The following is a 142,096-nucleotide window of genomic DNA, read 5'->3' as shown; positions in this document are numbered from 1 at the left end:
CATTTTATTCTTTGCATTTAAAAATATTCTTCTAAGGAAGTGGAGAAGGAAATGGCAACCCACTCCAGTATTCTTGCCTGGAGAATCCCATAGACAGAGGGCTATAGTCCATGGGGTCACAAAGAGTCGGACACAACTGAGTGACTGTCACTTTACTTCTAAGGAAGAATCACTAGAAGTAAATCAGAAAGAGAAAAATAACATATATTAACACATATATGTGGAATCTAGAGAAATGGTATAGAAGATCTTATTTGCAAAACAGAAATAGAGACACATAGAGAACAAATATACGGACATCAAGGAGGGAATTGGGTGGGATGAATTGGGAGACTGGAATAGGCACATATACACTATTGATATTGTATATAAAATAGATCACTAATGAGAACCTACTGTATACCTCAGGAAACCCCACTCAGTGGTCTATGGTGACCTAAATGGGATGGAAATCCAAAAGAGAGGGGTCATGTGTATATGTATAACTGGTTCACTTTGCTGTACAGTAGGAACGAATACAACATTGTAAAGCAACTATACTCCAGTAAAAATTAATTTACAAAAATAAAAAAGGAATCGCCAGGTTGACAAGGAGATCCTGGTACATATTTCTCATATACAAAGTCCAGAGCTCAATCAAAAATGACCAGGCATATCAAAGACATAGGACCAAGCATAAAATAAACTGTATTTCTACACACTAGCAGCAGTTAGGAAGCAAAATTAAAACAAAACAAAACCCTCACCATTTACAACAGCCATGAAAACCATAGAAATGAATCTGATAAGATATGTGCAAGATGATTACTCAGAAAACGAAACTTTCATTGAAATTCACTCAAATGACTTACAAATAGAAAAATATTTCATATTCATGTGTAAAAAATATTTCATATCATAAATGCATAATTCTCTACCTAAACTGATCTACGTTTTCCAAACAATTCCAAACACAATCTCCATAGGATTTTATGTAACCCGAAAAGATATTCTAAAATGTACGTGTAACATCAGAATGTTAAAATCATTCCCCAAAAGACCGTGAGAGAGGGGTCCATGGGAAAATGGATTATTAGGAAATGTTCCTGAGAAACTAATGGTGAAATGGCCAAGTAAAGGAATTCAAGGAAGACATGACAGCATTTGCTACATCGCTCCTACAAAAAATAAATCATGTGAGGAAAGTTCGCTAATGGATATCGAGACTTATCTAAAGCTATTGGTAATTAAGGCAGTATGGTCTTGTCAGAGAGATTTTTTAAAAAATTTGACCAGTGGAAAAAATTTCAAGGTGCCGGCAGGGCCATGCTTTCTCTACGGGCTCGAGAGAGGAAGTCTTCCTTGCCTCCTGGTGGCTGCTAGCCGTCCTTAGCGGTCCTCAGCGTGTAGATGCATCTCCAATCTCCACTTGTCTCTGCCATCCTTAGCGGTCCTCAGCATGTAGATGCATCTTCAGTCTCCACTTGTGTCTCCACGTGGCACCCTTCCCAGCACACCAGTCAATGGATTCAAGGCTTGCTCTCATCTAAAATGACCCCATCATAACTTAACTGCATAAGTTTCAAAGACTCTGTTTCCAAATAAGGTTACAGTCTGAGATTCTGAGTGGACATGTAAATTTTTTTGTTTTTATTTATTTATTTGGAGTGGACATGAATTTGGGGGGGAGGAGAGGACACTATTCAAGTCATAAATGGCTAATCACCACAGAAAGATGTCCAGCCCTTTCAGACTCTGGTAAATGCAAATTAGGTCTACCACAGTACACTGGTTTTCATTCTTCTCAACTGGGAGCATTGAGATGTGCAGAGAGGATCCGCCAGATCCTCCAGACCAGTGAATGGATCAGGTGGACTCAAGTGTGGGGAAGCGAGAGCTGGTTCATGCCACCTAACCCATCACACTGCAGAAAACACTCCGCTATGATGCCTCCGCAAGCTCGCTTCCAGGCATGTGCCCGAGGGGAATTCTCGCCCAAGAGCACCAAAAGACATATATAGTAAAACTTCTAAATAGCAGCATTTCTGGTTAAAAAAAAAAGACACCTGAAAACAATTCACTTACAAGAGAATAAATAAACTGTGGTCTTTCAGCCGTCAAAGCAAATGGACTACACCACACACAAGAGCATAGGGGAATTTCTCAACACAATGTTGAGTGCAGGGAAAAAAGCAATTTGCAGAAAACAACATAGAATATGATAGCATTTTTATACAAAAACTACATAGAACATGATACCATTTTTTACGAAACACACAAAGGTAAATGACATGTTAGGTAACATGCATGAAGAAATGTTAACTGAAAGACAGTGATCAGTGGGAGTGGAATGGATTCAACGTGGATGTCTTGGCTGCCCTGAAGGAATTTCCAAAAGCAGAATCTGAGCCTGGCACACAGAAGGCGAAAGAGGACAAATCACTTATTCATGGTCAGTTTTTGCTGTGAAAGTTTCCTTCCTTCATTCATTCAACAGCTATTGAGACAAGAGCTGTCAGAGAGGGGTCTTCTCTGGAGGCTAAAAGGGTGGGTGGGTCAGCCCTGGCTCAATCTGGGAAAGGAAGGGGCTTCAAAAGGGGGGAGGGAGACAGGGTACATAAAGAGCTTAAATTTTATTTTGAAACATTAAGCTCCTTGATGAAAGAAGATTTCGATTCCTGTAACCATGACACAATTCATGTTTTATTCATAATCTTGTGTACTGTTCATTCTTATCTTTCTCAAACTAATTCCAGCCTTCTTCGCTCATTGCTCGAGTGTTTGGTCATGTCCTTTAGCCTCATGTGACATTGACTGATTTCTCTCTGATTCCCCTGAAGACGCTTTAGCCCTTTGTGCTTCCAGCTCCATCTGTCTTACATTTTCATTCTGTACCCTGCAACTTGCCACATTCTGCACAGGAACATCTACAAGGCATGGGGCCACCAGATCCATTTCCCAAAGAACCACCACAAAGTGTCAATAAAAATGGCCCATGAAGCAGGAATTTGAGACACTCCCTAGAGGCTGCCCTAATCCTTCACTCCCCCGGTTCTTGCTGTCTGCTGGGTGGGGAGTCGCAGCTTAGCATCCTACAGAACCTTCCTTGAAAACCTGAGATGAGAACCTTGGAGAGGCCCCAGCTTTGTTTCTTCTTAGAGCTTAATAGTGCTATTAGCTGCTGCATTGGGGGAGGAAGACAGGGGACAAAACTGAGAAGCCAGAACAGCAAGATTTCGTTTTCCTACCAGCGAAACTCTGCCATGCTTATCTCTGCAAAAGATGTCGAGCTGGAAGGAAGTCTTAATCTCTCCCCAGTGATTCCTCATGTCATCTACACGATATAGATCTCTCCACTTCCTTTTCAGAGCTCACACTGAAAGCCATCTTTGGTCACCATGAAAAAGATTCTAATACAGAAGTAAGATGAGGAGAAGGTCTGGAGTTAGACTGTCACAGCTTGGGTTCTCGTAGTCACAGCTACCATCAACTGGCGTGAGGACGTAGGTCGGAAAAATAGGGATAATAATAGTATGTCCTTATAAGACTGCATTGGGCTTCCCTGGTGGTTCAGACAGTAAGAATTTGCCTACAATGCAGGAGACCTGGGTTTGATCTTTGGGTTGGGAAGATCCCCTGGAGAAGGAAATGGCCACCCACTCCAGTATTCTTGGCCTGGAGAATTCCATGGGCAGAGGAGCCTGGTATAGTCCAGAGGGTCTCAAAGAGTCGGACACCACTGAGCGACTAACACTTTCATAAGTCTGCATTAATTGAGATAGATATCTCACTAAATCTAAGAGAAGTGCCTGTCAAATAGCAGATATCCATTCAAGCTTGTAGTATTAATTTCTACTTCTCACGAAGTAGGTGTCATTCTTTACGCAAAGTCTCATAAGAGTGGCCAATTGGTCTTACTTCTGAACTCACGCAAAGTCCAGAAAAGAGCATTGCTCTAAATCTCACTCCTAGGAATATACCCAGACAAAAGTGTAATTCAGAAAGATAGACGCACCCCTATGTTCATAGCAGCACTATGCACAATAACCAAGACACGGAACCAGTCTAAATGTCCATCAACAGATACGGAAGGTGTGGTGTATATACACGATGGAATACTACTCAGCCATAAGAGAATGAACTAATGCCATGTGCAGCAACATGAATAGACCTAGAGATTATCCTACTAAATGAAGTGAGTCGAAAAGAGAAAGATAAATACCATGTGACATCACCTACATGTGGAACCTAAAAATAACACAACTTATCCTGAACTTATCCTGAAACAGACGCAGACACAGACGTGTGACGCCCAGGGGTGGGGGCAGGGGGAGGCCGGATTGGGAGTTTGGGATTAGCAGACGCAAACTATTCAATACAGAATGAGCAAACAGCAAAGTCCCATTAAATAGCGCAGGGAATATTCAATATCCTGTAATGAACCACAGTGGGAAAGACTAGGAAAAAGAACATGTATGTATAACTGAATCACTTTGCTATACAGCAGAAATGAACACATTGTTGTAAATCAACTCTGCTTCAATGAAATGAATCTTTTTTACCAAAGAACATTGCTCTAAGAGATGTGAAAAATTTGCCGCACAAAATCAACTCTTCCCCCTTCTGTTTAAAACATGAGTCCCACACATACCCAAACGTAAAGTTGCCTAAGTTTCTAGAAACAGTGAGAAAGTTTGCCCTATAGCTTCTTATGAAAAATCATAGAATTGAAGGAAAACTCATGCTGCTGGTCATTATATAACTGTTTATTATCCTCCACTCACCACATGTAGATCGTGTGAAAACTGTACCATAAGATGTATCACTTAGATGCTCAAATTGAAGCTCAACAGGATGTAAACTGAATGAAAAATATCTTAATTTTTCAGAGGCTAATTACTGAAATGATGGATATTTGCGACCCCGTGCCTTTATGTTTAGAATTTCCTATTTCGTTGCTTCCCTCTAAATCCAGAACAGGATTTCAGGGCAAGAAAGTGGGAGAGGGGCTTCCCTGATGGCTCAGTGGTAAAGAATCTGCCTGCCGATGTAGGAGACATGGGTTCGATCCCTGGACCGGGAAGATCCCACGTGCCGAGGAGCACTAAGCCCGTGCCTCACATCTATTGAGTCTGTGTTCTAGAGCCTGGGAGTCACAACTTCTGAGCCCATGCGCCCTAGGGCCCGTGCTCTGTAACAAGTGAAGCCGCCGCAGTGAGAAGCCCGAGCAGCAACAAAGACCCAGCATAGTCAAAAAGAAAAAAAGAGTGAGAAAAGGCAACCTCCGGACATTCTGGACTCGGAGCTGATGCGGTAACTGGAGGTGCCTTGTGCTGGAGAAGGAGGTAGGTCGGGGGTGGTCCGTAGAAATGGGGGCGGGGCCTGTGTGGACCGCAGGGCCGCAAAGACGGTGGGCCAACCAGGACTCGGACCAGGCATTTGCCGTTTCCGAGGGTCCGAGGACGCGGAGCGTCTGTGGACTGCAGAGGTCCAGGCCTCTGGAGGGAGGAGCCCCTTCCACCTGCCCCGCGGCAGCGGGGTCCTGACTCTGCCCAGCACAGTAACCCCGTGGCAGGCAGCGGCGACAGGCGGCCCAGCCCAGGCTCCAGGCGATGGGGACGCAGCCAGTGTCAACAGCAGTAGCCGGACCAGCTCTGCGTGACGCCGCCACTCAGCCCACTGGGCAGCAGCCCAGGCACTTTCTGTTGGTGAGGTCACACACCGATGCCTGCTGCCCTGTGTCCAGGGTGACCCGTACAGCACAGCAGGACACCACAGCAGGGCTTCGTGAGAACGACTCCCCCGAGGGAGAGAGGACAAGAAGCAGGGACGGCCTAAGTCCACAGAGCCTCAGAGCTGTGCTTCCCAATGATCCATCACCACGACATTATCTTCTTACTTTTATTAACGACCCATCGCAGATTGTTTCTTTTGCAAAATGTGACAAAAGAAAACGACTGGAAAAATGAAGTGGGAGACAAAGTCGTGCAAAGTACTAGTCCAGTGTCTTCATTATCAGACTCCACCCAGACGTGAAACTCTTCTCCCTAATGACTATCACCTTTCTCAAAGCTTCCTCTCGGTGTGATCTCCTTGTGGACCAGGAACCAGTCCAAGAGTCACTCGGCTGGAAGAAGGCCTTCCTCTGAGAACAGGAGTCCTCCCCTGGTCTTGTCCCAGGCTGCAGACCAAGCAGGGAGCTGGCATGTCTTTGGGGACACCTCCTGAGATAACCTTAACCTGCAGTTAGTTCTCCAGCATCTAACAAACACCACTCAACTCTTAAGACCCCAGTGTCCAGCCTTGTCCTCCCTGATACTGCCATCACCAAACTCGGACCAGCTTTAATGAGCACCCCGGTCACTCAGAGAGGGGACCAGTCACTCCATCTCCTGGGCCACTCGCCCAGCATTACAGTTTTGTTTTGTTCTCCTTTGTGCTGCCTTCGGGCTTCCCTGGTGGCTCAGAGGGTAGAGCATCTGCCTGCAATGTGGGAGACCCAGGTTCAATCCCTGGGTTGGGAAGATCCGCTGGAGAAGGAAATGGCAACCCACTCTAGTACTCTTGCTTGGAAAATTCCATGGACGGAGGGGCCTGGTAAGCTACAGTCCATGGGATTGCAGAGAGTCACACACTAGCACGGGGAGGAGACACACGAGGACCCAGGGTCTCTGACATCTGTATCTTCAGTGATGCTTGGCCATCTCTAGCATCATCTTCCCTCATCTCAGTTCATCAGATTTTAAGACAAGGAAAATGAAAGTGAGGAGTAAATTTTGTGCTGGTGCTGCTGCTGCTAAGCTGCTTCAGTCGTGTCTGACTCTGTGCGACCCCATAGACGGCAGCCCGCCAGGCTCCCCCATCCCTGGCATTCTCCAGGCAAGAACACTGGAGTGGATTGCCATTGCCTTCTCTGATACATTCTGTGAGAAAAACGTCAAAGTGAGCAGCAGCAGTCTAAGAGTGATGATTAACACCGGCAGGTGGGCGTGGAGAGGGCTCTGTACCTGCCTCCCTGAGGTCGGGCCCAGAGAACACAGAGGACAGGGAGGACGGAGCAGGGCCACCCAGCTGATGGACACGCTCCATGCAAGTGAGACTAACATTGATCTCCTTACTTAATGTGTCTAACAGAAGGCCCTTCAAATCTGACACTCAATCACAAACACCCTTGTTCTTGGTCTGCAGAGATAAAAGGCAAGATGGGGGTGGGGGTGGTAAGCCCTCCAAAAATGCAATCTGAGCTGCCCTCACTGGGGTAGTGAGTCTTTGACTTAGTCAGACGCAGGAGGAAAAGGACCCCTTGGTTTCTCTCAGCCACATCTATCTCCTCTCTCCTTGGAAGAAGGAAGGTAGGAAGGCTTGGGAGCCCACTTGGATTTCCTGTGAATATTTGTGCATACTCAAGCTGTAAGGATGCCAAAGGATTTTTAATGGTGGTTCATTGTGCCGTTATTTTACTTGTGTTCTAAGGAATATTGTTAGCTTTCTGTGTTTGACTAAGAGTGAGTCATTCTAAAGGGGATGCTTTGATGAAAAGCCTACATCGGTACGTCAGTGTGATCATGACATTTGCATTAGTAATATCCTGAAATATTTATCCCACAACTAGGGACAAGGCTTATGTTCTTACATGAGGATGGTGATGGTACAAAGCTTGCAAGTACTAATCAATCCAATATTAAGAATGTTCTGTTTTTTAAATTTGTTAGCAATTAGGGTTTATTCATGCTGTACCCAAGAGCCATATGTGAGAGTTTTATCCTTCTAAAACCCTAACAAGAATTCTTATTCACCAATATTTCATTCCTAGTTCCTGAAAAACTCCAATAAGTGCCTCTGGATTCAGAGAATACAGTTTGGTATGGCTGAATAAAACAGTCTCTGAGAATAGAATTGAAATCATATTTACAACCAAGAGTATTTCGATGATAGATTATTTCTTCTTCATTTTCTGCTAATAGTATCACCTTATGATTTTTGAAAAATGACATTTCTCAGCTTTACACCAGTCTCATCCCTCAGGTTTGAGTCCGGATGTCTCCTGGTCCTTTTCCAAAGTCCAGTCTCCAGGAAACAGCGAGGTCAGGATCTCAAGTAGATGGGCTGTCAACCCGAAGGCAATTCCAGAAGAGGGATTCCCTAAATTCTCTAGGTCAGGAGTAGCATGGGACAGCTGCCACCAAAGCTGGCCACCACTTCTTGTTTTTCTACAAATTAAGAGTTATTTTTCACATTTTTTAATGGTTTAAGAAAAAAGAAAGAATTTTTATGACACACATAAATTATACAAGATTTAATTTTTAGTATCTGTAAATAAAGTACAATTGGCACACAGCCATGCTCATTCATTTACTATGGTTTCCAGCTGCTTTCAAATAAAAAAATGGCAGAGCTGAGTTCTTGAAACATAGATTGCAAGGCCCCCCAAACCCCAAAGGCTTCCTCTGTGACCTCTGCATGGTTTTGCTGAGGTCGAGTGGGTCTGCTTCAGAGGAGACCACATTCATCTGAAAATACTGACTCTGAGCTATGTTGTTGATTAACCTCCTGTCTCTGTGCTGGCCCTGGGGACAGCACCAGGGCCACGCACCCTGGGTGACAGAGGAAGTCTGTCTCCTTTCCTTGTCATTAATACTATGAGCTTGGTGCTCAGCATGGGCTACACACCATCAAGAGAGCTGAGAAGCACACCTACTGCCTCAAAAGTGTGAGCACTGATTGTTTTATTTTCCTAAAATAGATGTCACATGAAATTCACCATGTTAATTTTTGAGTATACAGTTCAGTGGCATTAAGGACTTTCACAGTGATGTGCAGCCATCACCACGTCTCCAGAGCTTTTTCATCTTCCCAGACTCAAACTCAGTCCCCACTAGACAATAGCTCCCTGCTCCTCCTCCTGCAGCCCCTAGCACCCACCCCTCCACTTTCTGTCTCTAGGAATTTGCTTTCTTTGGGCACCTCACTTGTGAGGAATCATGTAGTGTTTGTCCTTCTGTGATTGGTCCATTGCTTAGAATGATGTCTTCAAGGAACAACTGACTTTTGGTGGCTGTTTAGGCTTCCCTAGGGGCTCAGATGGTAAAGAATCTGCCTGTAATGCAGGAGACCCAGGTTCGATCCCTGGGTTGGGACGATCCCCTGGAGAAGAGAATGGCAACCCACTCCAGTATTCTTGCCTGGAGAATCCCGTGGACAGAGGAGCCTGACCGGCTGTAGTCCACGGGGTCACAGAAAGTCAGACATGACTGAGCGACCGACACTTTCACTGCGCTTTCCCAGTTTACACGGAGTTTCACGCACATTATCTCTCTGACTTGGCACAGCTACTTTGTGGGGCAGGTTATCTTACTCCATTAGAACAGAATCTGTCAGGCAACTCTGGGGCTACCCTGAGGTCACCTGCAAACAGTGTTCTCACCTCGAGCCACACTGCACCTGGACACAGGAAAGGCCCAGAAGAGCTGGAGGTTGTCACTCTGAGAGTGGCTCATGCCTATGAGGGGTGGGAGGTGGCACCACTTTCATCCCCAAGGAGGACAGTTCTGAGGTGAGTTACTTGCATCCCTTAGAGGGTCCCCACTGTCCTGGGCCCCTGTACTCCCCGAGTCACCCTATTTTGACTTCCTCGCTTCAGTCTGAATTCCTCACTCCCTCTTGTATTCCCTGGGACAACCTTCCACAGAGACTACAGACACAAAATCCTTGCCTCAGGCTCTGCTTTGGACAATATAGATAACTGTCTACATATCTATACTACAGAATATAGATAACAGAGTCAGAGGGTAACATGCTGACCCATGCGCACCTAGTACACCTTAGCCCTCCTCTTCTCATTCCAAGTACAGTGTCCGCTCGCTTCTCCCCTCCTTGTAAGACGAGGTCTCTGCCCCAAGCATTTAGTCTGGTCTTGGCTGAGAGAGATTAGAAAGGGAGTGTTAGCCTAGAACTCTCTTTCTTACAGGGAGTGCCCTGGGGAACAAATGGCCTCAACTGAGACTGCTCACAGAGAATCTAACCTCAATCAGACTGCTTTGTAAAAATGTACTCAGGGAAATGGTCCTATTTTCAGCAGGATATACTGGATCTGTCAAGACTGATAACTATAAACAAGTGTGGAATGAATAGGTTTATGGGGGCTGGGGTCCTCCTCGGTGGGGGAATCTGAGAGTTCTTGCCTAACAGCTTTTCTTTTTTCAGGGATCGATCCAGCAGGGTAGTGAGGAGAGAAAAAGGGTGAGGGGAAAGTGCCAGGCAGAGTGCGGAGACAGAGGGAGTTCGGAAGAGCTGCCCAGTGGACGGAGGAGGAGTTAAAGGGAACCTGGTGAGAGGCCAGTCTGCTAGGACTCCAACCCCTGGGCAGAAGCCCTGATCAGGCAGTTAGGTAGAATAGCAAAAAGGAGTCCAGAATGGTGGTGGCTAAAAGACAAGGAAGGAAAAAGCCCACAAAAATAGAACAAAGGAAGGTCCTAGTATTGGAGTTAGGACCTCAGGTAAAACAAGCAGGACTCCTGGCTATCCCAATTTACATAGGGCAGGCCCAGTGGGAGGAGAAAACACATATAAAAAGAGGGGCCAAAATTGGGCTGGGGGCCTCTCTTCTCTTCGAGTCTTTTGGGTCAGCATGCCCACATGCCTCAAAGATTTATTTTCCTTTACTTTCTAAATAAAACTGAGCTGTAACACAGAGCTGTAATACTGGTCCGTCCGTCACTTCATATTTTTGTTGCAATGAGACAGAACCGAGGAAATTACAAACTCCCCCGACATCTATGGTGCTGTGACTCGGCTATTCTGGACTCCTTTTTCCCTATTCTATTTACCTAATAAGATCAAAGGGAGGGTTCTCTGCTCCACTCAGCAGTCTGGGTGGGACAGAGAATGAGGGGGTGAGAGACTCAAGAGACACATAAGATGAGAGTGGCTGGACCCGGGCCACCAGAGGTCTCGCAGACTGGGCGAGAGATGATACAGAGGGGACTCAAGAAGGGGTGGGCCCACAATCAGAGGTAAGGGTCTCTGTGGTGTAGAAACCCAGGGGTAGTGAGGGAGAAAGCAGGTGATTGTGATCAGACAGTCGCGCCATGGGGCTTTGGTTTCCAGGAGACTGGCTTGAGTTGCAGTGAGACTCAGGGTACAGCCCAGAAAGGAGAGGAGCTGCAGGTCCCTTGAATTGACACAGGGAAGCAGGCCAGTGGAGGACTTGTGGAGAAATTCTAAGACATTAGAATGCCACCCTGGCCAGGCTGGACGACAATGTGAGTGGGAAGAGAAAGAGGCCTGGGAGCCGTATTCCAAGGAACTTGAAGAATGTGGTGCCAGGATGCCAAAAATAATAGCGACAGAGAGACAGGAGGGGGTGGTGGGCAGGAGCGGATGGGTCTCCAAGGACCACTTCCCCAGCTGGTCTGCAGACTGAGAGTGGCTGGCCTTGCTCCCCAGCACCCCTCCCACCCCCACCCCATGTGGCGTGTCCTTGCCTTCACTCCTGCCTGCCCTCTGCCTGGAATCCTCTCGCTCCTTAGTTTTTTGAAATCCCACCTCCCTTCCAGCAACCAAAGGGTACCTCCATGGAACATTCCCCTTTTACTACAAAAGATTGGATTCCCCTTTCTCCTGACTGCCACCCAACTTTGTTTATAACACCCTCCTGACACTGACTGTGTGCAGCTTGGAGCTGTAGTTGCCTGTGTGTACCTTCCTCTCCTATTCTAGAAGACCGGGCTTCTACTTGCTCATCTTGGCCTTGTTCTGATCCTGGAGTTTGGCAGAGAAAGCCATGTGTGAATATTTGCAGCAGAAATGCTTCAAATCCTTCCTCTTCATCAAGACCAAGCATTCTATTCTAGCAGCCTCATCCCTGTGCCCTAGGAATTCTCAGAATGGCACCTAGTAAGCCATGATGACTTAAGCAGATTGTCTAAATATCCAGTGGATATAAATGATGATCTAGTCTCCTCTTCATATTTGCATATTATTTTAACTCTTCTTGTTTTAGTTTTAACTTTATAAATCATTTTTGGGAGCAGGTTTTAGATGAAGAGAGAGACATTTGTCCTGGAAACCCTGTCAGATTCTGACTCTCACTTCTTTGCAAGGCATTACTCTTTAAAACATTAGAAGAATTTTTATATTCATTATTACGTTAAATTTCCCTGCTTTAGGAAGGCAGTAAGTGGGGGGCTTCCCATTTAGTTCATCATATTCTCCTTGGGTGAAAATTCCTTGTTTCCAAGAGTATCTGAGTTCCTCTTTGAGACCAAGATCCATTTGAGACGAGATGAAGTTGCTCCATTTTTCACTGACCCAGAGGCATTAGGGGAGATGACATAAACAAAGCAGAGTGACTCTGATCTCCCGTTTTCTGTTCTTCCCCAGTGAAGATGCTCTGTTTTCAATCAAAAACAAGATCATCCTAAATGTCACCACTCAACATCCATCTGGACTCCTGAAAGCAAGCTGCCTTGTTTCTGATCAGATGTCATCACCCACTGAAAAGCCTCCCACCTCCAAACTGGGCTGGGTGGGAAAGCCTCATACATCTCTCCCAGCGAGGCTGCCCCCTTGGTTACAGGTGACCATTTCCTGTTAAAGAAAGGGGATGGAGCAGAAACAGGTGGCAATTGAGACCCAGGTTATCACAGCTTCTCTGACCCTTCGGAGCCCAACAGTTACAGAAATACTTGTTCAGTCGTGTCCGACTCTTTGTGACTGTAGCCCGCCAGGCTCCTCTGTCCAAGGGATTTCCCAGGCAAGAGTGCTGGAGTGGGTTGCCATTTCCTTCTCCAGGGGATCTTCCCGACCCAGGAACTGAACCCATGTCTCCCACAGTGGCAGGTGGATTCTTTACCACTGAACCACCTGGGAAGTCCATAAATAGTAATGGGCCCATTTATGGATGTGAACATTTTACTCCCCACAGAGCCACATGGAGCATTGCCATTTTTCGTGGGACGCCCAGAAAGGAGAGCAGGAAAGCAAGCATGGTCTCCAGGCTAGGACGTGCCGCCCGAAGGTGCAGACACAGGTCCCAACAGGTAAGCCACAGCTCCCTGAAGTGCGGGGAAATCCTGCTGAGGTCTGTCTGGGGAGAAACGTCCTGTTTCCCTCTGAGATGTGGCCATGCTGTCCTCAGCCCTGCTGCTGAGCCTCCTTCCAGAGCAAGGCAAGGAGATGAGCAGGACGCAGTGGCAGTGAGGCAGGCACCAGTTCGAGCAAGAGGTCCAGGTGCCAGTTGGTGCCGCAGTGGGCCCCTCTCCCTCTTGGAAATAAAAGGAACCCGGTGAGGGAAGATGGGGTTTTTCTTTTAAGATACTAGTCTGCCATCTTTTCAGTCTGCTAGCTTTCCCATTAAAGCCGTTATTCCTGGTTCCAACAAATTGTCTGCCGATTTATTGGCCTGTTGTGCCAATGGGAACTTTGTGACTATAAATACATAACCCTCTTCATGAAGGGAGGGGGTTCCAAAAACACAATCACCCGCATGATTTCATTCATGAACATTTATATCAAGCAAAGGATTTCAAAACAGACTTTCATTTCATGAAGCATTCCCGCAGAGGGAAGGGAAGCCGCAAGGAACTCCTGTGCTGGTGGCCAAATGCTTCCCCTCCCAACCCAAAATGATGCCCCAGCACACAGCGGTTGGGGGTCCTAACATCTCAGATGGTGATGTCCCACAAAGAGTTCTCGTGCAGCAAACGGACAGAAGACCTTTGTAAATTACAGTCATCATTTAAAAACATGTAACAATTATTTGTACATGATAGAGCTGTGTGTGTGGGAGTGTGTGTGTGCTTTACAAAACAGAAATGTGTATTTCTTCTTCCACTTCAAAGAGTCACAGAGACTGATGTTTCTTAACACTGACGTGTGCCAGACCCTTCGCATACCTCATCTTCCAGTGTCATCTTCACCACAAGTCCAGGAGGTATGGACTACTACTGCTTCCATTTTATACTGAGGAAATGAGGTCCCTGGGGGTTAAAACAGGTCAAACCAGCGGCAAAGGACAGAGTCAGTCTGATTCCGAAACTCATGTTCTTCCTACAATATGGCTTTACTTTTTCAAGGTTCATCAAATACTTGTGCCTTTACACACCTGTAAACCTTCCTGCTGGTGTAATTTTTATAGTTCATGGAGAAATGCTTCCAGGAGAGCTGAAGAGGAATAGAAGGAATTTTTTGGAAGTTACAGAAAGGATGAAATTTCGACACGTAATCAGGCATTTCCAGAAGGTACAGCACAAGAGTACAATCTCAGCATTAATTTGCATCTCATGCATGTGGGGTAGGGTGTCCTTCCATATCGTATTTTAGGGGGTATTCATTTTCATTCCCAAGTACAAACTGCGGCTCACCTTCGTCCCACTGTTTTGGTCTATACAATATCCTTCCGCTGGTCAGACAACAGTCTCGGTTGCTGTGGTGGCCGTGTGGTCTTCTGGTTGCCTGGGCTGCATTTCATCTTTGAAAGCCCTGGTCAGAACCACTTTCAAGGACTCTTTGAACCGCTTCTTCCTGCTGCTGCCCACAAAGAAGTAAATAAAAGGGTTGGCGCTGCTATTGATGGTAGAGAAGAGAAGAGAAACGTGGTGCAAGTTCTTGAATGTCGACCAGTACTCGTAATAGAGCAGGTAGAGGAGCCTCATGGGCATGGCGAAGATGAAGAATATGATGATGGTGACGGTGATGACCAGGTACAGCTTCGAGGAGTGGGACGCCCACGAGTTCTTCCGGATCTTCACCACCAAGATGGTGCTGGACACCACCATGAGGGGAGTAAAGACCAGGAAGCTCAGAATGGCTATGAAGATGATCACGGCCCTGCAGTCTCCTCGGGAGTGGGTCTGTCCCTCACTGTCAATGCACATGACGTATTCCATGGTGGTCACCAAGCAGGAGAGTGCCCACAGGAGGGCACAGACGAACGCCGACTGGTGCTTGGGGCGGTGGCACCGGTACCAGATGGGGTACAGGACAGACAGGCACCTCTCCACGCTGATGGCCGTCAGCAGGTACAGGCCTGTGTTGTAGCCAAAGAGAAACGTCACCGATAACGTGACAATTGTGTAGTAATAGCCAGAAGACAGCTCGTAATCTAAAGCATAATCAACAGACAGAATAAAGATGCAAAAGAGCAACGAGATGTCCGCGATGGACAAGTGGGTGATGTAGACGGTGAAGGGGTTTCTTCTCATCCGGAAGCAGAGGAACCAGAGGAGGATTCCGTTCTCAACAAAGCCCAGCGGGGAGATGCTCATGATCACCCAGTGCACGATGGGAATTTCCCGGTGCGGGTCCTTGACGGAGGTGTTCCCGCTGGTTGAGGCGTTGGAGGGCTCTTCAGCAACAAATGATGTCCCGTTTGCCTCATCCATGAGGGGGCCTCAGTCTGGGTTCTTCGGGTAGTTTTCTGTAAATAAGTTTAGAAAGAAAATCAAGGTTGATGAATTGCAGTAAAAGATTTCAGCTATGGCTTGTAACCTTCATGTCATACAGGAGAACATGTCTACTGGACTATACAATTCTCTTTCCAACGAAGGTGAAAATGAGGCACTTCACCAAGAGAGAACTGATCTAATGGCCTTTTGGAAGCCCCCCCGGCAGCCTTTGGCTCTGTACTGTTGCTTGTGGTTCAGCACCAAAGGGGGTCCATCAGAGCAAGAGGATCAGGTTTCTGGTGTCCATTTCTGGTCTGGCCCAAGCTTTCTGAACGGCGTTTTGAAAATCATCTCATCTTCTGTTCCTTCATCTCCTGGCCTGAGAGACCAGGTTAACCGCGTTAGAATTCGATGACAAAGTACATGTTGGGGCCACACTATTGCTGTCACCTTTTACTGAACAAAGTGCCATAAGTGATGGGTGAGTGAGAAGGGAGACATAGAAAAAAATAGGTTCAATAGTGCACCAATATTTTCACAAGTGTGACCAATTAGAAGTATGTGTTTTCTATAGTCTCAATATCTGTGATGAAGTTGTGTACCTAACTCAGACCAAGTGTGCAGTGCAAACCATCCCTGGGGAACAGATGGCACATTTCAACAAGATGTATTCACATCCCCGAGCTCCATGGGCCAGACCACGCTGGAAAACACTACCGATCGATAGTAAACAAAGCCCTGACCCAAGCCCAGTAAAATGCTAAATATCTGAGACTGCAAAACACCATTATCAGCAATTTCCCCTCACACTTTAGGAACTGCTAAATAAATGTATGCACGCCCCCCTCCCCTTTCCTATTATGTAACAAATGTACATAAGCCGCTTCCACTGCTGGGGAACAGAAAAGGCAGGTGCCCACAGAGGTCACCTTCTTTGCTTCTATTCATGGCGTCCTTGGCTTCTTATTTTTGATGGTGGTGGTAAAATATTGTTCTCTGCTTTTGGTCCTTGCAGACCAGGGCCCTATATGTGCAAAATAATCGACCTTTAGAAAGTTACTTACTAGGGGCTCCCCAGTGGCTCAGTGGTAAAGACTCTGCCTTGCAATGCAAGGAACACCAGTTCAACCTCAGATCCAGGAAGATCTCACGTGCCATGGGGCAGCTGAGCCTGTGTGCCCCAACTACTTCAATCTCAGATCCGGGAAGATCTCACGTGCCATGGGGCAGCTGAGCCTGTGTGCCCCAACTACTGACCTGTGCCCTAGAGCCTGCAATTCCTGAGCCCACCTGCCCCTAAACCCAGGCTCTGCAACAAGAGAAGCCACTGCAATAAGAAGTCAGCACGCAGCAACCAAGGGAGCAGCCCCTGATCGCCACAACTAGAGGGAAGCCCAAACAGCAATAAGGACTCAGCACAGCCAAAAATAAAGAAAAAGAAAGTTAGTTCGCAGACTGCCGCCTTTCCTCATGACCTCACCAGAGGCAGAACAGAACCTAGACGTGCTATTTTGTGAGCAGGTGCGGGAGTGGTGGTCACATTCTAGGTGATGAGACCCTGGAGCCCACACAGCTAGCTCTCCTCTCCTTACCAACACTCCCCTCAGTTGCTCTGCTGAGATGCTGGAAATTATTTTTCCTGGAGCACATTCTCTTTTCGTTTCATAATCAGACCATAGAGGGAGAGACTCCAAAGCTCTCAGGAGCCCAACGCAAGGCCCAGAATTCACAATCCCACGGCACTGCTGTACAGACCAGGCTTTGTTAAAAGTTTGTAGGTGTGAGATAGCCGTGTTCCCCAAGTTCGTCCATCAAAGATTTATTCAATGCCAACTTCAGGTCAGGCACTGTTCCAGGAATGGGGCTACAGCAGTGAATGAAACAGACAAAGTGCCAACCTCTGGGAGTTTATATTTCAGTGGGAGGCAGTCAATACCCAATAACAGCAGCAACAAACCAATGGATGTTCGATTGGAATAAGCGCCACAGAGAAAAGAAAAGCCTGGACCACGGCGGGACCAGAGTGTAATTGTGGAGGCAGTGAGACGTGGTTAGGGTCTAGATGCACTCTGAGTTGCTACCAGGTGAGACAGGAGTTATTGTAGGAAAAGAGAATGGCTTTTAGCCATTTGTTGTCTGGACAAGGCGCAGGGGGAGCGGGTTGGGAGGGGTCATATGGAGCTTGGGAATCTTATGCAGCTGCCACATGTAGCTGTCTTGGAGCATGTTGGGAGCTGGGGTTGGGGCAGAAGCAGCGAGAACAGGTGAAGTATAAAATCATGAGGCTAGATGAGATTGCTTATGAAACCTGGGTCCTTAAAAAGGAGAAGAGGTCCAAGGACTGAGCCTTGGGGCATTTCAAAGCTTAGGGGTTGGGGGATGAGGAGAAGGAAGCAAAAGAATCTGGGAGGCTAGGAGCATAATTTATTCATGAGAGCAGGAGGGAAGGCCGAGTGTGCAGTTTAAAGTACAGACAGCTAGGTAAAGTGAAGAGGGGGTGTTAGAAGTTACAAGAAGTTCTCTTTTGGATGTACAGTATCTCTGTTTTCAGCAAAGTCAAGAGCAAGGTCATCTGCTAAGAATGAGGAGGTGTTATGAGTTTAAGGAGAGCGGGCAAGATGTAATTAAGTGAAAGCAGGAAAGAGAGCAACATTTCTAGGCAAACAGAGCCTGCCTGGACTGGGGCTCAGGAATCTTGAGTGAGATGATTAGCACTTGTTTTTCTCCAGCTATGGCTCAGCTGTCCAGGTGTGAATGTGCAGAAAGAGGAGAGTTGGATTTAACCAGGACTGGGGTTCTACCGGGCTGGTGCAAAGGAAACTGGAGACCAAAGGAACTGAAGCGCAGAGACTATGGAATCCAACAAGATTAGGAGAGAGTTGAGGCCAGGAGAGAGGTGAGAGTTGGTGAACAGGAAATAGGAGCCTTTGTAGATCCCATCGGTGTCAGAGAACTAACTGCTGAGGCCCGAGTCCTGAAGGCAGAGAACTGGAAAATCGGAGGCAGAAGTCGAAGAGCGGGATGCCCAAAGCCGAGCCTGCGGTGGCGTGGTTTGGGTATTGATTATTGGTATTGATAAGTGTGGTTATTGGTATTGATACATGTAGCCCATGACCATGGGAGTGAATAGCTAGAGGAGAGGGGAAGACAATATCTTCTGACATGAGATCAAGACCCGAGTGTTAGAAGAATTGTCTACATAGACATTGAAATCACTGGGAAACAGGGCTGGAATACAGGACATCGTTAGAGAAAAGCTGGCTGTGAGCCAGGTGTTCAATCTTCAAGGAATTTGAGAGAGCGGCCCGGGGGTCTGTAGATGCTCACAGTAAGGGGGTGGTAAGTGAGATGGTTGGATGGTGTGCACTTCAGAGCTGGGTGCTTTGGTGGTGGTGGTGGTGGTAATAGTGTTTCGGGGGGAGAGAAGAAGCAAACAGAATAACCTGAGACACAAAAATGGTAGAGGGAGGAAGGGTCTCGATCAGCTTTGTCCAACAGAAATGCAATGTGAGCCATATGCGTAATTTAAGGTTTTCTGAGAGCCATAAAATATAAGGAGAAACAAGCGAAATGAATTTCAATATTTTATTTAACCCAGTGTACTCAAAATCTCATTTGAACATGTAACTGATTTATAATGATTAATGGGCTACTTCAGTTTCTTTTTTCACATTAAGTCTCCAGAACCCAGTGTGTATCTTACTCTCATGGAGCATCTTGCCTCAGACCAGCCACGTCTCACACGTAGGTGGCCACGCGGGCCCGTGGCCACCGTATTGGCTGCTGCAGGTCTAGTGGGGCTGTCAAAGCCGAGAGAACTTAAACCAAAATCGAAGACTAGAACGTAAAATCAGGACCTAATCAAAATTTCTAAGAAAAGGGACAAGAACAATCTTTCTGACTCAGGTTCAGACGCCAGAATCTCGTGTGGACCACAGCACCATTCAGCCTTTAGTTTGTCATTGTGTGCATGAGAGCGCTCGTGTACTCGTGAAAATCAGTTAGGAAAGATGTTTCAACCCACGAGACCAAACTGCATTTTTCTATTACAGTCAAACCCAAGTCACCAAGTCCCTCTCTGAAGATAGGTGATCTTTTCATTTCCCAACCAACACGTAGGTTTCAGTTACCATTCTAAGAGTCAAAGAGGCAGAAATAAACAAGATACAACCTCATGCACAGTTTGGCAGGGGAGGCAGGCAGAACTGAAACTAATTCAGTATGGGAAATGGAATAAAGGAGACTGATCGCATCAGAGCAAGCACACACCAGGAAGCCACGTCTCAGGATTTCAAGGAAGGCTTCACAGGGCTGGGCCTTGAAAGGTCAATAGGAGTTTGTTAGCTGAGGAAGAGAAAGAAAGGCATTTTAAGAAAAGAGAACAGATGGACAGGGGTGTGGCGGCAGGAGGCACAGGAAGTTGGTGGTGGAGTCTGAGGAACCCGGTGGGCCCTGGGTGGATGTATGGCTTTACAAAGAAACAACTGGACTGAAGCATGAAGGCCTGGCTATGATGCTTCTTTAAATATCAGACTTATTTTATAGGCTATACTTATCCAACAGTAGTACTTAAAAATTACATAGGGTTCCTTATTAAAAATGCAAATTCCAGGGCCCCATTATTTCAAGAAGCCTGGGCTGGGGCCTTGGAATCTGAATTTTCATAACCCAGGGGATTCTGATGCAGATGGGTCCTAGGCCATGGTTTGAAAAACACAACCCTTTGCAAAGCTCTGGAGCCATTAAAGTTTCAGTGCAGGCCTGGGAGGTGGCCTGAACCATGTTTTAGAAAGGTTACCCTGCACAGTCTACAGCCTGAATGGAAGGGAGTTACAGACGGAGCAAGAAAGCCAGTAAGGTGTTGTTGAAATAGCCCCAGTGAGAAATGAGAACTAGAATAGTGGCTAGAGGAACGAATGGATTCCAGAGACATTTCAGAGCAGGCCAGTCAGATTCCTGTGTCCACCAAGGGGGAGAGAGACAGGGCAGTGAGTGGACTGAGCCTCCCATCTGAAGAGGCTGTGTAGACAAATGCTTGGTGGCTGAGATCGGGAGCAGGAGGGACAGTGGCCGGGGGAACCAGCAACTGGGTTCACGGTGTGTTGAGAATGAAGCATCAGTGGACACACAGAAGGGTGGGTTCCAGATCTGCTCACCTGTATGTTCTCCCTCCTGAGGGCCTACATCCTTTAATAAGTAGAACTGCATTTAAAAAATACTAATAATAGACACACATAGGAGACCTTTAGAACATTGTTACTGTGCATTTGCCAAATGCAGTGTGTGTAACTGATTCACTTTGGTATACACCTGAAACTAACACCACATTGCAAATCAACTATACTCCAATAAAATTGTTTTAAAAATGAAAATGAAAAAGTAAATTTCAGATGCAGAAGTCACCTGAGACCACGTGTTCCTCTTCTAGTCTCAGGCCTCTGGCCTAGCCTCCTGGGATCACTCCCCTCATTTCCTGTTCTCCTTGCTCCCTGCACCAATCTGCCCCCCCAGACCCTCATGCTGCCATCCCTTCCTGTTCTAATATTCCCTCCACTACTCCGGTGTTACCCATTAATTACCTCCATAGCCATGACATTCCTCCCCATAGAGTTAAAATTGCATCTCTGTTGTTAAACCACAAACTCCTCCAAGGCAAAACTGTATTATTCACGTCTGACTCTCCAGGACTTGGCATAGCCATTCAATAAATATTTATTGAATTATTCCAAGAAATAAAGCCCATCACAATGGCCCTGAGAATGTACCCTGGTTACCTGAGAAAGAAAACCGCTGTCTTGAGCCTAGGCAGCCACAGTTAATAAAAGGTTCTCTAATGATTAATATAACTCATGAATCCCGTACCTGGGCAGACTTTGGTCATGATGTGGTTGGAAAGAAAATAAAAAATCCCATTAAAACTAATTCTCACTAAAAACTAACAATAACCCTCCAAATTGATCTGCTGCAGCACGGTTTTACTTAAATGAACACATTACTAAAAATGACATTCCCAGACTTACCAGACCAAACTGAATTTCAGTCCCTCAAGTGAAATAGCAGAGGGTAGCAAGAAGTGCCTTGAACACAGCTGGTCCTATCTGCTCACCAGCTCCCCAAATCTTTCTTCCTCTGGGCACCTTGGTCATTTTGGATACCATTCATCTCTGAGGCTGGATGACTAGGGTGTTTGAGGTCGGGAAGAACAAGGAGAATAGAAGGGTGGGTGCGACTCACTGACAAGACCGTCTAGCTCAGATAGCAGGGAAGATGGGAGGAAGCAATAGCACTGCAGTATTAACCACCGTGGGTAACTTGTCTCCAGGTCAACCCAGTCCTGGTCCTGTGGGCTCCTCTGTTCAACACACACAGCATCTTCTTTATGTACGTCTGTTTCTAGGTGGCAAACATACCTGCCGTGGTGGCTCAAAAAAACATAAAGAATCCGCCTGCAATGCAGGACACCCGGATTCCATCCCTGGGTCGGGAAGATCCCCTGGAAAAGGGAATGGCAACCCACTCCAGTATTCTCGCCTGGAGAATTCCATGGACGGAGGAGCCTGGCAGGCTTCAGTCCATGGGGTCGCAGAGTCAGACACGACTGAGCAAGTAATACAACACAACAATGTTTAGCCGGCAGGGACTGTCCTGGATTGTGTCCATGGGGTTGCAAAAAGTTGGACATGACTGAGTGACTGAACTGAACTGAACTGACAGTCCTGGATGGAGGCAGAACGTCTTGACGGCCCTCTGTGCCTGCAACGTGGTCAGTAACACAGCAACACAGTGGTGGGTGGAAACCCCACCATGTGCTTGAGAACAGATATGAGTGGAGCATGATTCTGGGAAGCGCTATCCCAGCCTCTCTTCCCTCTTATTCCCTACAAGTCCCCAGGAGACAGCTGTCAGGTGGAGTGCGAGAATGCCGTCACATAGGACTTCAGGGTTCAAAGCGACTTCCCTTCGGGTCAGCTCTGGGTCCTTCAATCGGCTTGGGAGGCTGAGAAGTGTGAATGAAAATACTGACATCGCCTGCCATTATCAGTAAACAAAGGATGTTGTAACCGTCAAGTGCCAACATTAGAGCCACCCCGTTGATGGTAAGACCCGAGGGAACTCAGGATGGAGGCCTGATGCCCACCATCAGGCAGTCAGATGCCGCAGCCACCCCAAAGGTGCACCTGAGGAGACTCGGGTGAAAAATCACGGGATCCGGGCCCAGATAGCTGAGATACACATCAAAGGAGTCATTTCAGTGAGCCCAGCCTTACATCTTCTCATACACAGATATGCACTAAATCCCGTAATTTGAGATGCCTGGTTTTCTCTAATTAATAGTAATCTTTTGGTGTACCATCTACCTGGCTTTGCTGCAAAAGCTCCTATATATCCTGGTTCCACTCTTATCCTCTGAAGCAGTCCCTCAGAGTGATCTGAGACGCTGTGTCTCAAGCTTTAGTCCTCTGTTTTTCCACCAAATAAAGCATAACTATTATTTTCCAGTAGTTATGTATGGATGTGTAGATTTTTCCAGTAGGAAAAATCCAGGTTTTTCCAATAGTCATGTATGGATGTGAGACTTGGGTCAAAAAGAAGGCTGAGCACTGAAGAATCGATGCTTTAGAAATGCAGTGTTGGAGAAGACTCTTGAGAATCCCTTGGACTGCAAGGAGATCCAACCAATCCATCCTAAAGGAAATCAGTCCTGAATATTCATTGGAAGGACTGATGCTGAAGCTGAAACTCCAATACTTTGGCCACCTGATGGGAAGAACTGACTCATTTGAAAAGACCCTGATGCTGGGAAAGATTGAAGGTGGGAGGAGAAGGGGACGACAGAGGGTGAGATGGTTGGATGGCATCACCGACTCGATGGACATGAGTCTGAGCAAGCTCCAGGAGTTGATGATGGACAGGGAGGCCTGGCGTGCTGTGGTCCATGGGGTTGCAGAGTCAGACACGACTTAACAACTGAACACCACCATCCATTTTTAGGTTGTATGGTTTTGAGGGGGGGTTGTTTCTTTTTTTTTCAGTCAACATAAGGAAGGAAGGAGACATTGCCCTCATTTCACAGGGAAAAACTCGGCAGGGGTAGGGTTCAGAGTCACTGCATCACACAGCTCCAGGGGGCTCCACCACTCATCCGCTCCGAGTCCCCTGCTCCCTGGGCCCTGCAGAGCATCGAGGCCTGAAAGTTCACGTGGATCCTGAACCCTGGTGGCCAGGGCGGGAATCCAGGTCCCCCAAGTTCCAGTCTCCTACTTAAAAAAAAAACAGTCTGGAAACCACTGTTCTAACCAGCCACCCGCATTTTGCCGACCACTAAAGAGAAGCTGGAGACACATAAAATCCCAACTCAGTTCTGCAGGCCCAGCAGCTGGGAGCTCCTGATTCTTTCTCTGAGCTCATCCCACTCTGCCCTGGGGCGGAATCCTATTTTTAAGACCTTACCTTTTATAGCCTCTCTGTTATAAATTTTCTAATCTAGCCTGCCTCTAATCCTTCCTACTTAAGGAACAGAAGGCATCACATTCTCTTATGTTATAGGATTTTTTTTTCTCATTTAATTCCTGATTATGACTCTGCTAATGCTGGATGGAGACCACTGGATGGTCTCCATATTCCAAGTCCACGTGAAGCCAAGGAGCCGCCAGTGCGGCTTACATAGCCCCAGAGGACCCGAGGGCTCCCCCGATGGGCTCATTTTTGTAGCCAGTTTAATCTTAACACAAAATGAGGGGGATTTAACTTTTTTTCATTGCTTTTTTCTCTAATTATAAAACAATATTTTTGTTCACTGAAGAAAATTTGGAAAATTCAGTAAGGAAAAAAAAAATCACACATTAAACCATTACTCAAAATTAACCTGATCGAACATTTGGGGATGTTTCTTTCTAGTCTTTTTTTCCCCCATCTCACATACACTGTCTTTTAAAATTGAGACTGCGTTTTATAGTCTGTGTGGTTGCCTGCTTTCTTTTTTTTCACTCAGTGTCATATTGGAAACATTTTCTCTGTCAGCATATATTACAGAAGAACATGACTTTGACTGTCACTGTGTGGATGCGCCATGATTTATTTTTAATAATCCTTTAACTGTGGACATCCCAGTTGCTTCTGACTTTCCACCATTATTTTTCAAAAAACAAGTGACTATAATGAACTTTCTTGGATACAAATTTTGTGCACGTCTTTCATCATCTCCTTAGGACATATTTCTAAAAGTGGAATTGCTGAATTAAACAGTATAAATATTTTTCAAGATTTTAAAACATTTTAACAAGTTGTCTTCCCAAAACTGTACCAATTATACTGATATCAACAGTATAACTTTTTTTTTTCACAGCATATATACATTTTTTGTCCCCACAGCATTTCCACTTTTTAAAATTCCCAACTTTGGTAGCTGATTAAAAAGGCATTTTGCTTTAATTTGCATTTATTTGATCTCTCATGAGTTTGAATATTTTTCATGTTAACAGTCACTTGAATTTCTTCTTTGACAGATTCTTTTTTCATGTTCTTTTACAGAGCTGCAATAATTCTTTGTAAATATAATATTTTGCCATATATGTTAGAAATTCTTTCCTCTGAAACTGGGGTAGAAGATGTAAGATACAGCTTGAAGTTTTCTTAAAAGCATTTCCTTACTGTTACAAAGACCCTGATGCTGGGAAAGATAGAAGGCAGGAGAAGGAGGGGATGACAGAGGACGAGATGGTTGGATGGCATCACTGACTCAATGGACATGAATTTGAGAAAACTCCTGGAGATAGTGAAGGACAGAGAAGCCTGATGTGCTGCAGTCCAGGGGGCTGCAAAGAATTGAAGACGACTGAGCAACTGGACAGTAACAACTGTTACAAGTCTGCCTGTACTCTGCTGATAATTGAGGTTTGGAAGTTGAAAGGATTCTACATATACTGTAAACCACTCTTTGTCTTATAGGTGAGGAATCCAGCTCATGACTAGCAAGATCACATACTGAGTTGGCAGCCACGCCAGCAATGGACCCTACATTGCCTAGGTTCAAGTGGGCACTATTTCTCCTGCCCACCCCAGGCTTCTGTCAATAGTTGATGTGTGTGTGAAATTCACTCACCCACGTTAAGCGGCAAATAGAACTTTGGGGACATTTAGCAATGGCCTTAATGTCACCAGAGTGATTACCTCAATCAAAGTGATTAGTAGTAAAGATTTTTATTTAAAGTTCCAAGGAATGGACTTTTTGTTTCTCAGAGAATGTTATTACTCATCAGTGGGTAGATTTTTATTTATTAAAGCACCATCTATCCAATGCCAAACACAGAACAACAATAAAAATGGTTTCAGTTTCTGCTCATCCACTACTTTCTTCTGCAAAATGGAGTGACCACAGTCATCACCACTATCAACAGCTCTATTAGAAAACAATTAAAGCAAAGTGATCCATTCAACAGCTTTTAGACAAGTCCCCCGAAACAGATTAGGAATGATAGAGTTCTCACACCCACCTCACCCAGACACGATACAGCGTGTGTTATGAGATGCCGTTGCATCTCCACGCTGTGGCCTCGAGGGGACACTGCTGCCTGGACGTGCTTTCTTCCCTCTGGCTCTCCCCCTGTCTCTCTGTAGTTTCTTCTCTGTCTCGCTTCCTGGATCTGTCCTCACCCTCTCTTTGGGTCACCAGGCTCCATCCCTGGCCCTCCTCTCTTCTTACTCTGTAAACATGCACTGGTGGTTTCATTCGATTCCCTCATTTCAACTATTATCATATCCCGATGGAGTCCAAGTTGACAGTTCTAACTCAGACATCTCTCCAGACTATCAGACGCTATTAATAATAGCCCTGGAGATTTTAACTGGGCCTCACATAGCAGCACACAAACCTCAGCTGATCCACAACAGAAATCAGAGCTTCCCTGCTGTTCCATCAGTTCAGTTCAGTCGCTCAGTCACGTCCGACTCTTTGCGACCCCATGGACTGCAGCACGCCAGGCTTGTCCTGTCCGTCACCAGCTCCTGGAGCTTGCTCAAACTCATGTCCATCGGGTCAGTGATGCCACCCAACCATCTCATCTTCTGTCGTCCCCTTCTCCTCCTGCCCTCAGTCTTTCCCAGTGTCAGCGTCTTCTCCAATGAGTCAGTTCTTTGTATCAGGTGGCCAGAGTATTGGTCCACTGAAGAAGGGAATGGCAAACCATATCAGTGTTCTTGCCTTGAGAACCCCATGAACAGTATGAAAAGGCTGTTCCATACCTCCTCTGATGTTTTTAGCCTTCCAAGCCAAGACAAAACAAAACAAACCAAAAAAAAAAACGGATGTTTTACCAGGCACTACTCACCTTGTATGTTCCCTGCACAGTCCCTGGAAGTAGGCTTTTCTCAAGGAGCCCTGGTTCCTCCTAGCAGAGAAGGGGCTATAGAAGCCAAGATCTGGATACTGTGAATACCCAGTGCTACTGAGGTGTCACTGCTCCCAGGCACAGAGCTAAGGAATATATGTATATGAATACATATATACATACATATAGAGACTGACATCCATATTTTTGTAAGTTTCTACATATGCATTGAATACCAATGAATTCACATCAGTATCTCCAATTTGGATCCAGCATCACTGAGTTCAGTTTCGTTTTCTTCCCCTTCTCGTTTGTAATTCCTGTCTCTGATGGTAAGAAACCTGGCTCCCATCGCCCTCAAGCATTTACCTATTCAATCAACCCCGCTACTGGCAATCACTCTCCTGTGTCTAACACTGCCACTGTCTCCTGCCCTGGGACACACGTCTCCCAACAGAAGACCTGAACCTGGCCCCAGGTTTCCTCCCTTGCTGTGCAGATGGCTTTCTTGCCCTGCCGTATCACCACCACCCTCTTCACCTAGCTGGGCTGCTCCCCGATGGCTGTTCCTCCCCTGCTCAGATTCCCCCACTTCATACAAGCCACAATGAGTCATTTTTCATATTGTTTGGCTCATCAGGCAAGTTTGGCCTTGGAGTACAAAAGGAAGCAGGGAAAAGGCTAACAGAGTTTTGCCAAGAGATCACCCTGGTCATAGCAAACACTCTCTTCCAACAACACAGGAGACAACTCAACATGTGGACATCACCAGATGGTCAATACCGAAATCAGATTGATTATATTCCTTGCAGCTGAAGATGGAGAAGCTCTTACAGTCAGCAAAAACAAGGCCAGAAAATGACTGTGGCTCAGTTCATGAACTCCTTATTGCAAAATTCAGACTTGAAGAGAGTGGGGAAAACCACTAGACAATCCACATATGACCTAAATCAAATCCCTTACGATTATACAGTGGAAATGAAAAATAGATTCAAGGGGTTAGATTTGATAGATAGAGTGCCTGACAAACTTATGAATGGAGGTTCCTAACACTGTACAGGAAGCGGTGATCAAAATCATCCTCAAGAAGAAGAAATGGAAAAAGGCAAAATCGTTCTCTGAGGAGGCCTTACAAATAGCTGAGAAAAGAAGAGAAGCAAAAGGCAAAGGAGAAAAGGAAAGATATATCCATCTGAATGCAGAGTTCCAAAGAATAGCAAGGAGAGATAAGAAAGACTTCCTCAGTGATCAATGCAAAGAAATAGAGGAAAACAATAGAACGGGAAAGACTAGAGATCTCTTCAAGAAAATTAGAGATACCAAGGGAACATTTCATGCAAAGACGGGCTCGATAAGGACAGAAACGGTATGGACCTAACAGAAGCAGAAGATATTAAGAAGAGGAGGCAAGAATACACAGAAGAGCTATACAAATAAGATCTTCATGACACAGATAATCACAATGGTGTGATCACTCACCTAGAGCCAGACATCCTGGAGTGCAAAGTCAAGTGGGCCTTAGGAAGCATCACTAAGAACAAAGCTAGTGGATGTGATGGAATTCCAGGTGAGCTATTTCAAGTTCTAAAAGATGATGCTGTGAAAGTGCTGCACTCAAAATGCCAGCAAATTTGGAAAACTCAGCAGTGGCCACAGGACTGGAAAAGGTCTATTTTCATTCCAATCCCAAATAAAGGCAATGCCAAAGAATGTTCAAACTACCACACAATTGTACTCATCTCACACGCTAGCAAAGTAATGCTCAAAATTCTCCAAGACAGGCTTTAACAGTATGTAAACTGAGAATTTCCAGATGTTCAAGCTGGATTTAGAAAAGGCAGATGAACCAGAGGTCAAATTGCCAACATCCATTGGATCATCGAAAAAGCAAGAGAATTCCAGAAAAAAAAAAACCCATCTACTTCTGCTTCACTGACTATGCTAAAGCCTTTGACTGTGTGGATCACAATAAACTGTGGAAAATTCTTAAGAGATGGGAATACCAGACCACCTTACATGCCTCCTGAGAAATCTGTACGCAGGTCAGGAAGCAACAGTTAGAACTGGACATGCAACAACAGACTGGTTCCAAATTGGAAAAGGAGTACATCAAGGCTGTATATTGTCACCCTGCTTATTTAACTTCTATGCAGAGTACATCATGAGAAACACTGGGCTGGAAGAAGCACAAGCTGGAATCAAGATTGCAGTGAGAAATATCAATAACCTCAGATAGGCAGATGACACCACCTTTATGGCAGAAAGTGAAGAGGGACTAAAGAGCCTCTTGATGAAAGTTAAAGGGGAGAGTAAAAAAAAAAAAAAAAAACTGGCTTAAAACTCAACATTCAAAAAATTCAGATCATGGCATCCGGTCCCATCACTTCATGGCAAATAGATGGGGAAACAATGGAAACAGTGAGAGACTTTATTTTCTTGGGATCCCAAATCACTGCAGATGGTGACTGCAGCCATGAAATTAAAAGGTGCTTGTTCCTTGGAAGAAAAGCTAGGATAATCCTAACACCATATTAAAAGGCAGAGACATTACTTTACTGACAAAGGTCCATTTAGTCAAAGCTATGGCTTTTCCAATAGTCATGTATGGTGTGAGAGTTGAACCAAAAAGAAAGCTGAGTGCTGAAGAACTGATGCTCTTGAACTGTGGTGTTGAAGGAGACTCTTGAGAGTCCCTTGGACTGCAAGGAGATCAAACCGGTCAATCCTAAAGGAAATCAGTCCTGAATATTCATTGAAAGGACTGATGCTAAAGCTGAAGCTCCAATACTTTGGTGACCTGACTCATTGGAAAAGACCCTGATTGGGAAAGATTGAAGGCAGGAGGAGAAGGGGATGACAGAGGATGAGGTGGCTGGATGGCATCACTGACTAGATAGACTTGAGTTTGATCAAGCTCTGGGAGTTGGTGATGGACAGGGAAGCCTGGCATGCTGCCGTCCATGGGGTCGCAAAGAGTCAAACAGGACTGAGTGACTGAACTGAACTGAACTGATGATGAACCAGGCTATGATAGAACATAACACCCACCTCCCTCCCGCAAACATAAAAGAATCATAGTCAGTAAAGCATTTGAATGCAAAAGAAATGTTCAGAAAAAAAAGTTGGACATTGTTCAAATTATGTCCCAGGGGTGACTGTATTCTGTCTGTTTATCCTACTTTGCCTGAGAGCCACACTTTCACTCCAACTGACCTTTGTTCAGGTGTGAGTCCTGAACAAAGCAGCTTAGCCCCTCTGAACCCCAGGTTCGTCGCAGCGTTGGCACATATTTTACTGTATTTCTGGAAGCCTGGGGTGTCAGAAAAGCTAGAGACTGAAAAGTACTTTGCCAGTACAAGTCTCATGGAAACGCCGAACTGAGATCATAAATCAACAAGCAGAGAAAACAAGCGTGGTGGTTTCCATAGATGTTTAAGGAAGCGGGCTGGCAGGTCTACTTGAAACTGCTACCTGCATTCACTTCTCAGTGAACAGATGGGCAGCGAGGGTGACAGAAAAGCAAGAGAGATGAGAGAGGGCAGAGTCATGGGGGCATTCCAGCTTCAAGGAGGTAGAAGGCAGAGTTTTAAAGGCTCTGTTCAGGTGCTTGCTGAAGTTTTCTCTTAAAATCTAGAAAGAAAAGCATCCTCTCCCATAGCTCCCTCTCCACTCAGGTGCCCAAGGTCCGCCCTGGTCCTGAATTCTCAGGCTATCATAGCCGTCTTAGGAAGGAAGGAAGAGAGGGATGGAGGGAGGGAAGGAGGGAGAAAGGAAAGGAAAGGAAAAAGAGCAAGAGTGAGAAGCCAGCCAGCATCCAGGGTAGGCCACCTGAAACTTCGTACGCTCCTAGGCAACCGCAAGGAGGGACTGGCCCCCAGGCTGGACCGTGCGGGTGTGCAGCTCCGGAGAGACCGGCACGTGCCTGCCTCTGTGTGTGTGCGGTAACCTGGACAAACAGAGACCCATTCGTGAGGTGGAATTTCCATGGCAGGCACCGGATCTGATGGGAATGTGCCGGCAGGGACATCTGTCCTTGTATTAAATGCCTCGTTCCCTCGAGCCGTCTGCACAGAGAAGCACAAACTCCTCACTCCCTTTCCAAGGGTACAGCAAGGTCACCTTAGACCACTCATCTCGAACGTGGGGGGAGTTGGGTGATTTTATATCTGAGGGGACATTCGGCGTTTTGATGGTCACATTGAGAGGAGGAGGGAACTGGCACCCAGTGGGCTGAGACCAGGGATGCTGTTCAACATCCTAGGAGCTTCCCACAGGAAAGAGTTTCCCACAGGGAAGAATTTCTAGCGCCAAATGTCATGATGCCAAGGTCAAGATACCTAGCGGTGGGCTTCTTACCACCTTCTCCCTGCTCTCTGCATAGTGATCGGACGAAATCCTACATGTTCTCTCTCCAGTTCCCCTTACCCACCCTGCCTGGGAAATGCTGCCAAGATGCTCACATCAAAGAACAGGGGAATTCTTTCAACAGAACCTCGCCACCTGCGCACCTGACTTGAGAAGCGACGGAAACCACGACTAACACACCGTACCCTCTGAGGAAGGCAGAGGAGACTCAACCCCGCTGCCTCCAGCCAAGTGATGTCCCCAGAGGAATCAAACACACGGTAACAACCCCCTTCAAACCCCAATTCCTTTATCCTTGATAATATCCCCTTAAACAACCTTGACCACCTCTAAGTCCACCACTGACTCTGGGAACTGAGATTCTTGCCAAGATTCTTGCCCCCAAGATTCTCGCCCCCTGTCACGAGTCAGAAAGAAAAAGTTAGTGTGGAAGTTTCGACCCCAAAAGTTGAAAACCGACATCCGGGGACAGTTAATGCAGCAATAGAAGCAAATTTTCCAAAACAAAGGCAGGAGAGAGAGGTTTTTGGCAACACAGAGCAGACATCTAAGACACCGTTAAAACCACCAGCACAGAAAGAGTGGCCCGGGCAATAGCTTTTGGAAGATGGAAAAATCTTACTTTGGTTGTCAAGGTCAGCTGAACAATTAGAAACCAGGGTGCAGGCTCACGCAGTCCATTCACTCAGAGAGAGTCAGAGGTGGCGGCCAGGAGGCTGGACCTTCGCGTCCTGGGCGCTGCTGTCCTGCCGACCTGCAGGGTCCCCTGTGCCCACATCCCCTCCAGGCAGGCTGCAGCCTGCCTTCTCTGAGGAAATCAGAGCTGCTCTCCCACTGCTGAAAAAATTCGAGATGTGCCAAGCAGATGGTCCCACGCTTATCAGCAGAAGCTGTGCTTCAAATGGCATCGCTCAGTGACACGCTCAAGTGAAAATCTTCACTCCGATCCAGAGTGGGACTAGGCTGGTGATCACGTGAGGTGACTGACCTCCCCCCTACCCCGAACCACCAAGGGCCAGCCAGGGTTGAGGAAGAAGACGGCCCAGAGAAACACTGCACAGAAGGGCAAAATCACGTGTGTAGCCGAAAGACAGCCGCAGCTCAGATTCCTGACTCAGCCTGTGACTGGCCAAGTGATCTCTGCCAAGCTCTGGAAGACTCAGTCTTGTCCCCTGTAGAATGGAACTCATCACGACCCAAAGCTGCAATGGTTAAATGAGGTGTAGGAACGCACCTGCACAGTGAGGGACATGTGGTTAAACAATTAAACATCCCCTCCCTTCCTGCAGGGCTTCCCTGGTGGCTCAGACGGTAAAGAATCTGCCTGCAATGAGGGAGACCTGGGTTTGATCCCTAGGTGGGGAAGATCCCCTGGAAAAGGGCATGGCAAGCCACTCCAGTGTTCTTGCCTGGAGAATCCCCTGGGCAGAGGAGCCTGGCGGGCTACAACCCATGGGGTCGCAAAGAGTCGGACATGACTGAGCGACTGACACTTCCCTTTCCTACAACCCATGTTCAGAGAGTCTCATGCCCATGTGAGTGTGCAAACGTGATGCAATGCAGGAGGGAGAAGGAGAGAGAGGGCCCAGAACTGGGTCCCAGGGGTGGACGAGCACCAGTGCCCAGCTCGCATCTCAGCCTGGCTCACAGATGATTCCTGGGAGCAGCTGTTTCCGTGAGAGGCAGATCCTCACCCAGGCAGTCAGGTTACTTTCTCCCAAGACCCTCTTCTTGGTCAACAGACCCCACGTGAAGGTGCCAAGACCAAGCAAGAGGCTTCTGGAAGGTCTGAGTAGCCAAGCCTTGCGGTGAAGACCCCCACCACCCATTTGTGGCAGCATTTATTCCTTTTTTTTTTTTTCCCAAAGTATTCCTTCATGGTTACTGTGGCAAAGTAGCTGTGGACTCCTGGGACTGACTCGATCAACAGAGGGCAGGAAAGCAAATTGGGATTCTGTGGGAAAGCAGCCTTAGGAACCCACAGACGGAGCTTTCTTCGGACTGTTTTCATAAGCAGGAAGATGAGAGGCCGGCCAAACTGGCCTTGTGGGAAACCTGACCTGCGGCTCTGCCCGCCAGTGGAAGAGGAGGGGGTACCAGGGCGCCTCCCCGAAGATCTCCAAACGGCAGGCAGAACAAGGTGAGGTCCGGGCACCTACTGGGCAGGCAGTGCTGAGCAGCAGAGCAGAAGATGGGGGAGACTCAGTGCGATTTCATTACCTGGATGCGATGCTCCAAAGAAGGAGAGTCAGCCTTCTGAAGACCTTTCCTTTCCCCCGAGGATCATCAGAAACTGCAGGGAAACCGGGACTGCCTGAGGCCACCAGCCAGGCCGAGAGAAAGGAGCGGTCGGAGGAGAGGAGATCAGACACGCAGAAGCAAGTACGATTGGGAGAGAAGGATCAGGCTGGCTGAGAAGGTGCCAAGGTCACGGGCGGGAAGGAAGAGACCAGAAGGGAAAGAGGAATGAAGGACGGGGAGCGCTCCACTCCTCAGAAGCTCAGGGACTGTCCGGATCTATGAACCTTTCACCCTGTCCTTTCGGGGGCTGTGAAACTCTGAGCTGAGGGACCCACGGGAAGAAAGTCTCCAACGTCACGATTTAAGTCAACAGAACAGAGGGCCTCCCCAATTTGCTTCTCCCAGTTCCTAACAGAGCAGAGGCATCTGTCCATCCTGCAGGGAACAAGATGCCACATTTGGAAACTGGTAACGGTCACCAGGTAAACAAAAAAACAAGGCAGCGGGAAGCGGTGCCTGGAGTGGCCAGATGGGGTCCAGGTAGGAGGAGACGCCCCGGGGGAAGCCTGGAGGAGATGGCACTCTCCTCCCCTGATCAAGCGGGTAGGGGGAGGCGCTGATTGTTTTGTGACTAATTGGCACCACTAACAAAAGCGGGGACTCTCGCAGATGGAGCAGGCGTTTCACTCGTGGTAGATGATGCTTTATACTTAGAGAAAACGCAGCAACTCTCTGTAAAAATAAAACTGCTTGCATTTAAACCACAAATAGGTTGGCTATTTCTGTGCCCGGCTGGTCTTTGTGAGTAATCGTCCTCCTCTTGAGAGGCAGGCAGAGTCTGGGGTGGGGGAAGTGTAGAGAGAAGGGGCAACAGAGACGGCAGAGACCCAAAATGAGGACTCCATGGTCCCAAACATCCAGGGTGGGATGAAGTTCTAGCTTTCACCTCCACAAGTTGCCTACAGAAACAACATCCCTCTTTATCCCATCAAACAACAGGGAAACATGGCAGACGTGGCCAGGGAAGGGCTTTATGGGATCAAGTGAGGAGGAAGCTTGGTAACCAAGGAGGCCACAGAGTGGACCCAGAAGTAGAGCAACACATGAATGGTAGACCCATCAGGTGGTGGAAGCCAGAAACAGAGCCACACACAGTAGAAACCCTTTCCTTCATCAAGTGTGCATGCGTGCTCAGTCACTTCAGTCGTGTCCGACTCTTTGCAACCTATGGACGGTAGCCCGCCAGGTTTCTCTGTCCATGGGATTCTCCAGACAAGAACACTGGAGTGGTTTGCCATTTCTTGTTCCAGGGGAACTTCCCAACCCAGGGACTGAACCTGAGTCTCCTGCAGCTCCGGTACTGCAGGCAGATTCTTTCCTGCTGAGCCACCACGGAAGCCCCGTTTCCTCAAGAGTTTACTCTTAAGTTCCAAACCCTCTGAATGCCATGTGGAATTTGCTCTGTGCTAACCCCATGGACGCCCAGTGAACTCCAGTCACACCCTAGGATGTTCTCTCCATCTGGACAGACCTCTACTGTACCTTGGCTATCAAGCCCTGGGTTACGGGGAAACAGCTATCCAGTGCTTCCCAAAGCCCTTCCCAAACAGTGCTGGGAAAGATTAAGGGCAGGAGGATAAGGGGGCAACAGAGGATGAGATGGTTGGGTGGGCTCACCGACTCAGTGGACAAGAGTTTGAGCAAACTCCAGGAGATGAAGAGTGGGACATGACTTAGCAATCGAGTAACAGCAACAACGAACCACAGAAGTTAGAGAACTTAGAACTTCCCAAAGGCCAGCACTCCCCTTTAGAGTTAGAAAGATTTGAGAGCTAGCAGAGGAAGAGGGCGGGCCGCTCAGACCAAGAGAAAGGCCCCAGGTGGGGCAGGTGTGAGCCCTCGTGTCCACGGGGAAAGATGGCCCCAGAGTCAGTGCTGGAGCAGCAGCTCCTCGAAATGGCAGGCGAGTCGTTTAGCCCCAGCTGTCTCGGTTCACCATTTGTCAGCTAAGCAACTTCAGGTCTGCTAGAAATTGGGACTCGCAAGCTCGATTGGAGTGATGAGTGAAGTTTTATCCCATCTGTTTGATTGACAGGATCTCAGAATGGGCCTGGCCCCGCTCTCTGCCCTCCAGTCCTGCAAAAGGGACCTCAGATGCCATTGGCCAGATAAAAGCCCAAGATAAAACCCTGAGAACAGAAATCTGCTCCGAATCCCATCAGCCTCGGGGAATCTTTGCCCTGCTTCTCCTCGCCTGCTCTGGCCCGGCATCAGTTGGGTCTCTCCCAAGTAAGGATCTTTACTTTCAGTGCACGTTTCTTAAACATCGAATCTTAAAGAGAAATGCACGTTTGACACCCTGCCCTATGTTTTCCTCTGACCAGGCAGGCCGGCGTGCCGGGGACCATGAGAATATGGTGGAGCAGAGCCCATGGCGGGAGCCACGCTGGGGAAAGCAGACCCACCAGAGGCTGTGGAAGCAGCCCCTCCGCGTGGACTCTGGGAGGAGCTGGAGCTCAGATTAGGCCCTGCTGTGGGGGACTAGGTCCCCTGCCCTGAGCCTCCCCTGGTCTCCCCTCGGTATTTAGAATCTGCCAGAAAGATTCTTCCAGCCCAGCACGAAGTGCCTTTGCAGGGAGAGTGTGAAGTGACCCACAACGAGGCCATCGGTCCTCAAGCAAGATGGCTCTCGACCCCGAGGGGCAGTGGAGACACTCGTGGTGTGGCGGTCACCCGTGTAGACACAGCTGAAGCATCGGGCATCTTCCTTAATGATAACAGATGGACCGTTTCCTTCTGCTCTGAGTCAGCACCAAATCGGCAACATAGACACTTGCCCTCTAGATTCCTTACCTAGATTGTAATCGTGTGCTCTCCCTTGTCCAAACATCATGAAAACTCCACTTGTGAGAAAGAGTATTTTTGGAGCACTGCCTGGGGTCATGGAGTTTGTCCATCCCTCTGGATGTTCTAAATATTACCCTGGGTTCAGCCCTGCATTCTTGGCCAGCATTGTCTCGGCCCTTCATAAAACTGTACTTTCTAAATTATCCTTTGGAGATATTCATCAGCTAACATTTAGAGGCTCTATTAAAAAAAAGAGAGAGAGACATAAAAAGATGAAGACTGTGTTCATGTTGGAACCGGCTAGCAGGCTTCCCACCGTAACTCCAGAGTCTCCTGTCAGAGATTTCTGCATCCGGAGGGACTGCAGCAGCCAATTTGTTTATGTCAATAGAACACCATAAAGTGTGCAATTAGGGGTTTTCTTTTCCTTCTAGGAAGCTTGAAGACACATTTTTGACCTGCCTTTCCAAATGTCCCACAGGGCTACTTAAAAGAATGTCTGAAATTACAAATTTAGTCCAAGGTCAAATTTGGACACATTAAACTTCTACCCATTGTCTTTTTCTGCCAATGACTATGGGTTTGGGTAAACAATGTTTTTCCACCTACAATTTTTTCAAGGAGACTGAAAATATCAGTCATCTTCAAATGACAAAAATTCACATATTGAGAGTACCACAAGTAGCTAACCTGAATAGCTGGGACTTTGGACCCATGCAGAAGAGTTCGCTAACTTTTGTGATTTGTTGTTGCTGTTGTTCAGTCGCTAAGTCATGTCCAACTCTTTGAGACCCCATGGACTGCAGCACACCAGGCTTCCCTGTCCTTCACCATCTCCTGGAGCTTGCTCAAACTCATGTCCATTGAGTCAGTGATGCTACTGAACCATCTCATCCTCTGTCGGCCGCTTCTCCGCCTACCTTCAATCTTTCCCAGCATCAGGGTCTTTTCCCATGTGTTGGCCCTTCGCATCAGGTGGCTAAAATACTGGAGCTTCAGCTTCAGCATCACTCCTTCCAATGAATATTCACGACTGACTTCCTTTAGGATGGACTGGTTGGATCTCCTTGAAGTCCAGGGACTCTCAACAGTCTTCTCCAACCCCACGGTTCAAAAGCATCCATTCTTGGGTGCTCAGTGACTGCACCTATTAAATTATTTTATTAGAGTTACTTGTTTATGTGTCTGTTTACCTCCAGACACTTAGGCCCTGGAGGCAGAGATAAAGTCTTACTCATCTGGCATAGGCTGAGTGAAAGGGTAAGTTAAATAAATCAATTATGTATAAAGTTAGTACCACGATTTTCTTTTTACTTACCTTTTAATAATTGTATGCATTTCCTTGTTTGGGGTTGTGCGGGGTCTTCGTTGCCGCTTGGGCTTTTGTCTAGTCTTGGAGACTACTCTCTAGGTGCTGTGTGTGGGCTTCTCATTGTGGTGGCTTCTCTTGTGAAGCCTGGGCTCTAGGACACGTGGGCTCAGTAGTCACAGCTCTCAGGCTCTAGACCACAGGTTCAATAGCTGTGGTGCACAGGCTTCGTTGTTCCCAGGCATGGGAGACCTCCCCAGACCAGGGATCGAACCTGTGTGTCCTGCACTGGGGGGCAGATTTGGTTTTTTTTGCTGTAAATAAAATGTTTATAAGTGTTCCTACTAAGTATCAGGAAGCTTTAACTATCTCTTCCTCAAATACACCCATTGTTTTGGCAGTCATTCTTAATTGTCTCTTAAAGGATCATGCATCATGATCAGATATTAAGTAGACTCATTGTTATCCAGGTAGTTTGTAGTGAAGTCGCTCAGTCGTGTCTGACTCTTTGTGACCCCATGGACTGTAGCCCGCCAGGCTCCTCTGTCCATGGGGATTCTCCAGGGCAGAAATACTGGAGTGGGTTGCCATGTCCTTCTTTAGGGGATCTTCCTGACCCAGGGATTGAACCCGGGTCTCCTGCACTGCAGGCAGATTCTTTACCACTGAGCACACCAAGGAAGCCTGGGACCACAATTTTAAATACTGCTTGTTTTCTAATTCTTTGTTGAATGTTAGTTTAATTTCCCCAGCTGCACTGTATACCACTTGGAGAAGGAACCACATCTACATTCCCTGAGAACACCAGGGCTGAGCACGGACAGGTGGTTTGACAAATACCTGGCTTTACGTCACTGAGAGGGAAACTCCAAAGCCCTCAGGTGATGGTTTGCTGAACTAATCTGTCTCCACTGATTACAATTAGCACCTAGCAAATGCTTCTGAATATAACATGATGCCATGCTGCTGACTTCTGTTTGCTCAGGGTTTTGAGGGGGTCCTTGGCCGTTAGGCCTGCGGTATTTTAGAGGGTAAGGGCTTGTGACTCTTTTGCAAAACCAGAGTGCCTTATTGTGGCCTACTGTGTAACTGCCAGGCAATCTGGGTAGCAGGTCACAGAGGTGAAAATGGATCCAACTAGCCTTGCTCCCATTGTTTGAAAACAACCCATACGACAAGCTCAATATTGGTAAGTCAATATGTGTATGTTGCCCCCAAGTAGGACACTCTGCGGTGTCTGCAGCCAGAAGAAAACAACAGTTAAATGTCTCCTGCAACCATAGCTACGTTAGACCTACTCAGCTGCCCTGTGCTTGGTTATAAAAATTGTATCAGACAAAAACACAAGTGTCCAGCTTAAAGTTGGGACAAATTAAGGCTTTATTATTTTGCCTAACTTACACTGGAGGTCTGAGGTCACAGTGCCGGCAGGGTGGGTTCCTCTTGAGACCTCTTTCCTTGGCACGCAGATGGCCGTCTTCTCTCTGCCTCCTCACGTCACTCTGTGTGTGTCTGTGTCCTAATCTCTTCCCATAAGGACCCCAGTCATCTGGATCAGGGCCCACCCTGAGAACCTCATTGTAACTTAACCATCTCTTTAAAGGGTCTTGTCTTCACATACAGCCACATCCTGGGGTGCTGGGGCTTAGACACATCAATCTGGGGGATGCAACTCAGCTCACAACAGTGACCAGTTAGGTAAGGCCTAAACTGTCGCAGGAGAGGCCTCTTGGGGGGGCTTCAGCAGCTGACCACCTTGCTCCTGTCCTGCAGGCCCTGGCTCCCCAGCAACACCCTGTGTCCCAACAGCCCCCAAGGCCTTCCTCTGGCCCCCAGCCTTCACCTGTTCACCTCTGAGCAGCCCCAGGATGCATCAGCAGCTCCTCACACAGTTCTTGTGTTTATCCCTAAAAGCAGTTGCCGCTGGGTTAGGATTCTGCATCTCCACTCCTTCCAGATGGAGATGAACAACCTAGGTTGCCCCCACTTGAGATGTTTCCCAGGGGCATTAAGGACACACAACCATCTAGCATCTTTGGGAAGTTTCATTAAATCTCCCCAGTTGAGGCCACCTTGGGAGCAGTTGGTGGATGGTTCTAGATCTCCACCTTTCCCTGGCTGAGGACCATGCTGCGTGCATCACCCCTGTGTAAGAGGATTCTTCTAGCAGGAGGCCCATACCCTGAAATGTAAGGATTCTGGCCCAGGGGGAGCCAACCCGAACAGGACACGTGGCCTGGGCAGACACATCAATGCATGCCCAGACTCATGCTCCCAAGTCCCTCCCACAACCAGCGTGGACATACAATACCTGTGCCTTGCTGTCTCGAAGAGTCGACTCCTAAGTGTCCCTAAAGTCAATATCACCCTCTGGATTCGGTAGTCTCGAGGCATTCAGAGTGACCACATCCTGCCTTCTTGGAAGAATGTGCCTTCTCCGAAGTCTGCAATCATCACTGATGCGTCCAGAACAATGAACATTTATTGTTGGGGGCCGGAGTGAGGTACTCCGCCCATGGCAAAGGTCATGAGGAAGGAGGCTCGACGTACGCAAAGGCGGGATCGAGCCTCAGGAGTCCCCCTGGAAATCCTCGAGCATCTACCCCCATAACCAGAGCCTGCCTACTTTGCTACTTTGTGCTCTCACCTACACCTCTGACTTTACGGGGGGCTGTCCCCCACCACCTCTTTCGGAGAAGGAGTTAACTTAGAGCACCAGTTAATAATAATTCCTGGGCGTGATAAGAGTGTTTTAACCTACAAACTCCTCTGAAGGTTCTCTAGCCTGCCTGACAGGCTTGTCCGGCCACATGTGATTGCTCACAGCCTCCCAACTGTGAGAGGCACGAGATGCTTTAAACCTTCTAAAAACAGGTTCCTTAGAAAAATTAGAAAACTATTAGTATAAGTATAATGGGCTGATTAGAAATTGTATTGGTGAAGGGTTTTTCATTTGTTGAGCCAATGTTTGTTGCTAAGTCTCCATATCCCCTGCCCTTACACACATTAATGAATATATAGAAGAAATAACTATTAACCTTTGATATTAATCGTGTTAGACCTTAGGCTAAGTAAATTCTTTCCTTAACTAAAACCCACTACACCCTCACCCTATAGGAATGTAACTTTATTTGGGTGGTGTCTGTTTTAAGAATAATCACCCTTGGAGAAAAAAGAGTTCTGACCACTGTCACAAGGAGAGGGTCGTAAATTGTCAGCAGGCCCCCCTGGCCAGAAGATGATGTAACACCCCTAAGACCTCTGTATACATTTGTGTGAAGCACCTGACTTTAATAAAAGTCAGGACTGCTGTCCCCACGTGACTTTTGTATAACATCTCAGTGTATAAAAACAGACTCTGGAAAATAAAGAATTGGGATCAGTTTCTCAAAATACTGGTCTCCCCATGTCGCTCTCTCTCTACTCTGGTTGAGTCTCCATCTGAAGCGCGGAACCCGCCATGCTTACTAATTATGCCTGGGCTTCTAAGATCCGACCGGGGAGGCCTCAGTGTCTCCTCTCCTTCGGGAGAACGGAAGGATGCCTGCGGCCTACGTAAGTGGTGCAAGCTTCTTGTCTTGAAGTTTTATTGGTCTCCCGCGTAAACCAAGCTACTCAGCCTCTTTTCTCCACTGAATTTTCCTACTGAGCTATCCTTATTCTATTACTCTTCATATCTTTAATTAATATCTAATTGAAGCTATTGTATCCTGACCCTCGCCGACGCCGTCCCCACTTTGAATACCCTGGATCAGCCGGGGCTGGACCCCGGCAATTTATCAAGAGGAAAGACCACCCTGGAACAGGGCTGTGCAGCACTTAGGTCAACACCGCCTTCTATTCTACTCTAGTTTGCAGTGAAATGTTGAGGCTCCTCCGAGACACAAGCTTTCCTAAGGCCCGCAGCTCTGGACCATCCCACCTACATCCTCCTCCGTCTCCTGCCCCAAATGAAGCAGGCCAGAGCTGCCTGGTGCCGCGGAGGGCTCAGTTTTGCAGTGGGGCTCTCTCCTCGGTGGCTCCGACAGTTAAGAATCTGCCTGCAATGCAGGAGCGTCAGTGTTAGTTGCTCAGTCATATTTGACTCTTTGCGACCCCATGGACTGTAGCCCACCAGGCTCCCCTGTCCATGGGATTCTCCAGGCAAGAATACTAGAGTGGGTTGCCATTCACTTTTCTAGGGCAACACAGGAGACCTGGGATCAATCCCTGGGTTGGTAAGACCCCCTGGAGAAGAAAATGGCAACCCACTCCAGTATTCTTGCCTGGAGAACTCCATGGACAGAGGAGCCTGGTGGGCTACAGTCCCTGGGGCCAGAGTTGGACGTGACTGAGCACGCACACAGACAGCCCCACCTCAGACCGTCAGCATCTGCTTTGGTTTCAATGAGCGGTCACGTGAGGGGACCACGGCCAGGCCTTACCACAGAGACAGCCCTATCCACATCCTCCTGCAAGCAGTTTCTAGGGGCCCACCTGAAGACTTAGGAAATCTAATGCGGGTTCAAGTCTCACGATCAGACAGACTCTGATACACAAAAGCTTCTCTCTGGAAGACCTCTACTTTCGGTAATTTTTATGCTAAAATATACATAACACGAAATGTATCATTTTAACCATGTTTGAATGTACAGGTCATTGGTGTTAAGTGCATTCACCTTGTTGTGTAACCATCGCCACCATCCATCTCCAGAATGTTCTTCATCTTCCCAAACTGAAACCCTGCCCCTTCCGCAAAGGTTCCCCATTAGCCCTTTTCCCCAGGCCCCGGCTACCATCCTTCTACTTTCTGTCTCTATGGACTTGACTACTCTAGCGACCTCACACACGTGGAATCATACGTGTCCTTCTGGGTCTGCACGATGTCCATCCTGGCATGAGGTCTTCAAGGGGCATCCATGTTGTCACGAATGTCAGAACTCCACTCCTTCCAAAGGCTGCATAGTGTTCTGTGTGTGGAGGGGAAGGTGTGTGCAGCACGTTTGATTTCTCTGTCCATCCAATGATGGACACTTGGGTTTTTGGAGGATGTCCTTTTTAAGAATGCTGCATTATAAATCAAAACCCAAATACCCTTTTTCCCACCCCGTTCTCAGGCACATCCTGCAATCAATAACCCAGGAGGCTTCACTTAAAACTACACAGAAAGGGGCCTTCCCTGGTGGTCTACTGGTTGAGAATCCACCTTGCAATGCAAGAGACACTGGTTCAATCCCTGGTCTGGGAAGATGCCACATGCCGTGGAACAACTAAGCCCATGCACCCCAACTACTGAGCCAGCCCTCCAGAGCCTGGGAGCCGCAACTACCAAGTCCACGTGCTGCAACTCCTGAAGCCCGTGAGCCCTAGGGCCCGTGTTCCACAAGAGAAGCCACCACAGAGAGAAGCCCGTGGCCACAACCAGTGAGTGGCCCCTGCTCGCCACAACTAGAGAAAGCCCACGTGCAGTAACGAGGACCCACCACGGCCAAAAACAGAATAAATTTAACGAAAAAGAAAGCCACACAGAAGCTACTTTGCAGGTACTTCTAGCCCCTAAGCTCCACGTGTGCCCAGGGAGCTGTTATCAGTCTGGGCTCTTAACTGCAAACAACAGAAACAGACTCTGGCTAATTTGAGTAGAACAGCGATTTATTAAAAGCACATTCGCCAACTCACAGAATCTCCAGGAGGACAGAAAAATCCAGGCTAAGTTACGATGCCAAAAACAACTGCGTGATGCTAAAATCGTGCGGCAGAATTAGCTTCATCAAGACGCGCCGCTGCCTCCGCCAAGCTCTTCTGTTCTTCCCTTGCCCTCACAGCCCTGCTGCTGCTGCCCTGGGCTCTGGGTCCTCCCCTCGGCACCTGCCCCCACCAGGGGGGACTCTCAGTGTCCCACCTCCTTCTTGTCACCAGCAGCCGAGGCAAAGCCCAGGCAGGCTGAATCTGGCTGACTGCTCTCCAAGGTCAAATGCCTCAGCCCACTGGAAGGGAGGCTGGGAACCCTCCCATGGTGGGGGCAGCGGGGTGGGCAGGGACCCGGATTCTGCAGGGCCAAAAAGAGAAACAGGGATCCAGGTCAGGCTGATGGCTTCTCTAGCCTTCGCCCCATCTCAACACAGATAACAGTGGTCCCCAACTGTCCTATACTGCCCTAGGCCTGAGAAGCGGGCCCCCTACCCCAAGCCCCACATTTTAAAGGCCCCAGTGACCTGCCCCATCAAGTCCCACCCACCAAAGTTCACAGCCACAGGCTCTGGGCCGGCCTGAAGCCATAGGCCATGCTCTGAGCACCCAGGACCCTGGTGCTCTGGGCCAAACAGCTCTGAGCCTGCCTCCAGGGCCTGGTCCCACCTCCATGAGGGTCAACCATGCTGCCAGGAGCCCTCATGTGCGGCGAAGGGCATCTACACGGCCAGCCGTCGTGAGGCCCCTCGGGGTCAGGGACGGGGCCCAATGCAGGGAGAGAGGAGAAGGCTGACCACAGGTCAGGGCCCAGCTCCCCAGTGTGGCCGTGTTCCAGCCCAGAACTCCAAGGAGTCCACGAAGTCTCAGCGTGAACCCAGCCGGCCTTCCAGTTGTTACTGAACTATATTTGTCAAGGTCGAACAATAGAACACATTATATTGAACAGTTTGGTATCTTGTGTTTTTTTGATGTGGTTAAATATGCATGACAGAAAACGTACACTTGAATTTAAGCATACAGTTCAGCAGCACTAACTGCAACCAACAATCCTGTGCAAACTTCACTATTCCCAGTGCTTTTCCATCTTCCCAAACTGACGCTGTGTACCCACTGAACACCAAGTCCCCGCTGCTCCCTCCTCCGGGCCCTGTAAGCTCTAGTCAGCTGAGTTTCACTGCTCTGGATGCCTCATGTAAGCGAGTCACACAGCACTGGTCTGGAGCTGGCTTGTGTCACTTAGCATGATGTCTTGGTTCTTGTTTGCTTTTCCACTCTGTGTGGCAAGTGGAACCCGAGTTCTCTGACTAGGGATGGAACTCACTCCCCATGCAGTGGAAGCACAGATTCTTAACCACTCGCCACCACGGAAGTCCCAGCTTGATGCTTTCCAGGTCCATCCGGGTTATACCATGTGTTAGAATGTCCTTTTCTTTTTCTTTTGCCCCCTAGAAGGTCCTTTTCGAGGCTGAATCATATTCTATGGATAGCCCTCATGCTGTTTAACCATTTGGCAGTTGCTCCTGGGTGGATGAGTTTGAGCAAGCTCCAGGAAATAGCGAAGAACAAGGAAGCCTGGTGTGCTGCAATCCATGGGGTGGCAGAGAGTCGGATAGGACAGAGCGACAGAACACCACAGTCCTGGAGGCCAGAAGCTTGAGATCAAGGTGTACACAGGGCCTGTGGCCCACAGAGTCTCTAGGAGAAAGGCCTCCTCCAGCTTCTGGGCTCCCAGCACCCTCCGTTCCCTGCCCCTGTCTTCGTGGCCTCCCCCTCTGTGTCTGTCTCTTAGGGGAGACCCTCAGGGATTCAGGGCTGTACTTTCATCCAGGGTAACCTCAGCTTGACCCTCAGTGACACCTGCAAAGACCTTATTTCCAAATAAGTTCACATCCCGAGGCTCTGTGTGGACATGACTTTGGGAGGGACACTGTTCAACACACTCTAAGAAGGAATTCCCCTCCCAAAGCTCCATCCCACTAGCAACACAGAGTCAGCCCACCACAAAGGAGCCACTGAGGTGAGTGGTCACTGGGGCGCCCCGGATTCACAAGTCAAGAGCAACCCGGACAGGGTCCCGTGAGCAACGAACCAGGTGTAGCTTGATTCCCTCTGACTCAGATATGGAGAACTACATCCCTTTTGAATTTTCCAGAGCCAAGCGAGAACTCCCGGAACCGCTTTGTTCTGGAAACATCCTTAATTTTGGCGCCTCGACAGTACTCATCGCTTCAGGTTTAAATAGCTTCTTTCAGGTTCAGAGGCAGTTAAGATGCTCAGCTCAGCCATTTCAATGCCCACCCAGTCCTTCCCTCCCTCCCGCTCTGCAGAGTGGATACAGCGCTGCCTGTAAGGGCGGCTCTGGGACCTCGGGGTGTCAGGAGGGGTGTGAGCGCCCCCCTCCCTGGCCCCTGAGAGGCAAACGAGGCAGGATTCGCATACAGGAATGGTGTGAGGTGAGATGCCGGCGTGAGACGAGAGACGAGACGGGAAGAGAGCAGCCGCTGGGAGGCGCCAGACCCCAGGCGAGTCTCACCCTGAGCGAAGGGGCGGGAGGACAGCTGGCAGACGCGTCGGATCCGCCGGCAGAAGGCCGGACGGGGCGCACACGAAGGGGGAACCCGGGCCCCGGACAGTGTCCTCCCCATGGCCGTGCCTAGTGCTGGCTCCGCAGGGCCCCCTCCTGGCCTGGCTCTGGGACGTCTCCCTGCGGCACCCCACCTCCACCCCCAGCGCTGGTTCTCGCCCTGCACAGTGAAGCAGGAGGTCATCCCCAGGCCGCCATGTGACACCTGCCCCACCGCGGCCGCTCCCCCAGCCAGGGAGGAAGCAGCGTGGCGCCACCTCCCCTGCAGGTCCCACACTCTCTGGGGGACCCTTCCCTTGGGGTCCGTGTCGAGTGTCCCCCAATCTGCTGCCCCCCACCTTCCTGCGTCCTGTGCCAGCTCTGCTAGGACTTCCTGGCCGGCACTAGCCCCCGAGAGTCTGCAGCCTGTCTTAAAACCAACCCTCTAGCCTATGGTCCTCCAGACCAGACCTGTGGGCGTTTCATGGCGCCGCCTTCAAGTTCCCCAGGAGCCCCCCATCACTGTCTGAGCCATCCCTTTCTAAGCTCATTTCAACTCCAGCCTGGACAACGGTGTCTGTCCTAGGGAGGGGAAGAGGGAGTCACAAGTAACAAGCTCTTCCGAGAACAAAATACATCCAAACATTATTTCAAACAATAGCATCCCTCCCTCCCGCTGGGAAAAATGACGTTTAAACGCCTCCTCTGGTCAGCAGTGGGAAGCCCTTCTGGGTTTCTTACTTTTTGGTGCCATCAAGTGGTGATTCAGGTTATTACAAAATGGAGATCATTTGAATGAACACTCTTCAACAGTTACTTTAGGGGAATTTCCCCCAAAAGACAAGGGAAGATTCCTTTACCTTGTATGTGTGTGCTTAATTGCTCAGTTGTGTCCGACTCTTTGTGGCCCCATGGACTGTGGCCCACCAGGCTCCTCTGTCCATGGGATTTTCCAGGTAAGAATACTAGCGTGGGTTACCATTTCCTTCTCCAGGGGATCTTCCCAACCCAGGGATCGAACCCACCATGTCTCCTGAGTCTCCTGCATTGCAAGCGGATTCTTCACCCACTGAGCCATCTCCCCAAATTAAACAGGCTGTTTTTTAAAGTCATGACAGACATTCTGAATTTCTACGAGGCAGCACTCAAAGGGATTTTAATGACATTCCTTTGTTTTCTGCCCAAGATAACGTCACAATATTTAGCCATCACCCACACCGCTCCTTCAGCTTTGTGGGTCTCTGCCCTTGAACTTGTTCCAAAGGTCAAGTAGAGATCAGAGCGCTGACACCAGCAACAACCAAAAAGTTCAGAATGATCTTCAAGGCAAATGTGGATGCTAGAGGACTTAAACAAAATACTGCACAAAACAGATTAGAAATTTCACACATTGTATTTATTGGAAGACACAAAAGCAGAGTATCTGGATCAAAACTAGCATGTGGCGATCTTAAAGGTAAGACTAGCTCATTTCTTCCACGAGTGGAAAGTGGAGTTTTCAGGTCTTCAGGTAAATAAGACTCTACGTGGCCAAATAAGCCCACAGTTCTGGTTGTACATTAGTCCCCTGCCTTCTCATCCCCAGTTCTCATGGGGACCCCTGTCTGCTCTGATCTGTAAGAATATTAATATCGTCCTGTTTCCACAGCAGTTACATTGCTGCAAGGAGAAGGGGGGGTACCCAGTGAAGTCCTATAGACACGAAATTGTAAGAAATGTCCATCCATAAATATTCACTACTTTGTTTTTTTCCCCCTTTTTTGGGGCTGTGCCATGTGGGATCTTAGTGCTCTGATCAGGGATCGAACCTGGGCCCCCTGCAGCAGATGCACAGTTTCAACCACTGTACTGCCAGGAAAGTTCCTTACCCTTCTTAATTACATAAAACATTCTAGAGGACTTGCATGAGTTCTTATAATGAATGATAAAGATAAAATTAAGATCTTATAATATGGTCAACTAATATTTCTTAAGGGAGCCAAGAACATATAATGAGGAAGGGGTTGTCTCAACAAAAGGTGTTAGGAAAACTGAATACAGTAGAAAAATGAAATGAACCCCTTATCTTACACCACACACAAAAAGTAACTCGAAGGGGCTCAGACTTAAACCTAAGACCTGAAACTATCAAATTCCTAGGAGAAAAATATAAGGAGGAAGCCTCTCAACATTGCTCTTGGCAATGATTTTAGGATATGACACCAAAAGCACAAAGAGGAAAAAAAAAAATTAACACGTGGGACTACATCACATTTAAACGTTTCTGCGCTGCAAAATGGACAATCAACACAACAAAAAGGCAGCCTGCAGAATGGGAGAAAGAGCTGCACAACCATGGAGAGATCTCCCCCACTTTTGGTTTTAAGCCACTTTGCTTTTTCAAAAGGCCTACATTAGTACCTGATATTCCTAGCTGAAAGGAATCAAGTTTTTCATTTTTATGGAAAAAGATAAAAAGCAGAGACAGTGTTCAGTATTTGTTTTGCAGCAAGACGTCCTAGGGGCAGCGTCACCTCAAGAGCAAGACTGGCGTTACCAGGCTCCTCCCCCAGGAGCTACACTCTAGCACCTTGGCACCCCACTCTATGGTCCTCACTGTCTCTGAGCATCTGTGCTTTATCCCCATCCATCTGGACATTTTACGAGCAACATGTGTCCTCAGGTAACTGCTTCTTCACTTTGCTCCATTGGGGCTTTCAGAAGGTTTCATAGGAAAGCTCTGCTTTCAGAGAGTGGGGGAAATCTGTATCAGATAAGGGGTTAACACCCCAAAGTATATAAAGAACTGACATAATTCAATGAAGAAAAAAACAAACAGTCCAATTTTAAAACAGGCAGAGAAACCAAATAGACATTTTTCCAACGAAGACGTTCAAATGACCAACAGGTACATGAGAGGTGCTCAGCGTCACTAATTGTTGCTGTTTGTTGTTGCTGAGGCGCCAAGTTGTGACGGACTCCTCTGCGACCCCGTGGACTGTGGCCCACCTCTGTCTTCTGGCCACAGGATTTCCTAGGCAAGAATACTGGGAGTGGGTTGCTATTTCCTTCTCCAGAGGATTTTCCTAACCCAGGGATTGAACCTACACCTTCTGCATGGCAGGTGGGTTCTTCACCACTGAGCCATGTCAGAGAAATGCAAATCAAAACCACCCACAATGAGAGAATCCCCTTGTCAGTCCAGGGGTTGGGGTTCAGGACTTGGCGCTTTCACCGCCAGGGCCTGGGTTCAATCCCTGATCAGTGAACTAAGACCCTACAAGCCAGTGGCACAGCCAAAAAAAAAAATCAAACAAACAAACCCACAATGAGACAATGAGATAAACTCACATCTGTAAGAATGGCTATTATCAAGACGACGACAGGTTGCAAGTTGAGTATTGGCAAAGCTGCGGGGAAAAGGCAACCCATGTGCACGACTGGTGGGACTGTAAACTGGTTCAGTCACTATGGAGGACGACATCGAGGTTTCTCAAAAAATTAAAAATGAAACTACCATATGATCCAGCAGTCCCACCTCTGGGTATATATCCAAAGGAAATGAAAACAAACTATCCAAGAGAGATATGCACACCCACCGTTTCCTGCAGCATTATTCACCGCAGCCAAGACAGGCAAACAGTGGAAGACGTGAGACACACGCACTCATGTACACACAGACTGGAGGGGACAGTCTGCTCTATCTGTTTCTCACTTTGGTTCTTTCCTTTGATGACGGGGAAGGCACGGCACAAGATGCACCGACGTGAAGAACTAGCTGAGCTGAGGAGAGAGCGGGGGCAGGAGCCCCAGAGCTGCCCCCCAAGCCCCCAAGGCTCTGTCTGGGGACACAGGGTGGGAGGTGGTACGAGCAGGGCGCTTCCTGGACTCGGCACCTCCAGCGCGGCACCCGTGGAGAATCCTCAGGGAAGTTAATAAACAGAAGCAGATCGAGGTCATGGGTTGAGCAGCTCAGATCCCACCACCAAAGCCTCCTCCAGGAGGGAAAGCAGACCATGCGGCCAGCCGGGGTCCCCACGGACGGATGGACAGCAGGACGCTGACTGCAGCACAGAGGCCCTGGTGAGGGCACCCTTAGCACGGACTCCGCAACAACTTATGAAGAGACAAAGAGTTAAAGAGCAAATGGGTAACATCCGATAAAACAACTACAGGGTCTCTTGCTCCAGAACTAAGACAGCTTAGCGCTCAGCGCCCTGACACCAGGAGGTCAACATGGCCACTGCACAGGCTCAGCTGAGAAATCTGTTTTCACTTCCCAGGTTTGCTTACTGACTGCACGGCTCACATCCATGAGACAGGGTCCCAAAAGCCCATAAACAGTGGGAATTTTCCACAGCATACACAAAGGAATATCCACTAGGAAGACAAAAACAAAACAAAATGCCCAGGACTTCCATGGTGGTCCAGTGGCTAAGACTCAGTGCTGTCAACGCAGGGTGCCCGGGTTCGATCCCTGTCAGAGAACGATATCCCACATGCTGCCAACTAAGACTCCCTGCATGCCACAGTTAAGACCTGGTGCGGCCAAATAAATTAAAAAAAGAAAAAAATTCCCCTAAGACGCTGTGTGGACAGATGGACAAAGCCCCCTTCCCCCGACCGAGGGAAGCCTTTCACTGGTCTGAACACAAGAGCTGCCCGGAAGGCTGTAGGGACAGCAGCCCATCAGTCAGCGTGTCACTCACACCCCAGGACGACAGGGGAGTTCCAGAATGGCAGCTTCCAAACTCTTCTTCTGGGTGACTGCCATCTCTTAACACTTCTGCTTTTACAGAGGAAAAAACCTCTTTTGCACAGAGCTCAAGGCTTTGCTGAATAATGAAGTCAAGTTCAAGGCTGAGCACACAGCCCAGCCAAGTTCAACCCCAACAGAGAACAGCTCCCGATAAGGCCAAGTGACGTGCACGTCACTGCTGAGGAAAGAAAAGAATCTGATCCTACCTGTTTCGGGGCACACACCTGTGCTACAGGTCACTTTGTTTCCAAAGTGAGTATTAATGCTTTATGGTTTATAATGTTTATCTCAAACATGGACCATAAAACCGTAGTCTGCTCTACCCCTATTTATCCGAGGGGAAGCTTCTTAGCAAAACATCAGGGGCCGTGTATGATTTTATAAATGGCAACCTAATTAAAAAACAAAAACTAAATGACTATTACCATAAACATCCAAAAGACATGTTCTAACATCTTAGGCATCATAGAAGTTCAGTAAATATTTGCTGAATCAGTGAACAGATGAATAAGGAAAATCAACCTACCTTTACACTCACTAGAGTTGAGCTACACAAACCTAACAATACGATGTCCTATTTACTTGTTCTGCATGGCATTTTCCATGATTCTGATATTAACTGTTCTCTGTTCTAACCTATGAAATACTATATTCTGCAACTTAAACATATAAAATTTTAACTACAAGTAGCACATTTGTAGGCTGGAGTCTTTTCTCCTCAGTAAAAACTATTTTTGACCCAAAAAACAAACAAACCAAAAAACCCCAAAGAGAAACCCCAAAATAAATAAAAACAGATCAACACCTGTGCACATGGACACTTGGCTTTACTTTTCCCCTTTACTAAAACGTAGGCCATTTCTAAGGCCTAGATCCCTGTCAACCGATTGGCTAATGATTTCTCTGCCAGAAATAACAGAGCCTTTGGCTCGCTCAGTGGCCAGCTCCGCTGGATGCCTAGCTGTCCGTTCAGAAGATGCTCTGGAACGTGAGCTTAAACGCCCAGGAGACGTTACTTCTCCTCAGTCATTTATAGAAAGAAACGTTTGGGCCACAAACAAAGGACTTATCGGTGATAATATTTACAGACTTTTTCACGTTGAAACCAGAACACAGTTCCCTGTGGGGACGGTACCGATCCACTTGCACGGAGGATGTGAGGCAAACAGCCCTACGGGGGTCGCGTGCAGACAGGACGGAGCTGCAGGCGGCCTCACTGCCCTCACAGGCCAGCTCCTCCCAGGAGAAACGCAATGAAGGCCCAGGTGGTAATGACGCTGCAGACTCTGCAAGACAAGGACCCGGGTCAGCAGCCTGGCCCGCGCGGAGGCCCCGGCTGCACCCAGCGGGTGAGGCTGGCGCGGGCTCCGCCCCCTCTCCCTTCCCACCTCCGCTTGCCCGGATGGCATGTTCTTTCTGTGTGCCTCCGGAGCCCACGTTTTCTCGAGGCTGGACCAGCCCTGGGACGCAGAGGGCATCTTCCCTGGTGGCTTACGTTGGAGGAGGAGAGGCAAATGGACTTCTGAGCAGCCAAGAGTTTTTGCTCTCTCCAGAATTTTCAGCATTTATTTTAATGGGATTTTGCATGAAGATTTCATTTAAATTTAGTTGTCACCAAAATATCTTGCCTGTTTTGCTAGTTTCTTTGCCTATTATCGAAACATTTGCTCAGGCTTCCATCTCTGCAGGTTATTTTCCCATGGTTATATTATTTAACGTTTCTCAAATTTCATATATGTAGATGCTCAAAAGGAACATCTACAAATATGATATCTTAATCATATGACATCTACAAAAAAAGACATCTCACTTCAAAACAAGAAAAGTTTAATTTATAAGCAGACAACAAGTAGTATTAATGCATACACAAGCCACAGCTAATAGTTTCTTGGGATTATAACATAAAGAACTTACTTATATGCCAACGGTGTGGCTTGCACAGAGAAGGGAATGGCAACCCATGGCAGTATTCTTGCCTGGAAAATTCCACGGGCAGAAGAGCCTGGAAGGCTACAGTCTATGGGGTTGCAAGAGTCGGACACGACTGAGCGACTCCACCACCACCATGCGGTTGACATAGAAGGAGTTTTTATGCCAACTAGACAACGATGACGACGTGGTTTTCAGTGGATCTGGCCCCTAACGGGAATCCGAAACCTTTGAAGCTCAGTCAAGAGCAGTCCCATCTTCCCAGTTGCTCAGGCGCCAGACCCTGGATTTAAACTTGACCTTGCTCCTGTCTGTCGGCTCCCAGCTCCACCACCCCCATCACCCCTCTGTCACCGAGGGGCACAAGCTGCAATGGAACCGTGTGTCCAGGTGGCCTGGCTTCCTGACGACTCCTGCCCTGTGTCCCCCAGTGTCTTAGTGAGGAGCGATGCGCCACTGCTCTGCCAGGACTATCGATGGAGACCCAGCTTCGCCCAGTCCTCACCCAGCGCCCTCCTCTCCATTGGGACCTGCCAGCCTCTGCGGCCTCGCCTCCTGCCCCTTCCGTCCTGTCTCAGTGGCTTCTCGTTGCCCCTCGACAACACTAGGAGGCCCCACTTGAGGGCCCCCCTCTCCACCACCCCCTCTGCTTGGACGGATGCCGGTCCCTCTACTGTCCGTGTGCTTGGCTCACTCCCTTTCCCTCCTGGCCAGTCTTCGACAAGGGCCCCCATCTTCCCCTTCAAAGAGCAATCTCCCCTCAGGCCACCGCTCTTGCCTCCTGACCCTGCTCATTTCTCTTTCATCACCTACCAGACCATGCAATTCACCTGTTCATTGTCTGCTGCTGCTGCTGCTGCTGCTACTGCTAAGTCACTTCAGTCGTGTCCGACTCTGTGTGACCCCACAGATGGCAACCCACCAGGTTCCTCTGTCCCTGGGATTGTCCAGGCAGGAATACTGGAATGGGTTGACACTTCCTTCTCCAATGCATGCATGCATACTAAGTCGCTTCAGTCGTGTCCGACTCTGTGCGACCCCATGGACAGCAGCCCACCAGGCTCCTCCGTCCACAGGATTCTCTAGGCAAGAATACTGGAGTGGGTTGCCACTGCATTGCAGATGCTCGAGTAATAATCTGCTATTCCCTACAGGAGAGGCTTCCTTAGTGGCTCAGATGGTAAAGCATCTGCCTGCAATGCAGGAGACCTGGGTTTGACCCTTGGGTTGGGAAAATCCCCTGGAGAAGGAAATGGCAACCCACTCCAGTCCCCTTGCCTGGAAAATCCTATGGATGGAGGAGCCTGGTGGGCTACAGTCCATGGGGGTCGCAAAGAGGTCCACCGTGCTCTACGGGTCTATGGGTCTACGACCCCTTTACAACACACTCCAGCCAGCAAGCCGTGTCGACTCGCCCCGCTCGGGGACCACCAGCCCGCGAGGCAGGCTCCGTGCCGGCCACTTACTGCAGCAGGCAGTTGATGTCCGGGGAGTGTCTCCAGTAGCGGTACAGGGAGATCCGCAGTGTCGGGTGGCACCTGTACTCCTTCAGGATGCTCCGCGTGCTGCCAAGGGAAGGGCGAGGTCAGGGACGCGGGGGCCTGGCCTGCTCCCGGGGGCGGGGCGGGCCGAGAGCCCAGGCACCTACTCCTTGAACTTATTGGTCATGAGCAGGAACTGGCTCCGCGTGAGCCTCCTGACGTCAAATTTGCAGAGGTTCTGAAACTCGCGGTAGACCTGCTGCTCGCTGACCCCAGGCCACTTCCTGACGGTGAGGATGAGGATGGGGGGGCGGATGCTAGGGGAGTCTGGGCCCGCAAAGTTCTAGAAGACAGGGAGGGGAAGCAGAAGAGATTTCCCACAGCTCCTATGGACGGACCACCCACCCAGCTTGTTCTAGAAGGCAGGGAGGAGAAGAGATTTCCCACAGCTCCTACGGACTGACCACCCACCCAGCTTGAACATCCTGAAAGAGAAACTAGGAAAGGCCCTGTCTGCCAGGGGTGGTGGTGGTGGAAGAGAAAGAAGGAACAAGCGAGGTCACCTTGCTTCTGGCATGGAAGCACGAGAAAGAAAATAACAGGCTCAGTGTGAGCACCCTTCTCGACTCTGAGTCTGGCTCCTGTCAGAAGCCCTAGAGAGCCCAGAGGAGCATGCTGCATCCTAGCACGAGCCTGTCCCCCTCCCCTACAAAGGGCAGAGTGAAGTCTACTTACGATTTTGGGGACCCCGGCTCGGATAAGATTCACCTGGTTCACGTAGGGAGCCAGCACGTCCAGGTAGAGCGGGAAGCTGGGCTCGGGGATGGGAACAGCGCTGCGAGGGCGGAAAACGCCGTGGTGCTCAGCCTACGGGCGCCGTGCCCAGCCCTCGGCCGCAGCTGGGGCCTGGGGACAGCGGGACTGCGCTGCCCGACACCACCCTCCTACCCCTCCTTGCAAGCTCTAGGGCTCCTGTTGCTGGATGTCCCCCTCACAACCAGTGAGCTCTCAGCATAGCCCCAGCCCAGGGGGAGCGTCCAGGGGTCACCATCTGCTGGCAACACTTCGGTGAACACCTCTGGGCTGATGAGCACCAGCCACAGGTCAGAGAATGAGAGGAAGGTCCCTTCTGTCGCCCCTCGAGAGGGCATCACCCCCCACTTTGTCCAAAGGACCGTCCCTCCCGCCACGGCCTGGTTCTGTCACCAGCCCCCGCCACACGTCCGAGAAAGTAGGAGCCATGGGGTCAGGAGGGCCTGGGCTGCCACAGAACCCCTCTACACCAAGGAGGGTGGTTAGGTGGTGAGGAGTAAAAGAAATGAAGGAGGCAAGGCCCAGATACCAGGGCACCAAAAGGCTCCACTGCTCCCCGCTGTCAGGGTGCAGGGAAGACAGAGATGGGGGCAGGGAGGGGGTGGATTTCTTAAGCTATCAACATCTCACAAGTTACAAGCTTCACACCGGCGTGTCACAGGCTATTTCTATGTACAGTGCATGCGTGCTTAGTCGCTTCAGTCATGTCCAGCTCTCTGCGACCCTATGGACCATGGCACGCCAGGTTCCTCTGCCCATGGGATTCTCCAGGTGAGAATATTGGAGTGGGTTGCCAGTATGGTACCCTCTGCCAAAATGGACAAGTGCAGGCAATACCCAGATGAACAGGGTACAGTCTGAAAACTTTTAGGTCAGCCCCAGAGAACACAACTTTGTTCGGCTCCTGCCCCGGGCATGCTGTATCCTACCGGGCACACGTGTGCTGCAAGGGTGGTGCTGCTGAGCGTGAGGCACACGTGCAGCTGGTGCCCACGAGCAGGGCCCTGCAGGGAGGCTGAGGCCCTGAGAATGCGCGGCTCCGATTCCAGTCTGGGGTTTTAAGAACCTCCCCTGCAGGTGCCTTAGTCCAAGTCCCTGCCCTCTCCCCCAGCCCGACTGTGAACCCGGCACGGATTATCTGTTTTCTCAGCTCACTGTGATTCACACGGTATGAGGAAACAGGAGGGTAACAGATGGAGCGGGCACACGGCACTGGGACCCGAGCCTCACCCACGGCCTGGCCTGACAGGGACTTTTCCCAAGGCTGGGACAAGAGGCAGGAGGGCAGGGACCAGCCCAGGGGTCAGGGGGGAAGGCCACCCATGGAGGTGAGCTGCCCGCTGCTCATGAACATGTTGTTTACACAACACGCATCCTCCTCCTCTGGGAGAGCGTGGGTGCCCCGCGGCCCTGGCTCACCCTCGACCACGGACCGGTCACAGGATGAGAGCGACACTCACCTGTGTACCTTCCACAGGAGCAGGTGCGCCACTTTCAACAGAACTGGAAGAGAAGAAGCTAGCAACGTGACAGACACCAAGGCACACCCGCCCACCTTATCGTGATACGCAAACTCAGGCTTTACTTCCAAGGGGCCGCCCACCTGGAAGTAAATGGGGCGGGGGGTGCCCAGGGACAGTGGGGGATTATTGCAAAGAAGACGCAAGCCACCCCCAACTTTGGAAGGGGGCGGCGGCGCTCACCTGACCCGCACAGGAAGGCGTCGTATGCCGCTTCATGGGGGTACTTGGTCTCCACTGCAGGGTTTCCCCAGAAGCACGAGGACAGCCATTAGAACGCAGCCTGGGAGAGGGCACGCCCCCAGGTCCCCCAGGTACACACCCACATCGGCCATGCACACACAACACACCCACGGCTATTCCTCCAGAGACCATGACCCTTGTCCCAGCTTCATGCCACCCTGACCTAGTCCCCCTCACACACATGGTGGCAAGAGGACCCATGGAAGCAGGAAGCAGAGGACTTCCCAACAGACTCACGGCCCCTGGGACTGCTCCTTTTGAGGGAGGGGTTACAACATGGACAGGGCGCTGGAGAAGCCCCACCTGGCCCCCCCACACCTCCACGTGGGGACTGGCCTGAGCGCCAGCACCTCAAAGCCACGCTGACCACGTGGGAGCCCGGCCCAGGGGACCTACCGTACTTCTCACACCTGCTGGCGTGAATGATCACCGGCCCAGAGTTCTTGGTGGGGTTCAAGTCACTAGGAGAGAAGAAAGGTAAAGAACGTTCGCTGAAAACGGTCCCTCTGTGTGCCCTTCACCCTCTCGAGTTAACCAAAAGTGCCCTCCATACTGGGACTAGGGGGCGAAGTTGGGAAAGAACCTGCCTGTGGTTGCAGGAGACACAAGAAACGGGGGTTCAGTCCCTGGGTTGGGAAGATCCCCTGGAGAAAGAAATGGCAACCCACTCCAGTATTCTTGCCTGGAGAATTCCATGGACGGAGGAATCTGGTGGGCTATAGTCCATGGGGTCATAATGAGTCAGACGTGACTGTGCACATGTGTGTACAGACACACACACACAGTGTGCGATTTAAAAAGGACTCTTTTTAAATCACAACAAACTGTGCTTCTAATAGAATGTAAAATTTAAGCAGACAAAAACCAGGGATCTAGGCATGGGCAGATGGGTCTCATTAACCTGGCAACAGGACAGAGGAAAGAACAGCAATGTGAGAAGCTCCACCTGCATCTTTCTGAGCATCTACCAGACGTGTGACCCCAGGAAGGCGCCAGGACCAACTCCGGGCCGGCTCTGCCCTTGGGGCTTTACTGTCCAGCGCACCCGAGGAATGCAGTGCCCACGGTGCTGGTCTTCCAGGAAGCCTTGAGCCCAGGAAATCAGTGGGGCTGAGTGGACAGCGGGTGGCACCAGGTGTTGGGGCCGACAGAAGAGCAGGCGGAGACACGACGCAAAGGGCGAGCCCCGACCTGTGACGCCGAAACCTGAGTGTGGCCGCAGCCCGCGGTGAAAGCAGGGGCTCGGGAAAGAGCTCGGGTGATGCATGGGGGCGTCAAGAACCACAGAAGAGAAACAGGATCCAGTCGAATTCACGTTGTAGAAGATCACTCCAGTGGTGATCACTCAGCACAAGAAATAAAGTAGGTCAGGGACAACCAGCTACCAGGTAGGAGCTCCCGACACCACAGGAATAAAAGGTAAAAGGGAGGACAGCCCTTCCTGCCCTGCAGGACACTGGAGGGGATCCGATGTGACGGGAGAGAGGGTGCTGAAGGTGACAACACCGCAGACACGTCTGCAGGCGAGGAGGGGACGCTGAAAGATTCCCGCCTCTGGCTTCACAAGGACCAGGAGGTCCGTGTGAGAAAGGAAAAAAAGATGAAGCATAAGAGGCCAGAGGACACTGTCACATCGCAAGTAAGTGATGCTGTGAGTAGAGGAAAGAGCACCTCCTGGAAACTCGTAAGAGGCCACTGGGGACCGGGCCAGGCACTCATGGGCGTGGCTGGACGACGGTGACCAACAGAGACAGCTTCTTCCCTAAGAGGTCCCACCTGCAACTGCCCCCAGCCACCCTCCGCGCCCCAAACCTAGGCAGAGTATTAAAAAGCAGAGACATTACTTGGCCGACAAAGGTCCGTCTAGTCAACTATGGCTTTTCCAGTAGTCATGTACGGATGTGAGAGCTGGATCATAAAGAAAGCTGGGCGCTGAAGAATTAATGCTTTTGAGTTGTGGTGTTGGAGAAGACTCTTGAGAATCCCTTGGACTGCTAGGAGATCCAACCTGTCCATCCTAAAGGAAATCAGTCCTGAATGTTCATTGGAAGGACTGATGCTGAAGCTGAAGCTCCAATACTTTGGCCACCTGATGCAAAGAACCAACTCACTGGAAAAGACCCTGATGCTGGGAAAGATTGAGGGCAGGAGGAGAAGGGGATGATAGAGGATGAGATGGTTGGATGGCATCACTGACTCAATGGACTTGGGCTGAGCAAGCTCCGGGAGCTGGTGAAGGATGGGGAAAGACACCAGCTGGGGAGGGAGGAGCCGGCAGAGCAGACCCCAGCCTCCTCCTTGCAGACAACACGTTCCCACCGGCACATGTCCGCGGTATGGCCAGGCATGAGGGAAAACTGGACTGCTATTCCCGTGGGAAGATCAGGAACTTGACCAGGTACCAGGTTCATTCAGTAGCTCAGAAGTTTAATGTGCACCTACTGTGCCTCGCACTGTTTAGGCCCAAAGGAAAGAGTGCAAAGGAAGAATAAAACCTGTTCCCATGGAGCTTATCACTCCAACAATCAAACAGATCACAAGAGAAATAAAACCCTGGCCAAACAGAAAGCACCATGGTTCATGGGGTCGCAAAGAGTCAGACACAACTGAGCAACTGAACTGAAATCAAACAGCTCTAAGTCCCCTCCCAGGCCCCCTCCCCTCTAGAACAGGGTTCCTCAGCTCAGCACCAGTGACATCTGGGACTGGAGAATTCTTTGTGTTGAAGGTTCTCCTGTGCATCCTGGCCTCTGCTCACGAGGTGCCAGGAGCTCCCTGAGCTGAAACAACCGAAATGTCTCGGTGCTGCCAAAGGTGCCCTAGGGAACAAAACTGGCCCAGCTGGGAGCCCCTGCTCTCTAAGCACCCCCCGAAAACAGCCTCCTTACCTGTTCAGGACTTCATAAACTTCTGAGAGATTTGAAACCCTTGGGAAATTGAGTTCCTGTAATTATGGAAAACAAATGAGGGAGAGTAAGACATTTGAGGTTTTGTTTCCTCTCTGCTTAATGGACTTCCCAGGTGGCTGGCTCAGTGGTAGAGTCCGCCTACAGTGCGGGAAACGAGGGTTCAGTCCCTGGTTTGGGAAGACCCCCTGAAGGAGGATATGGCTACCCACACTCCAGTATTCTTGCACGGAGAATCCCATGGACAGGAGGGGCTGGTGGGCTCCAGTCCACAAGGTTACAAAGAGTTGAGCACGACTGAGCATGCGAGCACCTCGGGTATTACCAAGTGGCCATTAAAAGACCTTGAAAACTCCAGGTCCTCTTCACGCACACCTGGTCCTTATTCCTTAACTGTGAATGACAGAGTACCTAGTGTACTTGGTTGGGACCCGATAACCCAGCCTAGAAAAAAACTGCCACATACATATATACAATGGAATATTACTCAGCTATAAAAAAAGAAATGCATGAGTCAGTTCTAATGAGGTAGATGAATCTACATCTACTCCACTCTGCATAGAGTGGAGTCAGCCAGCAAGAGAAAGACAAATACTGTATATTAGCACATACATGTGGAATCTAGAAGGATGGTACTGATGAACATATATGCAGGGCAGCAAAGGAGATGCAGACTGAGAAAACAGCTGGTGCACAGTGTGGGAAGGAGAGGGCACAACAAATCGGGAGAGTAGCGTGGAAACATATGTATTACCGTATGTAAAACAGATAGCCAGTGGGAATTTGCTGTGGACCCAGGGGGCTCAACCCGGTGCCCTCTGACAACCTAGAGGAGTGAGATGGGGTAAGAGGTGGAAAGGAGACTCAAGAGGAGGAGACATATGTATACCTGTGGCTGATTTATGTTGATGTATGGCAGATACCAACATAATATTGTAAAGCAATTGTCCTCCAGTAAAAAAAAAACAAACACTGCCACAAACAACTCATACCATCTTCCCTCAAAGACAAGTGTTTAAGGACTCCATGGCATCAAACTGTGGCCAGGGACTCATATGGTCGCTGGGCAGTCTAAGGACCTGCCAGGTCACCAAGTCCTAGAGTTCACCTTATCTTCACTCCCTCAGATCAGCCCCCACGTCCTCCCCACTTTGCCCTATGACTCAGTTACGTAGAGACGGGCAGCATCACAGCACACCGTCAGAGCTGCAAATATAGGTACGAGCAGTAAGTGTGTCCCTGGGCAAAGACGTACCAAGTAACCCAGTCCCAGTTCTGTGGCGTCAGCTTAAGGCTTTATTTAGAACACTCAGTTTAACTTTTAAGCAGGATCTTAACTAGCTGGGTGCTTCTCTTCTCCATGGGCAGTGCACAACCCCAGCCGCACCACAGAAGTCACCTGGCAGCTGGAGAAATGCCGCTCCCAGCCCCTCCACACCAGAGGAGCTAAAGGTGTGGCCCAGGTATCAATATTCACCTTCTCAGGTGATTTTGTTATCTGAGTTGAAATTCCTTGACCCGAATGCTCTGTAAAATTTTTCAAGCGGGGTCCCTGCCCCCCAACCCTGACAACTTTTAAGCACATTGAAACACACACAAGGTATCTACCAAGCTCTAGAATAAGTTGTTCTGTTGACCCATCTAAATAAGCCCATGAACTAGACAGCAATAAGTCAAAGCATGAGAACTTGAAGGAGGGAAAGAAAAAAAGATCACATATAAGCCAATATGACTCACAGGTAGTCAAATTAAAAAACCAATACTGGCTATAAAATATGAGAAAAGGGTTCACGAAACAATTTCTGAAAAGAGTGAGAAAGCTAAATGTTCCTGGGACTAATGAAGTGTTCCTTTCCCAAAGGAGTTTAATTACCTTCCAGATATCCTTTGTCACATTCTTGGTGTCAATGAGAACAGGAAATAGGTTGTGGATATTCAGCTTAAACTCATCGTAGGTTTCTGAAGGGAAAGACCCAGGTAGTCAGAAGTGAGTTCACGGTAAAAATGGGAAGAAATTCTCCAATCTAGCTTGTCACCAACACTGGTTACTAAAGCAAATAAAACAAAACAGGAATTGAAAACATCCTTGCTCCTCATCATTAAGGATTTCTGAATCTTAAACCAACCTGACATTACCCTTTGTTACAGCAGAAGTTGAACAGTTTTCCATTAAATTCAGACTATTGTCTATAACCAACCTTAGTTAATGCAGTTTGCAAAGTTGTAGTCAATGGTAAAAGGGAGAAAGAGATTACTGAAAAGGCAAATGTGAAATCTGTAAATAACTGTTCAGAGAAAAATCCAGTAAGTTAAAAATTGTAAGTGCCTTGATAAAAATCACCTATAATTTGCATATTTGTCAAAATTATACCACATACCTTTTAAAGAGGCTCACTGCAAAACCAACAAACCAAAATCTCTCTGCTCACCCTCTCCTCATTAACCTCCCATTTCCTATTCCCTGACGGCAGTGATCTTCAATTTTTTCCTTTGGTGTGTACTCCCACCACTTCTAAACAAAGCTTATGCTGCTCAGTGGTCTCCCAGTTTGGGGCATTAACTCTGGACCCTCACAAGGTGAGAGGATCGCCTGCCCCGCCCTGGGCCACTCACCACCCCCAGCACCTGCACAGCTCTCTCCATGGGGCCAGCCGGTCGCCTCCAGGGGCCTTTCTGCCATAGCTTTTGTTTCAGCAATTTCTTTGTTTGCCTGTCTGCTTAGTTTGGGGGAAGTGATTATTTGACACTTAATTCTTCCCCAAATCTCTCAAGATGCTCAACCTGAGGTGTTTTATTAATTCATTTCCTAGAAAAGTCTCAGGGAAACTGTTCACCCCTTTCCAGCTATGCTAGTGTTTTCTAATGCCTTGACCACCTGATGCAAAGAGCCGACTCACTGGAAAAGACCTTGATGCTGGGAAAGACTGAGGGCGGGAGAAGGGGGTGACAGAGGATAAGACGGTTGGATGGCATCATTGACTCAATGAACATGAGCTTGAACAAACTCTGGGAGACAGTGGAGGACAGGCAAGCCTGGTGTGCCACAGCCTATGGAGGTGCAGAGAGTGGGATATGACTGAGCGACTGAACAGCAGAATAGTGTTCTCTGAGCAGTGTTAGTTCATTTAATCCCCAATTCTGATACTATGATCATCCCCATTTTACAGACAAGGAAACAGAACAGCTACATTAAAGTAACTTGCTCAGGATCATGTGTAACAAGGGATAGAATGAGGATTCAAGCATGACTCTTGAATGCATGCTGTTAACACTCCATCACACTGCAGTGTGTCCAACAGCATCCGTCATGGAAAAGACCGGGACAGCCATTAGACAGTACCGTATGGCCACTGAAATGATTTCAAGTTAAGGACATAAATAAATGCTTTGGGTGAGTGGAAAAAAAGCCAAACGGAATAAAATACATTGTGTGGTCAAATATGTAAAAGCCAAAACAAAGGAAAAAGCAAATTAAGATTATGTGTGTGTGTGCGACCGACTCTTTGCGACCCTATGGACTACAGCCCACCAGGGTCCTCTGTCAATGGCATTCTCTAGGCAAGAATACTGGAGTGGGTTGCCATTTCCTCCTCCAGGGGATCTTCCCAACCCAGGCATGAAGCCCAGGTCTCTTACATCTCCTGCATTGGCTGGCAGGCACTTTACCAATGCGACACCCGGGAAGCCCATGGAAAAGTCAAAACAGAAGAAAAAGCAAAAAGTGTAAGAATTACAGCCGTGATTAAAGGCAAGTTTGTTTTTTCTGCACATCTCTGATTTCACTAAGTTTTACAGTGAGACTGAACAACTTCTGTAATGCGGGGGTGGGGGGTGGGGAGTATCAATCAAATATAAGTTTTTCTCCCTGAGAAAGTCACCTGCTGCTGCTGCTAAGTCGCTTCAGTTGTGCCCGACTCTGTGCGACCCCATAGATGGCAGCCCACCAGGCTCCCCCGTCCCTGGGATTCTCCAGGTAAGAACATTGGAGTGGGTTGCCATTTCCTTCTCCAGTGCATGAAAGTGAAAAGTGAAAGTGAAGTCACTCAGTCATGTCCGACTCAGCGACCCCATGGACTGCAGCCTTCCAGGCTCCTCTGTCCATGGGATTTTCCAGGCAAGAGTACTGGAGTGGGTTGACACTGCCTTCTCCGAGAAAGTCACCTAGTTCAGGGAAAACAGTAACAGGCACAGATGCGCCGGACCTCTCTGGAAACCCGATGCCTGTAGGGGCTGCTCAGGAGCACAAAGCCGGGCCCACCCCTGCCCGATGGCAAGCTGAGTCAGAGGAAGGAGAAGGATGGGTCGGCCCTACCTGGGAGAGGTCTGAAGAACTTCTCATGGAGATGCAGCAGATCCATCATCATGTTATGTCCCACTAAGGGCTACTTGGAGGAAATCGACAGGTGAGAGAAATGAAATTTTAAAAATAAAACAAACGCTGTAGACTAACTGCTATCTCTGCCAAAGGGTGTAGCTTTAGAACCCACTGCATTCTGATGACATGGTAATTCCATCCCCACACGCAATCCACTCCCGTGAAAGGCAGCCGGACTGCTCAAATGCTAGAAAGGCAAACCAGTGGGTCAGAGGGACTTGAGGCCCCAGCCACACTGGGATCTAAGCTGTGAAGCAGACACACGTGGTCCCCAAGCAGTTTTAAGTCAATTTGTATTGAAATGCCTGTGTGCACGAAAGGAGCAAGGGAATGGTAATATTTCACAGGGACAGTCTTTCCCCAAATTAGTCTATCATGACTTTGTAAAACAAGGTTAGATCCACAAAGTTAGTTAACAAAAAGAAACCACTCATTTTAAGGAATCTGAGTTTACTGTTGAAGGACTCATTTGTCCCTACAGTCAGATACAAAACACTGCAAAAAGACCAAGGAAAGAGAATTCTCTCCCTACCTTCCGGGCTTTCACCAGCATCTGGAAAAACACAGAAAAGCCCCTTGCGGAGAGAAGAATCTTCTCCTTCCAGCAGCTCTCTCGATCACAGGAGGTGGTCTCAAGATACCAGCGGTGCTGCGTACTCACCTTCTTCACGATCACCTGAGCGCAAGAGGAGGAGACAAGCTCCCGCATCCTGGGAATGCTCCCAGGCTCCACCGCTGGTGCGTGGGTTTAGGCTCTACAGTGGCACGTGGGATCTGCCGGGCCAGGAATCAAACCCATGTCTCCTGCGATGGCAGGTGGACCCTTTACCACTGAGCCACCAGGCAGACGCCCCAAGGCCTCTCTGGGGTTCCCAGGTGGCGCTGGTGGTAAAGAACTCGCCTGCCAATGCAGGAGACGTAAGAGACACAGGTTCCATCCCCATTTTCCATGGGTCGGGAAAATCCCCTGGAGGAGGAAATGGCAACCCACTCCAGTATTCCTGCCTGGAGAATCCCAAGGACAGAGGAGCCTGGCCTACAGTCCATGTGGTCGCAAAGAGTCGGACATGACTGAAGGGACTTAGCATGGAGCATCCCGGGAATGGGGCCAAAGTAGTGGTCCCTCATGTCAAACGGGAAGGAGTGGGGGAAGAAGCCTTTCACAGAGGCCCGATTTGGCCAAATGAGACAGAAATGATGGGGGCTGGCCCCTCCAGGTGGGAACTCACTCCTTGGTCTCTCAGCACCGTCCAGATGTCAGGGAGGGCCTTCCTCAGTACGAGCTGGACCTCGAAGGCCTGGAAGCCTGCAGCAAGGAAACAAGGCTTGCACGGAACCACCAGAGACGCTGGCAGGGCAGCTCACCCTCCCCTCAGGAGAAGCCTCGCAGGCAGCAGCAGCAGAGAGATGGAGGAAGCACGTGGGAAGACAGCTCTTCGCTGTCCCCAGGCCGAGTGACGGGGGCGGCCCGGCATGAACCAGGGCAGCTTTCTCTGAGTCTCTGATCTCAGGGCCACTCTCAAACGGAGGACCCCAAAGAGCCTTTTTGTGTGTGGGTTACAGGTCTTGATGTCCACCATGTCAGAAATTAAAACCATACACATGACACTAAAAACTGTAAGGTTTGAAAAATAATAAACCCATTACACTTTTGCCTATGATTGTGTGACGCCACGCACCGGTTATCTGGAGAATGTTGGTTTCCTGATTATACACACCACCTTCCACATGCTCACATATCATGAGATGCCATCAAGACACACTCGTACATGTGGCCACTGATCTCATCAGAAAGTCTCATAAAGCTGTCGAGGTAACCGTGAGAGATGAAATCTCAAATTTCAGTTTCTGACTGAAAGCTCAAATCTCATCTCTACTAAACACTAGGGGTTAGTCTTCCTGAAGACAAGGCTTACTTTTTTCACTTGAGAAGGTGACTGAAAATACCCACATCAAAACAACCAGTCAGTTCCTTCAAGTGAAAATTATATTCCTTTGGGGAATTCCCTGGCAGTCCAGTGATTAGGGTTCCTTGCTTTCACTGCCAAAGGTTTAAGGTTCAATTCCTGCTCAGGTGACTAAGATCCCACAAGCCTCACAGCATGGCCAAGAAAAAAAAAATTACTTTCCTTAAAAAAAAAATTAAAAAAAAATAGAAGGCAGCTAACTCAGCTCTCAACACAAAATCCTGCCCAAGTGCTTTTCCTTGAGGTAACCACTGTACTGCAGGAAGCAGCAGCCATATTTCACGCACATTTATTTCTTCCATACTTCTATTGATGCACAGAACGTTGTAAAAGACGAGCAATGAAATGTTGAAATTTAATAAAACTAAGAATTATTATTTCACTCACAAGGTTCTTCAGTCAGAATTTTTTTAAACTGGAAGTGGCAACAAAGAACATGAGTGCTGTGCGGCCAGATGCTCCCACGCCACCTGTGTGGAGGCGCCAGGGGCATCACTCATAGGGGCTGCGGGACCGCCAGTGCAGATGGCACAAGGACAGCAGCAAGCAGCAGCCAAACCATGTTTTCAGAACCATTCTGACCTCATGGACCCCATGGAAAGGGTCTCAGCAACCCCTGGGGTCCAATGACCAAGGCTGAGAACTGCTAATGTAGGGCAGCAACCCCACACTGAACTGTGGGGGAAACATTCAGAGATTAACGGAAATAAAGAAAGAGTCCAAGGGGCACTAAGGATTGGGATGAAAAGGATGGTGCTGAGCGGAACCTGACTTCCTCAACCTTAAAATTCAGAACAGGTGGACAGCCCCCCAACCTCCCACCCGAGGTCAGAGCTCCATCTAATCACAGGGACCACGTGTCTGCTGAGCCGACACCCAGGGTCCACCGGAGGAGAAGGGATGCTCCCCACAGGTGACAGTTCCCGCTCCCAACTCCCAGGTCGGGGCCCCCCTGCCTACCAGCAATACCAGGGAGGGTCATCCAGTCCCCTTCCTCCGCCAGGTCCAGCCAGCGCGTCACCTCGTCAATCACCACCTTGATCTGGTCTTTGTCCAGAGAGCTGAAAATGGGCACGTGAGACAACACTAATGCGGGAGGGGATTCTGAAGGCGCCTGTTTTCACCCTGTGATCCTGGCAAGAAAACGGACCCCAGAGAGACCATTTCTTTTCCGAGTCTTGTGTCGCAAGAGGAAACCAAACACCTGGCCTCCACCCTCGGGTCTGTCCACAGGGGCACGCCCCCCTCCCGCTGACCGGCCTGTGGGGGGAAGGGGCTGGGAGACAACCAACACTAAGGGAGCCTATCGGGTCCGTCTCCTCAGTGCCCCTCTCAGAGGTGGAAAAGCACCATCTGGTGAAGAATGGAAAAGAAAGGAACTTTGGTAAGTACATCTTTTCCTGTGTTAGATATACAAGAACACTGTGTCACATGGAGAAAAGGAAAGCCTTTTCTCGAACATTTGAACATAACAGAAGATTAAAAATTCAAGTTGCTTTTCCCTTCCAAAGCAGTGTTTTTATATAAAACCAAGAACAAGGATAAAATTCCAACGTTACATAATGATTTGGACCAGACAATCATAACATTCCAGAATTAAAAGCTGTCTAATTTAACCCTCTCACCGATAAAGGCAAAGAACCGAAAACCCAAGGAACTTAAAGGATTGGCTCAGAACCGCACAATGCTCAGCAGACCTGGGCCCAGGTGGCGGCTCCTTCCAGCGCACAAGGCCACTGAGCAGGCCTGGCCCAAGCCCCACAGCACGACCGGGTTAACATACAACAGGCACTGGAGGCCAGAGAGACAAGGCAGAGACCCTGCCCTCGGGGAACACACAGATCAAACTCATGGGGCAACATGACCAAGCTGAGCTACAGGGCCACATGGTCAAGGTTACCTGTGACCTGCCTTGAAAAACCCTAAGGCTCTCACAGGAAGTCCCACAGAGCCATTTTCCCCCTCTAGCACTGGAATGGAGTTCCTGCCTCTTTGAGGACCAAGTTAAGAGTCAGTTCTTTTGCCCCTTCATCCCACGCTATGCAGTGAGAGGTTTCTGATCTCAGGCATAGGAACAGCATACCAGCACTCCGGGCTGTCATGTGTGGCTGAGCCCAGCTTAAGGGGACAGTGTGAGGTTACCACGTCCAGCAAAGCCAGAAACACAGCAGCAACAAAGAAACCTACAGAGCACCCGGAGAAGCGGGCTTTACCTGCGAACTTTCCAGTTCCCAGTCAGAATGTTGTGCTTAATTTTCTTCTCCTGTTCTTCGTTCATATAGGGGATCCCATTTTTGAGAAACTAAAGACAGGGAGAGACCAGGAAACGAGTCAGTGGCATCATCTGTGTGACAGCAGAGAAAGAAACCTTTGTCGTCCGCTTGTACGTGGACAAGTCAGAAGGGCGACAGGAAGCGGACTGGGACCAGGTGGACGCCCGGCCCCTCAACCCTCTGGGCCCCCTCCTCCCAGGCCATACCTTGTTATAGTCGAAGCCATACTGGTTCAAAAACTGAACACTGGAAGCCTGGAAAGAGAACTCTGAGTCCAAAACCCCAAATGTCGTAGGGAAGAGGAAGAAGTTACATGAATGAGCTACATACCTAGCAACAAAAACAAACAGAAGGAGAAAAAGACAGAAAACACTTAAAATTCTGGCTCATGGAGCAGGCTTCCGAGTGGGCTCCTCCTTCCCCTTGAGAAGTCCAGCTGACCCCTGAACAACATGGGGGTTAGGGGCACCAGCTGTTCTTACAGCCAGACATCTGAGTATACTTTAGAGCCTGCCCTGGGTCCAGCCACAGGCCCTCTGCACCCACAGACCCCACTGTGGGGCGTACAGTACCACAGTGTGTATTTAGTGAGTGTAAGTGGGCTCAGGCAGTTCAAACCCTGCGTTATTCAAGGGTTCGCTGTATTTGAATGCCAGCTGTGTTTCAAGTACTATGACTGGTGCTGGGGGCCAGTGAACAAAGGCACACAGTCTGACCCCCACTGAGAGAGGGGGGTGCCATTCACATCCTTTCTGGCCGCTGGGGCCTGGGAGCTGCGTCCCCCTCATTGTAACACTGCTGACTGCAATCCTGAAGAAACACACAGGAGTGAAGGACGCGTGGCAAGGGGCACTGACGGTCCGGGGGGTGCTGGGAGAGCCCCCAGGGACGGTGCTGCTTTGAGAGACTTGAAGGACCAGCCGGCGTCTGCAGGGGAGGCGGGGTGGCGGGCCCGGGAGCAGGGAGACTGTGGGGCATCCAGGGCCAAAAGGGTCAGAGCCTGAAGCAGAATTTGAAGGGGGAGCAGGTGGAGAAGAGAAACAGGCGAGAGCCAGGTGTTTCACCAAAGGTCTTTATACATACTTGTTCGACTCGCCTTCAATACTGGAGAACACAGACAATCCTAGAAGAGTGATGGTGGACAGAATGAATGCCAAGAGAAAAGCTACCGGAAGCTAACTCAAAAACGTCCTGCACATATCCCCTCTAGCACTGGAATGGGGTTCTTGCCTCTCTGAGTATCAAATCAAGAGTCAGTTCTTTACACCCAAAGTTACTACATAGGCTTTAGGATAAATTCTAAAAAAGAAACAAAGGAAGGAAGAAAGGAATGAAGGGAGGAAGGGAAAGAGTCAAAACATGAGAACCGTCAAACTGTAATTCACACAAATTCCTGAAATAACTGTAAATGGCTGTTCAAACACAGAATATTGACACTTACAGTTTTATTAGTTTTTAGTTTATTAATTTTTATTGCAGTATAGTTGCTTTACAAGACACTTTTGTAGTTTTAAAACAAGAGACACTAAAATCTATGAAGATTTACACATTTGAACAATTTTTAAATGTTTGTGTTGTTAAAAAGATCAAAAGTAAAAGACTTTGAAGAAGGGGGAAACAATACGAACATATTCAAGTGCTGTTTCCCATACTTTCAAAGAGGACTCACAATTAAACACAATCACAACAGAAAAACAGCAGGACTTCCCTCATGATACAGTGGATAAGAAACTGCAGGCTGATGCAGGGGTCATGGGTTTGGTCCCTGGTCTTGGAAGATTCCACATGCCTCGGGCAACTAAAAGCCCGTGCTCTGCAACAAGAGCATCCTACGCTCCAAAGGATGCACAAAGAGCAGCCCAGGGCACTGCAACTAGAGAAAGCCCTCCCGCACAATGAAGATCCAGCATCCAAAAATAAATAAGAAAACAGCAAAGGACAAATAAATAAGAAAACAGCAGACAGACAGCGAACACACACAGGTGTTACTCATTCACAGGAAAAGCAACAATCAGTAAAATATCTCAGGACCTGTTTTTTTTTTAAACAAAGTTTTACTGAAATACAGCCATGCTCAATTCATTTATGTATTAACTACAGCTGATTCCTCATTAACAAAGGCAACACTGAGTTGTTGTAACTTCATATGTAGACCATATGACCCACAAAACCTAAAATATTTACTTTGGTCTTTTACAAGTACACCAAACACATACACTCAGGACTGCACAGTAATATATAAGAGCTAAGACAGTCAATGCAACCTTGTTTCATCACATACAAATGGCAACCAAAGCATTCATCATTAGGAGATAGAGCCAAACCATACACAGAGTTAGGAGTGCTAAACAAATAAATTACCACATGTAAAGTAGAGAGCCAGTGGAAATTTGCTGCATGATACAGGGAGCTGAAATCAGGTGCTCCGTGAAAACCTAGAGGGATGGGGTGGGAGATTTAAGACGGAGGGGACATTCGTATACCTATGGCTGATTCATGGTGATGTATGGCAGACACCAATGCAATATTTAAAGTAATTTCCTCCAATTAAAAAAAAAAAATTTTTAAACTGAACCGGAAATCTGTATAAGCTGATATAGAAAAAGCTCTATTTGCGGGGGCGGGGGGGGGGGTATGCAGAACAACATATTTATAGTATAATCTTGCTATGTATGATTTTTGCTTAAAGAAAACATACACTTTCCCCTGGAAGATGGTCCAAGTGCCTCAATGTTGATTCCGGCATGGAGATCAAGTTTCTACTTATTCTGAAGAGTTAGGTCTCTCAGGCAAGACATGGCCAAACACCAAACGAGCATGCAAAATGACAGCCAGTGTCTCAGAACGGCGCCAAAGAGGTTTTACCAGTAGGAAACACAGAGACAATAAAAAAAAGGTTTTTTTCAATAACTCAAAACAAACAGCTGAAGGTTAAACTCACCGATCTGACAGATGGTGAACTGCTGAACACTCTGACGGGTCTTTAGATACCACTCTGATGGCAAGTCAAACAGACTGTGAGAAAAACAGACGTCTCAGTCCAGAGGCAAAGAGATGCTATCAAGGCAGCAGCCTCCACGCTGGGTTAGCAGCTCTCAACCAGGGCAGCGCTTTCCTTGTTACAACAACTAGGGAACCTGCCTTTTGTGGAAAGCCAGCCAGGTCCGCAACCCCCCCCACCCCAAAAAAAGCTGTCCTGCCCACCTGCTGCCAACAGGGTGCCCGCTACTAAGTAATGCTGGCCAACCAGGGCACAGAAGAGGCTTTCCAGCCCAGCTCTAAGGCAGCTTTAGCTTTACCTGATCTGCTGGGGCCCAGACAGGTTAGAACGAAGGCCCGTGAACTCTATGTCCAGACCTGCAGGGAAGGCAAAAAAAAAAAAAAAAAAGAGTCCCCAGGCACAGACCATCGCAAGGCTCTTCATGCTATAAACGCTGCAGGTAGCAAAAGCACTGGCTCACCTTCTTGGCACTCGAGAAGCCAGGTGAGGTCGAGAAAGGAAAACAGAGGGAGCCAAAGCGAGGATGCCAGGCCACCCCATTCCACCTGGACTACATGGGGGCTACGAATGGAACTGCTGACCAACATCCCACTGCCCAAACTTGAGGAGTCCCACTGTCCTTCCGAGGAGCCCTGCTTGAGTCTCCTGTGGCCTGGAGACCACCCGGCTGGGCCTCACCTCTCCCGCCCGGTCTGGCCCGAGAACCATACCCTCCCCAGGAGCGCCGGCCAGCCGGCTCCGGCGCCAAAGCCTGGGATCCCGGGGCCTTACCCACGAAGTCCGCACCCAGGACGAGCTCCTGCAGCAGAGGGAGGCTCTGCTCAAACTCATCGGCGCCTATGTCCATGGCCACGCAGCAGCTCGGCGGAGGGCGCCCAGTGAGTGCGGCCACGCGTCGCCTCGCACTTACACGCAAGCGCCGCGCAGGCGCCTTAAAGGGCTCGCGGAGAGCGGGCGGGGGAGTGAAGAAACGCACAGCCCCCGCGCGCGCCCACCAGCCCCGGCAGGCAGCGCACCTGCCTGCCCACAGGTGTTTCATCTTGTATTTATTTGATCCCCTAGGGTTAAGGATCGCTTAGACCCCCGCCCTAGCAATCAAAGGTCGTTTACGCTCCGCAACAATTCCTTTGCAATCCCTATAAGGGGAGAATGTCATTTATGTAGACCTGGAATATTAAGAAGCTTCTGCACATCAAAGGAAACTATTACCAAGGTGAAAAGACAGCCTTCAGAATGGGAGAAAATAATAGCAAATGAAGCAACCGACAAACAACTAATCTCAAAAATACACAAGCAACTCCTACAGCTCAACTCCAGAAAAATAAACGACCCAATCAAAAAATGGGCCAAAGAACTAAATAGACATTTCTCCAAAGACATACAGATGGCTAACAAACACATGAAAAGATGCTCAACATCACTCATTATCAGAGAAATGCAAATCAAAACCACTATGAGGTACCATTTCACACCAGTCAGAATGGCTGCGATCCAAAAGTCTACAAATAATAAATGCTGGAGAGGGTGTGGAGCAAAGGGAACCCTCTTACACTGTTGGTGGGAATGCAAACTAGTACAGCCACTATGGAGAACAGTGTGGAGATTCCTTAAAAAACTGGAAATAGAACTGCCTTATGATCCAGCAATCCCACTGCTGGGCATACACACTGAGGAAACCAGAAGGGAAAGAGACATGTGTACCCCAATGTTCATCGCAGCACTGTTTATAATAGCCAGGACATGGAAGCAACCTAGATGCCCATCAGCAGATGAATGGATAAGAAAGCTGTGGTACATATACACAATGGAGTATTACTCAGCCATTAAAAAGAATACATTTGAATCAGTTCTAATGAGGTGGATGAAACTGGAGCCTATTATACAGAGTGAAGTAAGCCAGAAGGAAAAACACCAATACAGTATACTAACGCATATATATGGAATTTAGAAAGATGGTAACAATAACCCTGTGTACGAGACAGCAAAAGAGACACTGATGTACAGAACAGTCTTATGGACTCTGTGGGAGAGGGAGAGGGTGGGAAGATTTGGGAGAATGGCATTGAAACATGTAAAATATCATGTAAGAAACGAGTTGCCAGTCCAGGTTCGATGCACACGATACTGGATGCTTGGGGCTAGTGCACTGGGACGACCCAGAGGGGATGGTATGGGGAGGGAGGAGGGTTCGGGATGGGGAAAACATGTATACCTGTGGCGGATTCATTTTGATATTTGGCAAAACTAATACAATTATGTAAAGTTTAAAAATAAAATAAAATTAGAAGAAAAAAAAAAAAGAGGCAATGGTAGGACAAAGTAGTGCCCGAAAGAGTAAAAACAGACCAGTAAACAGAGCCTGAAGGAACTGCAATAAAGCAGGTACTGCAGCCATGGTGCGGGGATAGGGGGCCCGCATAGCCTCTGGTTTTTAAATCACTTCTTGCCACCTTGGCCATCACTGTTAACATACGTTTGCCCCGTACCCTCCTCTCCTCCCCGGTCCCCTTTTCCCTACTTGGCATTGCTGTTGCCTTTGTAACACCATTTATCATATTTGCTATACCAAGTCTCAAAAATTGCCCAAACTGAAGGAATTCTTGATACTGAGATGATCTAGATCCTATGCCTCCAAGAAAAAAATCCCCACCAGGTGGTGCAGTGGTAAAGAATCCACCTGTCAGTGAGGGAGAGGTGGGTTTGATCTCTAAGTGCCCAAGATCCCCTGGAGAAGGAAATCACAACGCATTCCAATATTCTTGCTTGGGAAATTCCACGGACAGAGGAGCCTGTCCAGTTTTAGTCCATGGGGTCGCAGACTCCACTAATCAACTGAACCACTACCATTTACAGGTGAACCCTGTTGTCAATTTCCAAAGCCACACTACCCCAGTCCATGGTCTTGTGTCCTCCCTTGAATTCTAGACTCGTTTTGACAGCCTTTTAGAACTGTGGTCTTTAAGATGAGAGAAGAAAATATTAAAACTATCATGGTGGTGGTGTTAGACACAGTCGTGCCTGACTCTGTGACTCCATGGACCCTACTAGGCTCCTCTGTCCATGGGAATCTCCAGGCAAGAATACTGGAGTGGGTGGCCATTCCCTTCTCCAGGGGGATCTTCCCAACCCAGGGTTCAAACCCAGATCTCCTGCATTGCAGGCAGATTCTTTACCATCTGAACCACCAGGGAAGCCCAGAACTATTAATACATACCTATAAATGTCTTTACTGTAATAGCTACAGATCAAAAGGAAAACTAAGCATTGCATTCTGAAAGCCTCTCAGAATGAATCAAACTTTCAAAAAACGTTGATTGCATACATTTTCCTTTTAAAATAATACCCTGAATATTCAGATTGATGATAGCAATATTATTTCACTTCTATATAAATACAGAATTGGACTTCATATTTAAAATGTGGGGGGAATATGCTAGAAGCCACTGTGCTTACTGGCTCTTCCTCACCACATTTCTTAAATAGCCAAGATCAGTTAACACCTTACTCTGACTTAATCACTCATTTAAGAGACCTGCCATGATTCCCATCTACCCTACCTCAACTTTAAATTAACCCAAATGCACTTCAGGCTCCATCTCCCAACAGCTTCTCTAGATGGTATAGACACCTTATTTCCTTTTCTCACTGCATTCCTTTCTTCAAATCTGGCTCTGTTAGGATCCAGGAGCCCAATAAGGTTAGGATTTGCTCTTATCTTTGCATTACTGTTTATAATAAACTGATACTGACATCTCCTACTTAAAAAAAAAGCCTCCACACCTGAGCAGCAACAGTTCTCATTTACTGAGACCACCTGCTATGACCAAGTGCACAAACCTTTAATGTGTATCCTTGCCACAGAGAGTTCATAGTTGGGAGAAAATGCCATATAACTAAAAAATAAGAGTTAATAATATACCTTTATTCTTTAACTTATAAACAACAATTTAATTTGTCCTTCAGAAGTCAATTACAATTGGCAACAATTTTTCTCAGACACTTCTCTCACGTCCAAGAACGAAGAATTCAGCCCTGGATTTAAGACAAACATACTGAAGGGGAGAAGGAGACAACCTTAACTAATAACATTCTGCTGTTAATTTTTGTATAAAACGTCCAAGCTGGCAGTTCTTCCAGAGGCGCTTTTCTGATGAATGAAGAGCTGACAGCTTTCATTTACAAGTTCCAAACAATGCTTCTGCTTCATTCATAGATTCTCCGAGGCTCCTGCAGCACCACACCACCCTCTATCATGCCAATCTGTAGTCGTTTCATCTGGTTTTGAAGATCAAGAAAGAAGGAAAAGATGAAGTTAACACTAAAAGCTGACCATAAATAGCTCACTTCTTAAGAGGAAGAGAAATAAACCACCGATCTGCTCCTTGCTAACTTCCCAGCCTACACTGTTTTTTTCAGAAAGTGATCTTAATAATGACACAGATAAAAGAAGGTGTAGAGATGTTAAGGATTAGCAGTATTTGAAAATATTCTGTGGACAAGATGATACTATATGAACGGCAGAGAAGTCAACATTACAGCTATAGAATTGGTCGCATGGGTTTGAACCCTGCCCAGCACCACACTGAGCCAGTCAGCCAACCTCAGCTAACTTACAGAAGAGAGACCATGAGTCCTGATGCTAAGGCTGCTGTGAAGCTGAAGTGAGGTACCGCGCATCAGGACACTCAACTCAGGCTCAGACACTTGGAAAGAACTTTATAAACAAACTACTATTATGTAAGTATCTAATGTCAAGAATTAACACGACACCTCCTAACTAAGTAGTGAGAACAAAAATACCGAGTCTGACGCTGCCTCCCAAGGCGTGGGTTGGTAGACCATGAAGTTGATTCCTGCTTCCAAGCACCGCTGTGCCAGCACTCGTCCTACACTCTCACAAGCCACCACACTTTTGGTGCTATAAAGGTGCTTCTTAATGGCCCATTCACGAGTGGAGGCTGACACCACAACCTGGCCGTTGCGATGCTCAACAAGTGCTTCTATGTGATGCTGGCTCCTTATAACTCGCAACCTACACAAGGTGAGAGGAGGACAAAAATCATAGAAGAATTCTAAAGACAAATGACTTCAGGTGAATAAGTGCAAAAGTACTTCTCAAGAATGCAATGTCTCGTTCATTTATGTCAACATACTCAACCTGGTTTTTACTTGGGAGAGCTGTTTTCCCTCTGCCTTTATGAGGATATCCTCAATAGTAAACCAAACATTTCTACTTAGCCTCAAATATCCAGAAGAAAGTTGGCATTTTAGAGCTGAGATTTACACAGTATCTACTTCAAAAAAGGAACTGAGGAGGCAGAGCTAACTTGCTGACTCTTCACTGGATAAAGATATACTTACTCTATATTTTCCAAAATAAATGTAAGATGGCTCAAACATTTAAATATAAAAACAGAAGTCATGTGAGTACTAGAAGACAACATATTTTTAAACAATCTCAAAGTAAGATAAGCCTATTTAACTATATCAAGCTAGTTAACATAACATCAAACTATATCCTATGGCTTTTATAAAAAAGAAAAAAAGTGACAGTTTTCTGCATGCTAAGAAAAACAAAAAAAAAACAGTAAAGTCAACAGGCAAACAAAGAAACAAAAAATATTTTAAAATCATATATTGTTCAAAGGGCTAATTTCCATAATATATAAAAAGCCTCCTATCATCAATAAGAAAATGACCAGTAACTTACTAGGCAAAGGATTTGGACAGACTGTTCACAGAGAAGGAAACTATTAATGACTCTTAAAACCCAAGAATATATGCCCAATCTCAGTGCTAAACTGCATGCATGAGACAATTAATTGCAACACTGGTTGAAATAATAAAAGATAATCATCAATCCGGAATCAATGAATTAAAACAGTCACGCAATGGTATTTTACAGTAACTTTAAAGTTATTTTACACAGTTAAGAACAAAGTAGCACTTTATGCTGCTACTGCTGCTGCAAGCATTTATTGAACACTGACTGTACCAGGGAGTCCTAATTGTTTACAGGTACAGCTCATGTCTCAAACTAATCCCATTATCCTTTCTTTCCTTTTGGGCTGCAGAAACCAACACAGAAAGGTTAAATAACTTGAGCGATATTACAACTAATGGTAAGAAATGGTCATAGGCAGGATTTAAGTCCAGGAGACTGGCTCCAGAGCCAATGTTCCCAACCAACACAAAATACTTCCAAGACGTATTCTGTGGCGGAGGTGGGGGTAGTGGTGAAGGAATGGGTGGGGAAATGCAGAACAACATATATGTTAAGATTTATGTTAAAAAAAATTACAAGTTTATACTTATGTGCACAGACTAGCTATAGAAGGGTACATGAGAAACTACTCCTTTTTGGATTTTATAACATTTGCATACATTACACATTTAGAAATTAAGTTCACGATAAAGAAAACACGGGGGGGGGGGTGTGGAGAAAACGCTGAAATTAGACTATAGAAAGGTTCTTAGTATGAAACAGCATAAAAAGCACTAGATTTAGAAATATGGGTTCTACTCCTGGTTTTGCTGTTAGTCTTAGTAAAAAATCACAAACTCTTAATCCAGTGGTCAACACACTTTTTCTATAAGGGACCAGATTGAAAGCAGAAAGGGTAGTGGGTCCCTGGAGAAAGAGAACCAGGTGTGGCTTTCTTGACCTAAGAGAAGCCATTTTTGACCTAAGCCATTTTGTGATCTAAGATTGGACACTGTAACTGCTATTGAATAGGTCTCAGTAATTAATGATCTTAAGGGAAGTAAGGGAATGAAGGAACAAAGGAAAAGCAATCAAGAAACAAAAGAATAAAAGAGAGTCCTGATTCCTCCTCAAGGGACATAGAGAACAATCTGATACCGCCTTGGATTTCTGCACTCAGGTGGAGGAAGGAAATGACGATGCTGACCCTGTAACTTCAACAAACTAAAGCTAGCACTCTGTAGACCTTGGCCCTGATTCTATACTGAGTGCTCCTCTGCTCAAGCCCCTTCATGAATATGTGTGTAACCTTAACTTAAAACTTCCCCAGTTATGCTGTCTGGGGAAACACTGCTTTGAGGAAGACACCCAGTGTTCTCTTTACTTGCTGCAAGTAATAAACCCCTCCCTCTCCTGATCTTGGTTGTGCCTTCTGGTCTGACACCCACCAAGAGGCGAACCTAGTTTTCAGGTAACAATATAGGTCAACTATTCAACTCAGCCACAGTAATACCAGAACAGCCAGGTGAGAATGGGTGGTGGCTGTGTGCCAATAAAACTTTCTTTGTGGATAAAGAAATTTGAATTTTACAGTTTTCATGTCACAAAATATTCTTTGCATTTTATTTGAACCTTTCAAAAATGTAAAAATATTTAGCTACCAAGCCAGCTTTGGCCCAGGAGCAAAAGTCTGCTGATCCTTGTCTTAAACCATCTGTGCAATAAAAGAGTGGGACTCATTATCTCCAAGGTCACTTCCAATTTTCTACTGGTAGTACTGTGAAGAGGACAAATGGGGGGAAGGGGGAGGTAGGTCTCTAATTATTTAAATATCCAAATATTAACAGAAAATAATAGTTTGAGTGTTTCAAAAAAAATTCTAGACTTAAGAGTCAGATTATTTGAATATGAACTGCCCTGCCACCTTTCTTTGAACCCTCGTGTTTCCTTCCCTAAGCCTCAATTCCCCTGCTCTATAAAATGGGGGAATTTACTGCACTTGCCTCAAAAAGTACTTTTAAGGAGTAAATGAGAAAATGCATATAAAGTGCCTAGCATCAGGTTCCTGGCAAATAGAAAGTATTCAATAATTCACCATCTTTATAACAAAGAATAAACCCCTAACTGCTCTCCTGCCTTTACCACTGCCCCCTTAAAAATCTGTTCTCCTCAAAGGAACCAGAATGATCTTCCATTCAGGCTTAAACTAAAGAAATCCCGTCAGTTTCCCACTACAATAAAAATAAAGCCCCCAACGCTTCCTTGATTTACAAAGCTAATGACGTGTATCCTACCTACCTCTCCATTCACCTTCTGGCCCAGAGCTCTAGGTACACAAGCCTTTCGGTTCCTCAAACACACCTAGCTCATTCCCACCCTAGCTGTTTTCCTCTATTAGGAACCCTCTTCTTGGCAGATAGTTTGGCTTTTATTCTATTTTCGGAGAGTTTGGGTAGGCAACCAGTCTCCTATTCTTTACCTTTTTTCCATGACACCTATTTATTTACCGTTTGCCTCCCTCTTCCCCTCCTAGACCCAGCACAAGTCTGAGAATCGCCAGCAGCTACCTGGCACGCTCCTTAAACGAACTGCCGTGCAGGGCTGTGTGGTCAACACGGAGCAACTTAATTACCTGTGCCAGAACTCACGGGAGGGCCACACGGTCCCCCAACCCCGCTCTTTTCTGGCCACAGCTAAGAGCTCCAGATTCCGGGGGTTCCGGTTGGTGAACTCTGGGGCAACGGCTTCATTTCCCACGGGGTCCGCCTCAGGCTTCACCACTGGCTTAGCACTGGTCGAGAACGCTGCCACCCGACATCCTAAAGAACAAAAACCACCACATGGATCTTAAGAGAATGACGAATACGGACAAATCAGGAACATGATGTAACTTGTGCCCATCTTCCCCACTTCAGGCCTCGCGCCCTGGAAAAGGTACAAGAGATATGTTCGGTAACGGGGTGTCGTCACCACAGAACCTGGTCCTTAATTTTCTACTAATGTCGTCACCACGCTACCGTTAGCTCCTTTACTTTTCCGTGGGAAATGATGGCTTCCCAGGAGCCTAAAGAATCTGCCTGCCCGGGCAGGACACGCCAGAGAGGCAGGTTCGATCCAGGGTGGGGAAGATTCCCCTCGAGAAAAGAATGGCAACCCACTCCAGTACTCTTGCCTGGAGAATTCCATGGATAGAGGAGCCTGGGTGGCTACAGTCCATGGGGTCGACAGAGTTGGACTCGACTGAGCATGCATAATGCATGCTGCATATACAACGACCATTTGCCAGTGCAGACCCCGGGGTGTAACCTGAGACGAATTACCGGGGTTTCTGCAAACCGGCAACAACTCCCAGGACCGCGACCGAAACGCCATCGCTGAGGAGAATCGCAGCCAAAGCCTCGGATAGACCTCGCCCTCTTCTCCTCAACGGCGTCCCAAAGAGCCGCCAGCGGCAGCCATACTTACTCAGGGAAAAGCCTTCGAACGACGTAAGGTCATAGAGGCCTAGATCGCCGCGCTAACGAGCCTCTGCAGCTGAGTGACGGAGAGTGCGATCCGTCATCTCCATTCCTCCAATCAGCGCATACGCTGTGGCGCACGGAGACGCCGGAGCCAGCCAACCACCTCGCAGTGAGCCAGAAGAGGGGTTGGGCACGGTCCGTTAAGCCGGTCCGCGCTTGTCTGCAGCATCCTGCGTCGCTGGCCCGCAAGGCGTTTTGGTACCTTACTTGGGCTCGGTAATCGTCGGGCACGCACACACACACACGTTGGTCTCTGCGAGGAAACGGCAGCGCGAGGCGGTTTTCTCTTCAGATGTTATGGTTGTTTTCCCTAATGACTCATGGAGAACCCTTACGCGGTCCCACTCAGGCTCCCAAGCCTAAACTATTGAGGCCGGGAATAGAGCGCTTGTTTTGCGCGCTCTCCGCTCGAGCTCATACTTAAGGAAAACAAGGACGCCGATTTATAAACCACCAAGAACCGTACAGAACCTCGGTTCTACCTCAGACACACCACCTTACACCACCCGCCCACTTTCCGTCACACTCCAAGCTCCGCCCTACCGCCCACCTTTTCTAGAAGGTGCCAGAATGTGCAGAAGCGCACGCGCAACCTGTGCCTATTGGGAGAAAGCGTCAGTCGAGTACCTCCTCCCTTTAGCGGTCCAAGATACTGACTTCCGCTCTCCTACCTTCGCGCCCTTCTCATTCGCTCTCTAACTGGGCGAACGTGCTGCGACCGCCCCTTCCGTCTGCTCACTTCCGGCGCGCTCTCGCTTCTCCACCTTCTTCCCCGTCCTGCCCCGCGGCGCGGCCCGGCAAGGTCTGTGTCTGGGGAGGGGAGAGGCTGGGAGCGGCGTTCCCAGCAGCCCCCGCGAGCGACGTCGCTCGGGTCCTTTCCACGCCGTCGCGGCTGCAGTGGCCACCGCCCGGCCCGGGGACCGTGAGACGCTGGTTGCCCGCGGTGTGAGGGAAACTCGACGTGCGCCCCGCCGCCAGGATGGAGGGTCCTTTGTCCGTGTTCGGGGACCGCAGCACTGGGGAGGCGATCCGCTCCCAGAACGGTGAGGGTCTGAGCGAGGCCTAAGGCGGGCCCGCGGAGGTGCGCGTCCCCCTCACCCCCGCCTCGGCCTTGGCTGCCGTCTTCGTGGCTTCCCTTCTCTACCCCCCGACAGGGCCCCTGGGAGTGGTGGGTGGCCTCTCCGTCCCGCGGCAGGTCTCCGCCGAGGGCGTAGCGCGGTTTGACCGGATGCTGCGGAGGCCGGGGGCTGGGAGAGCGAGTTCCGCGCACCGGCACGTGCCGCCGCACCTCCAGTCCCTGCCGGCCGGGCCCCTGCGCCCGCCCTTTTGTTTCGGTTCTAGTCCAGAAAGGCGTCTCTGGGTCTCGTTTTATGGCCGTTAACCAGACAGAATTATCTCTAACTGCTTTGTTTTTGTATTATTGATGAGTGCGTGACCATAGACTTCAGATGACTTGCACATTGTTCAGTCGCTCAGTCGAGGCCCAACTGTTTGCGACCCCGTGGATTGCAGCACGCCAGGCTTCCCTCTCCATCACCAACTCTCGGAGCTTGCTCAAACTCGTGTCCATCGATTTGGTGATGCCATCCAACCATCTCATTCTCTGTCGTCCCCTTCTGCCTTCAGTGTTTCCCAGCATTAGGGTCTTTTCCAGTGAGTCAGTTCTTCGCCTCAGGTGGCCCAAGTATTGGAACTTCACTTTCAACATCAGTTCTTCCAGTGAATATTCAGGACTGATTTTCTTTAGGATTGACTGGTTTAATCTCCTTGCAGTCCAAGGGACTCTCAAGAGTTCTCCAGCACCACAGTTCAAAAGCATCAATTCTTCGGTCGCTCAGCTTTCTTTATGATCCAACTCTCACATCTGTACATGATTACTGGAAAACCCATAGCTTTGACTAGACAGACCTTTGTCGGCAAAGTAATACCTCTGCTTTTTAAGATGCTGTCCAGGCTGATCGTAGCTTTTCTTCCAAGGAGCAAGCGTCTTTTAATTTCATGGCTGCAGTTACCGCCTGCAGTGATCTGGGAGCCCCAAAGAATAAAGTTTGTCACGTTTCCGTTGTTTCCCCATCTATTTGCCAGAAAGTGATGGGACCGGATGCCATGATCTTAGTTGAATGTTAACATAAGCGGTACTTAAAATGAGTTTATCTAGTAAACTTTAACCTGTTAAAGCATTTGTTGTTGAGTCGCTTGAAGTCACAGATCTTGTGAATCTTACCAGTTGAAATCAGTCAGTCTTACCGTTATTTGATAGATTATTGATTTTTGTCGTGGGCAAATTTGAAGTATAGTCAGAACATTCGAATTACTAATTTTTTTTAAATAACTTTTTTTTTAACTTGCCAGAATCTGAAAAAGGCTGGTATCTTTTTGTTTTGTGTGGAGTGGCAGAATCTGCAGTGAGGACTAGTAGGTGATTATTTTTTCTTTAAAGCGATGAAGTGAGTACTCTTAATAACACTTGGTGTCTGTCTGCAGTTGAATTAAAACTGTATATTACTGGGTGCTCTCTCCTTACATTAGACTTTTGGTTGATTTTCAGATTAGGACAGATTAGATAAATTTGAAAATTCAGAGGCTGTCATTTACTTCTTTTAGACCAAAATGATTGTCTCTTGGGATCTTGAGTTTTCAAAAAAATTTTTTTGTATTTACAGTCATGGCTGCAGCTTCAATTGCCAATATTGTGAAAAGTTCTCTTGGTCCAGTTGGCTTGGATAAAATGTTGGTGGATGACATTGGTGTGAGTATATGTCTACACGTAATGTTCATTACTTTAAAGAATAAGTTCATGAATATCTCACTTGTGTTTGTCAGAGTGCTGGTATTGGAAGGTATACAGAAGGTGAATGTATCATAACAGGGTTGGGCTAATTTAGGGGATAGTCTCTTTTTGTGGGTGATTATGTCATTTTTTTCTCCCCTGGAAATTTCTTAGGATGTAACCATTACTAATGATGGTGCAACCATCCTGAAGCTACTGGAGGTAGAGCATCCTGCAGCCAAAGTTCTCTGTGAGCTAGCAGATCTGCAAGACAAAGAAGTGGGAGATGGGACCACCTCCGTGGTAGGTAAAGACTGCTAACTGAGGACTAGTGTTTTTTTCCCCCCTAAAATCAAAGTTTCAGAAAATAAAGCCCTAACCATAAGTAAGTCATTTAAAGGAAAAAAAAAAATGTTTTCTTTTTCTCTTACAACCTGAGGCGCAGAAGAAATTCCTAAAACCTTACCAAGTATTTAAAAAAAACAAGATGTTTCTATATTTTAAATGCTGACAAGTGAACTCATGAGTTCAAACGGGAGTTTGAGAGAGTTGGTAAACATGATCAATAACATGATATAAACGCCTTGAAGATCACCCAGCACACTGATGTAGTAGAAACAATATTTTATGAGGGGAAAAAATAATAATTTGCTGTCTTAAAAAAAAGCATTGGTTTGTGGGGAAATGTTTAATCTCTAAGCCATGAAAGAATGGAATCCACCTCTTCTGAAAGAATGATCTTTGCTAAGTAACTTGTACATGATACCAAAGCTTTTTAAATACAATTAATTTTCCCCCAAAAGATGCAGGCAAGAATTTTAAAGTCTTTTTGATTAAAGCGTAATTTTTGGTCTCCGTAAAAGGATGATTTTCTAAATAACAATCTAAAATAGTACAGATCAGGCATTTCCTGGTAGTCTAGTGGTTAGGACTCCCAGGCTTTCACTGCTGAGAGCCTGAGTTCAATCCCTGGTCCAAAAGCTAAGATCCCAGATGCTGAGTGGAGTGTCCAAAATAAATAAATAATTAAACAGTGCAGATCATTTAATTGTCAGGCTCCCCATTTAGCTTATGTTGAAAGCTATGTAAGCACTTCATCTTGAAAAGGAATGAATGAATTGTCTCTACTGTTCTACTGCAGAACTAGCTTATTCTAGTTAAGAGCCAGAACAGTTTGCTGACTCCTATCTGGCTTTATCCATTTCCATATGAGATACTGTGTAGGGTTATCTTTTTCTGATTTCTAATAAGGAGTTAATCTCTTTGCCCCTATCATTCTCATTATTATTATCTGATGTGTGTTAGTATTTGTACATACGTGTTGCCCATAATGTCAGGATAACATGAGAGCAATGGATGTTTTCTCTGCAGGTTATTATTGCAGCAGAACTTCTAAAAAATGCAGATGAACTAGTCAAACAGAAAATTCATCCCACATCAGTTATTAGTGGCTATCGACTTGCTTGCAAGTAAGATTGTTACATTCAGAAAAAATTTTATTTGTTGTTTGATGTAATAGTTTAGAGTCTCTGTTCTTTGAATTTTCCAGTTGATGACTATACTTTGATAAAGCTGTGTTTTAGTGTATGTGTGGTAACACTTAACTAGGGCCAGTATCCCTTTTTTCCCATTTGACTACCACATTATCTCCTGATAGATTTTAGTGGCTATGCTTGTGGGATAGATAAGAACTGCCGTGATCTGAAGAGGGGGGATTTGCTCGTGTCCTCCTCCTATATGAAATGGCTGAACAGAGCATTGATGCCCTAAATATTGTGACACACTGATAAAACAAGATTCTGAGTAGTGAATTGTTTTCTCCCCCACACTTCAAACAGGGAAGCAGTGCGTTATATCAGTGAAAATCTGATTATTAACACCGATGAGCTTGGAAGGGATTGCCTGATTAATGCTGCTAAGACATCGATGTCTTCCAAAGTCATTGGAATGTATCCTTGTGATGGTCTAATAAAGTTTAGGCTTTTTAAAAGTAAAACCCTGTGTTAGTTTTTGTGCCAGATGATGCTGTATTGAAGTTGCCTAATTTTCCTTTTTCCGCGGGGAAGGGTAATACAAAGTATTGTGAAAGTAGTGTGCAGATGGTGATAAACAGTTTTCTAACATTTCAGTGGCATATATGATGCTTGTTTCTTTGGTGAGATTGCTAAAGGGAAGTGCCTTTGTGTTACCCTTGATTTTCATGGGCGCCCACTATCCATCCCAAGTCTCTTGTTTTCCTTAACTGCTGGCTTAGAAATGGTGATTTCTTCGCTAACCTGGTGGTAGATGCTGTGCTTGCTATTAAATACACAGATATCAGAGGCCAGCCTCGCTATCCAGTCAACTCCATTAATGTTCTGAAAGCCCATGGCAGAAGTCAGATGGAGAGTATGCTCATCAACGGCTATGCTCTCAACTGTGTGGTGGGATCCCAGGGTAAGGCTTGTGATTTCACTTTGTCATATAACCATTGTGCTAAAGGATAAAGCTAGCTATTTGTGGATTATCTACTCCATCTTCAGATGAACTGTCCAACATGTGTACTTTTATTCTTTAGTGAAGCCCAGAGATAAAGGAAATGGTACATCGTGTTGCCAGTTTCTTTGTAATGTAATTGCATATGATTAAGAAAGATGCCAATTAAAAGAAAGCACATGTGTTTAATGTCATGAGTGTTAGTTTATAATGTTAAAAGTAATAAAATCTAAATTTGTGTGTTTACCTATAATGATTTAAAATCTGTGCAGTTCTTTCTAAGGATAGGTGTGTTTTATAAAATATAGCATTGTTAATTGTAAAGGTACTTAATGTTGTGTTCAATTTTAGGCATGCCCAAGAGAATAGTTAATGCAAAAATTGCTTGCCTTGACTTCAGCCTGCAGAAAACAAAAATGAAGCTTGGTGTACAAGTGGTTATTACAGACCCTGAAAAACTGGACCAGATTAGACAGAGGTACGTTGAGAGATTCATTTTTGACCTTGGGAAAGGCATGTTTGTAAATTACTGTCAAAGGATAAACTAAAAAGTCTAATGGGTAGCAGGGTATGGTAGATTATGCAACTGGACTTTTTTTTTTCCAACTGTGAATATCTTCAGTCGCTCAGTCATGTCCGACTCTTTGCGACCCCATGATTGCAGCATACCAGGCCTCCCTGTCCATCACCAACTCCTGGAGTTCACCCAAACTCACGTCCATCAAGTCGGTGATGCCATCCAGCCATCTCATCCTCTGTCGTCCCCTTCTCCCCCTGCCCCCAATCCCTCCCAGCATCAGTCTTTTCCACTGAGTCAAGTCTTTACATGAGGTGGCCAAAGTATTGGAGTTTCAGCTTTAGCATGAGTCCTTCCAAAGAACGCCCAGGACTGATCTCCTTTAGGATGGACTGGTTGGATCTCCTTGCAGTCCAAGGGACTCTCAAGAGTCTTCTCCAGCACCACAGTTCAAAAGCATCAATTCTTTGGCACTTAGCTTTCTTTATGGTCCAACTCTCACATCCATGCATGACCACTGGAATAACCATAGCCTTGACTAGATGAACCTTTGTTGGCAAAGTAATGTCTCTGCTTTTCAATATGCTATTTAGGTCATAACTTTCCTTCCAAGGAGTAAGTGTCTTTTAATTTCATGGCTGCAATCACCATCTGCAGTGATTTTGGAGCCCCCAGAAATAAAGTCTGGCACTATTTCCACTGTTTCCCCATCTATTTCCCATGAAGTGATGGGACCAGATGCCATGATCTTCGTTTTCTGAATGTTGAGCTTTAAGCCTACTTTTTCACCCTCCTCTTTCACTTTCATCAAGAGGCTTTTTAGTTCCTCTTCACTTTCTGCCATAAAGGTGGTGTCATCTGCGTATCTGAGGTGATTGATATTTCTCACTGCAATCTTGATTCCAGCTTGTGTGTCTTCCAGCCCAGCGTTTCTCATGATGTACTCTGCATATAAGTTAAATAAGCAGGGTGACAATATACAGCCTTGACGAACTCCTTTTCCTATTTGGAACCAGTCTGTTGTTCCATGTCCAGTTCTAACTGTTGATTCCTGACCTGCATATAGGTTTCTCAAGAGGCAGGTCAGGTGGTCTGGTATTCCCATCAGACTTTAAAAATTAACATTTTTAACCAAAGTCTAATTATATTACCTAAACTGCCAGGGAAATTAGAAAATGTGGTGACAGTGTCTTAAGAGAGATTGGGGTAATAGATGAAAACTGACATTGTCAGGTACTAGGCAGTGCATATGGTCTTTAACTACTGGTTGACATGCTAGAGAGCTAGTGTACCTTTTTTATTTTTTTGCTGTGCTGGGTCTTCGTTGCAGTGCGCCAACATTGCAATGGTTTCTCCTCTGGTATCTAAAGGTGTCCTTTTTTCCTTCAAAGGCAGGTTCCTTTAGAATAAGTGTGTGAGATCCTGTTCCCTTCTGCTTTTACAGTCTTGCTTCATTGATTATTCTTGCTGAACTGCATATTCAATACTGACTCTATTCTTCATTCCTTTCTAGATTCCTCTTGTAGCTCTCTTATCCTTAACTATTGTAAAAGCCTCTTGAATCTGCCTGCAGTACAGGAGACCTGGATTCAATACCCAGATTGGGAAGATCCCCTAGAGAAGGGATTGGTTACCCACTCCAGTTTTCTTGCCTGGAGAATCTCATGGACAGAGGCGCCTGATGGGCTACATATAATCCATGGGGTCGCAAAGAGTCAGACATGACTGAGCAACTAATACTTTCACTTCACTTGTAGCTCTTTTATCCTTAAATATAATAAAAAAGCCTCTTGTGTACACATCCTATTGCAGTTACTCCCTGTCCTTCCTCATTTCTGTATAGCCAGATGTTAGAAGAGTGATTGGCACAAAAACTTTTCTGGTGTTTTATTTCTTATGCCCTTTTCAGCTCCTCCAGTGGAGAACCGCTTGCTAAGATCACTAGTGACCACTGCTGTGAAGCTCACTACACACATCCAGTTTCACTTGATCTTTATCAAGCCTTTGGCTACTTTTGAAAAACTTGGAGGTTGGAGCAGCATTTTGCTTCTGCATCATCTGTCCTGTGCCTGGGCCACTGCATCCTTTGTACCGGAGACTTGGAATCTGTTTCTTGGAGCTTGAATTGATTGAATGTTTTTTAAGCATCTCAAAGTCATTATGTCTAAAATTGAACTTGTGATGATACCCCCAAAACTGCTCTTTGCTGTTTTAGTTAGGGACCCCTCTACTGAGGAAGAAGACTAGGAAATGTCCTTAACTCCTTTTTTTCCTTTTCTCTGCTAACCTATCAAAGACCACTTGATGTCTCTCTGTAAATCAAATCTCAAACTCACCCACTTTTCGTTTCCATTTTCTTGCCCAAGCTGTTCCAGGGGTATCAAGCTGGTCATCTTGGTTCCTGTCTCATCACCTCCAAGGCTGTTTCCCACAGAGCAGCCAAGTTGATCTTACCCCTTGCAAGGCCAGAGCCTTTTGGAGGTTTCCCATCACTCTGGGTTAGTTCAGTTCCTTATCTGCTCTTTGCACTGTGGTCTAGCACAGCCGAAACCAGAATCCACCAAGCTCCTTCTCTAAGAGCTTCAGCCCCTAAGAGTAGAATGTTCCTTCCTCTGCCCAGAACATTCTCTGCCTGCTTGTTTTGACTGGCTAATTTTTTTTTACTTGTTTTTCAGTTGGTAACTTTCAGAGATGCTTCTCTTTCCCCCTCAGTCTGAATTATGCTGTCCCTTGAGTTACTGCAGTTTGTCTTCCTGGGGCTTACCACATTTTCTAACTATGTATTAATACGTCTTAAAGTGTAAGGTCTGTAAAGGTAGAGGCTGAATGATTTAGTTTCATGGCTTTGACATACATACAGTATTTGTCTAGGATGTAGAGAGGTTTATTGTGAGGTTCATCTTTAACTCATTTCACTTTATAAAGATTCTTTGATCTTGAGACTTGCCTAGTGGTTCAGCAATTAAGACTCCAAGCCTCTACCACAGGGGACTCGGGTTTGAGTTCACCAGGGGGTCAGTGAACTGCAAGTCCACATGCTGCACGGTGTGGCAAAAGAAAAAAGATTCTCTGTTCTTTGAATAAGTAAATATTTATTGACTGTTTTTCAGATCTGTGTATCCCGTAGTTTGCCTGTAATTCCCATGCAGTTTCACCTGAATATCATGGGGGCTTCAGATTCACCTTGTTGAAAACCGAACTCTTTTTTTCTCATCTTGCCCCCAACCTGTTAGTATTTATTTCACTCCAGAAATCAATCGCTGAATCTCCCAGTCACCCAAGCCATAAGCTTTGCCTTCTCTGTTAAGGCCATCTGTTCACATCAGATAGACTCATCTCCAGTTATTGCCTCAGAGTGTCTTCATTCTTTCATCCTTTGAAAACACAGATTGATACTACTACTCTCGCTTTAAAATATTAAAAAGAAAAAAAAAAACTTATCAATTCAGACTCTGACATTGCTACAGAGTTCTTCATTTTCTGTTCCTACCTGGAGTTCCAACTCTGGACCCCTCAACTCCAGACTGTCAAGCTTTCCTTGTCCCCCTGCCAGCCTGGACACGTGGCTCTCGTGTGCTTGTCCTCCCTGCATTGCATTGTGTATTGCAAGTGACACTGGCCTTCGAGTTTGCTTGATGGTCTTGTCTCCCTACCAGGTCCGTCAAGCTTCCTTTCTTAGGCGCCATTCTTGGTTAGAAACTAAAGTTGGGGTGGGGAGAGCTAACTGGTATTTAATTCCTTGAATTTTTCTGTAAATTGGACTGATGTAAGTTCTGCTCATAGAAGGGAGAGACTCATTAGTATCATTTAATCTGTAGTTACTTTATGAAAAATATTTAATGGAAGTTCAAGCTTTATGTAATAGTAAAAATACAGAAGATAACTTTGGGTTACTACTCAAGTACTGCATTTTTGTAGAGAATCTGACATCACCAAGGAGCGAATCCAGAAGATCCTGGCAACTGGTGCCAACGTTATCCTAACCACTGGTGGAATTGACGACATGTGTCTGAAGTATTTTGTGGAGGCTGGTGCTATGGCAGTTCGAAGAGTTTTGAAAAGGGACCTTAAACGCATTGCTAAAGCTTCCGGAGGTATGTCTCCTGCAGCTGTCACGTTCTTTTTACGTTGGATGGTAAGATAAGCAGATCCAGAAAACTTCCTTAATGCTTTGTGTACAAATGTGTGCAATCTTTTGTGCATTTGTAACTGGGAAAGTTCTTCAGTGTTCTTCACCTCGAAGTGACATCGTTCTCTTAGGATAGGATGGTTCCTTGAATGTCTTACTGTAAGCCTTAAACTTGAGATTATGTGTCACTTCTATGGTAGATTCCATGTTTCTGAATGTTTAAAGCAGGGTTGAAAATATTCACGAGAGAACAGTGCTTACAGGTGTTTATAATTATTTTTAATAGCAACTGTTCTGTCAACGCTGGCCAATTTGGAAGGCGAAGAAACTTTTGAAGCTTCAATGTTGGGACAAGCAGAAGAAGTGGTACAGGAGAGAATTTGTGATGATGAACTGATCTTAATTAAAAAGTAAGAGCTACTTCATACATTGTAAGGCTGTACAGATTTTAGTATTGAGTAAAAACAGATCACCTTCCCATTTATTTGCTGCTATAGTCCTTCAGTGATATGAGCAGTTATACGCATGGGATAAAACAATACTGGGCCCTTGTAAATGGAGGTGAAGTTACCATTTCATCTCTTCTCCATGGTCTAGACATTGCTTCCCTGTCTAAATGTCCTGTGTAAGTAGTAGTGAATTTCTTCATGGACTTATTACTGTTAAAGACTATCGCTGTTGTTTTAAATAGCACTAAGGCTCGTACCTCTGCATCGGTCATCTTACGTGGCGCAAATGATTTCATGTGTGACGAGATGGAGCGCTCCTTACACGATGCCCTTTGTGTGGTGAAGAGAGTTTTGGAGTCAAAGTCTGTGGTCCCAGGTGGGGGCGCTGTAGAGGCGGCCCTTTCCATTTACCTGGAGAACTACGCGACCAGCATGGTGAGAACACCCTGAAGCCTGTTCTGGTTCATAAGCTGCTGCTTTGGGTTTTCTTTCTTTTGTGAAGACACCTCATTGTCTTTCCTCTTAGGGCTCCCGGGAACAGCTCGCTATTGCGGAGTTTGCAAGATCTCTTCTTGTTATTCCTAATACTCTGGCAGTTAATGCTGCCCAGGACTCCACAGATCTGGTTGCAAAATTAAGAGCTTTTCATAACGAGGCTCAGGTTAACCCAGAACGAAAAAATCTAAAATGGTAAGCATACGCTCCCTTTTTCATTGTCATTTGTGTATCATATACGGTAGTTTGGTTTTTCTTCTTAAACTCATTAAGGGGGTGACTAGTGATTACTAGCATTGGTGTGTCTTAGTTACCAAATGATTCCTCACCTCTCTCTAGGTAGTCATTTACGTACAGTAGGAAGGTTCCCCAGAAAGAGGAAGTTATTTTTGGGTGGTCCATGCCTATTTTTAAGCAGCCTCCCTTTAAGATACTAAGTGGCATTTAGAAATATTTGACTTCCACCTAGGCTTTCTACACCTCTTTCAGTGATGAATTTGTATATCCATAATTAGTTACTTAAAGGGATCTGCCCTCAGGTTTCCCAAGGTTAACATTTTAATGGAATAGCTGGCATTTGTAAGCCAGCTTTTAAAGAGGTAAAATGGGATGGATACGAATTACGGAAGAGGCTGTTCAATTGTTTTTTTCCTAAATTGCAGGATTGGTCTTGACTTGGTCAATGGTAAACCCCGTGACAACAAACAAGCAGGGGTGTTTGAACCAACCATAGTTAAAGTTAAGAGCTTGAAATTTGCCACTGAAGCTGCAATTACCATTCTTCGAATTGATGATCTTATTAAATTACACCCAGAAAGCAAAGATGATAAGCATGGAGGTTATGAAGATGCTGTTCACTCTGGAGCCCTTGATGCCTGATCTGTTTTATTTATGACAATGTTAGATGCAGCTTGCTTGTACCTCGAATATTACACATTAAAATGCAACAGGCTGCCGAGTCTTGTGTTCCTTGTGAAGTGGGAGATAGTTTCCACCCTCACTTTGGTCCTCTGGTTTCACATGACTTAGTATTATTAGTAAAAAATGCAATTGTGGTTTTAGTTTAACTCAGCCTAATTAGCTGTTGGGCAGCAGTTTCACCCTCTCTGAACACACATTGCTATTCCCATCCCACCCCCAATGCATAGGGCAGCAACACCACGATGTCCACCCTTGCGCTCCAGTGTGTGTAACAGGGTGACAAGAATCCGACAGCCAGATGCTCCAAGAGGATGGCCCAGGGCTATGGCTCCTCCTTCAGTGTTGACCTGAGGGGCAGAAAGATTTGTGTCATTTATAGTTTTCTCTGGACATAAAATCATTAATGTCATACCAGTAAACTACCTTCTCAAATTCTGTTTTTACTTCAGTTGCTTAGGAAGTGATTTTACCCTTGTACCATTCATTCTGACTAGTTTAAAGGATTTTAAATACGGGAATTCTTCGGCAGTCCAGTGGTTAAAACGCCACCCTTCCACTGCAGGAGGTTGCTGGTTTCAGTCCCTGGTCAAGGAGCTATCCCACAACAAAGATTTAAAATGCACTCTTTCTGTGGGAAGTGAACTAATGCAGGTAAGTTTTTTGCCTTAGGAAGCAAAAAAATGTCACCTTCCCTGGAGTCCCAGTAGGAACCCACCCAGTGCCCACCCATTACTGTATGGCCAAGACTTGGGACATAGCCTGTATTCTGGTGTTGACAGCCTTAAAACTGGGGCTTCCCAGGTGGTGCTAGTGGTAAAGAATCCACCTGCACTGCAGCAGAATGCCAGAGACCTGGGGAAGATCCCCTGGAGGAGGGCATGGTAACCCACTCCAGTATTCTTGCCTGGAGAGCCCCATGGACAGAGGAGTCCATGGGGTCACAAAAAATCAGACACAATGTAGCACGCTTGTACGCACAGCTGCATGCAATTTCTTGCACTGTGAACATTCATTTGCAAGTTCTCAGGATTGCTTGGTTATGCTTACCTTCTCTGGGTTTAATCCAAGTTCTTTAGCTATTGCAACAGAGAGGGCTGCAAAGGCTTCATTGATTTCAAATACATCAACATCCTCCAGCGACCACCCTGCTTTTGCAACCTAAAGGAAAGGTTAAATTGAACAGAGGTTTAAGAACTCAGGCGGAACCATTCTTTGTTGTAGATGTAAAAGCAGGATATATACTGTGTGATGAAGGATCTCCTAAAAACTGCCCAGTTAATCTGAACCAGTTACATTTGTTAGGTCCGCATGAGGTTATGGAGCACGTGATCCAAATGTTGGCTGCTCTTTTAGTAAAGAACAGCGAAAACTAGATGAATAAGCACATTTAAGGCTAATTGGAAGGCTCAGAGACACGCAGGTGAAACCTGATAGGAATAAAGATGAAAACAAAATCAAGCCTCGTCTCAGCATTTTGGAGTGGGAAGGATCTGAGCAAAGGTTTGAAGAAGACAGAAATAAAGCATTTACAAGTTACGGGTGTGCTCCCATAGAGGTTTTGGCGACAAAGGACAGGTACCAACACTGAAAATTAAACTCACAGCTTGCTTTATTGCTGGAATTGGTCCTATTCCCATAATCGAAGGCTCCACACCTGCTTGTGCCCAGGAAACTATCTGTGCTAAGGGTGTGAGCCCACGGTTGCCAGCTTCCGACTTCTTCATAAGAACCACTGCTGCAGCACCGTCATTAATTCCTGTAAATAGGAAGCCATCCTCGTTAAGTAGCTGTGTCTACTTTCTCTAACACCAGGAGACGTGAGTTAAGTCAGCCTTAACACATCTTGGCAAAGTCATGTACTGTTAGGCTTTACAGTGTAATTAGAAATGGTAGGTTTGCCAATCTGATACAACTGATTACAGAACATTTCCACGGGAGAAAGAACAGGAAGATGGAAGCACTGGAGGACAGGAGGTTAATGAAGTGGAAGAAGTAGCCCAGACATCACAGAAGGTAATCGGAGTTTCTGGTTTTGGAAAAGCACAAAGGTAGTAGATAAAATCTGATTGGCTTTTTTCATGTGTATGTCCCGTTAGGATACTGCAGGGAAGCCAAATCCATTTTTCGGTATATTATATATGAGTCTAATATAAAAAACAAATGGTCAAACCTACATTTTTCCCTAAAGCAACTGAAACAAGATTTTAGAATAACTTGTACAGGAACCTCTTTGGTGGCCCAGTAGTCAGGACTCAGTGCTCCCAATGCAGGGGGCATGGGTTTGATCCCTGCTTAGGGAACTAAGATCCCACGGGCCACAGGCACAGCCCCCCCCACCCCCATCCAAAAAAGAAGAATCTTAGTACATGGTACTCCTTGCAGAAGATGGTATTCCCCAAACCGCCCTTCAAATAATCTAACCTGAAGCATTAGCTGGGGTGACAGTTCCTGTTCCATCCATAAGGAAGCAAGGCTTTAGCTTAGACACGGCCTCCATGTTGCTCCCATGGCGAGGAAACTCATCTGTTTTAACTTCAGTAAGACCTGAAAAGAAAATAAATGACCCAAGATTAGTACAAAGATGGCAGTCAGGGTACTAGAAATGATGGATTCCTCAAATGTGATACAGAAAGATGCACATTTGGAAGAAAAATTTATTATAAAATACTTCTAATAGAAAAGTCCACAGTAATACAAATTATTGTGACATTATATTAGTACCGTCTTCAGTGTTTTCCATACCAATACAGCCCTTTCTGAGGAAGGCAGTCACAGGGAGTTCTTCATGTAAGAGGTTGCTAAGGTTTGGGGTATAGGTCTTGGCTGGTTATAGCTGATTGGGTCTAGGGTGTCAAAGCCAGTCTCTCACAAAGGCTGGACATAATTGATGTCAGTCAGTAAAAGAACTTGACCGTTGTGTTGGAGAAGAGCTAAGTAACCCCAAAAGATGACACCCTCAAGAAATATGAAGCGCACATAGAAGCAACAGAAATTAATGGACAGTCGCTTCTGAAGAGAGAACTGGTAGGGGCAGAAAGGTGGGCTGCTGCCTTCCCCGGGGGCCAGCACGCCTGTCTCGTTAACCGCTGTACCTACACAGCCTCGGGGAGACCGCGGGCCAGGAGAGCCTCCTCCCCACCTCATGTTCAGATTGACCCTGAATACAGCTTTTCTTTGCATCCTGAGAGACATAACTAAGATAACAATGCACAGACATTCCTGTATGGTATCCTTTGGACTATTAATGCTTTTCTTATAGACTAGTAATGATTGCCTTATAGACAGCCCTGTTGACCTTTAAACCTTTACGATTGACACACCCACCTTTTTTAGAAGACACAAAAACTGGTACGATCTCTTTGTCAAAATGGCCCGCCTTCTGTGCATGCTCTGTCCTGTTTTGGGACAGAACTGCAACCTTGTCCTGGTCTTCTCTACTCACTTGCCATTGTTTGGCCACATTTTCAGCTGTGAAAGAAAAACAAACATTTTCAGGACGGCTTCTGGCGCTGGCTCAAGCACTGATGGCCAACACCGGCGGGCCCGCTGGTGCGCTGAGACAGTCCTCTGTGGCACTCCTGCCTCCCGCCAGGTATGGAAAGGTTGCAAGGATTCTTAAGAAGCCGTTTTCTTTCTTTGCTGCCTTCCTTCTGCTTTCCTTTCTATAAAATACCTTTCAGAAATTTCCTTCTTGCTGCTTCACCAATTGTTCCTATTTTTTGGCCCCATTTGCCTTCTCATTTGGTTTCTGAACCGTTTGATGGAAAGTTGTAGGTATCATGCCCATTTATCTCTAAATTTTAACGTCAGTGTATTATTTCCCCACAAGAAAAGCCAGCTTCTTACATAACCACAGCTACCAAAATCAGGAAATGCAACACTCATAAAATACTGTTATCTCCACGCTCAGTCTACAGTCAAGGTCCACCTGTTGTCCCAGGGATGCCCTTTATAGCTAATTTGTTCAGTATCATCCAATCCATGATCACACACTGCATTTCACTGTCAATCTCTTCAGTTTTTATTTGCAACTGGTCCTCAGCATATCTCCATGTTTCTTAACCTTGGTATTTTTGAAGGGTAGGGGCCAGTTCCTTTGTCAGATGTCACCAATCCTGATTTTCCTGATGTTTCCTCAAGATTAGATAACACATTGGAATATAACATTAGAATATTCTAACGCATTAGAATATAATGTGGGAAAGTATTGGATGATGATATTTTTCATTTTTACATTTTTTCATGTATCTTATCAGGATACATGTTGGAGTTTATCTCAGGTTATGTCAACTTTGCTCACTTGATTAAAGTGATATCCACCATATTTCTACACTGTACAGTATGTGCAGTGTATTAAGTGTGCAATAGCACTATAAAAAAACAATGTACATATCTTAATTTAAAAATACCTTATTGTTAAAAACACACTAACCATCATCTGAGCCTTGGAGCAAGCTATAGTGGTAATACCAAAGATCAAACCTCCCTGTTTCCTATTTTGTCGATATTGTTTTGGCTTGCTGCTGATGCTGCAGCTAAGTTGCTTCAGTCGTGTCCGACTCTGTGTGACCCCATAGACGGCAGCCCACCAGGCTCCCCAGTCCCTGGGATTCTCCAGGCAAGAACACTGGAGTGGGTTGCCATTTCCTTCTCCAATGCATGAAAGTGAAAAAGTGAAGTTGATCAGTTGTGTCCGACTCCTAGCGACCCCACGGACTGCAGCCCACCAGGCCCCTATGTCCATGGGATTTTCCAGGCAAGAGTACTGGAGTGGGTTGCCATTGCCTTCCCCAATTGTTTTGTCTTATTCTAGGTCAAATGGTTATTCAGATCACCATAATGAATCAGATCAGATCAGTCGCTCAGTCGTGTCCGACTCTTTGCGACCCCATGAATCGAAGCACGCCAGGCCTCCCTGTCCATCACCAACTCCCGGAGTTCACTGAGACTCACATCCATTGAGTCTGATGCCATCCAGCCATCTCATCCTCTGTCGTCCCCTTCTCCTCTTGTCCCCAATCCCTCCCAGCATCAGAGTCTTCCAGTGAGTCAACTCTTCCCATGAGGTGGCCAAAGTACTGGAGTTTCAGCTTTAGCATCATTCCTTCCAAAGAAATCCCAGGGCTGATCTCCTTCAGAATGGACTGGTTGGATCTCCTTGCAGTCCAAGGGACTCTCAAGAGTCTTCTCCAACACCACAAAAGCATCAATTCTTCGGCACTCAGCCTTCTTCACAGTCATACATGACCACAGGAAAAACCATAGCCTTGACTAGACGAACCTTTGTTGGCAAAGTAATGTCTCTGCTTTTGAATACGCTATCTAGGTTGGTCATAACTTTCCTTCCAAGGAGTAAGCGTCTTTTAATTTCATGGCTGCAGTCACCATCTGCAGTAATTTTGGAGCCCAGAAAAATAAAGTATGACACTGTTTCCACTGTTTCCCCATCTATTTCCCATGAAGTGATGGGACCGGATGCCATGATCTTCGTTTTCTGAATGTTAAGCTTTAAGCCAACTTTTTCACTCTCCACTTTCACTTTCCTCAAGAGGCCTTTTAGTTCCTCTTCACTTTCTGCCACAAGGGTGGTGTCATCTGCATATCTGAGGTGATTGATATTTCTCCCGGCAATCTTGATTCCAGCTTGTGTTTCTTCCAGTCCAGCATTTCTCATGATGTACTCTGCATATAAGTTAAATAAACAGGGTGACAATATACAGCCTTGACGAACTCCTTTTCCTATTTGGAACCAGTCTGTTGTTCCATATCCGGTTCTAACTGTTGCTTCCTGACCTGCATACATATTTCTCAAGAGGCAGGTCAGGTGGTCTGGTATTCCCAACTCTTTCAGAATTTTCCACAGTTTATTGTGATCCACACAGTCAAAGGCTTTGGCATAGTCAATAAAGCAGAAATAGATGCTTTTCTGGAACTCTCTTGCTTTTTCCACGATCCAGTGGATGTTGGCAGTTTGATCTCTGGTTCCTCTGCCTTTTCTAAAACCAGCTTGAACATCAGGAAGTTCACGGTTCACATATTGCTGAAACGTGGCTTGGAGAATTTTGAGCAGTACTTTACTAGCATGTGAGATGAGTGCAATTGTGTGGTAGTTTGAGCATTCTTTGGCATTGCCTTTCTTTGGGATTGGAATGAAAACTGATCTTTTCCAGTCCTGTGGCCACTGCTGAGTTTTCCAAATTTGCTGGCATATTGAGTGCAGCACTTTCACAGCATCATCTTTCAGGATTTGGAATAGCTCAACTGGAATTCCATCACCTCCACTAGATTTGTTCGTAGTGATGCTTTCTAAGGCCCACTTGACTTCACATTCCAGGATATCTGGCTCTAGGTCAGTGATCACACCATCGTGATTATCTGGGTCATGAAGATCCTTTTTGTGCAGTTCTTCTGTGTATTCCTGCCATCTCTTCTTAATACCTTCTGCTTCTGTTAGGTCCATACCATTTCTGTCCTTTATCGAGCCCATCTTTGCATGAAATGTTCCTTTGGTATCTCTGAATTTCTTGAAGAGATCCCTAGTCTTTCCCATTCTGTTGTTTTCCTCTATTTCTTTGCATTGATCGCTGAAGAAGGCTTTCTTCTCTCTTCTTGCTATTCTTTGGAACTCTGCGTTCAGATGTTTATATCTTTCCTTTTCTCCTTTGCTTTTCACTTCTCTTCTTTTCACAGCTATTTGTAAGGCCTCCCCAGACAGCCATTTTGCTTTTTTGCATTTCTTTTCCATGGGGATGGTCTTGATCCCTGTCTCCTGTACAATGTCACGAACCTCATTCCATAGTTCATCAGGCACTCTATCTATCAGATCTAGGCCCTTAAGTCTATTTCTCACTTCCACTGTATAATCATAAGGGATTTGATTTAGGTCATACCTGAATGGTCTAGTGTTTTTCCCCACTTTCTTCAATTTAAGTCTGAATCTGGCAATAAGGAGTTCATGGTCTGAGCCACAGTCAGCTCCTGGTCTTGTTTTTGCTGACTGTATAGAGCTTCTCCATCTTTGGCTGCAAAGAGGGCGCGCTAAAGCGCAGCCGAGAGGAGCCACCCCACATCCGAGGTCAGGGGCAGAAGCCGGGAGGACCCCATACCCGAAGGGCGGCGGCCAAGACGAGTTACCTCACGTCGGAGGTCAGGGGCAGTGGCAGAGAGTACCAGACTGCGACGGTGCAGGAACGGCCTAGAGGAGCTACCCCGCGTCAGAGGTCAGGGGCGGCCAAGAGGAGATACCCGGCATCCGAGGTCAGGGGCGATGACGAGAGGAGTTACCCTGCGTCCGAGGTCAGGGGCAGCGGCCAGGAGGAGATACCCCATGCCCCAAGCCCAAGGCCAGGGACGGCGGGCAGGAGGAGCTACCCCACGCCCCCACCCCTGAGGCCAAGGGCGGCGGACAGGAGGAGCAACCCCACGCTGGAGGCCAGGGGCTGTGGCCGGGAGGACCAACCCCACGTCCAGGGAGCCATGGCTGCGCGGGCACAGGAGGGCCTAGAGAAGCTATCCCACGTAGGTCAGGAAGGGCGGCGGTGAGGAGATACCCTTCGTCCAAGGTAAGGAGCAATGGCTGTGCTTTGCTGGAGCAGCCGTAAAGATATCCCACACCCAAGGTAAGAGAAACCCAAGTAAGATGGTAGGTGTTGCAAGAGAGCATCAGAGGGCAAACACACTGAAACCATACTCACAGAAAACTAGTCAATATAATCACACTAGGACCACAGCCTTGTCTAACTCAATGAAACTAAGCCATGCCCATGGGGCAACCCAGGATGCGCGGGTCATGCTGGAGAGATCTGACAGAATGTGGTCCACTGGAGAAGGGAATGGCAAACCACTTCAGTATTCTTGCCTTGAGAACCCCATGAACAGTATGAAAAGGCAAAATGATAGGATACTGAAAGAGAAACTCCCCAGGTCAGTAGGTGCCCAATATGCTACTGGAGATCAGTGGGGAAATAACTCCAGAAAGAATGAAGGGATGGAGCCAAAGCAAAAAGAATACCCAGCTGTGGATGTGACTGGTGATAGAAGCAAGGTCCGATGCTGTAAAGAGCAATATTGCATAGGAACCTGGAATGTCAGGTCCATGAATCAAGGCAAATTGGAAGTGGTCAAACAGGAGATGGCAAGCGTGAACGTCGACATTCTAGGAATCAGCGAACTGAAATGGACTGGAATGGGTGAATTTAACTCAGATGACCATTATATCTACTACTGCGGGCAGGAATCCCTCAGAAGAAATGGAGTGGCCATCATGGTCAACAGAAGAGTCCGAAATGCAGTACTTGGATGCAATCTCAAAAACGACAGAATGATCTCTGTTCGTTTCCAAGGCAAACCATTCAATATCACAGTAATCCAAGTCTATGCCCCAACCAGTAATGCTGAAGAAGCTGAAGTTGAGCAGTTCTATGAAGACATACAAGACCTTTTAGAACTAACACCCCAAAAAGATGTCCTTTTCATTATAGGGGACTGGAATGCAAAAGTAGGAAGTCAAGAAACACCTGGAGTAACAGGCAAATTTGGCCTTGGAATACGGAATGAAGCAGGGCAAAGACTAATAGAGTTTTGCCAAGAAAATGCACTGATCATAACAAACACCCTCTTCCAACAACACAAGAGAAGACTCTATACGTGGACATCACCAGATGGTCAACACCATAATGAATACAATAATGAAAAGACAGTTGAAATATTGCAAGCCTTGCGGGTGGATGAAAACCTGATTGTGTACTGCAACGAATACAGAGTTCGATACCAGAAGTACTAGCTTATCTCTGATTTTGCCTTTGCCACAAAGCCACTATTTGTGAGCCCTGTTTCTTCATATGATAAAATGAGAGATTGACCCAGAGGAACTCTGAGGCTCTTCCCACCACCAACTTCCGACAATCAAGGAGTCACAAAGGAGAGAGGGAATATTTCCCCAACATCAAATGGGAACTATCCCCGTCATCATGGATACAAAATGATGAGGACTCGGTCCCTACCCTTAAAGAGGAAAAGCACCTGCAAAACCAAATGTTAGAGACCTTTTAACCTTTCTACAGTCGGGATGTTTTCAGCCGCGTCCGTCTGACCTGTAATGCCCATGTGATAGTTGTGGAATGCGTCAGTGAGCCCGTCACAAAGTATACTGTCAGCCAGCGGTGTTTCCCCAATCTTGACTCCCGTCCTCAAGTGAACCAAATGAGGAGCCTGGAAACAAGAAATACAGATGGATTAGGCGTGGCTGTAACTAGTCCTCTCCTTAGGCTCTCCTCAAAACCATCCAGTGGTTCCTCAGTCTTCACCGAGTCCCCCTTGTGACCTTTCTCCATTCCAGCCCATCCTCCTCACCACCGAGGGCCCAGGGCCTGAAGACCCCTGGAATTAATAGGCTACTCCACCCCACCTGCCCTTGGAAACCCACCTGTAACTCTCTTCCCTATGCATTTGCAGCTTTCCATCAAATAAACCTATGAATATTGTCCTATTTCTTTAAAAAGCTCATTTATTCTTCCAAAGCAACCAGCAATTTGTTACACAAAGAACTGATCAATGGGCTTAAGTGATACTAACAATGTGTTCCTTATTTCGATGGGACGTACAATGCCTAGAGTGAGAATAATCAGGTTGCCTGATTAACCGATGGGGAGAGATTTCTCAGTGGAGGGATTTCAAAGGATTTCCTTTTGAAAGTGAAAGTCGCTCAGTCGCGTCTGACTCTTTGCAACCTCATGGACTATACAGTCCATGGAATTCTCCAGGCCTGAATACTGGAGTGGGTAGCCTATCCCTTCTCCAGGGAATCTTCCCAATCAAACCGGGGTCTCCTGCACTGCAGGGAGATTCTTTGCCAACTGAGCTATCAGGGAAGCCCCCTCTCAACTCCTACCAACTCAACAGCAGCTAGAAAGGAAAGACTGAAGAGTCTGAAGATCTCTATTTTGAGTCCTGGCTCTGGACCTCAGTTTCCTTAACTGTAAATTGGGAATAAAGCCCAAACCAAGGGCTGTTATGACCGCATGTGTGAAAGCACCCCATGAAGCACCACACAGGTGCTGCTACGGCCCCACCAGAATCACTCTGCACTTGCTGCGCTCACCCTGTCTCCTCCCAGGCCTGAGCAAGGAGGGCTGAATCGGCCTCTGCCCAGGGGTTCCCCAGGGGAGACCTTGAATTGCTGCAGGAAGCAGGGGATACACGTTTTCCTTTTCCCCCACTGTGTCAGCGGGAGGGATGGAACTTGGTGAAGCCAATCCCACCTGGCAAGCCCACTGGAGATGGGCACCACTCAGTGGGTCCTCTCTTCCACATTGTGTACCTACAAAAGGTCGACAGGCTGTGGTCCCCAGGAATACCCTTTGTCCCGTGCAGGAAGGTGAGCGCAACATCTGGTTTTTGACTTTTCCTCACAATGAGAAAGAAATGTAAAACTAAGGACATCACACTGGTTGACCAGCTTTTTCTTCACTTGAATTTCCCAATCACTGTGAATAATTAACATGCAGGCAGGGATCAAGGTTCAATTCAAATTTTTCTTGCTCCCTGTTTGGTTCCAGCTTTCAGACCATCAGTCGACCCTGCTGTGGCAATGCACAGAATTCCTCAGTGAGTGGGATGCCATCTCTTCAGAGGCCTTACCTTGCTCATATTTTCCATGCCTCCTGCAACAACAATGCTGGAGTCTCCTATCCTTATCGACTGGGCTGCGAGGCACACGGCTTTCAGGCCTGACCCACAGATCATTTGGCAGCTCCATGCAGGAACAGAGTAGGGGATTCCTGCACCCACACTGGCCTGTCGAACAGGGTTCTGCCCACAGCCTGGAAGAAGAATCACAGAGGCCACTCAGCAGCCAAAGAGAAAGACAGCATGTTGGGATGAAAGTGCATGCAGAGTTCAAGAGGCTGCCAACTGGGTCTCCGGCCACTTCCCAGCCAAGTCAAGTTCCTGAGAGAGGCAGAGAATTGTATGGACCTGTCCCGGTCTGAGCCCTGAATACATATTCTCTTGTGCTGTACCATAGAAACTTCATGAATATAAGCTTCCTCCTCCACAAAGTTATTAATACTGTAAGAAGGAACTGTCTTCTTGATCTTTTGCTTGATCTTTTGATCAAGTGTGTACTTGAATGAGCACACATGGAAAAAAAATAGGGCAGAAATTTGGCATTATTCCTGTTTTTCACTAGGGCTGTTTGCTTTCTTCATCATGGCTTAAGATACCTGGGAGGGTAAGCGTGCACGTGTGCTCATTCGAGTCAGTCGTGTCCAACTCTTTCCAAGCCTATGGCCTGTAGCCCACCAGGTTCCTCTGTCCATAGCATTCTCCAGACAAGAATCCTGGAGTGGGTTGCCATGCCGTCTTCCAGGGGATCTTCCCAACCCAGGGATTGAACTTGCGTCTCCTGCATTGCAGGCAAATTCTTTACCCCCTGAGCCTCCTGGAAAGCCCGGGAGGATTAAGAGGGTTAAACCTCTACTAAGGTTTAACCTCTTAGTAGGAAGTTAAACTTAGGAAAGTTTCCTCTACTTAGGAAACCTCTACTAAGAAGCACCTCTTTACTTGCTTAATATTGATCACACCATGATTAACTGGTTATATAACAAGACACGTACAAAATCAGAACTGACAAATATTTTTCCACAATTCAATTGTGGGCACTTCCTTCAGGGAAGGAAGTATGTATTTATTCATACATGCTGCTGCTAAGTTGCTTCAGTCGTGTCCGACTCTGTGCGACCCCATAGACGGCAGCCCACCAGGCTCCCCCGTCCCTGGGATTCTCCAGGCAAGGACACTGGAGTGGGTTGCCATTTCCTTCCACATAAGTATGTATAAATAAGTATGCATTTATTCATAATCCCCATCTTTAGGTGCGTGCATGCTCAGTTGCTCAGTGGTGTCTGACTCTTTCCAACCCCATGGACTGTAGCCCACCAGGCTCTTCTGTCCATGGGATTTTTCCAGGCAAGAATACTGGAATGGCTAGCTATTTCCTACTCCAGAGGATCTTGCTTAAAGTTAAGAAATGAGTGCCAAACAGAATTAATTAATGGTCTGCATTTAGCAGAAAGTGAACTCAGTGAGAATTGAGGATTTCCATCTAACATGAACATTGTTTGTCAGTTGATAATGTCTGGTGCCGGGAGCCGGTGAGGCATTCCAGTCGTGACAAAGGTCATGAGGAAGAAGGCTCAGCATACGCAAAGGCGGGATCGAGCCTCAGGAGTCCCCGGATATTCTCGAGCATGTGCCCCCCAAAAACCAGAGTCTGCCTACTTTATTGCTTTGTGCTCTCACCTCTGACTTTACTGGGGGCTGTCCCCTACCACCATCTCGCTCTCTCTGTCAAAGAGTTAACTTACAGCTCCAATTAATAAAGTTCCTGGGCAATTAGGAGTGTTTAAATCCAAACCCCTCAGATGACTCTCTAACTTGCCTGACAAGTTACCCGGACTCCTACAGCTATGCATATGATTGTTTACAGTCTCACGGGAAGCTTAAGATATTCAAATAGCTTAGAGCCTCTCAGAGAGTTAGAAACTGTCAGAATAAGACTAGTAAAGGATTTCATTGATGAGCCAATGCTTGTTGCCAAGTTTTCACATCCCCTGAATTGTATCCTTGAATGTGTATTAATTAATATAGTTGGTATGTAGAAAAAATAAGTAGTGGCCTTGGTGTTAGTAACTTTAGACCCTTAAGGTAATAAATTCTTTCCTTTGTTGTAAACCCATTACACATCCGCCCTATAGGAATGCAATTTTATCTTCGGAAGATGGCGCCAAACCTTAAAATAATTACTCTAAGAGAAGATAAGTCTTTGTTGATAAGTCCTTGTCAAGAGTCATAAAATGTTAATAGGCCTTCTGGCCAGAAGATGATGTAAATCACCTAAACCATTTGTATACGATAAATTTGCAGGAAAGAAACCCTGGTTTTTTGATAAGGATCAAAAACTGCTGACTTTGCATCCCCTATTATCCTCTATGTGTAACTTAGAGTATATAAGCCCCTGTTAAAAATAAAGCTACGGGCCTTGCTCACCAGCGCTTGGTCTCCCCATGTCTTTCTTTTCACATTCTGGCTGAAGTCTCCATCTGGAGTGCGGAACCCACCACGCTTACTAATTATGCCTGGGCTTCTAAGACCCACTCGAGAAGGTGTCTAGGGTGGGGCACCTTCCGCTATTCGAGAGGGCGCCTGCGGCCTACTTAAGTGGTGCAAACTTCTTGTCTTGAAGTTTTATTGGTCTCCCGCGTAAACCAAGCTACTCAGCCTCTTTTCTCCACTGAATTTTCCTACTGAGCTATCCTCATTCTATTACTCTTATATCTCTAATTAGCATATAAATAGTCGCCTAGGCCGTCTCTCCTTCGAACACCCTGCATCAGCCGGGGCAGGACCCCGGCAGTCTGGAGTGCAGCAGTTGCTCAGTAAATATTAGTTACACAACGGTGGAGGGGACCGGGGCTTAAAGAGTAGGACAGATCTGGGTTCAAGGCTGTGATCCTGTATTCGTTACTCAGTCTCTCAAGAGGAGAAAAGTGATGTGGAAGAGGTAACAGAGAAACCTGGAGTGGAGGACCCTACGGCAACGGAACAAGTCTGAGCTTGGGTCTGGGAAGAAAGGAGGCAGTGTTCCAAAAAATGAGTTAACACCTGAGGGTGTGACTCAAACACTTCAATGCCTTGGAAAGTCAGGAGAAAAGTAATGTGCTTCAACCTTAAAGCCCATGAGGACAAAGTGAAAAAGGAGAACTAGGAAGAGGAACTAACTACAAAACTGCAAAGTAAATGTACAGAAAAATGGTTTGGGTCTCGGATACAGTAAGGACAAAAGTTGGCCGTGAGTGTGACACCATTATCACTAGGAATAATTAGAATTTATTGTGCTTCTGAATGAGCACTAGTTATGGATAACTAACTTGGAATTGTCAGTGGGTGTGGGCCTGTAAACCTAGTGGGAATCAGAAGTGAGTTGGAACACTCCTGAGATTCATCTACAGCAGCCCCTCCAGGGGTGATGCACCCTTCTCTGGGAGCCACCCACCAGGCCAGCACAGAAGTGAACCCGGTGCAGGCCAAGGACTGACTTGTGCCGGTGGAGCCCTGTCCCAGCACCCAGCACAGAGCGGGACACAGAAGAAGTCAATGCATTTTTATTGAATGTGAGAAACTAGGGAAATACAGAAGGCCCTGCATCCTCTCCCATACCTCAGGCTGGTCCTGCCTCTAAAGAATGAAAAGGCAGCGGAGGACGGAGATGTAGGATCGACCAGGAAACGTATATTAAAGACCCTCGGGTTAAGTTGGAGAGAAGCTACTGATGGGGCCTGGCAGAAGGCGACAGGAGACATTCTAATAGATGAAATGCATAGAGGCAAGAACACATGTTTCTGTGTGTGAAGTAGGGAGCAGGGGGAGGAGAGGTTATTGCTTCCAATAACCCTGATCTAGGCAGTTACCTGCTGCCAAAACGTGTCCAAATATGACCTCCGAGACCTCTTCGGGAGCCACAGCGGCCCTTTTCAGGACCTCTCTGATGACAGTTGAGCCCAGGTCATGGACAGGAACGGTCGATAAGGCACCATTGAAGGAGCCTAGAACAGAAGGGAAGACGAGGTCGATGGAGAGGGAGCCTGGGGCGCTGGGGGAGCCGGCGGGCCGGTGCTTTTTCCCTCGGAAAAGACGCCCCACTACGGGCAGAGAGAGGAGCGCGGGGGACGCGCAGCAGTCGAATCCCAGGCAGGCAGTCCCCAGTGTGTGCGGAGAGACTGCGGACCCGCGGGAAACCTACCCATTCACTCCCCCAAATCCGAGCTTGATGGGCGCGGGCAAAAGCTTCCCTAACAAAAGAAGGCGCCCACTCCAGCGTGCCCAGGGCCTTTGAAATCTATATACCGCTAAGGACATTAGGACAATTCTAACTCTCCTTTTAAGCTACGCGACCCCCTTGCCCGGCGTCCCCCACCCGCCCCGCGCCAACTCAGACCACCCAGCGACCCCGCCCCCTGTGGCCACAAGGCTGAGATGGTGCTTCCCGTGGCTGGCCAATCAGGGGGCTCGCGGCAAAGCGTCTTTCCCCGCCAACCAATAGGAGGGCAAGGAGCCGCGGTGGCCCTACCCAAGACGCCAATCAGAACACTCAGATGAGAGCGAGCGAGGAATGGGCAGGGAAGGCAGGCCGGCCGCAGAGGCGCGAGGCGCGGGGTTCTGAGCGTCCCGGAGGCCCTGTGGTGGGTGGGTTGAGGGTGCGGCGGAAGGCGGTCCCCACGAGCAGGCCAGGCCTAGCTCACGGCTCAAACCCCACGCCAGGTCCGTCTTTCCACTCACCTATGATGGTGCGCGCCGCCGAGACGATGACCACCGGGTCCGAGTCTGCACTCATCCTGCCGCACAATCGCCTCCCGAGCAGCTCCTATGGGCCCCAGAACAGCCGGCTTAGTGAACCAAGGGGGCCAGCTCCGCCGCGGATATACCGCGCGGCAGGGCGGGGCCTCTGGCAGCCCCGCCCGCCGCCTCGGCGGCCGCCGGTGCGCATGCGCAAGACGGGAGCGGGGGCGAGGCTGGGGGGGTTACTGGCCTCTGGGCCCGGGGCGGAGGGAGGGGCCTCTGCGCCCGGAAGCAGCCGACCACCTTTTATCTGGATACCCCCAGAGCTGTCGTTTCTGCATTGACTATTTTTGTCTTGGGGGATGGTGGTGGTGGTTTAGTCGCAAGTCGTGTCCGACTCTTCCGACCCCATGGACTGTAGCCTGCCAGGCTCCTCTGTCCATGGGATTTCCCCCGCATGAATACTGGGGTGGATTGCCATTTCCTTCTCCGGGGGATCTTCCCGACTCAGGAAGGTTGTCTTTTTTTGAATTTAAGGATTTTTTGGAGTCACTGACAAGTGAGGCGGCAGGCGTATCCGGCGTTCAGCCCAGGCTCTGTATCTCTGCATTGAGAATTCGGTGTGAATCCAACCAGCTGCAGGCCTGCGGGCCTCTCTGATGCGTGCTTTTTGCTCTCGGGGCTTCTCAAGTTCCTCTTTGTTTTTGCCTGGGCGTCCGTAACCCATCATTCATTTACGTAGGGGGTTAGCTTGGTTCCTCTCTGCCAACAGTGGGAGGACTCCGTGCCCTTTTGTGGGGTTGGCCCCCTTGCCTTTCTTATCCTGGAGGATCAGCCATAGCAGCGAGTGTGTGAGCAAAGTGTTTCTGTCCCACACATCAAAAGGATTTCCCCTAGTTGACCGTGTAGATAGTCTGGAAGGCAAGGAGCATGTACAATAACAACAGTTGGATGACTTCTGTTTTAAACCCTTTCCAACTTCCTATCCCTTGTTGGGCAAAGTTCAAAATCCTTCAGAGTTCTAGGAACCTCAGTACCTGGCCCCGCTTGCCAGCCTCAGCTCTGGCGATTTTGCCCTGGACTCACTCCAAAAATCTAGTCTCCCAGAGAGAAGTCTTGCTTTGTCTTATTCTCTCTAGCAATAAGACAGTGTTGGACACACGATAAGGTCTTAATGCTTGTAAAAGAGATATTAATGCATTTTTCATGGTATTAGCCGAGAGCTTTACCCATGCCCAAGGGTTGCATACAAAGAGGTTAGAGTTGGCAATAGACACGGAGTTAATAATTAACACTAAACCACAATTTTCTGTATTGACAAGGTGTTTGAGTAAAGGGTACTGGTGGGTAATCAGTGATGGCTGGAATTTCCAAGCTGAATAGACTTATCCTGTTTATTAAAAAAAAAAAAAGACGGTATTTTTCACCTTTTTCCCATGAGCCCAGTTATATAGTGATTGGATCCTAAACATTCATTTTACCCTAAATAGTCTTAGCCCTGGCCAGTGGTTTTGGAATGTACACTGACCTAATCTTGGCCACAAAAATGTGAAGGGAAACTTGCTGGGTCGCTCTGGGAAATGTATTCTCACTTCTGAAAGATAGAGATAGATCCTTTTTCCCTATGGACATTGTGGTGTCTGGGTGTGAAGCCTGGAAGTGCTGCACCCACATTTTGATCATGAGAAGAGCCAGCATGATTGCAAGGCCAACACTCTGAAGACATCTGAGCAGAGATGAACAGAACTATGGCCTTTGGAGGACATCTTTGAGAGCAACTCCAGACTTCACTCAACCTCTCATCTTCCAACAGTGTGAGAAAAGTTTTCCTTATTGTTTAAGTCCTGACTTCCCTAATGAATGGCTCAGCTGGTAAAGAATCCGCCTGCAATGCAGACCTGCGTTCGGTCCCTGGGATGGGAAGATCCCCTGGAGAAGGGGATGACAACCCTACTCCAGTATTCTTGCCTGGGAAATCCCATGGACAGAGGAGCCTGGCAGGCTACAATCCATTTGGTCGCAAAGAGTTGGACACGACTGAACGACTAACACATACTATTGTTTAAGCCCGTCTTAGCTAAGCTGTTCCGTTAAACTTAAAGCATCCTGATTCATCCAGGCTGACTCCCTAGAAGTTACTCTGTTCAGTAAATCAGAGAGAAATGCCTAATATACTAGGAAGCAAAGAGTTTCCAGGCAGGCAGTGCAACTTGTTGAGAACACTGGAGGAAGAAAATTTAGTTACAGGTTGTGGAAGGAAAACTGTTGACAAGACAGGGGTGATCCTTCTGAAGAGCTTTCAAGTAGACTGAAAATTCATTAGGTCCTGGGAACCCACATTAAGACTTTACAGAGACATGCACTATAAAGCACAGGCCCTGTGGAGAAGGAAATGCTTGGATAATGGTGGTCAGGAGAATCCTCAGCGTTTGGAACCCTGATGGAATCAGCAGTCTTCTGACTGGAATGTGTTCTGTCCAGAAACATGAGTCTCTAAGGAATTTAAGGAACCTGTCCTTCGATTTCACACTCTGTTCTATACCAGCATCCCCTTACGTCTCTGGCCACTCTCAGCCAGGCTTACTTTGCCCTTTTACTGACTGCTTGGAAATCTCTCCCTACTTTGTCTTCTGAGCTGACAGACCCTATGAAAATTTGCCATAAGCACATCAAATTTAACATGCCTAAACCAAACCCATTGTACCCACCTCTTCAAGTCTTTGTTCTATCTCTATTCAAAGCTGAGTTTCTGTTTACCAGCCTACCATGTAGCACTCCACTTAGACATCTCTTCCTCCAGGAAGACTTCCTATTTAGTACCTCTGAGCATGTTCTATCTTTGTCTTTCTACATACTAAACTTCCTACTTCTGTCTTCACAAGATCTTGCTGTATTGCTTTATGCACAGCCCCTGGCACATTACAATATAAATTAATACATTCTTTAAGCTCAGGGCCTTATATATCTGAATGACTATATTCTTCTGAATGCAAGAAATGTATTCACTTGTTTCCCACCTGAGGCTCTATTCAGAACCCACCAACCTAACAGCAAAAGTTGAGGACAATTGTTTGCTTTTGTTGAGTGGCCACACAGCACCTATCCTCAGGGGAGTCCTCACAGTTTTGTCTACCCCAAAGCTATATATGGGCCAGATAGGGAAGTGCCAGCAGAGAAGAGCAGTAGGCAATGGTTGGGCACAGGGAACAGTGAGAATTAGTGAGCAGTAAGAAACATCTGAGAGAAAACTGCCAGAATGACTTTATGTTGTTTGCACAAGTGTCCCAGAAACCTGAGTGCTCTGTTGCATCAAACATAGCTGAGAGGTCAAGAGAACTAGTCTAGTGAGCCCTATGTAACAAGCACTTTTACATTTTTTTCTCATTAAAATCATCCCAGCAGTGGTACCCGCTAAATCTTGTTAAGAGATAGCAACTGGTATATCCCCTAGTAATTTCAGATGCAGTCTCAATCTTTTTGTCCACAAACTAGTTAGTATCATTTCCTTCGAGGGCTAAAATTAACCACTTCTGAGAGGTTAACTAAACCCTCTTCCCTTAGCTAGCATCTTGAACTATATACTTAGAATCATGGTTTGCATTTTTCCCATACTGCACTGCCGTTTTGGGAGTTTCTGACCCGCTTACCACAGTGACCACCCAGGCGGCTGGTGAAGTGTCCTCCTTAGAAGCTCAGGTACACTGTTTTCCTCTTACTCTAGAGGATGAAGGGAGGCAGAATGGCAGAGTCAAGAACCAGCTCTTGGCATCAGACCTGGGTCAGCGGCCAGTTTTGAGGTTGACATGTCCAGAGAGCTTTAGTAACAGCACCTGAAGGGCAGCTCGAACGTTTGCCAACCCTTTGCTTTTTACAGGACCCTTTTAAGCACATCTACTAATGTGTAGGTGGGGATAACAAGTGCCTGTCTCATGGAGTGATGATAAAAATTATAATGCATGTAAAATATCCGTCAGGTTCTGGCATGTAAGTACTTAAAACATGTCAAAAAATGTTGAACTTTTTTTTTTTTTTTTTACCTTCATAGTAAACACTCTGAAAATAATGTTCAAGTAGAAACAAAGATACTTTATCATCTTGGGCTTTAACTAAGTTGTCTGCCCATAAAATTACCGTTCTTTGGCAGTACTCGGCAAGCTTTTTGCCAAAAGCTGGGTTCTCCATCTTCAAGAATGCTTAGGCACCTGCACTTGTCCAGCATTAAGAAGTAAGACACTTCAAACTCAGAAATGAAATAATACAGGCGGCTTTTGACTTTTCCCTCCAAGATACAACAATACATTAAAGCTACTGTCCTGTTCCATCAGTGGAAACTACCCAAACAATAAAAATTTCTACTTGGGAGTATGACCAAAGGAGACAGTCTGTTACCAGGACTGGAACTTCAAGGTAACAGTCATGTGAACATTTAGTGAGCAGTCACTAGATGCTTGGTGCTGTTGAGAGCACTTTACATGTATTAACTCATTTATTGCTCTTTACAGGGAAACACTGGAGCCACAGAGATAAAGTAGTTGACTCAAGTCATGAAGTAGATAAACGGTAAAGCCAGGATTCCAGCCTATTAAAATCTAGGTCACTCTTAACCTGCATTATGATTTACCATCTCTTTAATCAGGCACACCAGGCAAATAAAGCATCCAACTCCAGAAACGAAAAATACCAACAACCTTGAGCTCTCTCTGCCCAAGTCATTCACCCATTAACGCAGACTCAACAGAATTCTGAAAATTGGTAATGATACATAATAGGCCTATTACATTTAGTCACACAATTCTATCACTAGCTGAAAAATTTCTTCCTGCACACACCAATGATTACATACCACAAAAAGGAAGAGAAATTCCGTTTAAATTCAGCAAGTTAAAAGTATATACAATTAAAGCCAAAGTCCACATTACTTAATACACCAAGGAAATAGTTATTTCAGTACATACCAAAATGTATATAAGCAAATTCATTTAAAATTGTGTAGGATCTTTTTCAACACTTGAAGACTGCACAAAAGGTTAATCAAAAGACAAGTTCAGTATTTTACTACACCATGAAAACCAGATATATTTGTATGCCAGTTAAGCAAAACCAAAGAAGTTATTTTCAAGTTGTACCTCAGTTTCAAATGCCGTTAACTCTCCGTCTGAGGTTCCCTGATCATATTACAGATATATATAAAACAAAGTATTTTGCTTTTAGCAAAACTCATACTTCATCTTAACCACACATATGAAAAGCTATTTTAGAGCCATTCCATTCCAGACCTTGATACTTATTTGGAGAATAATTGCTTTACAATTTGTATTGGTTTCTGCTGTACAACAACATGAAATAGCTATTAAGTATACATATATCCCCTCCCTCTTGAGACTACCTCCCACCCCCAACTGGACCTTGATACTTAATGTTTAAAACGTGACAGGAAATGAAGCAAACAGTCTTACCTCTTTAAAACATTTCGCCTTCATTCTAACACTCCACACTGTTATTACATAATATTAGCAGATGTTATTAGTACAAAACCGTGTAAGTGGACAAGATTTTAAAACATCACTGACTACACGATACCTAATTACCGGAAATCATTTCACAAAGCCTACTTTTTCAATTATAACCTAACAAATACTTAGGTGACTATTTCCTTCTTTACATTTTTCTGAATTTTGAAATATTTTAACAATTATTTGTATAAGGCAGGAGAAAAACAAAGTGCACAATTAAATGTATGCATGGACTTAAGTTCCACCTTTGTGGTATGTGGAAAAATGGAGTAGACATTCAGCTATTCAATGAAAAGAAATGACAAATGCTATACACATACACACAAACAAAAAAACAACTAATGTAAGGAGTTACAATAAAAATCTTTATTTAAGTTTGGTCAGTACAGGTAAGATATACTGGAGTCACAGAGCAATATGCATTAACAGGATACAACAATTCATAAAAACTGAGTAACTATGCACACAAATTTCTTAAACATTCAATCACCTAAAGAGAAAATGCACAGATGTATGGTGGGAAAAACTGTATCTAACACTGAAACTACTATAGGACTCCTTCAACAAGTCCAACTTTTAGTGATAAAACTACTGTACTGGGCAAACTTGGCAGTCATAAACCCACATCTACTCTGACAAGTCTGAATGGTGCATAAGCATAGTAACAGCATGAGTAAGAATGCCCTCACACAGCACAGGTTCTAGGGTAGACACAGATTCACACAGACATCACTGTGTTATACTTTAAGCAAAAAGTTCCATTTACAACTTCACATTAACTCATATAAAAATAACCTGACCCTACACAAAATGTCCTTTTAGCAACATTCAAAGTAATTAACTGTTACAATTTCCAAAGTGGCAGAGGTATTGAAGCAAAGAAAAAAGGAAAAAAAAAAACCACCCACAAAAAAGGCAAATTGTGACAAAAGTATGCATTAATTAACTGGACAGTATCCTCTTCCAAATTAAATGACACTGTATAAAAATTTGCTGGAAATTTTTTTGTTTTTTTACAAAACTGAACCCTGTACATTTACACTTGAGTCCAAGCCATTCTGAACGTGGCGGGAGGCCGCAGTTCGGTTACCTTTCCCACTCACGGGTTTCTCCTCTTGCGGGTCATGACTGGAGTCTGTGTCATTTGAGTGGTGTGTGAGAGAGTTTTCACTGCCCGTGGGAGAGTCTACACTTTCATACCCCGCACTGAGTTGGTTTACGTAACTACTACCTCCTCTGCCAGTTCTCTCCTCCGAGCTGCTGGAGGCCTTATTCCCATTCCCTGGAGAAGAAGGAAAGTCATCTTCGGCTGTGTCCCCCTCCCTGTGAAATCCAGACCCAGACGTCCTCTGCCGGGAGGAACTGCCATTACTTGGTCCGTTGGCCAGACGACTGCAGTCTTTACCTGTGGCCTCTGCCTGTCCTACAGGCTCCGAAGATGTAGTCCTGCTGGTACTCGGGCCTGCGGCTTGAGATTGCTGCTGTTGGTACTGAGCCAACTGCTGGCGCGTCTCCTTCAGTTGTTGCTGAAGAACTAGAATGGTACTCTGCATACCCTCTACTTCTTCGTCAAGTTGAATGATGAAGTCATTCAGTTCTGTGCAAAGGAGAGCCAAACCTACTTTAATATCTCTTACAATATAATTAAAAATACTTCTTAGTGCCTGCACAAAGCTAGGCAGTCAATAAATGTTTAAGTAAACAAATACAATTCTAAAATCACGAAAGAATATTTTAAGGTTTTGCTTAGAATTTTAAAATAGCCATTCAACAACAAGTTTATTTGTGAGAGAAAGCAAAAGCCTGAATATATAAAAGCAACCAAATTTACAACGATCCAAACTATCTGGCCACATAAAACTGGTTACAGCCCACAAAATCTGTTCCACGTTTGCCTGCCTATGGGCCCACACGCCTGGCCCCTTACTCCACACCCGCCTAGCCCATGTTCAGCTCCACAGCAGGTGTAGTCCCTGGGGAAGCCCTTGATTCCAACACTCCAAAGAAGCCTATGCTGTCAGCAAAGATTATTCTACATTCAAGAACAAAATTCAGAAAAAATAACTCTTGAAATTGATGAAAATACAGTTATCTATGAAGTTCTAAAAAGGTCTTGGGGTGAGGGAGTTCCTTCACTATTATACAAAAAGACTCCTATTTAGTGTATTTACAAATAGTAAGAGCTAAAAACCACCACTTTGAAGAGGCAATTTTAAAGATATTGACTACTGACCTTCTTTGCAATTACCTGCAAAGTTGCAATTAATTTAATTTTGAGAGAGACTGGGTGTTTTTCTTACTAATTTTCTTCACAAAGGAGAAAGAGCATGCATGCAGCTGTACTAGACCAGCATGGTGGCTGACAAGTTCCATTTCTTTGGGCAAATAAATATTACATCTTATTCACTAAACAGAAACTCTGTATTTATTTCTTATTTTTGGCCATGCCTCGCAGCTTGCAGGAACTTGAGTGACTTGACCAGGGATGGAACCTGGCCCAGGAGCTGAAAGCACTGACTCCACACCACTGGACCACTAGGGAATTCTTCCACAATCAATTACATATTTTTAGATCCCTGGACATGGCCAAATATTTCCAAGATCTACACTTAGAGAAATCGGTTAAGTGAAGATATTAAGCACTGAATATATCCTTTTAAGCACTGAATATAAATTTATATAGCTACAGAATGCCTTATTAATACAAAAGCCCTCCCCTAAAAAAACCCCACCCCTAAAAAAACAAAAACTTATGAAATTTGCACAACAAACAACTGGGGGGGAGGGGGAAACCACTAAATTAAATGGCTTTGTTTGTTGACTCAACTGGAAATATTTCACTTATAACTTCATAGAACCATTGGTAGAGATTAGCATATAAAGACTCTAATCTATAATACTCATGCCTGGCAGTATTTTAAAGCCAGTGCAAAGTTAACCAAACTTTTCAAAAAACCCCTTACCATCCTGACTGCTTTTAAGCTCCTCACTATATTTCTTCTGTAAAGCCAACTCTGCTTCAAGTTGTGCAATACGTCCCTGGGACAGCTGCCTTCCAAGCTCTTGATTCTCCTGGATAAGCATTCGACACTTCGCCATTAACTTTTTGCCTGTTTGGCTGCAAAGGAAAGAGCCATTCATCACAAAATGAAGACAAATTCTTGACAACCTTCTTTGTTTGAAATTATTACAGCAACAGATATAACACATACAGAATATAACTCTATGTCACAGTAGACGCCTGCCTACAATTACCATCTTCTTTTCCGGACACATCCATCTTGTACATTTCAGTATTTTGCCAATACAGCAGCAAAGATAAAACCTGAAGAAAAAATACCTAAGTGGCTACTTTCTATTACATTATAATTGATTCTGAAATCTACTTTTATCCCAAATTATAATTTGAAATACAAACAGGCCAGTTATTTGACACACATTTCAAATATATCAATATTAATAAAACTCTAAGGTACTTAGCTTTATGAAACAGAAAAGTTCTTGAAAGGGTAAATGCAACATCAACCACAAATGTAAACTTCTACCTAATATATAAAATCAGTACCTATAAATATACAAATGAGAATAAATTCTTGCTAGACCAGTGTTTATAAGGATGCCTGTTAATAGGCAGTTCCCACAAGAACGTTTATTGCATTAAGTGAGGCCTGTTCAAAAATTGTTTTTAAGACTCAAGACTATTTCTATTTATCAATCCCTCAATTAACTTTATATGATATATATGTATATATATATTTGAGCTGTCTTAAACTGGGATATAAGTTTTTGAAATTTTAATACTAATATATGGTGAAATTTTATTCATGTTGAAAAGATTATCCTTAGGACACAAAAATAAGATTGGGGTTATTTAGCATAAATAATCGGAGAAGGCAATGGCACCCCACTCCAGTACTCTTGCCCGGAAAATCCCATGGGTGGAGGAGCCTGGTGGGCTGCAGTCCATGGGGTTGCTAAGAGTCGGGCACGACTGAGCGACTTCACTTTCACTTTTCACTTTCATGCATTGGAGAAGGAAATGGCAACCCACTCCAGTGTTCTTGCCTGGAGAATCCCAGGGACTGGGGAGCCTGGTGGATTGCCGTCTCTGGGGTCACACAGAGTTGGACGTGACTGAGGCGACTTAGCAGCAGCAGCAGCAGCAGCACAAATAATGCAAATATGTGAGTATCTGCCAAATTAGGAATGCCATACTTTCTACATGCATATATACAGCAATTGCAAAAATCAATCAAGGTTCATCCTCTATATATTACTAATAAGATGATGTATTGTGAAGTAATATATAGGGCAAATCAAAGCCCATTAAAAGAATAGTGTCAGCAAAAAAATTTTTCATCAGTAAGATCATTCTCAACTTTATGGTAAGAATATCAAACTGTCCCTTTCCAAGTCTCTAAGGTAACATCACAATTGTATGCTTAAATCAGAACTCTTGCTGACACTAAGAAAAGCACTCAAGTTTTACTGAGACACTGTTATTGGGGTTTGTGATGCAAGATTTCTTTTATCAATAGCACATGTTTTAACCCAATGTGATTCAAGTGAAAGTTTGTGATATATTTTCCTTACACAAATCTGAAATAAAACCTGGTGGTTGCTGGTGGTGGTGTTTAGTCAGTAAGCCGTATCTGACTCTCTTGTGACCCCATGGACTGTAGCCCAGCAGGCTCCTCTGTCCATGGGATTTTCCAGGCAAGAAAGCTGGAGTGGGCTGCCATTTCCTTCTTCAGGGGATCCTCCCCATCCAGGGACTGAATCCGCATCTCTTGCATTGGCAGGGGATTCTTTACCACTGAGCCACCAGGGAGGCCCAAAACCTGGCTTACTATTGCACAAAGAAGCCTCACATGAAAACGAGTTAGCACGTGGGAAGGGTTCTCTCACAACATGGCAACTTTATCAGCTGATATCTGTTTGTTGCCATTACAGCTCCAGATTTCCCGTATTTCCTATTAGCATCCTCAGACTTTAGCCTCTACTGAATAAGAGAAACCAAACGAGGAATTAAGAAACAGGCACTATCATCAGAGACAGAGGCTTTCCTTCCATTTCACTGCCTATGCTTCCCCCAACTCCGCTTTCTTGTGAAAACATCAGTTTACCAACCTGAGAATTCTTTTGTATCAAATTTTTAAATACAAACAATTGTAAAATCAATAGAGCAATTTGTGACCTGACTTAACCTCATAGAAAGTACCAAATTCTAACGCAAAAATATTTCATTTATGAAGTCACGCCTTTTAATAAATGTTCTAAAAATAATCCTATCACTTCTAAAATGATTAAAACAAATCTGCACTGAATGTTTTCTTTAAACATTCTGTAATTTTATGCCACTTTACTATGTTGTGTAAAATTTGTGTTGTGTTCATTGTATCACAAAAAATGGTAAGAATCCAATTTCAAGAAACCTGGCTCTGGAGTAATTTTTTTTTTAATTAAAAAATATTCTAACCCATTGCTAAAAATCAAATAACTCACAAAGAAAAAAGTAGAAAATAATTTAAGAGAAGGAACGGATACTGTACATTGCTTTGTTATCAAGGGGAAGGGATGAGGGTATTCTGAAGGTGTACACACACAACTAACTGTTTATAAATGCAAACTGAAAACTGTCAAAACTCTGCAACATCTCCCTGTAACTATTCTAAAGTATACACACTGTCACATGATTGAAATATTTTAACTAAAGTGGACAACATAATTCAGGGGATCATTCTCTCTCAAAATTTAAACAATGAAAAAGTGAAAAACAAAACCCACACAACCCATTCTATTTGAATTATTGCAGACAGAGTATTGACTGAGCACTGTTTGTTTCAAATTAATGATGTAGTTATACCACCCAATGAACTCTAGCTTATAGTTCACTTTTTACAAAATTCCCTTTATAGGTGGTTAAAATAAAGTAATACAATGAAAATATTATACAACCATTAAAAATGGTAAGTAACCTAAATATACTAAAAAATGGAAAAAAAGTCCAAGGATAAAGGGGGCCTGGGGAAAGTCATGCTACAAATCATCTATATGTACATATGCATGTCCGCATTTGTTTAAAACCAATACACATATAATTACTGTATATGCATACAAATTATCTTGATACCCAAGAAATTTAAAAATGGTCACTATTCCTGGGGAATAGAAAGGGCAAGGGGAAGGTCACCCAGGAGTAAAACTTATTTTACACCTCTACTTTTCTTTATGCTGTTTCAATCTTATACATGAGCATGTGTTATCTTATTAATTAAACGTTTTTTAACAATAAGAAAAAACCCCATCTCAACGTGACTGTTACTTAAGTGGCAAAAGAAAAATGCTTGGCTAAATTTGAGTACATAATACCTTTTATGAATTAATTATCTCTTGACCTACTGAAAATACGTAGCCCATTTCTACTATATTCTTTAATGACATAAAATATATACAAAAGCCTTAATTCGGGTACAATAAGCTAATTTCAAACAGATGTGGTTACTTACCCTCCAACCCCCACAGTGAGAATCTTAGAAGCGGATTTCTTGCTGTGAAGTCACACAAACCACTTCTTCAACCCGCCCTCTGCCCCACAATCAGTTCCCTCAAGTACAGACATACAAGATACTTACAATTGATTGGAATGATTAAGAGAGAACTTAAGTCACCCTTGTTAAAACTGCACTTAAACGTTGGGACAATCTGGAACATTTTATCTTCCACTCATCTTAGACTCCATTATCACCAAGTGAAAATTCGCATTGGTGACTTATAGAATGATCTGACGAAAAAATTCACCTCCAGGATTGGATGGAAGCATGAAGAAAATAATGCCTCATTTATCTAATGAGCAAATGAATTTGCTAGAAATGATCACTATACTTTTTTTTCAATTCATAAAATGTCTCACTTAGGCCAGCCCACAGTTCCGATATATTCTGTCCCCAATCTTCTGGCAGGCACCCTGTAAAGCTGTCCCACATTAATTTCTACTGCAATATCCTGGGACAAGGTGTCAAAAAGCAACAAGTGTCAAGTCTCTTTGTTTTTTTATGATACCAGCTGGAAAAAAGTAGGTCTTCAAAAAATGAGACACAGAGCCTTTTCCTTCACTTTGAAGAGCACACCAACAATTTTTTCGAAATCAATCTGCTCTCCACAGCGCCCCCCCAATCAAAATGTTAAAAGTACAACAAAATCATCATAGTAATCCTTGAACTTAAAAAAAAAAAAAAAACAACTATTTCAAGGCACATTTAATTTAATATCAAGAGTGCAATACAAAAGGCCCAAATACAATGAAGGAACACATTCCCCCATTAACACCAACGACAATGCTCTTTCAACATGTGCCTGTTGAATGGATGGGGATTTAATAAATTTCACTACTGAAAAAAAATAACGCAGTGAGTCTCATCACAGCCAATATCCTTATACAATCTAGTTGTGAAATGAATGTTTATAACGCTTCAAACAGTTTAAAACCTGAAGTTTGACACCACACCTTCATGTTTGTACAGTCCTCGGTAAGATTATCTACAGTATTAGCAACCATTCAAAGAACAAATCATTGAGTAAAACCACAGATTTAAGGCTCAATCAAGTAATATAGAGCCCCAAACGAAATGGTTAAATAGATGAACTACTTGTACTGACATCTATTATTTGATTCACTCATGACTATTAAGTTGGTTCTTAGCAAATAAACCCTTTAAAGGCAAAATTCACCTCATTTGAGTGTGACCCAGAAGTTCAACAACAATCACGAAGTCCACGGTCTTATTGGCAAAACTGATATACAGTGTCTCTAAGTCACTATGCTCAAGGTTAAGAGCGATGCATATTCCATCTTTACATTTACTGGAATTTTACATGTTCAATTCATGGTTTTAAATCTCTAGGTTTTCATTCCTCCAAACTGTCTGAAGACACAGTGTGCCACAGACTTAAGACTTCTGTTTCTCCCTCTATTTTCTTCAAACAGAAACATTTCTCAAGTGTCTACATGTTCTAGAAGGGGAATTTTTCGGAGGTGGCCACTTCTTCGGAATAGTCCGACGCCATCAGGCCTCTGAAGCAAGGGGAGGGGGAAGAGAAAAAAGCTGAAACACAAGGTTCATCTGGTAAGTTTTACATTAACCTTTACAAGCTGGATAGTATAAGAATGTGGCTTTTTGGCTCAAAAAGTCTGAGTCTTGGTGTGGAAACGAGTACGTGGCTGTCCCACCACAGCTTTCTCGCAGTGGGACTGTCAGGGAAGTCTTGACTGGGGAGTATGATTTGTTTACCTATCAGGCGTAAACTTCCAGGCACTCAGTTCATTTTGGGCTTGTTCCAGTTTGTCTTTAGTCTGTTCCAGTTCACTTTTCATTTTTAGGAATAACAAGTTGATCGCTGGGTCCACCATTGCTGATCTCAGTTGTGCAACGCTAGGCTGCTGGACTTGCTTGAGGTACTGGATCTGAGTCTGCGCAAAGCAAAAAAACCCCATTACTACCAAATCAAAGGAAACATACCTAAGATGAGGAGATAAAATCCCTTTCTGTTCACTGGTTTACCAACTTGCTTATTAAGCCCCTCTCCCTTCTATCTTAAAATCCTCTAAAAAAAGTACAAATTAAGAACAACTATTTAGGAATTCCCTAGCAATCTAGTGGTTAGGACTCAGTTGCTCTCACTGCTAGGGCTTGATTTCAATACCTGGTCAGGGAAGTTAAGATACCACAAGCCTTGCAGCAAAAAAACTCCAAAACAAAACAAAAAAACCCACAAAAAAGAACACTCACAAAACTAAGGTTATCCACGTAGGAAAAAAAACAGCATTTGACTGCATTCCATATATGGAAACTTTAAATATAAGGAAACTACATGTTGGCAATCGAAACAGTACAAAAAAACAAACAAAAAAAAGTTGCTGTGTTTATTAAAAATGCTGATGCCCAATGAGGGAAAAAAAAAAGGCAAAGTTTAAAATATTAATTATTTAAGAGTATAGTGATTTACTCATACAAATCTGTGCTTTTGGGAAACTGTTCCCTAACATTACACCAGGTACAAGATTACAACTTAAAACATATTTGCATTTCTAAATAAAAATACATAGTACTTACATATTTACATGAACTGGCATTACAGCTTTAAAAATAGCACCTTAACCCAAAATTAAGCACATATTCACTTTTTTCCCTCCAAGCAGATTTGAATCACAGCACTGTAAAGCTGAAAGGTGACTGACCTGGTCCAAACTGCTTAGTTTTGAGAGATTAAAGAAGCCATTTGTTCAAGGACACAGTTAGTTCAATGCCAGTACTGGAACTAGAATTCTTATTCTCAAGCTTCCTGACTTCCAGTCTAAGGCTTTTCCCACCATACCAAATCCCTCTACTTATATATGAAACCTTCAATTTCAACTCTGGTTGTACTGTCAGCACAGTTTTAAAATAGGAAATACAGTTGATTAGCATTAAATGCATCACTTTCTTCACACCCAAAGTAGATCAGGTTCAAGATCCTACTCCATTCTAAACCTTAAATAGGATTAAAAATAATATTTCTAAAACAGCTATTAATGTCTAACATGAATTTAGTAAAAGATACAAATATACTAAGAGGATCAAGCTATACTTAATTACTACTTCACCAAGAAAACAGAACTAATTTTCTTTCTTTTAGCTTAAGGAATTTTAAAAGTTTACAAAATGAAATGCCCTCATCTACTACTATAAGCTTGCCATTTCCTTGTGATTTTTGCTCCTGCTGCCCTTTCTGCAAAACCTCACTGTGTTCTAACTGAAAGATCAGTTAAGTGCTTCAGCTGAGATGTGCAGAGAAGAGCTATTAAAAAAAAAAATGTGGCTGGTAAGTTAGGTTCTACTTGGAAAAAAAATCTTAAATCTAGGTTGAGATGACCGAAGGGTGAAGAGGCAGCACCAAGGCTTAGATTAGGAATAAAATGATCAAAACTGCCAGTGTATATGGGATGGCTGTAGAATCGCTGAGGTGAGTCAACAGCACATACTGTCCAAGTTAAGTGGTTAAGAAGTGCCCGGACCAGGATGTCAAGAGTAGGGAGGACTCAAGAGGCAGAAATCAAGACACACTGGTTTTGTGAGACACTATCATTGGCACCATCCACTCACACTACCTACCAGGTGCCTGCATTTGGAAGGTAAGAGCCATCCTTTGCATGTGTTAGCATCTAGTACAGTGCTGTGTCAACAGGGAAACCTAAAACTATTAGTGAGTGAAGGGTTGAACCTAGAATCCGAAGTATCACAAAAAGAATTAACTCATTTTGGGACTTGGCACTTCAGTAGTACTACTCATACCATTAGATATGAAAATCCCAAGAGGAAAAAAATTGGAGGGGTGTTACAGAAAACAAAACAAAACCCATTATACTAAGAATGTTGTTAAGACTTCTTTGAACCAAGTACCCAAGTTAAAAAAAAAAGTCAAAAGAAGGAATGCCAAAAGCCAAAGTTGGGGAAAGTGAAGACATAAAAGTGATGAGAAAGAGAATTTTCTTAATACAATGACCTTACAGAAAAAAATGTAGTGGCAGTGAAGGTGGAAAGTAACTGGTAGAAACAAAAGGAGCGCTGAGAATATACAGACAATAAGAGGCTACCCTTTTCTTTAGCAAAGTAACAGGTAAAGAAGTCATTTTGAAAAAGTGAAGAAAGGACTGAAGACTTGTGCAAATGTGGACACAGGAAGAATAAAGACCGTGATTAAATCCTAAAGAACATTTTATTGGTGAGAGAAGGAAAAGAAATAGAAGTGTGTCCCATAGATTATTAACCTCCAATGACCAGAATACTGGCTTATGCATTAGATTTTAATAACTATCAAATGGATATTACACAAAATTATTCACGAAAACTGCAGCTTTTAAGATTAGAAACAACAGGGAATTTCTTTGTGGCACAGAGGTTAGGACTCAACGTTTTCACCACAGGGGCCTGGGTTCAGTCCCTGGTTGAAAGTGAAAGTCACTCAGTTGTGTCCGACTCTTTGTGACCCCATGGACTATACAGTCCATGGACTTCTTCCAGCCAGAATATTGGAGTGGGTAGCCTTTCTCTTCTCCAGGGGATCTCCCCAACCCAGGAATTGAACCCAGGTGTCCCACATTGCAGGCGGATTCTTTACCAGCTGAGCCACCAGGGAAGCCCAAGAATACTGGAGTGGGTAGCCCATCCCTTCTCCAAGGGATCTTCCCGACCCAGGAACCAAACCGGGGACTCCTGCACTGCAGGCACATTTTTTAGCAACTGAGCTATCAGGGAAGTCTGATTCCACAAGCTGCGTGGCATGGCTCAAAAATGAAAAGAAAAAAAAAAAACCAAAAGTAATAAAAACAACAGGGAAAGAGCTGCCTCTATCTTATGTAACTTACATATAAAAACACTAAAACAAGGGCTAAGGCTGTTGAAGACAAAACTGAGTCTAAATTCAACCAGGGTTAAAGGATCAAATATGTCAATAGATTTCAGATATATGTAGACATGGCAAACAGTACAAATGAAAGGTGTTAACAATTAAAAGGAGACCCAGTAGAAGTTGATACTTAGTTTTCTGTAGAAAGACATAAAGACAGCAAAGGAGAAATTAACAAGAAAGCTTGCCAAGTAAAATGAGTAAATGGTGCTTATACCCTCAGGTATTATGTTACTTAAAGATATATGAACCAAAAAAAAAAAAAAAAAATACATGAACCAATACATTAATTCTCATAAATTACAGAGATTTCAGAGAATAACTTAAACTTCTGACTTCTTGGCCACAAAAAATTACTTTAAATCCAATGATGAGAAATTATGTATCAGAATTTTACATTTAGCACACTGAAGCTCAAAACATATCTACCTTAACAAAATGTACATGTATAATTAGTATTAATTATATAAAATTAACTTAATGTGAGTTAACACACAAAATAATGTGAACCAAAACCCAAACCCTCATAAAGGTTAAAACATCTGAAACACTTACAGTACACTCTTGCATTTCTTGCTCCTTGGTTGCTAGTCGCATTACAAGAATGTTTTCCCTGCGTGCAGATTCTTGCTGCTGCTGCTTTAGTTTTTCTTCAGATTCCCTTAAGCCAGTTACATCATTAGCTGATGATTAAAAGGAAAAAAATCCCAAAACATCATGAAACATAATTTAAAGATCAAACTGAATTAACCAAATTAAAGTTCTGACTCCCTTTGTCAAGGATAATAAAAACCATGGTACAAAAATTGAAGTCTTTAGTTTCTATCCTAAATTAAACTTTTATGACAACAAACTTCATTCTTGATCATGAGTGCTTTTTCAAGAGTTAGTGGTGTTAAACTGGTCCACAACCACTTAATGCTAGATGGAATTATGCTGTTATAGTCTCATCTGTTCCCAAAAAAGACAGGAAATTCCATTATTTGCATTTGTTTCTACTACAAAGTATTCACAAAATCCTATATAGTATTGTTTAACCTCATCAATATAAACATGCCCATAACTGCACAGCTAATTATTACTTTAAGCTTTCACAAGGGTTTCCCTGGTGGCTCACTGGTAAAGAATCCACCTGCCAATGCAGGTGATGTGGGTTCGATCCCTGGGTTGGGAAGATCTCCTGGAGTAGGAAATGGCAACCCACTCTGGTATTCTTGCCTGGGAAATCTCACTGATAGAAGGAGCCTGGAGGGCTACAGTCCATGGAGTCGCAAAAGAATCAGACGTGACTCAGACATTAAACAACACTATTCACAACTTTTATGGGTTATACCATAATTATACAATTGAGATCTTAAAATATTAATCTTTCTGAACTTGGGAAACTGTACTGGTTTTTACACTCGCAAATAATATGTTACTCTAAAACTCAGTGAAAAGTGATAAAGACTAAAATGGTCTAAAATTATAAACTTTATTATTTTCAGTAGATTTTGGAAAAATCCATAAATACACAGCTATCTCCTACTGTTACAATTTAAGCTATCATAAATTTAATACCAGTTGCTTCTACATTTCCCCCTGCTAGAGTAATAACTCATGTTTCACTTCAAGTATTTCTGTGGAAGGGCTACATCAAGGAAGTTTCAAGTAGCTGTGAATTTCCCTATCTGTGCACTCTCAGAACCCTGTTGTTCAGTTTGAAGTCATGTTACTGTTAAGATTACTGTATGTCAGTCTTCTCCAATGACGTGAACTCTTCTAAAAGAGAGATCATGTCTCCTTCATCTTTATACTTCCTAGCATCAAATGCAGTGCCTGGACATAGGTCCTTAATAAAATTCTAGAATAAAAATTACTTAGTAAAACGAACTATCCTGTGCTTATAACAACAATCTAAAAGGAAATATTCACATAGTCCTTAGGAAGCTAAAACTCTAACTTACAGTTGAGATCTGTGTACTTGCCCTCCAAAGCTTGCACATAGGCTTCATACTGTTTCCACCTAATACAAAAATAAAGCCACGTTAGTTATGTTTAAACTGCTTTTACTAAATATACTAGAAATCACATCCATTAACTTTAAATACTAAGAATTCCACTGTGTGGATTTTAACGTCGCTCCCATTTTAACAGGGGCTTCTTCCCAGGTGGCACCAGTGTAAAGAATCTGCCTGTCAATGTAGGAGACACAAGAGACTCCAGTTCAATCCCTGGGTCAGGAAGATCCCTTGCCGTGGGAAATGGCACCCCACTTCAGTATTTTTGCCTGGAAAATCTCATGGACAGAGAAGCCTGGCAGACTACAGTCCATGGGGCTGCAAAGAGTCAGACATGAATGAGTGTACATGCACACACTCTTATTGTTTTACGATAATTATAAATCTAGTTTAACCCATAATAAGCCGTAATAAATTAGTCACTTTAAAATTATTCCTTCTTGAACTTATAGGCGTTAGATAAATGGAAGTACAGAGAAAAGTGTTCTCTGCTGAGTATACAACAAGAGGCGTTCCCATGAGTCAGATCACACACCATACAGGACAGCGTTATCACTGACGTTCAGCATGATGCCTGGATTGTAAAAGGTGAGTGAAAAGCTCACCACCACTTTTCAGATATGCTGTCCACCTCAAACAAAGGCATTTTTAAAATGTGCCGAATTCTAAGGGACTGAAGGTGATCTCAGCTCTTATGTGAAAGTAGTATGTGCTTTCTGACAAAGTAATAAAAAAGGGGGTCTGTCCTTTTTGTACAGTATAAAAAACAGAACATACTATTTTTCAAAAGCATATCTAATTGGCAGAAACAACTTGCATAAATGCCATACGCTATCTGGATCTTTATTACATTCCTCTACCCTCAATATATAGGCTTTAGGACTTCCTTGGTGGCACAGTGGGTAAGAATCTGCCTACCAATGCACGGGACACAAATTTGATCCCTGATCCATGAAGATCCCACCACCCTGGAGCAACTAAGCCCATGGGCCGCAACTACTGAGCTCATGCTCTAGAACCCGCGTGCTGCACTCGCCTAGAGCCCGTGCTCCACATGAGAGAAGACACTGCAATGAGAAGCCTGTGCACCAAAACAGAGTAGCCCCCAGGCTCTTCAACTAGAGAAAGCCTGCATGAAGCAACGAAGACCCAGTGCAGCCATAAAAAAAAAAAAAAAAAACCTCTCAGGGCTTCCCAGGTAGCTCAGTGGTAAAGAATCCACCTGCAAATGCAGGAGTTTCAAGTTCAATCCCTGAGTCAGGAAGATCTGAAGATCTTCTGGAGAAAGAAATGGCAACCCATCCAGTATTCTTGCCAGGATAATCCCATGGACAGAGGAGCCTGGCGGACTACAAATCTATGGGGTTGGATACAACTGAGCGTGCGCGCACACACATATATATACACACACACACTAGTTGCTCTAGGCAACTATTGCAGATAACAAAGTTTCCCCAGTCTTATGTTTAAGCAACTGCTCTGGACGGTAAGCTGTCTGCTACCTTGCTTACTGAAGAAATATGTTTTCAAGCTGCTCTTCAGTTAGACCTAACAGGAGACCAAAGAGGAGTTTATTCAACGTTTCGGGATGAAAAAAGATGTTTCTTTTCTCCTTTCTAAAAGTAAGATTTTAGAAGAAAAGACAAATACAAAAGCTCAACCGCAAACATCCTTATCAAGAAGATAGAAAAAAAACCTACTTAAAAGTCATAACCATACCAGAAACAGAAAGAGAACATCAACACACGAGTAGTGTATCACGAGCATCTACATCAGCAAAAAATAGCAAGAGTAATCTAAAATGCTAAGTATTTAAATTTTATATGCAGGAATATAAAGTTATGCAATAGGAAAACTATCCTATGCATGAGACGATGGCAAAGAAAGATAAAGAGCATGTCCACAATACAGGAGCTAAGGAGAACGAGCACAGACTCTTAACAAACAAGGGAGCACATCATCTGTGTCTCCCTATTTCGCATGCGTGTGTGCACAGTCACTAAGTTGCGTCTGACTCTTTGCAACCCCATAGACTGTAGGCTGCCAGGCTCCTCTGTGCATGGGATTTCCCAGGAAAAAATACTAGAGTAGGTTGCCATTTCCTCCTCTGGGAGATGTTCCCGGCCTGGGGATCGAACCCGTACCTCCAACACTGGCAGGCAGATTTTCTACCACTGAGCCCAAACCACCTTTACTCTCCCCCCACTTCCAACCTGTTAAATTTACTCAGTTCAGCAAGTAAAAATTCCCTGAAATTTCTAGAGGAAAAAGTTCAATAATCTTGCAGGCTGCTCTGAAAAGCATTAATTTTTATCTAAAAGTTATTTCATAAAAAACTTACAACAGTGATAAAATGCAGAAAGAATACATTTAAGTTATAAAACACAAAACATGTGTGATCCCGTTTTCTGATTTCTTACATTTAAAAAATGAGTAACATAATGCTGTACTTGACAGTCTGCTTTAGTAAGACATTTATAAGACAACCACAGAAATTCAGAGCTGGATGTCATCTTTAAAAGTAATTAAATCCAACTCTTTAAACTTGCAGATTAGAAAATGAAGGATATAATGGTGACTAAAGTCACAGTCACAAGACAGATTAACTTCACTTCATCAGTAAATAATATATTTCTTTCATGAGAAGAATATCCTTGAAGGCTACAACTTTTCCACGTGTTACATGGAAAAGGGAAAAAAACCCAAAAACATCAAAACAAGTCTATTCATTTGTTAAACTGAAAGCTTTCTGAGAGCAGTGTCTTTCCCCATACCAAGTTATATACATGAAGTACAAATGCTTCTCTAGTTAAGAGTTCTGAACACATGCCTCTACAAGAAAAAAATTTAGGTTACTTGTCAGTCTGGAAGTTACCCAAGCTAGTGCTTTAGTTCTTTAAAGTGTTATGCTTTCCCCAATGTTTTTACAACGAAGAAACAGGCCATAGAAAAAAGTATATTAAATGATCTGAAGATGTGTTAACATTAAAAACGAAACAGTATTTGATATAAACACTATGGTATAAAATCACAACATAATGTTCTATAGAAAGATTTTTATATTTTTCATAAAAGAATATTTTACCTTAGAATTAATTCATCTCGTGCCATAACTTTGAAGTCTGTTTCACTCAGTCGAACCTACGAAGAGAATTAAGATATAAACTAAGTGCTCTTTCCAAAAGTTTTAAAACAAGTAAATAAAAAAATAGTGGCAATACCAAATATGGAGTGAAGATGCAGAGAAACAGCATTCATACATTGCTGCTGAGAATGTAAAATGATACAGCTGCTCTGGAGGTAATTTGGTGGTTTCTTTTAAAACTAAAAATGGATGTTCCATACAACCCAACATTTATACTCTTAAGCACATATCCCAAAGAAATGAAAATTTATTTTCACACAGAAACTTGTATAAAAACGTTAACAGCAGCCTTATTTGTAATAGCCAGAAACTGGAAACCACCCAAATGTCCTTCAACAGGTAAATGGTAGGCTATGATACCACGAAGTACGATTGAGCAATAAAAAGAAACAGACCACCAGCATATACAACATGGAGAAAGCGCAAGGAAATGATGCTGTGAGAAAATGAAAAGGACCCTTAATACAGCATTATTTCAAGTATACAACATCTGTGAAGTAGCATAATTACGTAAATGAAGAAATGATTAGTGGTTGCCAGGAGTTGAGGATAGAGTGGGAGAGGATGGATGTGGCTATAAAGAAAGGAGTGGCATCGAGAGGCTTGTGGTGATGGTTCAGGTAACTGTTTTGGTTGCGCTGATATTTACATTAAGTTACAAGTGATAAACTTGCACAGAACTACACACACACAGAATGTGCATGTAACTTGTGAAATCTGAGCATGTGGACTGTACCAGTGGTCAAGCTGCTGGTTTTGATACTGTTACACAGGATGTTAACATCGAAGGAGGCTTGGTGAAGAGTACACAAAACCTCCCTGTACATGTCTTTGCCGCTTACTATTATTTCAAAATAAAGTTTTTAAAGATGAGAATATTCTAATAAGATGAAACTGCTTTGTAAATTGAGAAATATTGTTTTCTCTAAGCAAAGAAGACTATAAAGCTCAAGAACCTATCCTAATATAAAATTCTTATTAATTTCCCTTATTAAAACATTTTTATTCATAAAAATGGTTCAAATTATAGCATTTGCCACAATGTAAGTGTTACTATCAGAAACAAAAGAGGGAAAATCACTGTAGCATCAGAATATATTACTAAGCCTAACTGAAAGCACCCAGTAACTCTCAGATTATTAAAGCACTTGACTTTCTAGGATAAAAATTTCCATGTTTACTATCCAATAAATGGTTCACTTAAATACTCACTGGTTAGTAAGCACATATTCCCGCTTTCCCAACTGCATTATAAATTCCTCTTAGAAAATGTTATTCCTTTGTAACCTCTTTTGTGTGTGTGTCACAGTGCCTAAACTGAATTAACACAGGAAAATAAAACAAGGAAAGTGAGACTAGAAAATAAAACTTAACTGGAAAAGGTAGAATTTAGCTATTTGTTTGTTTTTTTTAAATATAAAAGTGGTTTTGCATTAAAACCAAAGGGATTTAAGTTAGGAAGAAAAAGAAAATAAGTAACTTAGAGGATCTTGTAAAATACTTTCCTACTTTGACATTATTTGTAGCTACGTAGCTGGGAACAGTCATATGATAAAGGTTACAAGTAGATCATGGGGATACTACAAGTTTTCCAAAGGCTGAAAATGTTCTTAATCTACATTACATATAGATACGATGTCTCACACATTATATACCCACAATGCTATATAACTGATAGCAAGCGGGAAAACAAGCAAACAATATGGACAGTCCCTTCCACTCTATTATTCAAATAAAGTGCTTAAAAACTGCTGAGAAAGCAAACCTTTTTGGGAAGAGGTTCTTCGTTGGTCATCTTGAATCCTAGAAAAGGAATAAAGACAAGAATGTCACCTGATTTTCTTCCAGTTAAGGTAGAAACAAAATATACTGGCTTTTGCAAAAGAATTTATTACTGAACTCAGTTATGACCAAATCATTAGGTTATTTTAATTAAAACACATCTTTTAGACTAGTTTTAGATTTACAGAAAAGTTACAAAGGTATTACAGGGTTCCCGTATACTGTGCACCCAGGTTCTCCTTGGTTAACATCTTACATTATTACTGTCATTAGGTTTTGTTTTTTTTTAAAGAATTCTCTCATAAAAAAGTTGATCATTCTTTGTAATGTTCCCACAAAGGATTGAAAGAAATGCAATTTTTCAATGCATTCTTACAACTGCCCTGTGAAAGACATCTCGCAGCAGAAAGGACAGATCTGTGCTGAAGTCAGATACTGGCCTCAGGCAGTATCCCAGGCATCTTGTTAAAAGGATACAGAAGGGTAATACCAATCGATAAGCCTTGCCTTTTACAGAATTAATACTGTTACAGTAAGGTCAAGTTTATCACTGTCATAATTCACCACTATACAATGCAGGAATGAAGGTATTTACATCTTAATAAAAATATTCCTACATTACCGACATTATTTAACTTCATATCACAGAATAATTTGAATCTCAAAATTAGCTTGTTATTCCTAGATATCCCTTCTAGTAATAGTAAAGTCATAAATGTCCCCTTATATCGTAAACTTTTAGTTTATTTTACTTACCCATACTTATTACAAACTCTGTTAACTATTAAAAAGCTAACCAAAGAGAAGTAAGCAAGTTATAGAGATGTGATGTACAGCACAGTGACTATAGTTAGTAACATGATATTATATATTTGAAAGCTGCTAAAAGAGTCAACCTGAAAGGCTTCATCACAAGAAAAAAATTTTGTAACTATGCATGGTGATGGATGGTAACTAGATTTATGAGTGCTTCTCTTGCAATGTATATAAATATCAAATCATTATGCTGTACACCTGAAAATAATGTATGTCAACAACATGTCACATGTCAGTACCTCAATAAAAAATAACCAAAGAATCTAGAGTATAAAACTGAGTTTTAAAAGCTACTTGACTTTTAGTGAATATTTGAGATTCCTCAAAAGAAGATGATCTTTAATACCATTTTTTATATTACATACAATCCCAACTCAAACATCAAATATTTTAATCATACTGTCATTAAACCCTGATTTTCAGAACCCTGATCTTCAACTCAGTACACTGAGTTGAAGAAATCAGTACATTTTAGAGAAAAAAAAAAAAACTATATATTGATTATGCCATCAATTAACTGGTTTAATTCTTCCCTCTTTGATGATCTTGTCATTGGATGTAATGAACAAAAACCTGAGTATGTATCATTTGCTTCTGAGCTGATGTAGCTGATCAAGTCTCTCTGACCAACTAATACCTATGAAGACACGGTTGTATTTCTACTTTTTAAAAATCAGTATTTTTTCTCTTTAAACTGACCCCTGCCTACTTTAGGCCCCTTATCACCCAGTTTATAGCCTCTGTTGCAAGTTATAGATAGCTGTTTAGTGACTATCCTAACATGCTTCTAATAAATCTAATCATCTGAGAAATAAACCCTCACTGTGTTTAACTCCAGAGGCCTGACTTTAATGTACATTTACTAGACTGCAACCTCTTGGAATCCACATGTCAAGTTTAACATTTCCTTGGAACTCCCCATTTGTCCAGAGCTAGATAGTAGGTTCGGAGAAGGCAATGGCACCCCACTCCAGTAATTTTGCCTAGAAAATCCCATGGACAGAGGAGCCTGGTAGGCTGCAGTCCATGGGGTCGCTAGAGCCGGACACGACTGAAGTGACGCAGCAGCAGCAGACAGTAGGTAAATATCAGTAACACATTTAATTTAAAAATTAAAAAAAAAAAATTTGTGCCATTTGAACGTCACTAGTATACAGTCAAAGCTATGGTTTTTCCAGTAGTCATGTATAGATCTGAGAGTTGGACCATAAAGAAAGCTGCTACTGCTGCTAAGTCACTTCAGTCATGTCCGACTCTGTATGACCCCATAGACGGCAGCTCACCAGGCTCCCCCGTCCCTGGGATTCTCCAGGCAATAACACTGGAGTGGGCTGCCATTTCCTTCTCCAAAAGAAAGCTGAGCACCGAAGAATTGATGCTTTTGAACTGTGGTATTGGAGAAAACTCTTGAGAGTCCCTTGGGCTGCAAAGAGATAAACCCAGTCCATCCTAAAGGACATCAGTCCTGAATATTCATTGGAAGGACTGATGCTGAAGCTGAAACTCCAATACTTTTGCCACCTGATACGAAGAACTGACTCATTGGAAAAGACTCTGATGCTGGGAAAGACTGAAGGCGGGAGGAGAAGGGGATGACAGAGGATGAGATGGTTGGATGGCATCACCAACTCAACGGGCATGAGTTTGAGTAAGCTCCGGGAGTTGGTGATGGACAGGAAAGCCTGGCGTACTGCAGTCCATAGAGTCGCAAAGAGTCAGACATGACTGAGTGACTGGACTGAACTTTAAGGTTGAGCACTGATGAACTGATGCTTTCGAACTGTGGAGCTGGAGAAGACTCTTGAGAGTCCCTTGGACAACAAGGAGATCAAACCAGTCAATCCTAAAAGAAATTAACTGAATATTCATAGGAAGGACTGATGCTGAAGCTCCAACAGTTTGGCCACCTGATGCGAAAAGCTGCCTCACTGGAAATGACCCTGATGCTGGGAAAGATTGAGGGCAAGAGGAGAAGGGAGAGAAAGAGGATGAAATGGTTGGATGGCATCACAGATTCAATGGACATGAGTTTGAACAAACTCAGGGAGATAGTGAAGGACAGGGAAGCCTGGCATGCTGCAGTTCATGGAGTCGCAAAGAGTTGGACACGACTTAGGGACTGAAAAAAAACAACAGTATATAAATGTGTACTTATTTATTTGTCCCTCTTCTGTATATATAGTAATATACACATTACTATATATAAAACAGGTAACAGTTAAGAACCTACCATATAGGACAGGGAACTCAACGCAATACTCTGTAATAACCTACATGGGAAAAGCATTAAAAAAAAAGTGGTATATGTATAACTGATCCTTTTTGCTGTACAGCAGAAACTAACACAGCATTGTAAATCAACTATACTCCAATAAAAGACAAAAACCAAAAAATTGTGCATACCAATCCCTTGCTATCCCCTCATATCCGGATTTATTTTTCTTCTCAACTCTTATCACAAGCTGACATTTTGTATACTTATCTGTCTACCCCAGGGATAGAATAAGTTCCATGAAAGAACTGTTTCATTCACTGCTGATATCTCAATACATAGTATGCACTCAAATATATGGTAAATGAAAATATGAACAAATGAATCAGCTTCATTTACTATTTAAATTGTAAGAGTGAACTAAATAAGACAACCTAATTTCCCCCCCAAATTACCCAAGATGACCATACTGTAAAATTCTGAGAATAAACTCAATATAACACGTACTTTGAGTTCTATGACTAACAGCTTGAAAACAGCTAAATTTACCACTACGGATAGGGAGTTTACCTATCTGGTTACTAGGCACCCTAGCTACTCAGAATTTTGGTTGTAAAACAAAGTTTCATGGATGATATTCAATATAAATTACAGTTTAATAAACTAGTATATACTTGTACAATTTGACACTTCCCCCAGGTTTATTTGTTCATTCTTTTCTTAAAACCATGAGCTTAATTAGCAACAAATAAGCTAATCTGTTTTTTAAAGGATATTTAAAGGATTGGTAAACACATGAAGAAAGTTCTAGTAACTCCCCTTTTTTGAAGAGGGTGTAAACTTTGAAAACAAAAAACAGCAGAACCTCTGAGCCTCACTTTCCCCATCTCAAAAAGGATTACCACTGCCAAAGCTCAGAATTACTGTGCTATTTTTGAGGACATACATTAATCTTTAGTATAGTAACTGACACAAAGTAAGCACTTTGTTAGTTTCCTTCTTCCCACTGGAGAGAGAAAAATCACCACAAAAAAGACTCAATCACTCTTTAAAGATTCTGAGGAGAAAATTGACAAGGATAAGATCATAACACGCTCCTGTTTCTAAGCCCTACTGCAGCCCCTACTTGGTATCTCTGATTTTTAGAATTCTAAACAGTAATTTACACTTCTAACACTAGCTTATGTTCCTTTTTAAAAAGTCTGACACTAGGTAGAATTTAATTACACATTGTTTAAAGGATATCTAGATTTTCTTTATAAAAATAAATGTCTAAATTTGTAATGTAAGTCAGGGATAAATACAGGTTTTGTACGTATGTTTGTGTTTTATATGTTGACTCTCAATCACCTATCATTTCACATATTACGGAATATACGACTTGGGAAATCAAAACATCAGCATTTCGTAAGAAATTGCTTCCTTATCTTTAGCTGGTGAAAAGTCAATCTTGGCTTGAGATTCTATGATATACCACAATAGTTAAATGGACAGTGTGACAAAAGGCAAATTAGAAACAGGCTTAAAATTTAAAAGAATCAACATTCAACTATTTAATCCAAACAGAACATGATTCTCAATTACAACTTTCATATTACATGTGCTATAACACTTATTACTCCCCAAGGTACTTTTTTTAGCACAAGTGACAAGCACAATAACCACCTAAATTCTAGATTCATAAAGACAATGGATATACCAGGTTCTCAGAACAATCTATCAGAAAAACAGAATGACTGGAAATATTATTTGGGGTTGAATCTTGAAGGGAAAAAAAAAATGAATATATACCTAAAGCTATGAATCACTAGGTAATCGGCTCAGATTAAAACAGCTATTAATTTAAAAACTCAGGCTTGAGGATCCCAAATTTAGTGCTTCTTAAAAGTTGGTACCAATGAGGACAGGTAATTCTTCCATTCCTCCATCCTTAATAATGATCAAGCTTTGCAAACTGGACAATGCAGAAAAGCAAAACAGAAAAAAATTAAAAACGGACCAATTTAGCTGCCCTTAGCAAGTTGAAAAAGACTGGCTGAAACATGGTTTCAAGTTTTATGTAAAGGTTTGTTATCCATGTGGATAACACAGATAATATAGCTCAAGTTTAGAATGTCAAAAGTACCTTGTACTCTTGATGCCTTTACACTGAGAAACGACATTATGATGTTAAGTTCAGTTCTGGTTGGTTAGGTGCCTAGCATCCTATATTCCAGGGCTTCCCAGGCTTTTAGCATTATGATCCTAAGTCATGAAATTCCGTGTCAGGAAGATCCACTGGAGAAGAGAGGAGCTATCCACTCCAGTATTCTTGGGCTTCCCTTGTAGCTCACCTGGTAAAGAATCCGCCTGCAATGCGGGATACCTGAGTTCAATCTGTGAGTTGGGAAGATCCCCTGGAGAAGGGAAAGGCTACCCACTCCAGTATTCTGGCCTGGAGAATTCTACCGACTGTATAGTCTGAGGCTGCAAAGAGTCAGACACAACTGAGCAACTTTCACTTCACTTAATAAAATAGTACCAGATGGTGTGGGCTTCCAAGGTGGCGCTAGTGGTAAAGAACCCGCCTGCCAATGCAGGTAGACATAAGAGACACAGGTTCCATCCCTGGGTCAGGAAGATCCCCTGGAGGAGGGCATGGCAACCCACTCCAGTATTCTTGCCTGGAGAATCCCATGGATAGAGGAGCCTGGCAGGCTGCAGTTCATAGGGTCGCAAGAAGTCAGACAAGACTGGAGCGACTTGGCATGTACCAGATGACACAACTTCAGTAACAAACCAGTACCTTGCTGAAACTAATTGTAACTAAATGCAAGAAACTAATAATCTGACACTGTACTAATCAAGGCACAACAGCAGAAAGGGTACTAGCTAGGAATCGGAAGACCAGCTTTTCTTAACTTCGTAATAATCAGTCATGTGATATTGAGCAAGGTATTTTCTTTAGATTGCAGCCTCTAAATCAGCAAAGAGGATGCCAATTTCCTGCCTCACAAAGTGCTACAAATCTCAATGCTCTAAATACCATATACTTTACAAACAAATATAATTCAAATAAAATACTAATATTAGCATAAGAGAATTTTAACGTGCACTTAGGAAAAATTAAATTCCACCAACTACATTTTCAAGAGTTAAGACCATTTCTTTATAGCACGGAGTTCTAGCCTGATGCACCACCTTTATATCTAATGGGATATAGTGTTAGAGGAATATTGAGAAGTTTTGTTCCAGTAAGCTTAGTACTAGAATATATTTAAGCCCCAGGTGGCTCATCTACCTGCAACGCTGGAGACATGGGTTCAACCCCTGGGTCAGGAAGATCCCCTGGAGAAGAAAATGGCAAGCCACTCCAGTATTCTTGCTTGGGAAACTCCTCGATCAGAGAAGCCTGGTGAGTTACAGCCCACCGGGTAGCAGAAGAGTCAGACAGGACTTTTAGAGGCAAAATAGTGGGAGATAATTAATAAAAACAAAAATAAAGCCAAGTACTGTCTAGGTCTTGTTTTGCTAAAGGATCCAACAGAAAATTTTTAAGAAAAATTTTTTTCAAGGGCAAGATAATGTTCTATTGTATGAAAATGATCAAGACCTCTAAAATAAACAGTATTTTCAGGGGAACTGTGTATTACATATATACATACTTAGATGAATGTAAGGGACTCTGAGTGCTGTAACGGACTGGACAAATATAATTATTACAACTCTCGTCTCCATGCCACAAGGCTATGAATTTTCTGTATTTCTCTCATTTCTGACAAATACTCAAAATTCAAACAGGTGAAGTTCTAAGTTAGATGAGTTAAGTCAAAAAAATAGCTGTGTCTGGGATACACTTGATTATCATTACTTTTGTCAGTTGGGACTTAGAAATTTAGGTAGTTTGCCTAAGTTCTGCTACTGGGAAGTGAAAACACTGATCACTTAGCTATAACTAACTACTTAAGATAATGTAAGATCTGAAAGAATTGTAGGAATACAGCGAAACAAATCACTGAAATTTAACCTCATCCTTATCACAAGCCCCAATATCTTTCCCCAACTTGCCTAATCAGATGATACTAAATGACATATGTAAATGTGTAACACTTAGACATCTTGAAAAGATTTTCACGATAGTTTTTTTTTTTTTTAAAACGGGGTTTTGAATGGCTACAATATGTTTATGTTATACAAAAGTGTTTATGTTATACAAAACATAATGGTCAAAATTTTTAAGTAAAACACTCTAGATAATCACTCTGCTATACACCTGAAACACAACAGTGTAAACCAACCATATTTCAAAAAAAAAAAAAACCCGGTAGAATTTGTGGTGACAGACCTGTGACTTCAACTTATCCTCCTCAGTGATGGAACTAAATTCTGAAATAGAAAACTAGGTGAACTCAGGACCATAACATTCTCGTGGAAATATTTTTCTACCTTCCTCTAATCTCGGGAAAAGGATCATTTCTTCCCTTATGAACACGGTTATTCCGGATTTTAACCTAGTCCTTTGGGATCAAATATCCAACTTCATCAAAACAAACGTGGACATTTTTCCACTACGTGTTCCCCACTGACTAGAGAAATACGGTTTACAGGGATCCAAGGCGAGATTTTAAAATTTCACGAAACCCTCGAATTCACTATTTTTTTTTTAGAAGGCATGCACTCATTTAAAAATGGAAGTCTACAAGACAACGCAGCTGCAGTAGGAAGCTACTGCGCGATGTGAAACGTGCTCCACGGACGCGGCTTTCCTCCCCTCGGCTCATCGGCGCCGCCACTCCTGACGATCCTGCCGAGGGAGGTGGGGGAGCCCGCGACGCCGAGGCGCTGACGGGACGGGACGCGCGCTCCGAGGGGACGGCCTCCCGGCGTTGCCGGTCCCGCGGGAGCGCCCACCTCGCCCCCGGCTCCCTGAGAACCGAGGTAAAATGGCCTCGAGACGGCGGAAGTGTCGTCCCTGTCAGCGGGCAGACGGCGGGGGCTAACGGGAGGCCGGGGGGCCCGGGAATCCCGAGTCCGCCTCCTGCGCTCAGCTGGCCCCTTCCGGGGCCGGGCGGCCGCACCTCAGCCGCCTGGGGACTCGGAGGTCCTCGCCTCCGCTGCGGCCGGCGGCGGCCCGCACCTACCTCTCCAGACGGAGGCCGCGCCGGCGCCCGCCCAGTCACATAGGCCGACCCCGCGCTGTCCTCTCGCCGCCCAGGCCGCCCGACCGCGCCGCCGCCGCCGGCCCCCGCGCTCCTCCTCCGCGCCGCAACCCCGGCGCTCCCCTTTATTTGCGGGTCTCGCTGCCACAAAATGGCGCTGAGGGAGGAAGCGAGGCCCCGACGCCCCACCCCCTTCCCGCTCCTCCCGCCGCCCCGCCCCGCGCCGCCGCCGGCGCCCGCCCGCTTCCCCGCCCCGCGGAGTTCGCGCCCGGCCCACTCACCGACGGGTAGTGCCTCCCGGACGCGGTCGCGGCTACCCGCCCGCCGGGCCCCGCCGCGAGAAGGAGAGCCTAAGGGAAGGCGCCTGCCAGGAGGCCCGCGGTCGCTCAGGGAGGAGCTGCTCCCGGCAGCACGCCTCGCGGCCGCTAGAGCCCTAGCAAGCTCGCCGGTGGGGGGGGGGTGTGAGGGGGCGGGGAGAAGAGCTGGCCTCAGGGAAAGGCGAGCCGCGAGGTCGCAGGTCAGCCGCGGGGCATCACGGGACGGGCGGCGGGGGTCGCGATTGGCGGCGCTGGGTGGACGCGCTCGCCGGGCCACCTGCGGCTGCGGCGCGGCCTCCGGCGGAGGAATCTGGGCGAAGGCGGTGCGTGATTGGCTGCCCTTTGGTGCAGCGCCCAGCGGTGATGCTTCCGCGCGCTGGCGGGCCAGGTGCAACTCTCCTGAGGACGGCCTTAGGCGGCGAATGCGGTCAGTCTAGACGTCGCCAACCGTCGCTGCTCTAGGTTTTGATAATTTAGAAATCGATGCCCGCTCTTCCGTCTGGAAGTGGACGCTTGGTTCGACCGCTCCTTGAAATCTCGAGGCGAAACCTGGGAGCTATTGTCTGGGAGATGGAGATTGTACCTCTGTTTGCTGCTCTGGGGGCACCTTGCTAACTCAAAAACCAGGGGAAGGCGAGCCTCCTGAGTTCTTTTTGTCTTGTTTCGTTTGTTTCAGAAAGTATCTTGTCATGAGTGGTGAGCAATAATAAACAATATAATTTTTCTTAACATGGTTCATGTTCCATGGCTTATTCTACCCTCTGCTGCTGCTGCTAAGTTGCTTCAGTCGTGTCCGACTCTGTGCGACCCCATAGACAACAGCCCACCAGGCTCCCCCGTCCCTGGGATTCTCCAGGCAAGAACACTGGAGTGGGTTGCCATTGCCTTCTCCAATGCATGAAAGTGAAAAGTGAAAGTGAAGTCGCTCAGTCGTGTCCGACTCTTTGAGATCCCATGGACTGCAAAATACCAGGCTCCTCCATCCATGGGATTTTCCAGGCAAGAGTACTGGAGTGGGGTGCCATTGCCTTCTCGGCTCCCTCACTGCAAGAGACTACAAAGTCCACTTCATTCCAGGCCTAACAACAGGCTCACTGTCTGAAATGTTAAGGTATTACCTATATCACGGCACGGTTGGCAGGGCGGTGGAGGGGGGTTCTTTTGATCCAGAGAGGCTGCATTTAAGTCACCGGCCTCCCCTGTCATCATACAGGATAGTTGAATAAGAGATGAGAGACAATAAATAACCCCTAAAGAACCCTATAATACAAGTTTTAAATTCAGATACCCTCCCTTACACGACCATCTGGTCTATCAGAACCACGGTGTTGTCTGGCGGATGTTAGACTCTTACACTTACTGGAGGAGTCAGATAGACTTTGCATTGGGCTCCCCTTATCCAGCTTCCCCAAAACCGTTTATCCCCAAAGGAGGTATTCTGGAATTAGGTGATTTATAAGGATAAGAGTACAGTATACGCTTAAATGCTTTCGAATTGTGCTGGAGAAGTCTCTTAAGAGTCCCTTAGTAAGGAGATCAAACCAGTCAATCCTACAAGGAATCAACCGAATATTCACTGGAAGGGCTGATAACTGAAGCTCCAGTATTTTGGCTACCTGATGCAAAGAACCGGCTCTGGAAAAGACCCTGAAGCTAGGAATGATTGACTGCAGGAGGAGAAGGCGACAGCAAAGTATGAGACAGTTGGATGGCGTCACTGGACACGAGTGTGAGCAAACTCCAGGAGATGGTGAAGGACAGGGAGCCTCGAGTGCTGCCGTCCATGGGCTTGCAACGAGTAGGACACGACTTAGCAACTGAATGACAACGAAGTATGCTCTAGATGGTCAAAGACCAAAATTTGAAGGGAAAAACGGGCAAGGACATGAGTAGACATTTCACTCAGAAGAACAGCAATGACTGGTAAACAGAAAAGACTGTTCATGCTCACTTATAATGGAAATGCCCACCGAAATGACAAGGCTATGGAGAAACAGTGCTGATATGTTTTCTGGTGGGAATGGGAAAACGATTCAAGCCCTATGGAGTGCCAAAATTCTGTATGCACTCATTCTTAGGTCTTGCAGTTTCAAGTCTAACCCTAACCTTATTCTGAACATACACCTTCACATACAGAAAGAACATGTGGACAAGGTTACGTCACAAGTGTCATCACAAAAGTTTGGAAATAAATGTCCATTAATAGGGAACTGGTTAGACATGATATATTCATACCATGGAATACAATGCCGCCAGAAAAACAGAATGAGGATGATGTTTGTTACCTTGAAATATGTGCCAGCCTATTTGGAAAATTGGAAGCTTGTTCCATAAACATTAACAAGTAAACCCAAAGTTGATAGCACATTAAAATAAGCTTAACTCTAAGTCACATTGGTAATGTAACTATGTTGTTGCATGGAGAAAAGAATTCCACAGGCCTTTTGGACACAGTACTTTAAGAGAATTATCTGTGGT

General features: G+C 45.5%; 6 protein-coding genes and 2 non-coding genes across 17 annotated transcripts; 3 read left to right on the top strand and 5 right to left on the bottom strand.

Annotated features, from left to right (window-relative positions):
* Window positions 1-13,591: 13,591 nt before the first annotated feature.
* MAS1 (MAS1 proto-oncogene, G protein-coupled receptor) lies at window positions 13,592-15,362 on the bottom strand. The gene has a single exon (XM_005900393.3). The coding sequence runs from the start codon at window positions 15,360-15,362 to the stop codon at window positions 14,385-14,387; it is 978 nt and encodes a 325-aa protein (XP_005900455.1). The 3' UTR covers window positions 13,592-14,384.
* Window positions 15,363-51,235: 35,873 nt separating this feature from the next.
* Window positions 51,236-73,012, bottom strand: PNLDC1 (PARN like ribonuclease domain containing exonuclease 1). Of its 7 annotated transcripts, none has more exons than XM_070376980.1 (19): window positions 71,705-72,761; window positions 71,232-71,289; window positions 70,874-70,947; window positions 69,016-69,055; window positions 68,139-68,262; window positions 67,873-67,961; window positions 66,620-66,720; window positions 64,922-64,998; window positions 64,225-64,368; window positions 63,630-63,699; window positions 61,191-61,276; window positions 59,300-59,355; window positions 56,808-56,872; window positions 56,352-56,405; window positions 56,109-56,151; window positions 54,604-54,670; window positions 54,003-54,178; window positions 53,821-53,919; window positions 51,517-51,711 (listed from the first exon to the last, which is right to left on the bottom strand). In XM_070376980.1, exons 1-19 carry the CDS (start codon window positions 71,970-71,972, stop codon window positions 51,648-51,650), a joined length of 1,755 nt encoding a protein of 584 aa, XP_070233081.1. In that variant the 5' UTR covers window positions 71,973-72,761; the 3' UTR covers window positions 51,517-51,647. The 7 variants fall into 7 exon arrangements, 3 of the variants coding, with proteins under 3 accessions (XP_070233082.1, XP_070233081.1, XP_005900472.2); XM_005900410.2 differs by having other exon boundaries at window positions 54,571-54,670; window positions 71,705-72,752; XM_070376981.1 differs by lacking the exon at window positions 54,003-54,178 and having other exon boundaries at window positions 51,236-51,711; window positions 54,571-54,670; window positions 71,705-72,759.
* A 1,822-nt stretch (window positions 73,013-74,834) lies between these two features.
* Window positions 74,835-80,096, bottom strand: MRPL18 (mitochondrial ribosomal protein L18). Of its 2 annotated transcripts, none has more exons than XM_005900392.3 (4): window positions 79,958-80,096; window positions 79,270-79,456; window positions 75,734-75,965; window positions 74,835-75,208 (listed from the first exon to the last, which is right to left on the bottom strand). In XM_005900392.3, the coding sequence occupies exons 1-4, from the start codon at window positions 80,007-80,009 to the stop codon at window positions 75,137-75,139; spliced, it is 543 nt and encodes a 180-aa protein (XP_005900454.2). In that variant the 5' UTR covers window positions 80,010-80,096; the 3' UTR covers window positions 74,835-75,136. The 2 variants fall into 2 exon arrangements, with proteins under 2 accessions (XP_005900454.2, XP_070233080.1); XM_070376979.1 differs by having other exon boundaries at window positions 75,883-75,965.
* Window positions 80,097-80,931: 835 nt separating this feature from the next.
* On the top strand, window positions 80,932-91,951 carry TCP1 (t-complex 1). Its single transcript, XM_005900389.3, has 12 exons — window positions 80,932-81,201; window positions 82,822-82,907; window positions 83,103-83,231; window positions 84,300-84,397; window positions 84,767-84,877; window positions 85,183-85,364; window positions 85,755-85,881; window positions 89,839-90,014; window positions 90,336-90,459; window positions 90,741-90,933; window positions 91,025-91,188; window positions 91,656-91,951. Exons 1-12 carry the CDS (start codon window positions 81,138-81,140, stop codon window positions 91,870-91,872), a joined length of 1,671 nt encoding a protein of 556 aa, XP_005900451.1. The 5' UTR covers window positions 80,932-81,137; the 3' UTR covers window positions 91,873-91,951.
* On the top strand, window positions 84,552-84,688 carry LOC138989261 (small nucleolar RNA SNORA29). Its single transcript, XR_011465505.1, has one exon. It is a non-coding gene; the product is annotated as a small nucleolar RNA SNORA29 (small nucleolar RNA).
* Window positions 90,523-90,652, top strand: LOC138989258 (small nucleolar RNA SNORA20). Its single transcript, XR_011465502.1, has one exon. It is a non-coding gene; the product is annotated as a small nucleolar RNA SNORA20 (small nucleolar RNA).
* Window positions 91,860-107,411, bottom strand: ACAT2 (acetyl-CoA acetyltransferase 2). The gene is made up of 9 exons (XM_005900390.3): window positions 107,251-107,411; window positions 106,383-106,517; window positions 102,553-102,734; window positions 101,007-101,124; window positions 95,239-95,382; window positions 94,336-94,458; window positions 93,516-93,670; window positions 92,962-93,072; window positions 91,860-92,261 (listed from the first exon to the last, which is right to left on the bottom strand). Exons 1-9 carry the CDS (start codon window positions 107,303-107,305, stop codon window positions 92,091-92,093), a joined length of 1,194 nt encoding a protein of 397 aa, XP_005900452.2. The 5' UTR covers window positions 107,306-107,411; the 3' UTR covers window positions 91,860-92,090.
* A 5,696-nt stretch (window positions 107,412-113,107) lies between these two features.
* Window positions 113,108-139,734, bottom strand: WTAP (WT1 associated protein). 3 transcript variants are annotated; one of them, XM_070376977.1, is made up of 9 exons: window positions 139,284-139,476; window positions 137,444-137,598; window positions 131,119-131,156; window positions 129,294-129,349; window positions 126,155-126,213; window positions 124,764-124,891; window positions 121,055-121,233; window positions 115,727-115,881; window positions 113,108-114,360 (listed from the first exon to the last, which is right to left on the bottom strand). In XM_070376977.1, the coding sequence occupies exons 3-9, from the start codon at window positions 131,146-131,148 to the stop codon at window positions 113,777-113,779; spliced, it is 1,191 nt and encodes a 396-aa protein (XP_070233078.1). In that variant the 5' UTR covers window positions 131,149-131,156; window positions 137,444-137,598; window positions 139,284-139,476; the 3' UTR covers window positions 113,108-113,776. The 3 variants fall into 3 exon arrangements, with proteins under 3 accessions (XP_070233078.1, XP_070233077.1, XP_070233076.1); XM_070376976.1 differs by lacking the exons at window positions 137,444-137,598; window positions 139,284-139,476 and adding an exon at window positions 139,583-139,734; XM_070376975.1 differs by lacking the exon at window positions 137,444-137,598.
* Window positions 139,735-142,096: the final 2,362 nt, after the last annotated feature.

Source organism: Bos mutus, chromosome 9, assembly GCF_027580195.1.
Source record: "Bos mutus isolate GX-2022 chromosome 9, NWIPB_WYAK_1.1, whole genome shotgun sequence".
NCBI classification, from domain to species: domain Eukaryota; kingdom Metazoa; phylum Chordata; class Mammalia; order Artiodactyla; family Bovidae; genus Bos; species Bos mutus.
This window is presented reverse-complemented; position numbering and strand designations above follow the sequence as displayed.

Coding starts and splice junctions, on each gene's coding strand:
- MAS1 (XM_005900393.3), bottom strand. CDS start 15,362: ATGGATGAGGCAAACGGGACATCATTTGTTGCTGAAGAGCCCTCCAAC.
- PNLDC1 (XM_005900410.2), bottom strand. CDS start 71,972: ATGAAACACCTGTGGGCAGGCAGGTGCGCTGCCTGCCGGGGCTGGTGG. Junction 59,356..61,190: donor TGACAAAGGATATCTGGAAG/GTAATTAAACTC, acceptor CCATAATTACAG/GAACTCAATTTCCCAAGGGT. Junction 53,920..54,002: donor ATGACCAATAAGTTCAAGGA/GTAGGTGCCTGG, acceptor TTCCCTTGGCAG/CACGCGGAGCATCCTGAAGG.
- MRPL18 (XM_005900392.3), bottom strand. CDS start 80,009: ATGGCGTTTCGGTCGCGGTCCTGGGAGTTGTTGCCGGTTTGCAGAAAC. Junction 79,457..79,957: donor GCCGGTTTGCAGAAACCCCG/GTAATTCGTCTC, acceptor TTTGTTCTTTAG/GATGTCGGGTGGCAGCGTTC. Junction 75,966..79,269: donor TCCCGTGAGTTCTGGCACAG/GTAATTAAGTTG, acceptor CACCTTGTGTAG/GTTGCGAGTTATAAGGAGCC.
- TCP1 (XM_005900389.3), top strand. CDS start 81,138: ATGGAGGGTCCTTTGTCCGTGTTCGGGGACCGCAGCACTGGGGAGGCG. Junction 81,202..82,821: donor GGCGATCCGCTCCCAGAACG/GTGAGGGTCTGA, acceptor TTGTATTTACAG/TCATGGCTGCAGCTTCAATT. Junction 84,878..85,182: donor TCTTCCAAAGTCATTGGAAT/GTATCCTTGTGA, acceptor CTGCTGGCTTAG/AAATGGTGATTTCTTCGCTA.
- ACAT2 (XM_005900390.3), bottom strand. CDS start 107,305: ATGAGTGCAGACTCGGACCCGGTGGTCATCGTCTCGGCGGCGCGCACC. Junction 106,518..107,250: donor GGCGGCGCGCACCATCATAG/GTGAGTGGAAAG, acceptor CTTCTGTTCTAG/GCTCCTTCAATGGTGCCTTA. Junction 94,459..95,238: donor TTTTGTGTCTTCTAAAAAAG/GTGGGTGTGTCA, acceptor TTTTCTTTTCAG/GTCTTACTGAAGTTAAAACA.
- WTAP (XM_070376976.1), bottom strand. CDS start 131,148: ATGACCAACGAAGAACCTCTTCCCAAAAAG. Junction 129,350..131,118: donor AAGAACCTCTTCCCAAAAAG/GTTTGCTTTCTC, acceptor TTCTCTTCGTAG/GTTCGACTGAGTGAAACAGA. Junction 124,892..126,154: donor CAAGTACACAGATCTCAACT/GTAAGTTAGAGT, acceptor TTTAATCATCAG/CTAATGATGTAACTGGCTTA.